The sequence below is a fragment of the Cupressus sempervirens genome, chromosome 10 (genome assembly GCF_028749045.1).
Source record: "Cupressus sempervirens isolate cs-2001-9-10 chromosome 10, ASM2874904v1, whole genome shotgun sequence".
Classification (NCBI taxonomy): Eukaryota; Viridiplantae; Streptophyta; class Pinopsida; order Cupressales; family Cupressaceae; genus Cupressus; species Cupressus sempervirens.
Genome location: NC_143127.1, coordinates 381,573,220 through 381,710,104, shown reverse-complemented (window position 1 = coordinate 381,710,104; position 136,885 = coordinate 381,573,220). Strand labels below are relative to the sequence as shown.

Below are 136,885 nucleotides of genomic sequence, written 5' to 3'. Positions count from 1 at the left end.
ACGCCCTATAGTGCGTACGCACTATCTCAAAACACATCACTCCCCATCCTCCCTACTCTCTCTCCCATCCCCTCCCTCTCTCTCTTCCTACTCTCTCCCATCCTTTACTCTCTCTCACCCTCCTCTCCCACAACCTACTCTCTCTACCTCTCTCACCCCCTCTCCTCTCCAATCCCCGACTCTTTAGATCTCTCACACACACTCTTATCCCCCCTATCTCTCTCCCTCTCCCTCTCCTACCACCTAATTTCTCTCCGCCATCCCTACTCTCTCTCTTCTCTCCCATCCCCTACTTTGTCTCTCTTACACACATTCCCATTCCCCCTCTCTCTCCCTCTCCTGCCGCCTACTTTCTCTCCCCATCATCGTACTCTCTCTACCACCCCCTATTCTCTCTCACCCTCACACTACTACTAGCTACTATCTCTCTCTCAAGTTCTCTCTCTCCCTCTCTAGTCTCTCTCCCCCATCTTGTACAAGCTCTCTCTGCCTCTCCCACTCTCTCTCCCATTGCCTACTTTCTCTCCCCATCCCTACTCTCTCACACTCTCACACTCTCCCCCCATCCCCTACTCTCTCTCTTCTCTCTCATCCCCTACTCTCTCACACTCTCACTCTCTCCCATCCCCTACTCTATCTCTCTTACACATACACCCCCATCCCCCCCCTCTCTCTTTGCCCTCTCCACCGCCTACTTTCTCTCCCCCATTGTCGTACTCTCTCTCTCTCTCTCTCTCTCTCTCTCTCTCAGCCACCCCCTACTCTCACACTCTCACACTCTATCCCATCCCCTGCTCTGTCTCTCTTACACACACACTCCCATCCCCCCTCTCTCTTTTCCTCTCCCACCACCTACTTTCTCTCCCCCGTCATCGTACTCTCTCTCTGCCACCCCCTACTTTCTCAAAAAACATCACTCCCCATCCTCCCTACTCTCTATCCTCCCTACTCTCTCTCCCATCCCCTCCCTCTCTCTCTCTTCCTACTCTCTCCCATCCTTTACTCTCTCTCACTCTCCCTCTCCCACCACCTACTCTCTCTACCTCTCTCACCCCCTCTCCTCTCCCATCCCCGGCTCTTTAGATCTCTCACACAGACTCTTATCCCTCCTATCTCTCCTCCCTCTCCTACCACCTAATTCCTCTCCCCCATCCCCTACTCCCTCTCTTCTCTTCCATCCCCTAATTTTTCACTCTTACACACATTCCCATTCCCCCTCTCTCTCCCTCTCCCACTGCCTACTTTCTCTCCCCCATCGTCGTACTCTCTCTACCACCCCCTACTCTCTCTAACACTCACACTACTACTACCTACTATCTCTCTCTCAAGTTCTCTCTCTCCCTCCTACTCTCTCTCTCTCCCATCTTTTACAAGCTCTCTCTACCTCTCCCACTCTCTCTCCCACTGCCTACTTTCTCTCCCCCATCCCTTGCTCTCTCTCTCATCTCCCATCCCCTACTCTCTCACACTCTCACACTCTCCCCATCCCCTACTCTCTCTCTCCTCTCCCATCCCCCTACTCTCTCACACTCTCACTCTCTCCCATCCCCTACTCTATCTCTCTTACACATACACCCCCATCCCCCCTCTCTCTTTCCCTCTCCCACTGCCTACTTTCTCTCCCCATCATCGTACTCTCTCTACCACCCCCTACTCTCTCTAAAACTCACACTACTACTACCTACTATCTCTCTCTCAAGTTCTCTCTCTCCCTCTCTACTCTCTCTCTCTCTCCATCTTTTACAAGCTCTCTCTACCTCTCCCACTCTCTCTCCCATTGCCTACTTTCTCTCCCCCATCCCTTGCTCTCTCTCTCGTCCTCCCATCCCCTACTCTCTCACACTCTCACACTCTCCCCCATCCCCTACTCTCTCTCTCCTCTCCCATCCCCTACTCTCTCACACTCTCACTCTCTCCCATCCCCTACTCTATCTCTCATACACATACACCCCCATCCCCCCTCTCTCTTTCCCTCTCCCACTGCCTACTTTCTTCCACCCCCTACTCTCAACAACTCTCACACTCTCTCCCATCCCCTGCTCTATCTCTCTTACCACCACCACACACACTCCCCATCCCCCCCTCTCTCTTTTCCTCTCCCATTGCCTACTTTCTCTCCCCCATCGTCGTACTCTCTCTCTGCCACCCCCTACTTTCACACTTTCACACTCTCTCCCAACTCCTACTCTCTCACTTTCATAGATACACACACTATTATCCCCCCACTCTTCTTCTTCTCTCCCATCCCCTACTCTCTACATCTATCACACACACTCCCATCCCCCCCTATTTCTCTCCCTCTCCCTCTCCCTCTCCCACTCCCTCTCCTACTACCTACTGTCTATCTCTCTCAAGTTCTCTCTCTCTCTCTCTCTCTCTCTCTCTCTCTCTCTCTCTCTCTCTCTCTCTCTCTCTCTCTCTCTCTCTCTCTCTCTCTCTCTCTCCCATCCCCTACTACTTTCTCTCAAACTCTCACACTCTCTCCCATCCTTTACTCTATCTCTCTTATAAATAAATACACATTCCCATTCCCCCCATCTCTCTCTCTCTCACAGTCCTTGTCCCACTACCTACTCTCTCCCATCCCCTACTCTATCTCTCTTAAATGCTTCCATTCCACCTCTCTCTCCCTCCCACTCCCCTCTCCCACTGCCTACTCTCTCTCTCTCTCTCTCTCTCTCTCTCTCTCTCTCTCTCTCTCTCTCTCTCTCTCTCACTCTCTCCCTCTCTCTCCCATCCCTCTACCATTTCCTACTCTCTCTATCCCTCTCTCCCCCTCTCTTATTCTTGACTCTCTCTCTTTGAGACACACACACACCCATCCCCCCTCTCTCCTCTTCCATCCCCTACTTTTTCTCTCACTTGCTCTCCCTCTCCCACTCCCTCTCCCACTGCCTACTCTCTCTCTCACTCTCACTCTTACTCTCTCCCTCTCCACTCTCTCTCTCTCTACTACCCTCTAGTCTCTCTTAAATTTTCACACTCTCTCCTATCCCCTACTCTCTCTCTCTCTCTCTCTCTCTCTCTCTCTCTCTCTCTCTCTCCTCTCTCTCTCTCTCTCTCTCTCTCTCTCTCTCTCTCTCTCTCTCTCTCTCTCTCTCTTACACAGATTTCTATTCCCCCCTGTCTCCCCCTCTCCCACTCCCTCTCCCATCACCTACTCTCTCTTCCATCCCCTACTCTCTCTTGAGCTACTTTTTCTTCCCCCTCTCCCATTCCATACTCTCTCTCTTTCACACACATGCACTCCCACTCTGTCTCCCATCACCTGCTCTCTCTCTCCTCCATCCCCTACTCTTAATCTCTCTCCCAACCTATACTCTCTCTCACACTTCCTCTCTCTCCCATCCCCTACTTTAAATCTCTTTCCCCCATCCTGCACTCTCTCTTTTCCACCCGTACTCTCTCTCACACTTCCTCTCTTTGCCATGCCTACTCTCTCTCTCTCTCTCATCCTATACTCTCTTTGCCACCCGTACTCTTTCTCACTTTCTCTCTCCCATCCTGTACTCTCTCCCCCTCTCCTATCCCCTACTTTCTCTCTATCTCTTTCATGCACACACATAGCCATTCCCCTATCCCCACCCACCTAGTTCTCTTTTGCAACTTACATCTTAATAGTGCGTGCACACTATAGTGCTTGCGCCCTATAGCACGTACACGCTATTTAGAACTAAGGTTTAAATAGTGCGTGCACGCTATAGCGCGTGCATGCTATAGGGAACACGCACTATTTAAACCTTAATCAAACCCAATCCTAATGCTTGGTTTTGCCTTGGAGATCCAACCCAAAGGTTTGGATTTGATGAACAGGCCTGAGACGTGTTTTCCAGCAAACATACAAAAAATGATTATTTTTTCTTCTGTGCTCCCCTTCAATATTTCTCGTGGTTGGGTATCGATAAGATCAGGTTACATAGCATTATAGGCCTCTGTGTTAGCTATCTAACCATATAATTTATTTTTAATTTGAACTATTTCAAGCCTTTCATCTATAATTTCTTTTGAATGTATGTTCATTTCTTGTCAAAAACCACCACGTACAATTTGGGCTATAGATTTTAGCTCGTTCATCAAATTTTGTAACAACTTAGTTTTTTAGAAACTAGACTCCATTCTACACACTTTGAAAAAAAAAAAGTTTTAATTTTAGATTACTTTTCAATTATTTCTAGGGGGAGCACACAGATATTTCACGTTTTTGGGATGTGTCTAGTTAAAAAATTCGTTAAAAAAAATAGACATTATAAAATTACTCGAAAAATCTGGGATAAACTACATAGTGTTAAGTAACTTTTGACTAGAGTGATTAAAAAATTTCAAAAAAAAAGTTAAAATTTTAGGGGGGCCACACTTTGTACTGTGCTATGTTTTTTTGGAATAAACAGTACCACTTTTTGTGGCCCCCTTTTTTGAGGACCTAAAACTAAACCATTTTGAAAAAAAAATTAGTAGTTTAGAAACTAGATTCAAAGGACTACGACCTTTTTTTTTGTCATATCTGAAAATTTTGAGCGTAACTATCTTCAAATTCTTGTTGAAGTTCAAAATTTGCAGATTTTAGGAAAAAGGTGTCCACTTATACCCCCCTTTTGGCACCACAACTTTGTGCACTTACCCTCATCTAAGTCCTTCTTGGCTGATGCAATAGGATAATCTGCTCACTTCTTCTATTAACCTTTTAATTTTGTTGTCTTCATTAATTCCTTCTCATTTGGCTTCTCTTATGGTACTTACTTTTTGTGGTGTTTCTTCTTCAAGCTTGTTATCAATGCTACATTGGCTAGCATGTCAAAATCCTTTTTGCATGAGTTGACTAATCCATCTCTTTGATCATCATATAAGCTAGGTCTTATTTTGGCTAGAGGATCACTTAGCATGCCCTTGCACTCAATTATTCATTTTTTCCATATCTCTCCAATCATTATATAAATCTCATAGGGTACCAGTGCTTTAATGGACCCTAGTGTTCTATTGAACACTCTTAGACTTACTAATACAAAACTTACAATTTTATCCTTGTTTTCCTTGGTAAAATTTGACAGTCTATTATTTAATGTATTGTTGTTACCATTATTTTCATAACATCAATAATATTCTTAAAAGTAAGCTTCTTACCATATTTTGGTGATTTGAGATTCTCTGTCTCTTCTTCCTTTGTACTTTCTTTCCTTTCTTTCATCCTTGTCTTCTCTATTAGGACACCTTATAGCAAGCCATTAAGACCAATGGAGGTTCAAGAAGCTTTCCAACAATGGGGCATTGACTTCATCAGTGAGATAGCTAACAAGTCAAGTAGTCGTTAATCATGAATTCTTGTTACGATTGACTACTTTACAAAATGGGTATAGGCCATCCCAACTAGATGGTCAACTATTAAAGTTGTAAATGATTTCCTCTTAAACAATATAATTACTAGTTTTGGGTGTCCAGAAAAAATTGTGACAGATAATTCTATGTACTTCAAGTATGTTGAGTTTGTGCAATTTTGTGATAAGTATACTATGACTAGGTCAACTTCTTCCCTATATCGCCCAGAGGGGAATGGATAGGTTGAGTCCACAAACAAGAATCTATTGAAGATCATAAAAATGATCTTAGAAGAAAAAGAAAAAAAGGTTTGGGACTCTAAACTATCCTTGGTGGTATGGCTGGACAGGGTGATAGTTAAAAGGGCCATTGGATTAACACATTTTGATCTAGTGTATGTGATCTAGGCTAGATTGCTTCAAAAGAATCTGATGGGTATATAAAGGTTCATCCAAAACTATGAAGGTGATATGACAGATGACATGCAAGAAGGAATTGATGAGCTCACTAGACTAAGTGAATATAGGAGAGAGTCATCGACAAGAAATGCCAAGTTACAATTGTAGGTGGAGCACTTGTTAGACAAGAGGGCAACAAACAAAATATTTGAACCTGATGATTTAGTATTCATGTGGAATGAAAGGTTGGAGGATAAAAAGAAGCATGGAAAATTCAATCCCATATGGCTTGGTCCCTATCTGATTGATTCCCAGTGGCCAGAAGACTCATACATACTAAGGGAACTCTTTGGTACCATTCTTGAACTCCTAGTTTATGGACAGTTCTTGAAGAAATACTTTTGTTGAGAAGTGTTATTCTTTCCATGAATAGCAGGTTGTCTTTGTACATATTGTGTTTTCCTTTTAGTTAGGTGTGTTCTTTTCTTTTTTCTTTTTCCTTGTACATATCCTTTTTCTTTGCCTAATTATTGTGTTTTCCAAGTGCTTTCCAACATTGTCAAGTTTCTATGAGTGGTTTTCTCTAACCAAAAATTTTAAGCCCTTGCATGAACATAGGTATTTCATCATCCCCAGACAGAGCCACTGTTAGCCCTATTCTATAGGGTGATAAAATTTTGCTAGATCCTTGAAATAATGGCCTTTTTTAGAGTACAAAAGGGTTTTGTTTTGTTTTATTTGTTGTCTTTTTTCCTTAAAATTTCAAAGCCTTGGATCTAAGATGTCATTTACCTTTTAATCCAAATGTTTTTGTATCCCGACTCATGTTTTCAAAAGTTTCTTAGATCTTCGCAACTTTGCAATGGAAAATCAAACCTTTTAAATTTAAGTGGTGAAGTGGTGATGTCATGTGCATCTTGAAATCTCTAGCTTTTGTCTTAGTTGTGAGATTACCATTGAAATCTAGTGGTATGAAAGAATTATGTGGCCTCACAATACTTATTTGAGACTAAACATTTCATTTTGTGAAGTGGTGATAGGAGGTTAAGAGTGATGTCTCTAGTCATTGTTTAAGATTAGTATTTCAAGTTGCGAGGTTGCAATCCAAAGGATTTCAACTATGGTTGTTATGTCGCTATAGTATTCTTGATGGTTGTGAATAAGTTTGTGAAGTTGCAAAGAAGGTAAAGGCAGTTGTTAAGTGTGACATCATTGATGGTAATATTTTTATGAAACTACAAGTTGTGATGTTGCAAAGGTCATAAGATAAATTATAAGCGCAACATCTCTATAATTTGATTTATGAGATGATTTGAATTTGTGAGGTAGCAATGACAACCTAAAAGGATAAAGTGTTACTTCTCTAGTGTATATTCATGGTTAAGGTTTAAGGTTACAAAGTGGAGACAAAAGGAAAATAAGTATGATTGTAACATTGCATGTTGAGGAATGCCCTTAGGATTTTAAGTCATGAAGCTATGATAAGGGTTAGAGGAATGTCAAAGCACAACATCTCCACTTAAAATTGCCTTTTTCTTTTGACCATTGTGATGTCATGATGGAACAAATAAATTATTAAGTGCTACCTCATAGGTGAGAAGTCTAAGCATTAAGTTAAGAGTGTGATGGTGCAATTAAGGTTGAGTGTGACTTCTCAAAGAATTCTTAACAATTAAGACATAAGGTTGTGATCTTGAAAGTTAGAAATAAAATGATAAGTGCAACATCTCAGTTTTATAAGACCTTTTGTATTTGATAGTAGTGAAGTGGAGATTAACTAGGAGTGTATCTTTTTCTCATTCTAAGAAAAATTGATGTTTAGGGTTGTGAAGTTTTGGCCTAATAGAGATATAAAGCTAGCAGTTTGGCATGCCATTGCAATAGCTAATAAACAGTGTCAGGAAATCATTGTGATATGGAGATGAGCATGAAATGAAGCAAAGCGCAATTTCACAAAGGTTAAGATTATGTTGAAATTGACAGTTGTGAGAGTGTGACTAGGGTTAAGAAGGATTCAATCACAACATCATGCCTTCCTAGCTAAAATATCTTATATTAAGACCAAATAATTTTTTATCCAAAATAAAGGGTAGGTATGGTGGTTGACAGAGGGTGGATTGATGAAAGCCCAGTATGACTGTCATAAAATATGAATGAAAGTGCATTTTGATAATGTGAAAGATTTCATGTATGTGGCCTTGAATGGCATTAATGTCACTTTTAATTTGCAAAACCTTTTAAGAAGTTGGTGTAACAGAATTTTAGTCATAATTCTAAAGTTGTCAATATTGTAGAGAAAAGAATTCAATAAGTTTGTCAGAGTTGTTGAAATGGTGGAAGAGGAAGAAAAGTTGATTGTTGAGGTAGAGATTGAAGAGGTTCATGACATTTCAAGTCAAACTAAAGCCAATAATCCCATTTCCTTTGCAGATGAATGGGTGTACTTCCTACCACATTCTTTAAATGCACAATCTATGAATTCTCATACTCTAAAAGATCCATACAACTTTTGCAAAGATATAATTGTGCCTAATACAAATGGGAATGAAATTTTTTGTTCTTCTATGAGAATAAATTGAGCAACCTCATCTTTGAATCCTTGGACTAGGAATTTAGGTAAGCTTGTAATGCTAGAAGTTCTCCTTGATCTAGATTTGGTGGAAGCATTGATTAAAGCATATAATCTAGTCAACTATTCATTTCACAAGAAGGATTGAAGTGTATTGTGCATGTTAGATAGGGAGACTTTCATAGAAGCTTTTGATCTAGGAGGACCCCTAATTTCATAGTTGATTTTGAGAAACTTGAAGGGACCTTTCAAACACAGAAAAGTTTCTTCACTGGGTGAGTGATGAGAAATCATATTCCTCTATCTTTGAAAGAAAAGGGTGAAATTCCAAAGAGAGTAGGTATTTCATGCCTCTTAAATATTGCATAAGGTATCTCTAGAATACCATCTCTAGCCTAAACAAATTATTGGGAATTTATGGAACTATGAATGCTATTGATTCCATGTATGTAATAGCTATCAATATATAGGATTAGTTCACAAATGTAGGGTATGATTAGATCACACATATAATAAGTGTTATTCATGATGAGATTATTGTGGCACAACAAGGATAGGTGAAGAATTTTAAGTTTTACCAATACTCAGTGCTGATGCACTTGATCCTATATAAAAATGTTGGCTATATCAACCTCAACTTCAGTAAAAAAATGGAAGATATGGAGGGGACTTTACCAGTACAACAGTGGACAAGGGTATGGAACAGATTTTACCCTTATGCAAATTCTCTTTCTTTCTACAATGATTTTGTTTATCCTACTTTAAACATGTTAGGTTTTTTTTCTGAGATGGTTCCAAGAATTGTTAGAAAATTTCTTAAACCATCTAGATGTTATGATAAAGACCAAAAGTTAGGACATGACTGGGGAAGCATTTTTATTTTTTTAGATTATATTATAATTAGGGTTTATGGATGCCCACAACCACCCCATACTTTACCTAAATACACCCTTGAGAGGTTGTAAATTATGGAATTATTTTGGTAGTTGATTCTAATGAATAGGGAGTATTTAGGGCCAATTATTCAAAGGGGACTTTTCTTTGTAGAAATTTAAAGAATGGGGATTTTAATATAGGAAAGGATTTAATTGTGGAAGTTGATGCATTTATTAGAGAGTTTAAATTTCCAACTACACCTGCAAGGACATATGATCTTGATGGTGTTGTCAGGGGTGCCCTAAGACAAATGAGGGGATACAATTTTCCCTAGAGAAAACCCATATGGGAAGAGGACATCATAAATGATATTTTAGATGAAGATAAATATAGATATCAAATCTTGAAATGGAGAGAAATTATGGTGATTGAGGAGGAAATGAAGAGAGATGATCCTTCATTCAAAGGTTTTTACAATAAAGAGAGATATTTGGATAGGATCAATAAATGCCTTTAGAATTATCAAGAGATTATGTCTCAAGTGCCTACATAGTTGAGAGACATAGTAGAATCTGAGTATCCTGAGTGAGAAATTGTGTTAGAAGTGGATGAGGAGGATGAATAAGCTAAGGCATCAGCTTGGGACCAAGGAGGAAGAAAGAAACAAAAAATGATTAAAATTCCACATAAGGTTAGAATGAAGGTCTTCCAAATTGTGCCAAGAAAAATTAAATACTTTGATAGTTTAAGGAAAAGATTTCTAATGAGACAAGCCAAGTTGAAATTGAGAAGAATCCTAGTAGATTGGAAATTGAAGCTAAAATTATAGATGATAGGATCATTCAAGCTTAGGAGTTCTTGGTGATGATGACTTTGTGAAATCTAATGAGTTCAAGAGTTTTCTTTTCAAATTGAAACAAAATAAATTATCCTTACAATTGCAGCCAGGAGATTCTAATGGAAAAGTGGAAGAGCTTGTAGGAAATATGCAAGCATATGATCCTAATAGTGAGACTCTGACTATGGAGGAGACCAAGGACTTAATAAGGAGAATTAATATGTTGTTTCTTCCTGGTTGGGATTTGAACTCCTCTTTTATATTGGATCATATCAAAAGACATGATAAATTTATATCTTTTGAGGATGTAAGTATAGATAGATATTTAAGATGATCAAGGTATAACATTGATGCCCAAACCATGGTAGTATGGAGCATTGCTCCAGAAATTGAAAAATCCAAGATTAATGGAAATCAAAGATTTACCACAAGAGAGTGTAATTTTTCGGAGCATCCATTCTACTTATGGTAAATAAATTTGTAGTTTTTTAAAATAGAGTGTCACTTATGAGTGAGGATAAAATGAACTTAATTGAAGGACAACTATATTAGTCTTATGGTAAGTATGTAGATACTAGAAAGTAGTATGAAGAGGAAATGAAAAGGAAACATGTATTTGAATGAAGGATTGTTGAATTGGAAGTTGAAGTTAAAGCATTATGATTGCTACCAAGCCTATCATTGAGGTAAGTGATAAAGAGACCCAAATAGAAGGAGATACGTTAGATAGTAGGCATGGATGTGGATGAATAGGATACAGATAAAGAAGTGGAGGTAAGGACAATGAAGAATATGTTTTCCCACAAGATAGGTGTTTGAAGGAAATGTCACAAAATGTTCATAGTACTTATATTTCATTGCAAGGTATAGGATATTAGTGTTATGAGGTACTATCCTTACTTTATCCTTTGTTCAAAGGTCCATATATGCAATTTTTTAATAAACATGTTACAATCTTGACTAATCAAAAGAAAGCTTATTGAAAAAGATAAGGAGTTAGATGGTTTCTTCTGAGGAAAGATGCAAGTAATCATAATAAAATGAAAATTATTGCAGAGGGCACATCTTGCTTTGTGTCAAAAATCATTGATGATGAGGGAAAGTTAAAGGAATGGCAAGGGTGGGCCATATCTTTTGAAGATATTTTGAAGCATGAGAGATTTGTTTCTTATTGTAATGATGAAACATATGTTTCAAGTATTTATGATATAATTGATATTCTGTACGAAGTTGAGATGGACATGAATAAGTTTTTTGTAGAAATAAGGGCCATAACATATTCAAAATGGAGTAAATGTCTAAACAAGTTAAATGTTGTTAAAGATGCCTCTTGGTCAGATATTGAGGCAGACATTACTAATTGGGAGGTTATAGATGAAATTAAGAACTACCACATAGAGATAGCAACTAAATAGATTTGGATCAGTTGAGAAACAGAGGAAGGAAAACCACCTGAATGAGATATTTTATTTTTGTGGTTCCTCCGCTATTGGTATTCTCACATTATAAACAAAGAGTTGATCCTAAACAGCCACCATGCCAATTGTTCAATTTCAAACTATCTCCTAATGCATTGTTCATGTTATGTTGTCTTCTCTATAACAAGTTTGGTTGTCAAATGAAAAAGTGACATGTGTTTTATATGTCTAGGCCTGAAGCTTGTTGCAACTCACCTATATAAGTGAGTTCCCAGGGATAGAGAAAGGGTTCGGATTTAAATTGAAATGAATGTATTTTCTCATGTTCTAAGTTGGTCTATTACTGTATAGTGATTTTATTCTAGAATTACCTTTGAATGGAATTTAAAAATTAGAAGGGTTGAATATGCTTTGAGACCTTTTCTCATAAAGGATTGATACTTAATTTTATATTTTCAAGCAAGATAATACAAAGTACAAACATGTTGGTGGCTCAAATCGGATCTTGTCTTTGTTTGTGTTTCTTTCAATTTTATGGAATTTGATGACAAAGTATTTGAGGTTCAGTTGTAATTCATTTAGAATTATATCTCATTTCATATCTTGCTGATAATCAAATTGGTTGCGTAAATGCTTAAGGTGATTTAAGAGAATTAAGGGTTTCATAAGGATATTTTGATAAGAGTGAGGTCTTGAGTTAAGTATGGATTTCATTTTCACAAATTGAGGGATAGATCTAGTGTTATGTGTTAATTTTTGTGATCTAATAGCCCAAATGGATAAAGCACTAGTCATATATCAAAGTTAATAGAATCTAGATAAGCTATATGGTGTAAAATTCAGAAATTAAATCTTTGAAAATCTTTTGTTATTTGTAGATCTGAAAAGTTAGCCTGCACTTGATTTAGGGAGTCTTAGGGTAACTAGCTAATTTACATCCCTTTAAAATTCGTTGAGTTAGAAGAATCAAAGGCAATCATCTTTTATGCTAGAATTTATGTTGCATATTGTTGTTAAGGAGAAAAATAATAAATTCCAAGGTATACTCGCCTAAATCTTCCAGAATTCAAAGGGAAGAAGGCATGAAGGTCTTAATATTTGGTCCTATTGATTTGATTTGAATTACCTAGCATGGTCTTTAGCTAATTCCTAGGTTCTCTTTGCATTTTTACAAGGTATTTGAAATCCTGTCAAATCAGGAGCCAACACATTGCTCCTCTGAAAGTGTTATCAATGACATTAATGTGGAGGCATATTCTCTACTCATTTTTTCATTCAATCATGGAGTAGTAAATACATATTCTAAGTATGGATTAGGGTTCTTTGGCTATTGAACGCTAGCTATGCTTCCTAGGTTATTCTCAAATCTATGCATAATCCTAAAAAATGGATTCTCCATGTACACCTTAAATTTAGGAAGTGGTCATCCTTGACTTTGGGTCTCTCTCTCCTTTGCATGCACATATGCTAAATCTCATAAATGGGTAATGCATGCAAGCTCGCTAAATCTTATATATGGGTAATGCATCTAGGGACACATGCTAAATATTATATATGGGTAACACATACAATACCACTAACCTCATATATAGGTAACATTTTCAATAACAACATGCTAAGTCCCTTACATGGGTAACACATTTTTTTCTTTTATTTTTGAGTGATTCACAATGAGATGTATATTTATTATTGATTAATTAAACACATCCCTTCTCTCCTTACTTATTTTAGTTATTTATTTCTCTCTTATTATGATATTGGAATTGAAAATGACTCAATACCTTAGGAGCTTGATGGATTCTTTGTCTCCTTGATTGTTATGAGATTATCTCATGTCTTTTGCTCTACTTTACCAAGAGTTTGGATCAAGTCCACACTCTCGATAATGTGGAGGATAAATGTATCATCTTAGATTGGAAGAACTTAAATTTAATAATGGTTTAGAACCAATTTAATGTGAGATCATCATCCTCTTACATCTCTCCTCCTTTCTTCCTCTTTCTTATTATTTCTCCTAAGAGGAATAAGAGTAGGCCCTAATAGATCCTCTTTAAAGTTCTTATTTTCATAGCATAAAGATCGAGATAGTATATAATCACTTAGGTCCTCCTTTTTCTTGTGTTCTAATAATCATATCTCAAAATTTGTACCTAATTTTTGGGATCTAGGACCTGTTTCAAGACCCTAACAGAATTTTGAGGGTTTTGTACCCTAGTTAGAAGGGGCATAGTGCATCTGTGCCCAAATAGGGATGTATTCCACCCTTGTTGGGCCAATTAGGGATATAATACCTCCCTACTTGGGCCCTATTTTGGGATTTTCCCTCAGGTTTTATATTAAAATTGATCCCAGAGTTAATGCGCAGCAATATTGGCTCATGGAAAAAGTTAATTCCAAACCCTTTATAAACCCACCCATTTGCTCCATTTTTCATCTGTCAAGTATTCACAAGAATCTATACCATTATCAAGCATTCACATGGACTAGAATTAAATCATTCCTCAACCAAATTCCTCCATTGAAGATCAAGGATTCAAGCATTCAAACAACTAGAGTTATCTTCAAGATCTCCCTCAATCCATTCAAGGTCATTTGTTGCTCATCAAGGGTCATGATATCAAGGGTCAATCGAATCAAGGGTCATGATATCAAGAAGTTCCTGAAGTTCAAAAAATGTTTCTAAGAGCTCACTGACAAACAAAATATTATAGCTCAATCTTCCACCTCATCCATCAAACCATCCCTATGAGTGTGGAAACATCAATACCTTTTTCCAAAGAATGCTAACACGGATTCCTTTTTTCCTCTAGTTCAAAGTATTTCTCCATCATATGACACCTTTCAATTTGAAGATCCAACCCTTCCATACAAAGATTCACTTATCCTTCTTAGTCCATCTTATGATCTTATTTTTAATCAAGATCAAGACATCGCTCGTATCCCATCCAATAATGATTCCCCTTTGTCAAGATCAAACCATTCCATCTCCTAATCTCATTTCATTCCAAGATAAGAGTAAACCATTCACCCCATCTAATGGCCCCATTCCATCTAAAGATTTACACTCCCCGCCACTTCAAGAATGTATTCCCTGTATTTCAGCCACTAACCCCCCTTCATGTTAGGATCTATGAACCCCTTCATCTCCATGTCACAATCCCAATTTGTCTCAAGATCCCATTTTTCCTCCTAATGCCCATGATGATCCTAATCCCCCTCATGATCCTAATTATCCACAAGATCCCATAAAACCTACAAAATTCATCCACAAACCCCATACATATAACTTGGTTTCTCTCCTTCTATCCAACATGGCTTTCCTAAAGAGCTTATCATTCTTTCCACCTCTCCTCTTGATTCACATAGACTCACATCTTATGTTCAAAATAATAAGTATCCCATTGACAAAATAATTAATCAATATCTTGATAAACCGTCCACTCCTTCCAAATCCGAAGTCCCTACACCTAAACCTAAATGTTCCTCTTTCCCATTTTAGACACCTAAAATTTTCCTTTACACTTTAATATTAACTTTTATTAATATTTGCCCTTGACATTTTAGCTAATTTTTGACAAGAGCCTACAACACAATAGTAAATTGTGAGCCTCTTATCTAGAAGGTCTATGTTTTGAGCCTACTCAAGCTTAATAATTAATAATAATCAATTACAACACATAATAATAACAAATCTTGGCTTCAACCTCTTACCAGTAAAAAAAAACATTCTAGCTAATTTTAATTAATTAACTATATTGTTATATTTTTCTATTTATTTAGTTAAACTTCATTAAATAAAATAAGTTTAATTTTCACTATGTATTTAAATTTTATTTTAAAACTATAATATACTAAATTAAAAATTGGGGGCTTTCTAGCTGAGTCACGAAACGTAAACTCAAAAGACAAGGAGTGTCACTTGCAAACAATATCAAGGAAAAGAAGATTGTAACATGATTAAGTGTCAAGAGGATGTGAAGGAGAAGAGATAATTATTGGAATACATATTAGATAAATTAAAAGATATTGATGGAGAGGAAAGTGTGCAACTCTTAATACTATATAAGTTATAGGTAAAAAATGAGGAATTTATTGTTGGTGTGATTGATGGAAATGAGGCCTTAAGTTCAAACAAAGGAAACATTGAATTTTTTGAATAGATTATATCAAAAGAAGAAAAGACACTTGATGAAATAGAGTAGGAACACGAAGACATCATAGAGAAAGAAAAAACATCAAGATGAGAAAACATTAGAGCATATTCTAATAGAATTGGAAGCCATTTGTGATATGAAGGGTATCGATCAAGAAAGGACATGGGATGTTGAGGAAGAAAATGATGATAATGATGATAAAGATGGAAATATAGATTATGGGATTGGTCGATGAAGATTAAATGGAGGAGAATGAATGTTGGAACATCTATATTTTCCAAGATAATGAAGTTAAGGATATGGAGAGAATGGGCCTAACAACCAATTGCATTGAAAAGGAGACCCGTGACTATTATAAAGTAAGAAAAAATAGAGGTAGAACATACTAAATGAGTTAAGAGAGAAGCATGGAGAAGGTAAATATTGGGCAAAAAAAAATCCACCTTTTATGCAGGGAAGGGGAAGTAACATCCCAAAGAAAAATTAATTTAACCACATGGAATTTAGGGGTTGGAATGCCCCTAACATATGACACCTATTTGAACATTGTTTATCTACTTTTAGCTCAGATATTATCATAAATAAAGAAAATAAACTAAGGAAGAAATTGATAAATTGGAAAGGGAACTTGGTGTATGGAAACAATATAGTATTGCATAAAAAGAAGTAGTGAGTGGGTTGGTTACATTATGAGATCCAAGAAGAGCGAATTTTGATAAGGCAATAAATAAAGAACATTGCTTGGGGGACTGGCTTAGAAGAATTAGTAGTTCATTAAATAGTGGTTTGGGATAAAGTTGAGTCACTTATGAACCAAAAAAAAAATGGAAAATATATAATTGGAGGGGATTATAATGAAATTAAGGATATTGAGAAAAAGAGTTGGGTTAATCAATAGAAATCATAAGCACTTAAGGATTTTAGAGAGTAGATTATAAACAAAAATAAATTAGATGTAAAAGTTAGAAAAGTGAAGTTCACTTCGAACAATAAAGTAAAAGGATTTAGTAACATAGCTAAGAGTTTGGATAGATTCTATAAGGCCTCTCCTTGATCCATTATAGCATAGTTGATACATTATTATTTTAATACTCATGACTCAATATGTCGAGACATTTTCGGATACACTAAACATTATTATGTTATTTTATGTCATGTGATGTTTTACTTTGAGATGTTTAATTATGTATTTAATATTTTATGAATATGTAAACTAATGATGTAGTACAGAAAGAGAATGCAGAATTAGGACTATGATTAACACTTTGATTATGCAATTTTAATAGTTACATATATGAGTAGAAATGAGATAAACAACTAGTTATATGAAATATTGATATTTTAATTTATTTGATTTTCCTGATCGGTTATATATATGCATGTAATTTTCTCGAGCTATTGATGTGTGCAATGAGTGTGTAGGATATTTTAACCTAGAAATCTAACATAGAATCAAAACTGGAACCTATGTATAGTTTGTGAAAACAAAGGTTGAGTCTAATAAAAGATACAAACCCCTTTGTTTGTATTTTATTTGTATAGTGAATTGAATGAATGTATCATTATGTAATCATTAAATGTTAATGTTTTGTAACAGTGATTTTTTACTGCCACTTGACACTCGTGATTCGTATATGCATTTCAACATGATAAGTAGGATTAACCGAGTAACCTGAAGATCTAAGTTGGACTAGGTTAGTGACCTTTTTACTAATCAGTTGGTAATCGAGATTAATTACCCTAATCAAGATTAGTGATAATTTTGCATTTTGAGGATTGTTAGAATGTTCAAATATTTCAAGCATTTTAATAGGTCCCTAAATAGTCCTAGAGGCCAAAAATCATGAAAACTAAGCACCTAGGGGGTATATGAATGGGTTGGGGGCATTTTCCACCCCTTTAGCCCCTTTTGTTGACTTTTGTGATCACCCAAATATCCCATTTTTTTCTTTTTTTGCAAAAAATGAAGTTTTACCATGAGTTGGATAAGTTAAACTCCACCTTGAGGTTAGCCTTAGTGACAAGATTGAGTTAGAAGACTCTCGGGGAGTTATTATTATTTTTGTAGGTGGTTGAGTTGGGATCCTATTTAGATGAAGATTTGAGAGAGGAAGAGTGTTCACCCAATCTCTAGTTTTAGAGAGCGATTCAGGATTGAAGGAGAAGGAAGGATAGCTCTTCTCAAATTTCATTTTCCATAACCTTATTGTGAAGGTACGAATCCTTCAAGCTCATTTTGTCCATGTTGTGTTTCATTCTAAAGAAGTTTTCTTTGCATATGTATGTTTGTGTGCTTGATGAACATGTTTGGGATGGATTGAAATGGGTTTTCCTTAGTATTTTACATTTAATTTTTGAAGGGATTGTAAGGGTTGTATTGGCATTACTCACCCTCGGATAGAGTAGAAGTGGCCATGTATGGGAGGAGGGCTTTAGTTGGACTCCGGCAGTGCAAAGTCCCTCCTCATGATGAGGAGAGGGAGAGAGTAGGATGTTATGGGCCCCTACTCATCAGTACAAACCATGTTTTGTGTTTGGAAATTGAGAAATAGAAGAACGAAAGTTCTTGTAATTATAGCCCCGAAAGGGCACCTGTTATGGTGTTGTGACCGACGTCTCCTATCTGGAAAAATCCACCTTCTCCCTAGTCTAGTTCAATGACGAACCTATTGTGTAAACCTAGATGGGATTAAATGTTTGATTTTGTCTTTGTGTTAATTTGTTTGTCTCCCAGTCAGTTTCGTTATCTCCATGGTTACCTTGATGTGTTTGCAAATTTTTGTCATGGCTACCCTGTTGTGGAGCCAAGCAGGAAATTTAGAGTTGTTTTTAAATTCAAATGTGTTTGGGAGTTTTCTCCTTGGGATTAAGATCTTGTTGTAAAAATGTTATGTTAAATGTATTGTTGAAATGATTATGATCTCGAGTTGTCTTCCCTAGTTCTTTCCCAAGGGAGTCCTTGAATCAGATGAATGAATAAAAATGGAGTAGTTTCCATTCATATGATTTTTGTGTGATTAAATTTATATGCATGTTATTGGAAAATAAATGCAATGATGTTTTACCCTTTTCGTGACATTTTTTAAGTTCAAATTTGTATTCCTAAATTAAATCGTAATTTGAGGAAATAATGATAAATAGAGTTATGCAAGATTGATCCCAAATTGTGTTAAGGAAATTTGATTACTTGAATGATAGATTATCTTGCCTTTTCGTAATTATCAGGAAGCATTATAATATTATTCGAACACTCAAACAAAATATTTAATCTCTATAATATAATTCAATTTTAAATAAAATATGTCCCCTCTTACCATGTAAATTTAATTTGAAATCTAACACCTTGAAAAAAAATAGACCAAAAAAATATATAAAGGGACTTAAAAAAAAATTAACATCCTTAAAGTAAAAACTCTTTGTCTTTTGTATGAAGAAAAAAAAAATCCCCCTCCTTTGAACAGAGAATATTATGAAGATTCCTCTAAATATTCTAATTTTGAATTAGATAATATTATAAATTTGAATAAATTAAAAAAAGAAATTTCATAAAATAAAATATATATTACCCTATCCTATTCTAAGTCTCAACCATAAAACTTTTTCAATAACTACCCCTATCCTATCTTTCCTTAATTTTTCCTAAGCTACCCACTTACCTTTATTATCCCCTTACCCTATGCGTTGAACTCCTCTTGTTGCTGACATATGCCTTAATGTGGGCACAAGAAGGGTGACTTAATATGTTTGGAATTTGGTGCCCTGTCCTAGTCATGTCCCACCTGCAATGTGATTGGATGGGGGTCTTGTTTAGCATCTTCAAAAAATATGCACCCCTTCCCATGCATAGGTGTACATCCTAGGGAGGGGACAAGATCTGCACCATGGTAAGGCATCCATGTCCACTTGGCCACATGAGTTGCAATGGGGAGCCACCTAAAGACTTTGGGAAGGGAGTAGAGGAGGGGTGGATAGGTTAGGTAGGTAGAGATTCAGGAGTTAGTAGTTAATGATTAGAGGTTAGTGGATGTTAGGTGTTAGTATTAGTTAGCGTTAAATTTAATTATTAAATTTTAATTAGTTTTAGTTTGTGTTAAGTCATTTTATTAGTATGTGATGGTGTTAGTAAAGTTAGTTTCATATTATATGTTAGATTTTATTTTGTTTTAAATAATAATATTATATTAGTAAGTAGTGTAAAGATATGTCATTTAAAGTTAGATGTTAGAATAGGTAAGTTAGGATTTGATAGTAGTAGTTAGTGTTAGATGACAGAAATTTTAGATAGTTTATTATTTCATTTTATTTTAAAAATTTTATATTTAGATTATAATGTGATTTAATTGTTAAGATGGGAAGAGTTAGAATAAAGTTCATTTTAAGTATTATGTGTTTAAATTTTTAATTTATTTATTTTAATTATTAGTAAGTTAATGTTAGTTAATTAATTTTAGTTTTAATTTATGTCTTAATAGTTGATTAATTTGTAAATGTAGTGTATGATTATTTAAACGTGTGTAATAATTTAAAGGTAAATAAATTTAATATTTTTTTAGATTAATTTAAAATTAATTAATTAATTTTATATATATATATATATATTTCGCCATGGAAGATTTAAATAGTGTTGGTAATGTTTAAGAATACGATTGACCACATTAATTTTATTAATACCAATATTGTGGAATTAAGATTGACCTTAAAAGGATGAGTTAATTACTGAAGGTAGTCAATAGGAGTGTTATATTAGAGTCTAATATAATTACGAACAAATGTTGAAATCAATTAACTAATGAATGTTCAATATAACGATCTATTCCTGCACATTGATTATAAACTAAAATGCAGTCTTAAGGTATTGTTAGGGGAACATATATCTACTTTTCAACCTACCATAGTTTAACTTGTGAATCAAACATATCGAATTATATCAAAACCTATGTGTCATGTAAGTTGTAGTCATTTATTTAAACTTTTTTTAATAAAAAATTCATGTGTTTTTGCCCTGTATTTTGGGCATGAAAAATTCCTATTTAAAAGAGATATAATAAATTTTAAGCATAAGTTAGAAGCCTCGATCTTGACAAATGAAGGATCATATCACTTTCCTAAACAAATAGAGGAAGACAATTTTCCAAGGAACTACCCCTTTAAATTCCAAAAAAAATGGTTTCAAAATGAGGAACTTATAGGGTTGGTAAAAGAATGGTGGAAGGAGTATAAGATTATATGGTTCTGAAATGTACTACTTTATGTCTATGTTGATATATATATATATATATATATATATATATATGACAACAAATGAAACAATAAAATCGTGAACATTTCAAATTCAAACAAAAAAGGAAATAGGAGTTGAGTTTCGTGATATAAGAGTAGTCATTAAAGAAGGGATGGATCTAGACAAACTCAACAAAGAAAAAGAGTTTTTTAACAAATATGAGTATAGATTACCAAAAGAAAAATTATTCTAGTAACAAAATTCCAGAGAAACATGGTTTGATGAGGGTAATAGGAATTCAAAGTTTTTTCATAATAGTAATAAAAAAAGGAGAAACTTTAATAAAATCATGGAAATTAAGGATGAAAGAGGAAACATTTTGGAAGAACTAAGAGCAATTGCATAAGAAATAATAATTTTTTTTAAAAGACACTAAACAATTGGTATGTCATGGATACTGAGGCACAAAAAGAACTGCTAGAAAATATCCCTAAGTAAGTTTATGTTGGCTAAAATTGAACATGTCTCAAATCAATTACATCTTGAGAAGGCCTCATGTCCACATGGATTTCCTATTGGTTTTTTAAGGAATTTTGGTAATTTTTTGGAGAAGAGTTATGGGAAGCAATAGAAAACATGAGAAACTCGAGAAAATCATGAAAGAAATCAATGATACATTCATTACTACAATATCCAAAAAAGAGAAATGAAAAAAAAAACTTGATGATTTGAGACCAATATCAATATGTAATATCATCTACAAGGTTCTATCTAAAGCCTTGACTAAGAGTAAAGAAGATTTTACCTAGTTTAATTTTAGAAGAACTAATTGGGTTTGCTCCATGTAGATCAATGTTGGATGGAGTTATCATCATTTAGGAAGTCTTGCATTCATCCCAACATAGCTTGGAACCATGTCTATTAATAAAATTAGACATAAAGAAAACCTATGATAAATTAGCAAAAGTATGCGAGCATTCAATTTTAATAAATAATGGATCATTTTTTATTTTTGGTTGTATTATAATGCCCTTGTCTATCAATCTTAGTTAATGGAATCCTTGAAGGGTACTTTGAGATATGTAGGGGTCCAAGGCAAGGAGACCCAATTTTCCCATTTTGTTCATAATAATGGTTTAAGCCCTTGGAAGAGGAGTAATAAATGCTCAAAGGTGGATAAGGTAAAATGTATTAAGGTCACATAAGATGTGGATAATTTAACGCACCAATAATTTGTGGGTGATACATTATTATTTAGAAAAATAAAAAAAATAAGAAGCCATGGAAAATAAATCCTTTTTTTTTTAATACATGAAAGCTTCTAAGGAGATGGTAAATGCAAAAACTCAAAGATTTTCTTTATAAATGCACACATAAGATTAGACAATGAGGTTTTTAGTATTTTAGGTTTCAAGAAAGGTAAGTTTCCTAAAACTTGTCTACGTTTCCCACCAAATAAAGGTAAGACGACAAGTAAACTGTGGGATCTAGTTATCAATAGGATGAATCAAAGACTAGAGTCCTAGAAGGAAAATGACAATCTAATGTTGATAGAGATATAATGTTAAAATACATACTACCAATGCTTCCATCTCACCAAATGTCTTTCCTACTTCTTTCATAAGGGACTAATAAGAAATTGAACAAAAATATAAGGACCTTTTATTGGCAAGGGATGTCAAAAGAAAGGAAACCAGCATTAATTACGTAAAATAAAACTTATACACCAATGGTAGGAGGAATAGGTTTAAAATATTGTCTTGTTTTCCAAGTTACTCGGGAAAATGTCTAAGGAACAAGAAAGAAAGTGGGCCAAAATACTACATAAAACACCATAATGGCACAAATCAAAGCAATAGTTTTAGAATAGCTAATCCTCCAAAGTGATCTAGAGAATGCAATTTTATTTTACAAAGTAGAAGCCCAATAGTATATAAGTAGTCATGGGATATTGAGGTAGGACAAAAAGTCCTTTTTTGGGAAGATTCATAGAGAGGATATCCCAAATTCGGCAACATTATTAAAATCCAAGAATTAAATAAGTATTTCTAAATTTGTGGGAAGATACGTGAAGCATTATTTAGTAATTCCAAATTGGGGGGACGGGGGGGAGGGTTTCTCTAAGATGGAGTTGGAAATCCTTGGAAGAGACACCTTTAATAGAGGTTGGAATAAGAGAACTATCTAAAATATTGAATTCTAGAAAGATTAAAAAAATAAGGAATGGGCAAGACACATTGATTTGAATAGAATCAAATGCAAGACAAGGTTAAGGAAATGCTAGTCTAATAAAATTGTGACATTTTTAGAAAATTGAATTACCCACTCATTTATGTTGGGATAACGAATTCTCACCAAAAGAAAGAATGTTTCATTGGGAAAAAGTACAAAAGAGAATACTAACAACTAGCCAGTTCAAAAAAGTGGGATTTGAAGGTCCGTCTACGTGTTATCTTTCTGAGAATGAGGAAGAATCAATTGATCACTTATTACTCAACTACTAATATGCTTTTGAATGTTAGAATCAGTTAAGAAGGAGACTGGAGTGGAAACCAATATCATAAAAAAACTTATTGGATACACTTAAAAGATGACCTTTGAATTATATAACAATTTTGTTTAGAATTCTATGGAAATTTTCTTCTTTGATAATGGTTTAGGAAACTTGGAAAGAGAGAAATTGATGAATATTCTAGAAGAAAATGGAAGTGGATAACCTATGTAATAAGACAGAAACAATAATAAAAAATACTAATAATAGACTAATGAAAATAGATGGTATAAATGAACATTTATATTTATTTATATTTTAGGATGTTAGAATTAGGAAGGCTTGGCTGGTCCTAAGACCCCCCAAAATGGGAAAGGTGGAGTAAATTTTAAAAAGTGAAATGTATTTGGGGAAAACTGGAGTTTGGGTGGCACAATTTGAACTTTGATGAAGCATGATGGGGTGATCCTAGTATTGTTAGGATTAGATGCATATTTCATCACAGGGATGGTTCAGCTATTACAAAAATTGTCAAATAAATCAGAGTTGCTACGAGTAATACAGAAAAAATAGACTCTTTGATTGAAGCTCTATTATTTAGAAAAGACTTAGGTATAGATAAATTGGTAATAAAAGGTGATTCACAAATCATCATTAATGTTTTAACAACAAAGAAGACTCCAAATTGGAAACTCGAAGAGGAGTAGAAAGAGCATTATACTTATTAGACTACTTTAAGGAGATTACTACGAATCATATTTACATAGAGGGTAATAAGGAAGTAGATAAACTAGCCAATGATGGGAGCGATTGTAACAATATAGAAAGGATAGGAGAGTAAATCAAGTGGATAGTCTTAATTTGTTTGTGCATAAGTTTATGCCAATCAAGTAATAGGTTTTAGTTATTGGAAGTATTTGGCAATGGAAAAATCTAAGTAAGATACCTTGATCTTTGTTGATAATAAGATCCTTAGTAGATATGTTGTTATATTACCTTAGAGGACCAAATGGTAATTTTTAGATGGTCGTTATATGGTACATTTTGTATCAGATGGCTTATAGGTTTGGCAACCACTGATGTAATTAGTAACTTGGTGCAAATGATGACTTACAGCATAACATGTGTAACTATGGTACAAAGTGGCAAGAGTTAAAAAAGTGTACAAGACGATTATAAATACAAATGTACTAATTTGAAGGTCAATCTAATGATTATTCTCTAACTATGGTAAGGTAACAGAGAAGAAAGTTAAGTTTTATTAAAACTTAGGAACTTTTTGGGTCTTTTTGCCCTATTTATACTAATGAAGAGAAAAAAATCTAAATTGTAAGAAATTTGAAAGGTTTTATCTACAAGGGATACCCGATTAAACTTCAAGGGAGAAATAAGCTAAAGGATTTTGATAGCGAAGCTAAGATAGACAGATCGAAACTCTTGATTGTCTTCCCTTGTCATATTGTAATCAAGGTTGTTAGAATAATCTTCGATGATGATATATATTCAGTGAGGATAGGTTTAGAGAACCTAGATATTCCTATCATGTTCATTGTGATTTGTCTACAATTTTAAAAGGATAAAGAGGTAACAAAGTAGCTATGTAGGAGTGCTTTTAAGCAAGATATCTTATTTGGTATATGCAAGTAAAGAATGTTGTAAGACAACATTTCTTAGATCTAATGATTGTCTTCCCTCGTGATTTAGTGGTCAAGGTTGTTAGAATAATCTTTAATGATGACTATATTTTTAGTGAGGTTAGGTTTAGAACAAACCCAAATATTCATATCATGTTCATTGTCATTTGTCTACAAATTTTAAAAGGATAAAGAGGTAGTAGAGCAACTGTGTAAGAATGTGTTAAGAAAGATACCCAATTTGGTATATGGAGTACCTTGGTGAATATTAATGAAGACCTTACAATCCCTTTACCCAAGAACTATGATCATCTTTCCATAAGGGATAAACCAATTCCACAAGACCCAATTGTCTTTATAGAAGATTGGAAGCCATTTGAGGAGAGGAAGTAGATGTAGTATAAACAAATAGCTTTTTGTTAGGGTTCAGTATGAAGCTTGGTTCATTGATTAAGGGAGGGATAGTAAAATTGAATTAGAAAGTCTAACTTTGTTTATATAACGATTGTTATTTTAAGACTTAATATTATATAATAAAGACATTTTAATATAAAATGTGCAATGTTTCTAGTATGGTATGAACACATGAATTAATTGTGGTTTTGTATGTTCAAAATTTCCTATGGTGTCTAAATTCAACAAAACCCTAGCAATGGGTACTTTGTCAATGAAATGCATGCAACATAGTCATGATTTGTGCATGGAAACAAGAAGTTTTGGAATAATGTATACATTTTTCTAAATTTAATTTTAATTAGAAAAAAGAATGCAGGACGTATATATGGTACTAAATTGAATTCTTTTTTAGGATTCCAGAGCTCTACATTTAAGTTAAAATAGGTATATCTTCCCTTAAGTTAGAATAGGAATTAATTTTGTTAACCCTATTAATAGGTATAACTTCGTCATAGATTTGGCTTTAAAAACGTGCAAATAGATTGAATCAAAGACCACTCAAATTTTAGGTTTTTATAGATAAATGTGTGCATTCAAAGTTTTGGATATGGGTGGATTGGATTTGCTCTTGGATATCTTTAGTTAAAATCTTTGGAAAAAATAAATATTAATGTGCAAAAAATTCATGAAGCTTTGGTATGCAAATGAATATATGTCAAATAATTATACAAAAATAACCAAACAAGAGTAGAAGTGAAGCAAGTTCCTAAATCTACTAGAAAATACACCAAAGGATTATAGGACTAACAAAAGAAACAAGATGCTGAAGAAAAATGAGGAAAGTGATATTTCCCTTCACGAAACAACCAAAAAAGTGGCGAAAAAGTGTATAATGGTTCTAGTGATAGCAAAGTATGCAACATATGAAGATTCACATCATTATGAGGGAACCATCATGGAGGAAAGATACCACATAGAATCAAAGGAATAACTACTAGCACTTGCACCTTTGATGGTGCAAGGGGTTATGTCGATAGTCTTATGTACTTTTGAGTATGTTCTTTATGTAATATGTTTGATTCAAGTTGTGTTATTTTGATTTCTTGTCACACTCAAAATACAAACACTTTGTCTGAAGAACTATCTCGTATAGGCGGTCCTCCTTTTATTTGTGTATAATTGTATATGAGTTGCTTTTCATTTTTTGGTATCTTTCAAAAGTGAAAGTAGGTCGAATACGAAGACCATCTATTTTTTTTAACCTTAGATATAGCTATAAAAATGAGTCCTTATCTTTCAATTCCACCAACTCATCTTGATTCCATGGTGGTCCATTATAGTTGTCAAAACGTATAACAACATACATGGACATGTTTGGTGGTTTGGTACCTGTTCTGTAGACAATGTATGTGATTTCACCAATCGCTCCATTGACGAGTCTTGCTTCTATCCAAATGTTCGTTGTAAGCATTACATATCTTTTTAATATACACATCAACTCATTACCCCTTCCTTATGTATATCTTATCTTACCCCTCTCTTTACCATTCACCTCTCATTATTTATATTTCATTTTCTTTATTTATCTTTTATCTTCTCTATGTAGCTATCTATAATATACTATTTATCACCTTACATATCTCTATCAAATTATATCTCTTCATCTTCCCACTCTCCTGTCTCCTCTTCCTATTTCTCTCCCTCTTGCTTCCTTCTTGTTTCCCTTTCCCTCCCTCATACATGCACTCTCTCTTACTATAAATCTCAACCAATTAATTTTAACACAAAAATAATAATCACCTAAATTTTAATTATAAATCTTAATATTACAAAAATCAATTTCAATTTTAAAACTGCTAAATATAATAACAAAATTTATTTAAATAAAATAACATTAAAATAATTTAATATTAATTCAAATGAAAAAGTATGATATAATCTTTAAAATATACTATAAGCAAGAGCCTACAACACAACGGTAAATTGTGAGTCTCTTATCGAAGAGGTCTTGGGTTCAAATCTACTCACGGAAAAATGTAATTGTGCAAGGAAAAAAACTCACAACTGTCACCTAGAATTCAAATTAACAAATAATATTACAGTCTCAATCCTATGTCTAATACAGTTTCTTGGTAATGGATGACTATCGCTCAAAATTTAATGTGTATTTAATTATTCCTTATCTTCATTATAATTATCTATGCCTCAAACTATTATCTCCTATACAAAATGGGCAGCCCAGATATTTGAAATCAATAATTTGAAATTGTTATCTCATCATCTATATCTTTTTATCTTCATCCTTCTTTATATTTATGTATCTCTATGTTTTTATATCCATATCTCTCTCTAATTTGCACCCTCTCCCTATCTACCTCCATATCCTTTCCTTACATCTTTCTTATACACACACATACACTTTTTCCTCTACCCTGATCTCTATCTTATCATACCCCTTTCTTTAAGTTTTAACTCTCACTATCTATATTTTATTTTCTCAATTTCTCTTTGATATTCTATAACTATCTATATACTATCTATCAACTCAAATATCTTTATTATATCTCTTCATCCCCCTACCCCGCTCTCTCCTCTTCATCTACCACTCCCTCCTTCCTACTTCTTTGTCTTTCCCCTCTCTCTCTCTCTCTCTCTCTCTCTCTCTCTCTCTCTCTCTCTCTCTCTCTCTCTCTTTCTAATTTCTCTCTCTAATTTTTAATCAATGCAAAACTTTTCACTTCTCTATCTCTCTTTATATTATTCATCTTATTCACTCTCTCTTGCCTCTCTCCCCTTATCCTCCCATATATCCATGTCAGCCCAATATATAATACTTCTATAAAATAAAATAAAATAAACACTTACCAATCTACTCTAGTTATCAAATGTATCAATATTTAATTTGTCAAAATATTTCATCTTATTCTCTTAAGATTTCTACATATATAATTTTAATATTGATTTCTCTAACCTTAAAATTGAATTCATCTCATTCATAAATATTAAAATATAATATAGTTCTTAATTAGAATTTTTTATATAAAAGTTAAGATCAAAGTTAAATCTAACATTGTTGTTAATTGGTATCTCTAAATTTGAATACTCTCAATGTAATGCTCTATGTTAGATGGCTTTGAATTAGGTCTTATGAGTTTTGAATTAAGCACATCACCACTCTAGAATTAATTATAATTATAATATGTTAAGATTTTCTATGATCACTATTACTTTTTTAAAATTATAATATTATTACAATTTAAATATTGTTGTAGTTTTAATATTATTTTATATTATAGATATCTTTAATATATTTACATTCATCTTTATGATGTTGCATTTTTTTTTTTTAATTCTTGCAATCATTATTGAAATGAACAAAATCGTAAACCCTTATTTCACAACACTAAATAGTCTCACAAAACACTTGAAATGAAACAAAAGTATATTTTATATTTGATTGTCTTTAAGTGAAATTGGGAATGTTATGTAATAGAGACACCTAAATACATAGATATATTTTTCATCTTTATCAAATTATTTGTATAAGAACTATATAGCTCTAGTTTATAATAAAAACCTACTCAATATTAATCTACATTTGATCTAGTTTATTAATTGAACAATTTCAAGATTGAGTGAGTAATTTCTCATTTGGGTTGGTTAGTAGAGTGAGAAGTGGTATTTTAAAATATAATATAGTTCTTAATTAGATTTGTTTTTATAAAAGTTAAGATCAAAGTTAAATCTAACATTGTTGTTAATAGGTACCTCTAAATTTGAATACTCTCAATGTAATGCTCTATATTAGATGACTTTGAATTAGGTCTTATGAGTTTTGAATTAAGCACATCACCGCTCTAGAATTAATTAGAACTATAATATGTTAAGATTTTCTATTATCACTATTACTTTTTTTTTAATTATAATATTATTACAATTTAAATATTGTTGGAGTTTTAATATATTATTTTATATTATAGATATCTTCAATATATTTACATTCATCTTTATGATGTTGCATTTTTTTTTTCTAAACTATTGTAATCATTATTGAAATGAACAAAATCATAAACCCTAATTTCACAACACTAAATAGTCTCACACAACATTTGAAATGAAACAAAAGTATAATTTATATGTGATTGTCTTTAAGTGAAATTAGGAATGTTAAGTAATAGAGACACCTAAATACATAAATATATTTTTTTCATCTTTATCAAATTATTTGTATAAGAACTATATAGCTCTAGTTTATAATAAAAACCTACTCAGTATTAATCTACATTTGATCTAGTTTATTAATTGAACAATTTCAAGATTGAATGAATAAATTCTTATTGAGGTTGGTTAGTAGAGTGAGAAGTGGTATTTTATCCTCCCTCTTTTAACATATTACTCAAATACAAAATAATGTTAATACATCAATCATTTTCTGCAATGGATGAAGTTATCAATAATGATTAATCAATTCTTTACCAGATAATTACAAAAAAAATTAACGTCAAAATAATAATAAATGTATTAATGCATATAATATGTGATATAACTATTATAAATTTATTTTAAAAATAATAAATATTAAAATAATAATATTATAAAAATATTAAAGTAATAATAATTATAGTTTCTTACTTTCATGTGCACCCCGTTATATGTATTAAATTCTTGGTCTGATTTATTGAGTGTATTTTTATTAAGTTTTTATAGTTTAGTTTGAATCTTTAAAATTTAAATTTAAAGGTTTAATTAGTTGAAAGCTTAAGTATTTTTTTTACCTTAGGAAGTCGCTTGGATTCCACCTTTGTGACATCTTATTTTATTACTTAGACAATTTTATTGATAAAAGATAAATAAATGATATTTATTTACAAAAAGTAAATAGTATTTTCCATAAATTGTACAAATCTTTTGAATAATATTATAACTTATCACACAACTCAAAATAATACCTCTTCATTTCTAACATTCATTAAATATTAAATAAATTTTACTTAGTTTTTAAAAAACGATCATAGTTGTAGAAAAAACTATTTGAAGATAGAATAAAAAAAAACTATTTGAAAATAGAATAATATGTGAAACCTATCTTGTCTTGTTTTATTGTGATTAGACAAAGAAGGCGTCACTATGGAGTTTAAATTGATTTGAGCACGGATATTATGGCAAAACAATATCATATAGGAGTAAACATATATCTTATAACCATTCTAAATCAGAGAGGAGGTTGCGATATCACTTTCATTCAGCTATGAATGAATTAGAATATAAAACTTGCCATCTGATCCTAAGGGAGTAGAGAAAAATCAGCGGATAATTACATTCTCCAACTTATCCAATTTGTAGAGTGGTGGATAGACACTTCTGACATAGGCGTTGATGGACTCTACGAAACGGCGGACATACACTGTACCGGACTTTCTTTCATAAGATTTTAATGAACCAGACTTGAGCTCTGCCATGTGAGAAGCAAATATAAATAGTTTAATGGCCTCCTGCTCTGTGCTACAATCAATATCCACAAATGTTGTGTGAATATCATCTGCCATTAACGAATATTCCTTCACCTTGCACGAATCGATGTCCACTAATGCACTGTGATTATCATCTTCCTTCAACGATTTGCTTGCCTTCAGGAATTTTATACTTTTCTTCGTGCTACAATCTCCATCAACACATAGAATGGAAGCTTCATCATCAACTAACGACAACTCTACAATCTCGTTCTCGTTCGATGCAAGACGGCCCGCTTTTAATGAACATTTTGAATTGTCGAAGATCCACTCGATATAAATTGAGTCACAGTTTGAATCACAGTTTGGGTCACACTTGAACAAAAATGGGTCACCTCTACAACAAAGTTCATCAACCAATGATGGCAAGCAATCATCGAAGTCTATACGCTTAATTTGACATTGAGAGTCAAATTTTGCACGTCCAGCAATAACCATCTCTACGTTGCCCTTAACAATCCTTGAGTGGAAGTCATTACTGGGCTTGAAACGATTCACCCAGCTACACCAAGAATACACTGACCTTCTCGTTTTATATGGCAGCAGGTAACACAGAAACTGTACTCCTCGGCATAAGATTTCACCGATCCAGCCAGCAATAGACAACCTGAGTGTTGTGCTAAACCCCATTACTGTCGCTGTAAAGCTTAGACACGCAGAAATGAGCAAATGAACTTGCTTTTGAGTCTGTAAAAATATACCCAGCCCACCCAATCCATTGCTGAGTCAATCAAATCTGTGAAACTTGAAATCGGGAAATTTGTTGATTTCCGGATTTTACGGTGTCTGACAAGCGCAGCGTGACCGGATTTTATTTTACAGCGTCTGACACCGCCAGAAACTCAGAAAATTCCGACTAAAGTCCCATAGGGAGAAAGCCTACCGACTTAATAATATTTATTGACCTCAGGAAAATAATAATAATAATAATAATAATAAAATAACTAATTGTAGGGAAAAAGCACACTTATTGAAGCAAAGGCATTAGACAAGCATAGTAAAATATGGATCAATTATAAGATCTTGTACCCTCAAGGTAGAATTGTTGCAAAGATCACTTTTTATGGTTGATAGGTCAGAGCATCATACTTAGACTGACTTGCATTATTTCATGTTTCAAAGGCAAAAACGTGTCAAGGAGGGACAGCATATTATGCACCTAAGGATGTGAAAATAAAACATTCATAGGTTGGCTGATGTTTATATTAGGAAATGACTAGGCTTATATAGGTTTAGAGGTTTACCCACCTCTATGTCTCGTGTTGTTTTGGAATAAGTCTACATAAACAATTGAATGCCATTACAAGGATGTATTGAGAGTGATATTTTGTATAGGCTATATTGGAAATATAAGTGACTTTTTACATATATAGTAGTGTATGGTATCATAGTGTTGCATGTTATCATAGTGTTGTATGGTCTCACCCTTTAACAAGGAGTTGTGTATTTCTACATAATTAGGATATTAAGACTACCTTAGAAACATCTTGTACAGTTTGTGATCTTTCTTCTATATTAAATTTTAATCATTATTATACATGTGGATCTTCTAAGCAAGCATGTGCACCATCAAAATTTAGATCTTCAATATTGCTCAAGAAACAAGCCAACATAAAGACCAAATCCAAATCACTAAATGTGAAAAAATTGATTTAATAGGAAGGAGATTGTTAGAAAGTAATATTTCCTATTCTATCATTATAACAAAAATTAACAATAATGATAATCATTATTATTGCTCCTAGTATTAGAAAGGATTAGTCAGTGCCCTATCTTAAGTGATATTACAATGCTTTTATTATATATTTTTTTGAGTAATACAACATCCATTCCTTTCCTGAATCTCTTATCGTACAGTAGTCTTTGGGTCATTTTTCTCCTAAATACATTTTTCCATTATATAATACCTCAATACCTTCAGCTCAAATGATATTTGAATTGGCTGTCCACTTATCTTGCTTAGTTCCCACAAAACCCTATACCTCTGAAACTCAAGACATAGAAAATAGAATATATTTTCATTTGCCATTTTCAAAATAACATTTTGGTCCAAAGGGTTGAACTTAATTAAGACATGGAAAATAGAAAATATTTTCATTTGCCATTTTCAGAATAACATTTTGGTCCAAAGGGTTGAACTTAATTAAAGGACTGAATTGTTATTACAAGATGCAAGTTCAAATTCCAAAATAAACCTTTAATATTGATTTCAAGTTGACTTGTCTTTCATGTGTAAGTTTGAATTTTCAAAATACGCCTCTTGGTCTTCAATAAGTGACTTCTAGCATTGCTGCTTCAAAGGAGCTATTAGTCTCAGGGTTGTGCTCACATAATATTGTATTAGTCTCATATGAATGCTTGTCTGTGCAAAATATATCTAGCCAATTAGCAATATAAAACAGAATATTTTGAAATTTTGAAGGACGTGATATTTTAAACTACAATACCTTAAAATATTTCGGCTCTCCTAAATTTCAAAGAATTCCTTCTAACATATCATCGTAAATGTTTTTTAACCTTCACTGCAATCTTATTTTCTTGAACATTTATATCTGAACTTGTTATCTATGTTGTAACTAAGTTTTATTTTGTTGTCAGTCTTCCAGCCCCTTTGCTGTATTGCGTGTTCAATGGCAATCTACATTGCATCCATTCAAGTATTTATTTTTCAAACATATTATCCAACATGCTGAAAGGTCCAATTGTATCATGAATGCCAACTTTTAACACCAAATGTCTTTGGCAAGAGACTTTCTAAAACAACTTCATTAACATTCCACTCTCTAAGTTTGATCTGCACCCTCGAGTCACCCTTCATAGTAGAGCAATATTTTTCATTTCACCTATCATGAAAAGTCCAATTATATCATGAATGCTCACTTCTGACACTAAATGTTTCCTTAGTAAGAGACTTCCACGTTTAACATATTTGGTAAGAGACTTTCTAAAACAACGTTACTCTTATCAATATTTAACTATTTAACTAAGTGATCTGCATGCACGGATAGCAACCTAACACTGTCACTTAGTGACCCTAAATAGTTTAGTAACACTTAAAACTGCATGCTCAGCTAGCAACCTATCACTATCCCCTACTCACCCTACATGGTTCTGTAATACTAAATAAAGATTGTATACTTTTGGTAGTGTCAACAGACAAACTGAATTGTACAGGAAACAGGCTGTTATTATTCTTCCTATCTTGGGTACAGCAACCATTAATTCAAAAAGAACAAGTAGGGGCATGAGAGTTTTGGTATTCAACTTCAATTGGCAAGACTTATTTTTAACAAAAATACACAACCAGACCGTATTCCCAATATTTTTAGCCTGGATCTAAATGTAATGCTTTCTTTCCACAGAAAGCATTAGTTTGTTAAGGTATCAACATGGATCTTCAAATGAGTTCCACTATCCTAGATTTTGTTCCAACCATCCCTTTACTCTGACTATGGAACTTTTTTATATACTATGTCTGTAAATATATTGGGCTTTCACTATATCTTACCAATAAAGGAACCACTTATTGTTAAGGTATCAGCAAAAATCTTCAAATCAGTTTTGCTACACTAGATTTTATCCAACCGCACCTTTACTGCGACGATGGAACTTTTTTATAGAAGTGTAGAGAATGAAACTACTATTTTATTCAGTCCATCTTTAAAGAGTCACATAGTAAATAGTGAACCCTTTTATAATCAAAGGGCAGAGAAAGAACATTCTTTTCTTCAGTCTTACCTTAAAGAGACGTTTTAGGATACAGTGTTTTGAGTTAATAGCCCTTGACATTTGCCTTGTACATTGTAGTTATCAATCTGAAAATGAAAGTTATATTACACAAATGACATGTACTCGAGCAAGATGCATACCCTGAGATCATGGAATGATTTACACAAAACATTCAACACGCTTAAGTGCAAAGACTTGGCCTTGACACAAAGGCAATCCTGGAGTGACTTCTTCAACAAATCCAAATTTTATATAAAGAGCTTTGCTCCCCTAAGGATTACATTATAATGCCGTTCTTTTATAAGTCCTTAATGTCATGCTTTATTAGTGCTTTTTCCTCAAAGAATTCAGAACCATACCCGATTCTCTTTGCATTCTAAAAAGGGAAATTTAGTCTTGTACACTAACTTCATGAGCAACCAGCAATACTTATATTGATTGGTCGACAATGTCAAGTAGAAAGGCCACCATTTTCCTGCCCACAAAATAATTGTAACCACTTTTTACATTGATAGAAAAGACATCTGCAGGTGGACCTTCCAATATATTATAATATTTCTGGAGAAGCAACCCATGCAATTGAGCCTTTTCCAAAACCAGATGCATGTATGCATGCAACCAGAGTGTCAGCATGAGATATACACAGCTTTACAAAAATTTATGGTCCTGAGTCAGAATCAATGACCACTTCCACAATGGACCTACAGTAGAAATCCAACACAATGATAATAGGATAAAAATATTCCTAGCAACATCTGAAATCCAACTTGGCATGATTTCAAAGCCCCTTAACCCTTAAAAAATGTATCCATGTGCCTTGCATGGATAGTGGCAAGTCAGACTTAGGTGTCGAAAGGCTGGGTTTTCTGTAGCTAACACATCCTCCCCCAATCAGTCTTTACAAATTAACAAATATACAGTCTTTTTAGTCAAACTGTGATCTCCTTTCCACACCAAAAAAATGTGATAACTGTTCTGTCAAATTTACATTTGACATCAGAAATTCGAGTCTTATGAACCCATATTCCATGTTACAAACCGAACCAATCTGATATATAAGAATGCTGGTCATTTAATGATTTCTTGCATTTGGTTCTTGTGACTTGCATAAGCAATGGATTTTATAATCATGTGCATCAATCACAACTATAACCACCAAATAATGTAATCGGGTATGGAGCTACTAAAACAGCTGTTTTTTGTCAGGCAAAAACTATAATCAATTCATTAATTGCCAATATTATGAACAGTACAAAAGAATGGCGAACCCTCCGCCTGGAAATCTCATTACAATTTTGCTTAGGACTATAGAATACAGATCAAAATTGAGTGGCCTGTATCTGGCTTGATCACCTGAGGCTCTTACAACCGATTAAGATGACTAAAATACACTCTTTATGTCAGAAGAATTAAGCTGACTAAAGTGGACTTAAATGATAATTAGACCTGAACAGAACAAACTTCAAGATGTTATCAAAAAGACTACTTAGAGAATATTTAAATTACAAACCTAAAAGACATGCAAAGAATGAGAACTGCCTTGAACAAATTTTCCAAATGCTGATTCCATGTATGCTTACTATGGCAGGTAAGAATTGATACCTGAAAGAAAATTGCATTTGAACAAGATGATGCACCAAAAATGCAGATGAATAGGGAAAACAGAGACGAGGCCCACCCCAAATCGATGATGCCATAACTTTGATGGATACTTCAAAACTCAGCATAATGAGGATGACAAGAAAGCCTAATATCAGTAAGGAGTGACAAATGGCAATGCATATATATCAGCTGATTTTAAGTGCAATGCCTCTGACCATACCAGAGGAACTCCTCTGTCAGCCTCCGATACAGCCTTAGGCTTTAACTGGAGACTACTATCAAAGAGCCATGCCTGGTCATCAACATCTGACCAGGCTTCCTTAACAGGAAAATTGAGAGTATGTCTTAGATCTTGCAAATCATTATCATGCCTATCTCTATTAGGACTTCTATGACCAGCCTCCATATGACTACTAATTGAAAGCTTCTGAGGAACTGAATGCAATTGATTAACTACTTTGCCATTACTTTCCCCATCCTTACTGTATAAAAAGGGTGGGCAGTTTCTGCTGTCAACACGTTGTTCAACGCCAGTGTTGTCGGCTGCTCCACTCCTTTGGTCAGGTACAAGCTGGACAGCAACTTCCTTTGCTTCTGGAATTCTTCTGCCATTCTCTTTGTAGGGATCACTTGAAACTGCAGTTCGAGGAAGCTTACTGGGCCTCTTGTCATTGTCTGTAAGCACAGGCAAGAGGATCCAAAGCCCAATTTCTTATTTCATAAGTCTTAAAGCAGAGACATTTAACTTGGTCAATAAATTACATATGGAAAAAGATAGACCATTGTTCTGCAGTTTCCAACATAAAGAGTGACCTGTGGTGCATTGTGCAGATGCCTCACTATGCATGTGACAGACACAACTGGAACAAAGCTTGGGTAATAAATACAAACAAAGAATCTCTAGCATGAAGCTATTTGTGTATACAATAATTAAGCAAAATTAAATGACTCACCATGCAGATCACCATTGGTGTCAATAGTTTTCCTCTTTGAAAGAATTGTCTCCTTGTTCCTGTCATTTTCAGTATCCTTAATTGTGTTTTTCTCTATAACCTTTTCATTGTCTTTGCTTCTTAACTTGAGTTTCTCTAGTGCCAGTTGTTTGACCTTCTCTTGCTCTTTGTCCTCCTTGTTTACATGCTTTTCCCGGTCTTTCTCCCTGTCATTAGATCTATCCTTTTCACTGGCCTTGTCTCTGTCTCTCTCCTTCTCTTTCAGCATTTCCTTCTCCTTGTCTCTCTCCTTCTCCTTCAATCTTTCCTTCTCTTTGTCTCTCTCCTTTTCTTTCAGTTTTTCCTTCTCTTTTTCTGTCTCTTTTTCTTTATCTCTGTTCCTGAGTTTGTCTTTTTCTCCATTCTTCTCCTTAACTTTGTTTCTCTCTTTTTCTCTCTTCTTCTTTTCACTTCTCTCCTTATCCTTGCCCTTGTTTTTCTTCTTTTCATCTTTTTCCTTGTCCTTGCTTCTTTCTTTTCCACCAGCTTTCTTCTCATCTCTGACCTTATCTTTATTATTTTCTTTCTCTGCAACCTTAGATTCATCCCTCTCCTTATCCTTGGGCCTGTCCTTCTCTCCCACCTTTGATTCATCCTTGTCTTTTTCTTTTAGCCTGTCCATCTCTCCAGTCTTCTCATAGATGATTCTGTCCTTAGACCTGTCCTTTTCCCCAGTTCTTCCATCAACACTCTTATCCTTCACTCTGTCCTTTTCTCCAGCCCTCCCATCGACAATCTTGTCCTTGGGCCTGTCCTTTTCTCCAGTCCTTCCATCAATGATCCTATCCTTTGGCCTGTCCTTATCTCCAATCTGTGTTTGAAGTATATTTTTGTCCTTGTGCCTGTCCCTTTCATCGCTTCTCTTCTCATTGACATCCTTCTCCTGCAATATGTCCTTGTCTCCAACCCTTTTGTCCTTTTGCCTGTCCCTTTCATCGCTTCTCTTCTCATTGACATCCTTCTCCTGCAATATGTCCTTGTCTCCAACCCTTTTGTCCTTTTGCCTGTCCCTTTCATCACTTCTCTTCTCATTGACATCCTTCTCCTGGAATATGTCCTTATCTCCGATCCTTTTGTCCTTGTGCCTGTCCCTTTCATCGCTTCTCTTCTCATTGACATCCTTCTCCTGCAATATGTCCTTGTCTCCAATCTTCTTCTCATCTATGTTCTTGTCCTTGATTCGGTCCTTCTCTACTTTGTCCCTATCCCTGTCTTTATTCTTATCTTTGCGATCCTTGGACTTCTTTTCTTTGCGTTTCTCCTTGCTTTTATCCTTGTCTTTTTTTCCTTTGTCCTCCTTCTCTCTTTTTCTTTTTTTGTCCTTGTGTTTTTCCTTCTGAAAGTCAAAAGACAATTTGCATTATCTAACTCGCATAAATAATAAAATATCATAAGCACAGCAATAAATAGATTAACAACTCTTTTAGTGACAAAATAAAGGCCCATGCACTAGAGATTTGCAAAATAAGAAACATTGAGCACTAAAGTTGAGTTGCATATTACAAAATATAAAAAGCACCTCCAGCAACATAATCTTAATTATCCTATCTATAGATTGTGGTTGCAGGTTTTCAATTTTGATATTTATAGGTCATTTTGAGATATAGGACAGGGACACCTTAATCAAATGCCAGATTTTCTATCTGTAAAACTGCATGCTAATCATCTTGTATAATTTCCTCTAAACAAATACCAAACTAATTATGAAGCCTATTTAATCATGTGAAGCTCTTGTTCACAAAGATTCACACAAATCAAAGGTTAGAAAATATATATTTGAACCGACTCATGATTTCTCACATATGCTTACACAAAAAGTAACAATAAATGGTAGATAAAGTCATATGACTATTACTCAACCACAGATGCCACAACAACCACATGGCAATCAGACATAATCAATCAGACATAATAAATATACATGAATATGATTAAAAACCTCACTGTCATTCCTCCATGCAACTAGGAATAATTTCAACAGGCTAAAAACTGGATCCACAATCATTTTGAATTCAGGGATATGCTATATTTACCTCACAAACCACCCATAATCTTAAGAACAAAAGGATTCAAGAAAATAGGCCATGTTCTGAGAGGAGAGAAAAATAAAGAAGATTCCATCACAAAAAAGTATGATGATTGAGACACTGGAGAAGATAACAGAAAAATGCAAATTATTAGAGCTGTCAGTATTTAGAAGAGAAATACAAGATCTTTGCTTCAATTCCATAATAATTGCATTTTTGTCTCACTCAATTCAGTCAACTAATTCTTGCTGAGCAAGATGAAGATAGTCCATTCTTTTCTTCTCATTTCATCTTTCTATAAATTATAAACTTGTATCTTTCTTCGCTTAGACTCAAAATTATTATCTACAAGGAAATGACTATTCTAACATAAAGAATCCATTAAATTACTTGACCACTATTCAATTGTTTCACAGCAATTTGATATCTTACGTGCATCCACTCGATATACTTTATTTTCAATCCTATAAACAAGTCCAACAACAACATCTAGAGAAGCCACAGCCTATCAAACATGCCTAGAAACGAAAAAACAAAAGGCCAAGTTTGTTATAAAGTCCCCTCTAATTGCCGCTTCAGATCTCCTGCTCACAATAAAAAGCTCTACCAAAATACCCTTTATAATGCCTGATCGAACATAATCGTAACTCACAGAAATGCATCACAATCCTTTATCATTAACTTGGTTCTTTCACTCACACCACACCCTCTTGCTTCTTTAAAGATGTATCTATTGTAGCCTCCTCACCACAATTCACATTTCTCCCACACCACTACCTGCTATTCTCACAAACAACTTGCAATATCAATACTCTCAACATGTGAATAAATCGACATGTACCAAACTCTACCACGAATTTGACAACTCTCAGCTACACACAATAACTAATGCCAATTATTCTTATGCCACCCTTGCATCCCACCCAACTTTATTAAATAACTAATGATCACTTTAACAAATTAAAATAGTTCCCTAATTTGAAATGGTTTTTCATATAACTTTTACAAATTTGACCAACTACCAAGACTATGAAAAACCAAAATCAGGTCTTTCTAATCCGTTCATTAGACAAGTTATTTGTCACCTCATTAGCATTCCTTCTACACTGCACAAACTAAATGGCTAGAAACGTGTTCCTGGTTCATATGGTCTTCTCTACATATCTATGCAATTTCCATCTTTGACTACATCACTTGAACACAACATATTTGAAAAACTCACCGAGAACTCGCAAGTCAAATTGCCTATTGAGTTACAATTTACATGGACCAACTATGAGTCAAGACCATTTATTTTCTATTGGAGTTCTCTACCAACCTATGGGCCCCTCTTTGGCCATCCCATAGTAAGTACGAGCATGGTTTATTTCCAACGCCTCTCCTTTAGCCACACTGCAAGTGCTTAGGGCTCGAAGCTTGGCTCTAATACCACACGTTTAGCTACAAACTCACATGGACCAGCTGGAGCTCATTCATAGCATCTTCCATTTGTTGGAGTGCTCTACCAACTAAACTAGAGACACATCATTGATGACAGTGTGGCTTGTTTTTAACAGTCAAATGTATCGCTTGCTAACAAGTTTTTGTAAAAGCAGCAAGAAAATAAACCGCAAATTTCTATTGATAACTTGCTTCAATCCATATAAAAACCCTTTTCTTATTTGCAGTTTAAAAATAATAATTTTCACTTCATCGTTGTATGCAACAAGCAATTTAGGGCAAATGGCAATTGGCAATTTGGGCTAAATTTATGAAAAAGTACATGCTTTTGCAACTTATAATTCATAAGCACAAAACAATTTTTTTAAGAATGACTTTATATGAATTTTAACCCATTTTTATAAACAAGAAATTGCAAAACACCTAAATTTTCCCTTGAGTGATAAATTTATGAAAATGATGTACCTCGTCAAAGTTTGTGTGGTTTTCAAAGACCTCATATTGGGCCAATAGGGAATGCTCCATGGGTGCTGCCCCTCTAGCCCATAATATCCAAGTGGTGTTGCAAGGCATTGCCCCTAGACCCCCATGAGGGGTTGTGATTTCCCAACTTAAATGTGTCAGAGGTGTAGATTCTCGCTGGGCATTTACCTAGGGCTAAGACCCACATATGATCGAGGAGCCATGTGTCCACAAGGGAGCTAGCTTGGGTTGGCACTTTGGTGGGACGAAAAACACCATTCTTAACACTGGTTAGCGCCATTCACCTCAGTCTCAACTTTTGGCATAGTGGTTTTCTTGTTCGGTATCAATGTTGATGTCTCAAGTTTGAGCCCGAGAATGCATGTTAGGATATGATGCCCCAACCTAAATGTTGTGGTGGTGTGGATTCCCATGGGGCTGTACGTAGGATTGGGGCCTACCACAATCACACAACCACATGTCTACAAGAGGGCCGACCTATGTTGGTACTTTAGTAGGTCAAAAACCCTACTCTTAACTTTGGTGGGCACCTTTCACCACCAGCCTGGGATTTTGGCATAGTGGTTGATTTGCTTAGTGTCAAAGTCGAGGTCTCGAGATCAAGCCCTACGACATGTATTGGGTTTTGATGTCTCCACTTAGATGTTGCAGTAGTGCAGATTCTAGTTGGGCATGTACCTAGGGTTGGGTACACCCATGATTAGGCAGCCACATGTCCACAAGTGGATTGGCCTCTGCTATCACATCAGAGGAATAAAAACCACACTTTTAATGCTAGTGGGCGCCACTCACTACCAATCCAAGCTTTTGGCATAGTAGTTGCCTAGCTTGGTATCAATGCGAAGGTCTTAAGGTCAAGCCCTGCGAAACAAGGTGGGTTGTGATGCCCAAGCCTAAATGTTGTGGTGGTGCAGATTTTCGGTAGGCATGTACCCAAAGCTTAGACCCACCCATTATTGGTCACCAACGTGTCCACGAGGAGGTCAGCCTCTGCTGGTACACTATTGAGACAAAAATCCCACCCTTAACACTAGGGGGTACAACTCGCTATCAATCTGACTTTTTGTTAAAGTAGTTGGCCCAGTAGGGAATTCACACCATAGCAACATTTAGGTTGGTATATCACAAGGAGCACTGCCTCTCAATCCCATTAGGATCTCAACTCCCAAATCCAAATTAGTTATTGGGATCTCTTGTCAACTAACAAACTTGAATATAATGAAGGGTGTGCCAACGTAGATTTTAATATCAAACATCTTACCAAAAACTTCTTTAGATGAGGCGACTTTTCTATATGATATGGCTAATGGAAGTGCTATTGTAACTTACTGGAAAGTTAAATTTATTTTTTTGTAATATGTGTATTTTGGAAGAATATTTTATTAACTTTATGTATTTTGCTATTTTGGATTAAATTGTCAAGTTATTGCCAAGTTTTCCCCCTTCTGCAAAATTCAATTTTAAAAAAATATCAAGCCTGCCAAGTTGGTACCCAGTGCATTCTTCACAATGGATCATAATATTAATCACTATCAATAGATCACCTTCCAAGTCAAATTTAATATTTTCTGATATACTGCAGATCCTAGACATGCTAGAATTGCTTCCCATTCAGCACCGTTATCAGTTCAAATGCCCAACATTAAGATCTAGCACAGATCATGTCTCCACTTGAATCTCAAGTAATGAAACCTATTCCACTATTCTATCTATGGATTTCCCCTTGTTACACCATCAAAATTAAATTTCACAGATACTTTTGGGGTAGGAAACCACAAGGCCCAATCCTTTCTTCCTTTGCCTCCTAACTAGCTTACTCCTCTGAGATTACCAGTTAACCTTTCGATGGGGGATCAAGAACAATTTTGCTTCCAATTAAAGTGGTTCCAATTATGGTGTAATACATGTTGAGGATTGCACTTGTATGTCTGAAAACATAATCAGCCAGGAGTCCAGGCAGATGGCCTTTTGTTCTTAAACTAATTAGGCTCTTGATTGGATCTTCTCTTTTTTATTCTATCTTGACCTTATTTATTAAAACACCTAATGAATTACACAAGTTCTCCAACAGAAAATTTAGATTTGATCTAGGTAAATCAAGTATAACAAAATGATAACTCTGTTACCAAGAATCCAGCTACCTACACAAGTGGATTACATGTAGTATGGAAGTGTCCAGATGCTAGAGTAAGAACTACAAAATCATAAAGGCCCTCCGATCTACAAATCAAATGCTTTCTTGTTGTAATGGTGTATTCCTCTTTGAACATGACTTTAACAAAAAGTTGCTTGATGTAATCTATATATTCAATCGGCCCTTGAGAGTGACTTATTTCTCATGTCTAATTGTATAACATAATCATTAAACCAAAAAGTTTAAAGCTTAATCTTAGTAAAATTAGGAGAGAAACAACTAAATGGATGACCCCAGATATGGGATGGATAAAGGTGAATTTTGATGGGGCTGCCCAAGGGTAATCCAGGTCCAGTCGGAGTAGGATGTGTGGCTAGGGATGCTAATGGCAACATCATTGCAACTGAGAAGAAGTCATGGAGTATAGGCATCAACAATGATGCAGAAGTTCATGCTGCCGTCATTGAGGTGGAGTTGGTACAAAGACTAAGGATTGATAATCTATATCTATAAGGAGATTCTCAAATTATTGTTAGTGCAATAATGACTGAATGGATGTAGGCTTGGCATTTGCAGAAAATGGTAGCTATTATTAGGAGAAAATTGGAGGGTTTTCAAAATTACACATATCTACCAAGAGGGCAACTCTTTGGCTGGCTCATTATCGAAATTGACTGTGACAAGGCAGCACAAGCCCTCAATCTGAATTGCTGATGGGTGAGTTAGCATAATGTGATGGCTTAGGCCCAACAATACGGTGCAAATGACATCATATGCCCAATTGGATATTTTGATGTGACAGATGGCACAAGGGAGATTTTAAGACAGATTTGGAGATGACGATATATTTATTTTGGGCAAGATGGCAAAGTTTGTGTCCCAGGAAATAATGGAGTATATGCTGCATTGATTGCTCATTCAATTCTTGGGCAAATTTGGTACTATACATACCTTAATAGCATACTCATTGGCACATTTTTTTCAGTCAGTTGCATTGTGAGTGGTGTGAAATGTGAAGTGGGCAGATAGGCAAATGCCATGGAAGCAAATTTCACCTTTGGCTCCTCGTGCAAATAAATGGCCATCAAACAGCTCTTCTTAAAGGAGGTTGTCAATGGCTCTTCTGGGTGTGAAGAATGTCTGGTCGAGTTTCAGTTGGTGCACAAATGAAGACATTGCTGCTCCGTTTTGTGTGTGGGGGTTGCATTTCTCTTCGAAGGAATTGGTAAAGCACAACATGGAGCAGTGTGTTTACCAGGAAATTTGTGTTGGGCTGGAAAAATCCTGAATTGTGCAGTTCAAGTTGAGCTTTTGTAATGGAGGAAGGAGATTGGTTGGGTTTCCCTGGAGGCCGTCATGCTACTCAGCCTTTTTTGTGGCATTGTGGGCTGGGAAACAGCATCAAAAGAAGAATGGATGCCCACAAAGCAAGGGCTTTGGTACTGGATTTTGTGCACGACAGAGACTCAGAGTTGGTTGCAGGTTTGACACGAAAACAAATAAACCCAAAGATTTTCTGGTTGAAAATGTGGCAAAAAGTGGAAGAGCAACGGAGGGCTCATAGGAGAAAAAACTCAATTCCCAGGCACAGGTGTGGTAGTGCCAAGGGAAATTTAAATGTTGAGGATGGGAGGGCAGACAATGGGCACGGTCGAGCAAGGGTCAAGGGCCAGAGACATGGCACGAGGGCACAGAGGCAATGCACCCTCAACCAAGGTGGTGGTGCAAAGGTGAATGCAGCTCAAACAGGGCAACAATGAAGGCGAAGAAAGGGCTCCCGCCTCGGCCGGCACTGTTACACCCATGGTCTTGTAGTCCATTTGTCCAATGTTGTCAGAATTTTGCAAATTGTGCTACATGTATGTGGGTTTTGCAACTGCCTATTCATAGGCAGATTGTCGACTGACAGATGTGTCTGTATTGTAGTTTTTTGTGTTTGGGCATTTTGGGGAGACGTTGCAGTAAAAAGTTAGGCTGAGGCCATGCCGTGTTGATGAATGTTTATAGCAGGATGGTGAGGTTGGTTTTTTGCGTGACTCTCAAATTGGATAGCAGACTCTGCAATTATGTTTTTTGCGTCCTTGACTTGGTAGAGGAAAATAACAGGTTATGCTTTGAACTTTGCACCAAGGCAAGAGAGCAATGGATGTTCCTATATGTTACATAAAAAAAGACAATCATGTTTCTGACTATTCACTTATAATTCTTAGCCCCTTTTATATGAATGTATGTTATGTCATTGAAAAGATTAACGGGAGAGTCTCCCATTGTATAGTAGAGCAAGGTATTTAGCAATTAGGTTAATAAACCCAAATTGTATATATTGTCGAATGCGTTATAAAAAAGACCAATAACAATCCATTTGCCCTTCTTTCAAATCCAACAAGATTAAAACTTCGAAGGATGAAAAGAAAGTAATTGAAGGGCAATTGCAACTTGGGAAGAGGAAATAAGCAAACGCCAGATCTTCTAGGTTGTTTCAGGTATGAATTCCGATGATAATCAGACAATGTTATTTTTTATGAACTGTGATACATTCAGATATCAGCTAAAACAGACTTGTTACAAGTGTAATGATCTTGTGAACTCTACATTAGCTGCTGCATTTAAATTGTTGGATAATATGGTATTGGCATTTCATCAAACAGTTGTCAATACTCAAAAAATTTATCGGACTAGCATATTACAATTAAAATAGGGATCCAGACAGTCAAATTTGTTGCGTCTTAGAAGACCAAGCAAATCATCAATGAAATTTGAATTTGTAATGTCCCGCACTTTTAGGTACTGCTGCAGAGTGGCAGGTATTCTCTTTCAGGGCTTGTGCCATCTGGTGCAGAAAAGATGTCAAGCTGACATAGACCTTGAAAGATACTAGCCTCTCTGTAAGTGAACCTAAAAGTGGGGGGCATTGCAGAATTCAAATATGTCAAACTCTTACATATACCTATTTCCGTCTTCCAACAATCGAGGAAATTAATGTTTATTTGGATATGATTTTGGTATTATTTGTGCTGTTTCTGCATTTTTCTCACATCCCTTTAAGTGATCTTCCACCTTTCTTAACTTTTCATGTGAATCATGTGTCCTACAAACAAAATCAAGGTCCAAAATAAATGGTGTCTGGAATTCAAAACCAAGCTTGAGTGTATAACAAAGAGAACATGATTATCATAGCAAACTCTACCAGTCTGCTGAAATTGGAATCATATTTACTAGTAAACTTAATTTCATACGTGCCAAAAGGTGTCTTTCCAAAGATATCCAGGTTAAAGCATTTGTTACCTACAATATTCTTTGGTTTTTCATGCATCAAAAAGACTATGATATCCAGAAGAGGTAAATGGGCTGTGTTTTGATGAGTTTTTTTTGACAGAAATAAATAGTCTCACCTTGGTTAATCTATTAAAAAAAAACATAAGTACTCGGTAATTTTAATAGCATAACCTAGATACTTCAGGGCAATACTCAAGCGCATTTGTTATTAGGCACAGGCAGAGGCAAAGGCCCTGATGGAGGGTATTCTTTCAATCTTGTTTTCTTGGCATTTGTAAAAAGTGCTCAAATGTTATCATGCTTATTTATTCACATTTTCATATTCTTCAATACCAAAAACTAATTTCCAGCATTGTACCTTTTGTTTCTACCAGACTACCAGAATACATAACAAATGGGTTATCATTTCACTCAAACTGATCTTATATTTAATGATACCATTATTTGGCAAAACTATAGAATGATTGTAGTGAAAAGTATTATCTTTTGCCACAGCTACAGCATTAAAATTATTAGCATAGAATCAAAGGCATAAACTTAAGATTCAAAACCCAATGCATGTACAGGAACGAAGCAGCCATCAGCTCCATTACATCTACTTTAACTTGAACTGGATGATCATGAAGGGACAGACAGAAGAACCTCAAAACCTGCACAAAATGGAATCTCTGGCCCCAAATGGAGGCCAGCAGCGAAACACCATCAGTAATCAGTATAGACTGAAGCATCACAGTGATGTACAAGGTATACCAATTTTAAAATGTGGAAACTCTAAAACACTGAAAAAGTTAAAGCATGGACCTTAAATGGGCAATGAACCTTGTATCGTTTAGCAGCTGTGCTGCATTTTAGGTTTTAGTGAGGACATACATGGAGATGTGAGTAGCACATCTCCTATGTCTGGATAGGTTTACAAACCTGTATCCAGTATGGGAGATGCATCCCATGTGGTAGGAAAATGTGGGAGACTCATCTCCCTACAACCCTGGTTATTACATCATGTGAATTTATTTAGAAATTTTGGATATGTTTTGGTAAACTTAACTCGTTTTGTTGCTCTCTTCTTTCAGTTCCCTTGCTTCCTCAAAGTCGAGTATATATATATATATATATAACTTATAAGATGAGGGATCAATAAGAGTTTTTCGCTATGCTTGGATTTGTGCTACTCCAAAATTATGATGGTTTCAGTTTGTGAAATTTGAGTTGAGAGGCGCAATAATGTTTTGATAGTCCATCTATATTTCATTCATTATTTCTCAGTTAAGATTCAACATTTAAAATTTTCATTAGGTGAATTATTACCAATCATCTTGTCTTAAAAACAAGATATGCCATTCTGCATCATCCAATTTCTAACTCTAGCATTCAGAATTTCAAGATTGGTCAAGAGATTGAATTTCAATTCAAATTTCATTCTTCAACTCTCATGCATTTTTAAAAACTGCTCGACTTGAAACCTTTCTTGAACAACATGCCCTGCAATCTTTCTTGAACTTCCGTAACATTTTAAGCCTCGGTGAATGCAATAAATAAATGCTCAGGGTTAGTATCTGTTAAAAGGCACATTAAAGGTTTTCCTGAGATAGGTGTTTGGTTCAGAAGGTAATTGTATTCTCAGGCTTTCTTCAAGAGATTTAAGAACACCTACACCAACTTCCTTGATCTTTTTATCTTTTGTAAGCAATTCATGTACAAATCATGCTTGTTTTGAAAACCCAGGTACTAATTTCTTGTAAAAACCTATCAAGGGCTAAAATGTTTTAAGAATGTATATGTTTTTACTAATTAATCCAATTACTTCAATCTATTTGGGGTCAAATCTCTTTTTTTTACCAAAACCTCTGCCTAATACTCTCACTTTGCATATAAAAACAACTATTGCTGTTGTGTGTGTCCTTTAAATTCCCTAAGGAGTAACCTAAGAGTACTGCACACATTCTACTTGTTAGATGACTTTTTACTTAGTAAGGGCACAGTTAATGGAGAATCAGAAATCCTGTGTAACATTATTGTTGCAGTTCCTATGCTTTTTGTCTTCCATGGTGAAGGGTGGGGAAAGTTTCTCATGCAACTGTAAAAAGAGCACCTTACCTATAAGCACACATGATTAAGCATCTGCATATGAAAATGTATCGCCCATTGATATTGCAAAAGAAAAATAACTCAGATTAATTAAGCAGATGACCATCAACAAACTTGCCATAGACAGTTCTCTGGTGTCCTTCCCTGTTTCTCCTGCTAGTTAGCTCAAATTTTCCAAGCTCCAATCATCTCACCGCACTCAATGATGCATAGATATTATAAAGAATATCTGAGTAAGTAATACTAATTAGGTACCAAGCATAATATCTTCCAGATATCATATACTAGGCATAAAAAATCTGGTACGACTATTATATACCAGTCAGCAAAAATTTTAATCTTGCTCACCAGGCACAGAAACACTAGGAATAAAAATAAAGACTGAAATCCAAACTGTGTCCTTGAACAAAGCATATGAACTCTGGAAAAGTGATATGGACCAGTATGGCCTAAATACTTTCTTAATAATTCTTACACCAGAGTTTCAAGTATATAGTCAAAAATATCTGCAAATCAGATATAAGATCATAAGATGGTAGAGCCCAAGAACATTCCATGATGCTTGGCCAGATTCAAGCTTCCTTGGAAAAGCTCTCCATATTAAAACAGCAGTGTTAATTCAGACAGCACCCAAATCAGGCTTGTAAAAGTACGAGGAAAGTTGGCAACACAGGGTGACCCAGAAACTAGCATACATTATTCCGTTCCATAGCTTGCCAATTGCAGATAAAATAAGGACTCCTGTACTTCATTCTTAACTATTCAATTAACTTAACATTAACAAGAATAAGCAATAAAAGAATGGAAGACACAAGGCTCACCCCTTGGAAAACCCAGAATCCAACAGGAAAACTCCAAACACAGTGAACTCCATTGGCCACCTCATCCACTATGTCCATACAATAACAATCTCGGGCCTCTTGAACATATGACAAGCTAAAATCAACTTACACTTCCAACGATCCCATTTGCCCCCTGCCCACTTCTACTCTTGCCCCATCTTACCACACTCTCCACTTTCATATCTCTAAACAGGTGCTGACTTTTCAAATGAAAGGTATCTTATCTGGGGAAAATACCAATATTTCACAAGGACACATCCCCCAAAAATAAAGATTGTTTGTAAATGCAAGGACATCCCCAAGACAACGAGAGAGCAAGCTACTAGGGAAATGTACCCTTATTGTGCACCCTGCCAACCCCAAGCAAGAGACATCCTTAAGGAATTTCCCTTAATGAGAGGATGTTTCCAAGGCACCCTCACCTGACAGGGACAATGAGAGGAGATCCCCAAGACTCAAGAAACTCAGGCACATTACTCAAAAATATCAACGCCAGCAGCTGTCCACCACATTTGATCCTTCGAAAACAGTCACTTTCATAATTTTGGCCACTAATCCTAATTCTAATTGTCTAACGGGCCACGTCCACACCCTCAATACACAAACATATAAAAAAATGTGAACCCTTATCATTTAGAGCATTCAGATTTTTTAATCCATAGCTAGTTCTGAGAAATGAAGATTTGGTTATAAAAATTGAAATAGCGAGAACATTTTTTTATTGGTAAAAGGCTGAAGCCAAAGCTTTTTAATAAAACATCATTTTGCAGAAAACGTGTTGATAGAATTATGAAATGGCATGTGTCATGGAGGTCCATGTGGTCTTGAAGGCCTTAATTTAGGCTTAGTGGCAAGGGCTCTACCCCCAGAACCCAACATGTGCCTCAACAAGGTACATTCCAATGGCACTGCCCTTGTTCCCCACAAGTTGCACCAACTCTCGACCCCTACTTGAAGCTCCACCCCTAGAACCCCCACTAACCCCAAATCAAGGTCCTTGGTCCCCTTGCACCCCTTGTTCCAAAACTCCATGGAACAACGGAAGATACAAAGTGGGGAATTCAACTTCCCTTCGATGCTTATTTTGCTTTCATCAAAGTTAACCATCTTCATCATAGATTGTAGTGTGACATGGAGCCATTTTCCAGTTAAAATCACACCTTCCCAAGACAAAAGCTTTTAGCCTCTAAAAGCTATGTAGACTCTAATAATGAAGGGGAGCCCTTACAAAAAGTGAGACAACTGCCCCTAAACCTTACACCACTCTAACCAAGAGCGTAAAAACCAACTTCCAATTGTCTAAAGATATCTAAATTGACATACAGCTTGAACCAATACAATAATTGTACCACCTCCATCCAGAGGGAATGATCTTGGTACTTTCACTAAAGATCCTCCTTGCTTGAAGAATATGGACCTTAGGTTACTTCGATTCACCCTTGTAAGCATGTAGCATGAGTTTTTTAACCATACTTAACCAAATGATATTTGTTTTCAAATCTATAATAAACAAAAGGTATGTCATAAGTGTAGGGATTGCTAAAACAACATCAGCGACATCCAATGGAGCAACATCTATAATCACTTTATCCATAAAGTGTTGATTAATACCAAATATCAATTTACATTGCCTATGAGCAAATCAGCGCCCTTCTTGATTCAACTAAACTCACACGACTTGGTATGTTGAAAAGTTTCCAAAACAATATTTTCAACTCTTGAGGAACAACGTTTTCTTAGGAGCAAGAATCAAAAAGTACATCAATTTTCACAATCTTGTTTTGAATCTTAACACAAATAACTATGCATGATCCTCTTGCTATTGCACCCAAGCATAACCTTCTTTCAAGCATGAGATGTTTTAGAATCAACCCATGAATAAATATTCCTTTTCTTATCTGCTTAAGGTAGGAATGACAATTTTCTTTACCATTCTTTTTTGTCTCTTTTGATTAGTTAGTGAGGGATCAATAGAATCTTTTCCTCAAAAAAAGATAAGAGAATAAAACAACATGATCAAACAATCTGACCACAAAACAAAATCTGTTCAACATAAAATGACTAAGATGCCAACCAAAGCACCCAAGCCACACAACCCTAAACTAGTTTCAAGACCAGCCAAATATGTACCACAACTTCCTCTTGTCCATACACCACCTCCAACAACCGAGCAAGCACATGCCAGTCCAAAGTTCGGAATTCAACGTCGTGGAAACTTTCCACCTATTACATTATATACACCACCAACATTGAGGATATTTCTAAAAATTCTCTTTGGCCATCCTTAGCTTTCTTATGTAGGTGTTTTTTAGATGTACCTTCCAATATTTTTCATCTGTATGATCATTGACATCAAAATGGTTGCAAGGTCATTCAATTTCTTGACCTAGGTTGCTCCTTGTCTTTGGTGACCCAAATCCCAAGATGTTGCCTAGAGCAACACAGTAAGAAAATTAGAAGTGTTATGGAGGAAGCATATATTTGAATGACAAAGGCCAAGAAATATATTCATGTATAGAGAGGGGTCCCATGACCAGGGGCTTCAATATCTTTTTTTAAGGAGCGAGAGGTCCCACGAAGTCAAATAAAAATTAGCACAAGATTAATTAGAATTTTTTCCTAACAAATAGCAGCAGTTACTGTTTAGGCTACTGGTTTGAGTGGATATTAAAGGTGAGGGGCTAGAAATTGCACCACCAACATAGGCTTATATTCTGCCACTTGTCACTTATCTGAAGTTTTCCAATTTGTATCAAATGATTATTCTATTTTTATAATTTTTTAGTCATGTGAATTGAATAAGCTAAGTAACAAAATTCATGAGACTACCACCTCCCATAAATTGTGGAGCTTAAACTTGTAAATCCAAACAGCATTATGAAAATCATGGGATGACCTGCTTTAAAATAATCCTGAAAAATCTCAGCAGCACCTGCTAAATTGCTTTAGAAAGCCCTCCATGGTACCCCAGCCTAAGCTAGCTGATTCCCTGGTTTGCTAACTTTGAGTTCCCAGACTCAGTGTGACTTGCCCAAACTTTGTGAGTCACGAGCTGAGAGACCCAGGGCCAGTCCCAAGGTCCCAAATTCAGACTTGACTGAGTCTAGGCCAAAATTCACCTAACTTGCAGGTGATGATTACAGGACTCAGCTAGCATTGCCAATTATATTTGCAAAAAAAACACATCAAAATGTAAAGTCTTGTCATATTTTTTTTGTGCTATTTGTTCTTTGCAACCCTAAAAGATACTTCATTTTATTATATTGGCAAGCAAAGAGAAGAGTGAGTTGAGAGGAAAAACAGAAGTCTCCATAGATGTGCAACCAGCGAGAAGGAAGAGCTAATTAATTTCAACAAATCACATTAGGACAGCCTAATACTTGCTTGCAATTGGGGCATCAAGAAGCCCATACCAGCCAATTCCAAATATCTCTCATCTCATTTCAAGCTTGTTGTAAGAGGTAAGAGTGAAATTTTGAGAATTTTTTTTTCATTTTCTAAACAAAAATCTTCATTTTTTTACTTTCCAATTCTTGAAATTGAATCTTTGCCTTCCAAGTTCAAATTTCAAACTTGAATGAAAGAGCAACAGCAAGCGCCACTTTTTTTTAGAAAAAATTGTAAATTTGTATTTACATTAAAAAAATAGAGTTTTCTGATTGATTTTTCTTTGAATATGAAAAGCATCAAGATTCAAGCATTAAGAAGTTTTAAAAATTCTACCATTTTTTTTTGGAAAACCCCCTTTTTTGTTCTAGTTTATAAAACAAAATGCACAAAAGGTAATTTTTTGTAATATTGTCCTTTTGAAGCACCCTTGACGTTTTGAAAACCATATTGTTTCCCAATGTCTACTCCTACTCCACCTAAACCTAAGACTAAGAAACCAGGTCAAAAAGATGAGTTGCAAATATTATAGAGAAATTGGTCATGGTGGCATCAATAGATTTAAATACCATATTGTTGGGATGTGTGGCTATGATATTGAGCAATGCAATAAAGCACCTCCCAAGGTAGTTCATACATGCTGTTTGACATTAGAAACATTTAAACAATTTAAGGAAACAAAGAGGCAAAGGGAGGAGTTGAGAGTATTGATTCGCATTGAAAAACATCCATCGGTTGTGTTGGAGAGGGTTCTTTCATGCCTCTATTCTGTCCTGGTTCTTCTACTAGTGCTAATGCTTTTACTTATGCTCCTCCTAGTGGCACTATTAGCTTTGGTCCTAGAGTTTGGAAATCTAGGTTGGCCAATTATTTTGTGCCGCACACTACTGCTGGTTCACAACCCTCACTTAAAAGTGTGCCTTGAAATAAGGAGGGCCGTGATGCTGCAAAAAAGGTAAATTGCAAGTTTTGGTACTTTTGCAACATTCCATTTGTTGCAAGCAGGTAGTTTTTTTATTGTTCTCAATTAAAAATTTATAGTTTGAACTCTACTTCGTCTAATGATTTTTTATAATATTATTACACATACTTATCTTATTTAATCTATTTGTGATAGATCTCCTTACTGGTAAGGCATAATAGATATTATAACCATTTGCAAAGAGGGGTTGAAAGCCCCTACTGATGTTGAGTTACGTAACCCACTTTTGTTAGAAATGGTTGTTTATATAAAAGTTGAATTAGAGGACCAATGAGTCTTTTGGAGCAATAACGGTTGCACCATCATGACAGATGGTTGGACCGATAGGAGGAATATGACACTCCTAAATTTTCTTATTTCATGCGAAGGGGATTAACCACTCTACTCCCCCAAATGAATTGAATAATTTGAATTTGATTTAGTGATTAATGTTTAAATTTTGTAAGTCATGATTTATTGAGTGATTATTAATTTTGCTTTATTTTCAAGATCCACAATGTTTCTTAGGTCTGTTGATTGCGTCCACGTGTCAAAAATGCCACATAATTATGCAAAGTTATCAAGGATATCATAGGTGAGGAGGGTGAAAAAAATGTAGTTCAAGTAGTGACGAACAATGCAGCAAGTTATGTTTTTGCAAATAGACTTTTGATGGCGAGACACCCAAACATTTTTTTATCTCCATGTGCATCTTATTGCGTTGACCTCATGGTAGAGGATGTTGGAAAGCTTGAGAGGGTCAAAACATGCATTCATAAAGTCAAAACATTTGAAGTTTATCAAGAATCATGCATTGGATCTTAGCATGATGAGGCAATATATAAGTAAGGAGTTGGCTCATCCTGGTATCACAAGATTCGCCTCAAATTTTATCACATTAAAATCCTTGATGTGTTCAAAGGCAGATTTGAGGTAGATGTTTGTTGGTGAGAAACGAACTTCCTTGACCTATGCTACAACCACTGCATGGATTGAGGTGAGAGATTGCATGTTTTATTAGCCAAGTTTTTGGGTGTCTTGTGCAAAGACCATGCAAGTAATGTTTTAATAAATTATACATTATGTTTTAGTATTTATTTTTAATATTTATTTTTAATTTTTTGTATGTTTTCTTTTGTTTGCACTTTGCTTATTTTCATTCACACTTAACCATAATTGTTTCACAATATTTGCAAGTCATTGAACACTTGGTAGTTCTCCTACAAGTTGGCTACATTTATGAGGGCTTCGATAGGGCAAAGGAGGCCATTAGATTTGTATATGGAGGAGAGTAAATATCATCCCATTTAGGCGAACACCCATCCATGCAGATACTTATTACTTCAATCTAGGATACCATTTTCACCCTAATTTCAAGGTGGATGAGGACGCTCTTACTATGATTTATTCAAAGCTAGAGAAGATGTTTGCTAGTGATATTGATATTAGGATTGAGAACTACACTCTACCAGAGGCATTTGATAATGCATAAGGGGAGTTGTTTCATAGTCAAATGTACAAAATCACTACCACATAAATCATACCAAGTAAAAATATATGTTAAGTGCGTAAATTGATTTTATAATTTAAAGTCGAAAATGACACTTTTTTTTTCTTATCTCATATAGATGGGGTCAGATGTTTGGGGATAAAACACCGAATCTTCAGAGAGTTTTCATGCACATTATGAGCTAACCATGCAACGCTTTGGGGGTTATGAGCACATTCACTAGAAAAGGCATAATAGACTATTCATGGAGAGGTTGAATGATCTAGTATTTACTCTAACTAGGTGGATAGAGAGGTTGAAGTTGTGGCCATGGCAAAGGAGAAGGGTAGAGCACAATCAACACAAGCATAAGCATAACTGACATTGGTCACAGTGGTGTCTCAAAGGCACAGACTATGGTTGTTCATTCATCCAAGACTTACCTAGATGCCTTTGCAGGAGGTATGCAGGCTACTCTAAGACTGAGCCATAGACATACTTTTGTTTTGATATATGTTTGGAACATTTGATGTCATGGATTTCATATTTTGGGGGTTTTATATACACTTGACAATATTTATAATTTCCTATATCTAAGTTTTCTATTTCCTTCAGCTACAATTTCCCTTTATCATTTATACTTAAGTGATCTATGTATACTTGTGCATGTGATCAAACTAGCTTTTTATTTGATGATGTTATTGCGTCTTTTAAGATTTATTCGATTAAGGGTGCATGAAACGAGTTTTAAATCCTTAAAATTTCTAAACTTCTTTTCACTTTGTTGAGCTTTTGTGGAGGCTTGAATCAAGTTAGCCTTGCCAAATCCAAGTCTAGGAACTTAGCTAACTTTTCATTACAAATACTTCATTTTTATCTAAGTTGCCGGTTTGGGTTCGATTCCAAGTCCGAAGTTCGATAACCGATTCGCAAGTTCGAAAAAATTTTGGAAAGGGGTTTGGGTTCATTTGGGTTCGTTAGTACAAAAACATGTAAAAATTATATATATATATACATTTTTATGAAGCATGAGTTAAAATTAGAATGTAGCATAGTAGCATAAACGCATTTAAACAACAAAAACTTTAAAACACCATAAACAGTAACCTATCATAGTGATCATACCATCATATAGTAACATAGTTCAATCAACTTCAACATCAAAGATTCAAAACATTTAAAATATCAAGTTCAAGTATCATTGTTTCATGTTCATTGTTTAACTAATGGGATGAAAATCTATTAATATTTAGAATTCTTAGTTCTAAGTTCTTCAATCTTCATCTTCTTCTTCATATTCATCTTCTTCTTCTTCATCTTCTTCTTCTTCTTCTTCTCCGCCTCTAGTATTACTTGCACTAAGGCCAATGGGATCAGCAACAGAATCAACAATGGTATTGACATCAAAGTCATCAAAATCATCAATTGTAAGCCCAACAATGGAAGCATCCAAGTCCGCAATCTCTACACCTACATCCCACTTCTTTGTGTCCCCTTCTTTGTATTCTTGACTCTTGTGTGAAAGAAGGCGCAAGTTGTTATGCACAAATACCAGGTTCTTTGCTTCTTCTTTTTTGCAACCTATTGCGCTTCACCAAGTGGATGAAAGAATAGGTGCTCCAATTTCTTTCTGATGCAGAAGAACTAGCAACCTATAAAGACAACATAGAGTAAGCAATTAAAAAAGAATTAATTCAATCTTATAAAAAAAATTAAAATCACTCTTTAGTCATGATTCTTTTGAAGATAAAGTGAGCTAATTTTTTAAAAATAAAACCTACTTGTGATATAACTTTGATTGCAAGGGGCTGCAATGTTTGGAATTTTTGGCCATGGAGGTACCACCAACCATGAGCATCCTTCTTGAACCGATGACGAAGAGCATCATTACTTAGACCTCTAGCATTGACAAACTCTATGAACTCATCCATGATTACATCTCTCATATCATCATCAGGAAATATTCTTCTAAATGTTGCCTGGTACCCATCAGACACTTCCATATCTCTATATGGTGGCAACCTTCCTGGTAGATCACAATATTGTGAGCTATAGTATTTGGGGGTCAAGGCATAGGCAAGCAAATGTAATGAAGTGGTCATTTTGTTCCATCTTTCATTAATAATTTTTTGCATTTGTTTGAAAAAGGTCTCTTGCGGATCTTGCTCCTCCTCATTTATAACTTGCTTGATCTTCTCAATCATTGAGTCTATGCCATCATAGATCTCTCCAAGGCAAGGCCTATCCATGTCAGTGTACCTAAGCATGCTCATAATGGGCTCGGTGATCTTAAGGAGATATTCCACACGTTCCCACCATGACTCAGCCAATGGCCTATCCTTTATTTTGTTTGCCCTTTCAGTGTTCTTTTGCTTCCATACACCCCTATTGTGGCTGATTACCATACCTTGAAGTGCATCTTTCACTTGCACAAATCGTCTTAAGACGATTATATGTGATGCAAAATGGGTCTCAGCAACCTGTGACATAAATTAGAGCAAAAAACAACTATTAAATACATATTTTAGAAAAGTATACACATTGGTAATTGCACAAGTGAAATATGAAAAATCAAAAATTGTCAAATATTAAAAATTTAATTACTAACTTGAGTTCAAGTCCATTTACCTTCAATAGCTCCAATTTTGAGTGGTTCCTGAAAAGAGATTGAGTCATGTGGTGGTTTGTGACAAATATTTGTATGTCCTCAGCCTCTTCATACATTGTTTGATCCACTCAATTTGGTTCCCAATCTTTTGTAGCATAAGATTGAGTGAATGGATTGCACAAGGTGTCCAAAAGATATGTTGATATTGTGATTCAACCAACAAACCTACTGCTCTACAATTCTTTGTATTGTCCGTTATGACTTGGACAACGTTTCTTGCACCCACTTGTTCAATGGCCCCAATTAGGATATCAGTATTAAATGGCCCATCTTTTAATTTGCCCTAATGATCCACCGCTTTTAGAAACATTGCCCCTTTAGGGGACACCGCAAGGACATTGATCAAGGGACAGTTCCTAGGATCCATCCATCCATCTGAAACAATTGTCACCCCTGTCTCAACCCATGACTTCCTTATAGGCTTCAATTGATTTTCAATCCGTTGGACCTAGTCATCCAACAAGGTGGTGCACACTTTCTCATACCGAGGGCCACAATACCCTTTTGGAGCTTCATTGGCACCCCTCAACATGTCCTTCCAAAATGGAGAGCGGACAACATTAAAGGACAACCCATTTGCATACAGGCATCTTCCCACCTTAATGTTGACAATTTCCCGACCCTTATTTTGAAAAGCAATTTCTAGTGGCCCCTTTCTTTTGTGTAAAACGAGGACAGATTCAATGTCAATGTCCGCTGCAGTACTGAAGAAGGGGTAGTCTTGTACTATAACATCTGAGGGGGGCTGCATTCCATTTGCTCTTTTACTTTTATTGCTACCGAGTTCTGTTGCCCTGTGTCCTTCTCTCTCTTCTGTTGCCTCAGGCTCTTTAATATATTTTAACACAATTTGATTTGGTATAGGGGGACCTTTTTTGCCAGGGCATTTCTTGACTCCTCTTCCAATATAACCACATAAATGACCTACCACACGATAATAAGAACTATTTCTTTCTACACCACATCCCCGACATCTCCAACAGAATGCACTACCTCCTGGAAGGGGTTTTATAATGTCTACATACTTCCATAGAGGAGAATCAGAGTTGGGTTCCATTCTTTGTTCGCTATTGCCTATTGATGAAGAGGTAGATGACATTCCTTTCCCTATGGCAAGAAATTAGATACATGTTCATAATTTATATGAAAGAAAATGACAAGTTTTAGAATGATGGAAAAGATTCAAGAACATTTGAAGATTGAAAGAGAAATGGAAAAATGAAAAAACTAGAACAAAAACAATAGCAAATGGAATAAGATCTTACCTTTTCTAGCCATTGCAAGTTTGCAAATGTGCATGAATGATGCACAAACACTTGAACACCAACAAATCAATCTTCAAACTCCTCCTTGCACAACTGGATGCTTGCTCAAAAACTTATGTGCTCTCCCTTAAGAAAAAATTAACTATCTAGAAACATAAAATGACAATGAGAGGCACAAAAAAAATTATTAACACCTTTTTAGGTTACATGGAGGCCAAAAAAATATTAAAAATTGCAAATAAAACACTTTAAATGACGTCAGTAGAAGCGGGTTCGAACTAGGTTCAATTTTTTTGAGGCGGTTCATCCGGGTTCGAACCCAATTCAAACCAAATTGAACCACGTCTAAGAAAAGAGGACCCTAGTCGAACCAAGTTCGAACTAGACCCAAACTTCGAACCAATTCGAACTTATCTTGGTCCGGAGAGGGGGGGGAGGTACCCATGCAACCTAGATTTTTATCATGCAACTGCTCTATGCAATATTGGAGGACTCAAAAATCCAAAAGTTGAGACTACCTTCATATTCTACCACTTAGCTAAATAATTTGCTTGCTTGCTTATTTCTCGTTGCAAAGAATGGTATAATTATTAATACATTAATGTACATGTATAAAAGTGATTGGTGGTTTGGAATGTACACTTAATTATCTACTGCTCTACCAAATTCTACCTAGATTTCCCTATGTTATCATTACTTAAAAGAAAAGCATTCTAACTATCAAAGAAAAACAAGTCTGTTATAATATTACCATCAGAGACATGCAGCAAGTTTGAAAAGGAGTTGCGTTATCACGTGATCACCGTGTGTTTTGTTAGTGATGACAAGAATGTTGATGGAGCCACATAAACCATGAGTGAATGACAATGGAAATATGATCTCCTAGGTGTCACAAATCCTTCAAGATGATTCTCCCTTCCTTGAGAAGTAACTGTCCCCATTGAGTGCAACCACAATATTAGGTGGAAACTCAAAGCAACTTGCACTTTTGTGAGCCATTTTCCATGGAAAGGAACTTAACTTATTTTCATGAGATGGAAATAAGGGACCTGTTATTGGTGCATTTATCTAATGCATAAATTATCTAATCAAATCTTTGTTGGGGTAGCAACAAAATTAAGATTTATTTTTTCCAGACATAGAGTCCATATAATGTTGAGACTCCAGCAAAGTTAAGTATTGACACAAGTTTTGAATTGAAACAAATAGAAGACCAAGTTAGGCAAGAGTTTGAGCTTGAAAACATTATATCCTACTACAGACTTGGTGAAAAGTAGGGCTTGTACCAAGTGGATAAAGCTTGCAGCAATGTCTTGTGTTCCTTCTACAAGTGTAGGCTTGGAGGGTGGTCTGCACTTGCTACTAAATTTGTTTAATGTTCAAAGAGTTTGGTGTACCAATCAAAGATGATATTAGAAGATAACTGAAAGACATAATTGAGTGATTTCCAAAGCTAAAATATACTTTTTGCCATGTATTGAAATTGCCATCTTAGGGAGCCTCTCTACCACTACATACATGGAATCTACCGCTTGCAAAAATGTTATAACCAAATGTAAGGCCCATGAAACCGGATTCACAAGTCTTTGTCAAAACCAACAAAGGCATGTAAATGTCTTGCTTTTTCTTATCCAATTTACCATTTAATCATGGCACATAAGATTTAGGATTGGATATACTTAGCACAATTTAATTAAAGACGTGGCCAATACAAGTATTAATGTAATATAGTGAGTCTTCCCAACTCTGTAGTGCCCTCCAACCTGTAAAAATCAAACTCTTATATGAGTTTATCCCGTTCTTGCCTGTGTAGTATATGCTAGTGCCCAAGTTGATGTATGAGTCTGCAATGTCAGTGCTGCTCTACAAGGTTTGACCTATAAAAAATCTGCATCTAATAAGTATGATCTTACCTAAGTGACTATCTCATGTCCACACATGTCAAGCACAAATGAGAACCTAAACTAGAGGTCAACTCAAACAATCCACTGTTGGATTCAAACTTCCTTTATCATGTCTAATTTTGAGGTGGCACTATTGGAGGTATGATGACTGCATCTCATAGAATTCTTATAAGAGCTTGTTCTATGTTTGTATAAATTGAGGCAGCTTGTGATTCATGTTCATCAGCATTTCCTTTCCCAATAAATAGTGTTTCCTCTACTTACATGTCTATACAATGGCACAAAGATCTTCAACAAACATAGGATATCACTGGCCATTGTGAAAAGCAATTGAATGGCGATCTCGAGTGAGGACTAATCATAGCACACATTCAAAGGCGTCAATCTCTATCTCAAATGGTTGTAGAATTTCTGAAATTATAAGCACTTGTGTGGAAGATAGTTTGCTTTTCAATTTGTTGAATGCTTTCTGTTGTCTAGCCAACCAAGTGAATTTTGCCCTTAGACCACCTCTAATGATCTAATTTAATGGTTGAGTGACTTTAAAAGAGACCGAGTATAAACCTCCTATAGAAGTTCGCAAACCAAAAAAGATTGTGGAGTTTTGCGAGATTCTTTGGTGAATCTATACTTGGATAACATAGATTATTATTGGAATCAAGTGTAATCCCTATGCATCCATGCTGTGTCCTCAAAAATGTATACCTCACATGACAAATTTTAATTTCTCCAAATTGTGAAAAAGCTTATGTTGTTGCAAAGTGTTAAAAAAATACTTGTTGAAGGTTCCATAGATGTCCTTCACATGTCCAATTGAGGATTGGGATGTCATCAAGGTAGACATGAACCAATGAGTTTGTCAATGGATTGAGAAAGGCTCATCATTCACATGGATGTTATTGGGTTAATGGTAAACCCAAAGTGCATAACCAATGATTTGAACAAACTTCCCATGGCTATCTTCAAAACATTTTTAAGCTTGACAAGATACCCACACATACAATTGATTTCAATGAAAATCTTCACATTGTACACCTAGTTCAAAAGATACTCTATCTAGAGAAAAGGACAATGATTCTTCACTATGAACTTGTTGTGCGTCTTGTGATTGATGCACAACCACCATGTACTGCACATCTTTCAGTGCAAGCAAAGTTGGGTTGTCATAAAGAGAAGAGTTGTGTCACGAATTTGTCACTTAATCTGTTAATGCTCAAGGAATGCTTGCGATATAGATATGCATTATTTGTAAAGGTATCCCTAGGATCAAATAAATCGTATCTTTTATTGCATGATGTTAAGGCTCACTTTGTTTGGTAATTGAAAGAGATGCGTGTTCTCCTCCAACATATCATTCAACAGCTGCAACTATATCGATGGAGTATTAATATGAGCTTAAGCAACAAAGACATGCTTAATCTTTAGTTTGACCAAACAAAAGATAAAATTTCTGTTGAAGTTGGCAGGCTCATTGTATTTCTTGGCAGAAATAGGCCATTATTAGGGACTACTTTTGGCATATAATTCTATGTCCATCAATACATATGGTAACATTATTGGAGCTTACCTCAAAGGGTTGCATGTTGATTAAACAATATGGTTGCTTGAGTAAAAAATCACATATCTCTACATGTACAAAATCACAAAGGACTGCACCTTGAAATGACCTGGTTTTGTACACCAAGTGACACTATTGTGAAGTATTTCTCTTAACTTAAAATGATCTATCCAATGGTATATAGTTGAGGGTGAAACATTAGAGGCAATTGCAAGTTCAATATGTGAATTGCTTCAGTAGAAATCAACTACTTCTAGCTTTCATTGCCAACCATAAAGAGTATTAGTTGTTCACATTGAGAGTAACAACCTCTTTTCTTTGAATAACATTTCAGAAAGATGCAATGTTGGCAGTAAGGGCCATGGCACTATGCTCCATGTCCTTGATTTTCCTAAATGGTTTAGTAGACACTTTTTGCAACTTTAGTTCAATTTTTAATACAAACTGAAAGGCCATGTGTCAATAAATTAAGATTGAAATATCAATCTTGAACAGGATGTGACAAAGGCCCTCCAAGAAACGTTTAGAATTAGAACATATCTCAATCAACAATTTGTTATTTTGCTATTGTCTAATTGCTTTAACTGAACAAGTCTAACACAAGTTTGGTTACCTCCAAGCAATAACTACGGAAGAAAAATTCATGCAAGAGGGTTTTCAAAAGTCCTGGATCTAGAGGGGTAGCACTACATTTATTTCAAAATAGAGCAAAATAAAATCAACACGAATCTTCTTCTGCATGAAGTCTGGACCTTAGCAATATGATAATGGATCAATGAGTTGTTTGCTCCACATTGTATGATTCCAAGCTTTTAATCCATGTGTTTACTTTCTTGGCATTTGTGCACATCCTAAACCAGAAGATATCGGCTTTGTTATCTGATGTAGATTTTGGTATCCACTTTTGATGTTTTGGGGCTTATTTTGCTTTCTAAAGGTTTTTTATACAACAGTGTTTTTTGTGCAACATAAAATGCAATATCCTGTCTGGCCCTTCTTGTCTCTCAATCCCCAGAACAGCCCAGACAGATATTTGATCCCCAGGAAACACTGCTGAGAGTGATTGTATGAACTGATGGTTAAGTGTGCTGCTGTAAATCACCTGTACACTTATCATTGTCAACCTAAATTACCAGATCAGAATTGGGTGTGGGTACAGCTATGTAGATATAGTACACTGGTAGACAAAAAATTGTGGAGGTGGGTACTTTTTGAGTTTGTCCATATTAAAAGTAAATTATAAATATATACACATTTAAAGCCGAAAAACTGTATTATATTATTATCATATCAACATTAAACTATAGGTAATTAAATTTATTTTTTACCATATTCAAAAAATTAAATTATTACATCATATCTGTACCTGTTGCCAAATCAAAATGTGGTTTATTTTAATCTATATTCAAGAAAATTATATTATTCTAAAACCATTGCAATGTTATGTATCGTTACATCGTATAATATCTCCTGGTCTACATGAAGTTTTACGTGGGGAATGCACAAACAAGTTAATAAACGTTATCAGAACTTAAAATATTGTAATTAAAAGCAAGGCCATATTTAGATAATAAGTTTATCATGCATTAAAAAGACAGAAAGCATTTAAAGTGCCTAGATATTTATATTTTATTTTTTAACTTCGCAATATTTTAGCTGATATCACTTGCTGATAATGAATTTTCCCTTGGGAGTCATTTCATTCGAGTAAAACCTGTTGTCATTCTGAGATAATCAGAAAAAAAATGGACGTGTTTTTCTGCTCTAGCACTGTTTTTCATTCATGCAACTTTTCAATGTGACATTTAGACATCAGAGTGTTTTCTTCTCGACATTCATGTTTGATAAGCAGTGGATTACTCTGTCCCTGAGGCACATAAATATCATTAAATCAGTGGAATGCGATCATCTAGGGCTTTTAGGAGGTCAACAAGTAAAAAAGAACAGTCAACTTCCCAACTGCTTCTGGAATTGCAACAGAAAAAGGTAAATTTGTATGGAATTCTCCTGTGATCTCTTCGGAAAATAAAACCATACCAGCTAAGACAGATTTCTATATTATCTGGTCACTTTACACTTTTGTCATGTTCATAAGACATGATAGTCAAATTACAAATCTTTCACACCTCAAAATTCTTAAAATTAAGGCAATTTTAACAAAAAGTGATTCATGAAATCATAATCCAACTCCTTGTATTGCTAACCACAAAAAAAAATGAATACCCATCTACCCCTCAGAGATAGCACAAACTGAGATGCTTAACCCAAAACCAGACTACCTGAAACTTTTCAATCTATCTATTACAGTCAGAAAGGCCAGTCTAAAGGTAGTGACAAGAATGGTCCTCCTCTTAGCACTCAAGCTAAAGAAGGAGAACTCGCTGGTAATATTAACTAGCTACTGCAAATAGAGATAGCAGTCTCCGGTTTGAAGACCAACCATCCATGTCTTGATTGATCTTATGAAACAGTTTAGGCTCTTCTCCCAACGCCGCCAGTTCTTACAGACAATCTGAAGAATGCACATCCTGAATTCTATGAATTTATATTTTTCACAATTGCAGCTCAATATGGTCTGTCCTCTATTAGTGTTGTTTTGCTTTACTTTCCAAATTCTTACCCAACAGTCATCTCTGTTTTCTCCCTTCATGTTTGCCTATCTTAATTCTAACTTTGTTGTCTTATGTTTTTCTTTTTACATGTATACATACAAAAACATAATTACTATTCTCGTATTTAAAACTACTCTGTTTGCACTTCATCAAATGGCATTGTTCTTCTGGAATCAACTGTATAATATTTTTTGAGCCTTAAAATGCTAGGCAATTGATTTTACAAAAGCAATGCTGTATTCAGTACCATTGTAGTGTTGTTTATTGATCATAATCTTCTTCACTCATATGTATTACATAATGGGTACACTGGCAAGGGTGAATGTTATCCTACAAGAAATAGCTCCTCCCAGTTGTACAATACATCTCTAAGTGCAACTAATAATGTCTTAAAACCAAAAAATAAATAAAATGGGAAAACATTAGCACCTATAGATGTTTGACAAATTTGGTCGTGAGATTAACAATATTATTGTGATTGCTCTTGCATGAACCCGGGGATCAATTATTAAAGTGATTTTTTTAACAAATGGTGTAAAACTGAAATTTAAACTACTTCAGTTGGCCAAACCACTCATGGACTGTTCGTAGATATGTAATAATGCTTTCATCACATGTATCAAACATGTAACAGAATATGGAGCACACTGACAAGTCTTGAACACCAGTTAGTAGATTTACTTATATCCACCACTGGCCCAAATCCAGAGCTCAAGTTGTACCCTGCTTTCTCCACTACGTCACTTACTGTCGTGTAGTTTGCAACTTTGTAATAGAATCTCATGACTAAAACTTAAACTAAACCACATTGTTTTCTGTTACTACAAAAGGGCACAATGAGAAACAACTGAAACATGCTACGAGATTAAAATATCTATTTCAGAATAGTGAAATCTTTTATAAAATGTACTATCCTTTTTTAATATTGTAGCATACTTCTATCCTTTTTTAAAATTGTAGCATACTACTATCCTTATAATTTATCGACAAATGACATTGTGCCCTATCATTGCAGGCTGATTTTAATCTGACTGCATATATAAAACTTTTAAAGTTGGAAACAAACACAACGACAGAAAGATTGACAATGCAATCACTCTTTCTTTGTGATTTCTAAAATCAGAGTCAAAGAGTATATAAACATACAAAGGCCATGAGTATAATTGAGGAATCAATTGGCCCAAAAACTAAAATGAATTTCAGAAAACAGTCGAATTGGTAAATGTTACACAAAGATAGATAATCCAAGAAATAAAATCATATCATACTCCATGCAAATCAATATATGATCCTGTTTATAGTTAAATATGATGCATCGCTATGACGAAAGTAATCAGAATAATGATAATATATAATTTCAGAGCACATAAAACACACAGGCCATGGTATCAGTGACACTGAAAAAAGCAATAAGATACAGATCTCTTTTATAACTGAAGGTCAAAGTAAAGCTATCAATGTTCATCCATGGGAAGAAAACAAACCTTGATTGACAGCTCCAACTCATCAGTTTTGGTCTTCTTCTCATACCCAGGTGGTGGAAATGGGAAACAACGAGACATTGTGAGGAACAGGTGTGCCAGCCAACACAAACACCTTCCAGCAACAACAACCAAAAAGCTAAAATATGAAAATATTGACACAACTTGGGTGAGGAACTGCAATTATGCTCCAAATCATGCACCATGTCACTGAATTCATCTCCAGCTCATCACCTGTGATAAAAAGGCACTGGAAACTAGATGAAGTCAATGTAGTTCAACCTAGACTTGCTTTTACAACAACTGCCATGTTCTCTATTTTCAATACTTAGATGATGCAAATCATTCACTGCATCTTGAATTCCTCAATCTCATGCCAAAACTGTACTAACCATGAGAAAAGTGCATACAAGCAGAATACCTTATCAGCAATATCCCCACTGTATACTTCAAAGCAATCCAATAGCACGGCTGAAGCACACTACTTTAATAATTAATAAAATCTATGGCTGTTTGAGATTGATATAGTTCCAAACACAACAATAACAGTGTTACGAGACAATATTCTATGTCATAATTGTCACGGTGTAACTTTCATCGTTATCTTAATCTAAACTCAAAAATTTGAAAATCCCAAGAAAGGCGATCTCGCAGAAGAGGGCAGATGTTTCAAATGAAGCCTGCTTGCTTGTTCTACAAAAAAACTCTTTACTCAATTGTCACTAGACAAGTTGTACTGATCTGAATTCTGCCTCCCTATGTTGAAACAGACTCTATAATCCAACGCACTATTGCAAAATGCTTGCTTCAGTTGCTTCTCAACAAAAAAAGCAAACATTCACTTCTAATACCCGTCTGAAATTGTCCTTCCCATACCAAGACAATCTGCCTAATCACTGCAATGTCTTGCACGTAACCAAGAAACCCTGCTGTCAGTTAATCCATTGCTGCATTGGAAAAAAGAAAGTCTTTCTACCCGAACTCCTCAAAATGACACAGGCATTGACAAAATTGTAGTAACATAATAAATGATTTGATTCAGAATGCTTTTCCTTTAGAATTCCAGGAAAATCCTCAGAAGATATGATCTACTGACAAGGTAGCAATGAGGCAAACCATACAATGATAGTGAATTCAAACGCTTGTGGACCAGAGCTCAAACGAGCAATCTCCCCCCATAATCACAATGCAGCCATGGACGAGTCCATCAAGACTGAAGCAAACCCACCCAACCCTCCTCTCAGATTTAGTGCCAAAACAAACCTGAAATACCCTCCACTGACCAAAACTGTGCAGATAATGTCTCGTTTCCGGCACCCTTGACCGAAAAATATTTGCCAAGAAAACTAATGTTTGAAAACAGCGACCTTAATTGGGTTTCCTCCAACTGATCTTAAAATTCCCCTGAAATTGACTCCCACATGCAAATTTGGATTTTGAAAACCCTAGTGATCCAAAAAAATTCACCAGTTTTCGCATTTATCAGTTTCGAAGACAGCGACCGAGAAGAGCAGCCAGAAAAAGCAAAAGCCGTAGCAAAATTGATCTTCTCCGTAGAATAACTGCAGACACATGGGGTGCTCTACCGTGCCCTGCCATACACTCATTGATAATATGACATCCCTAATTTGAACTGTATTTTAAGTCCATCAAACCCCAATATCAAAAAGTCCTCAGACTTCAAAAACATTTAAGATTAACTAACTTCCAAATTCATGGCAGCAGTATCATCAGTCATGTTTTTTCCATTGCAACAATCTAGGAAAAACACAAGCTTAATGAAAAATGATTGCTTTTACTGTTTTTTTACTCTCTTTTTTTGTGGGTGTTTCTACAAAAGAAAAATATCTGCTAATGGGGAAAGATCGACCTTTATCATGCACCAGATAACAACCTTAAAATGTTGTGCTCTGGCTTTTGGCCGATATTCGCACAGCACCGTACAAAACGACGAGTTCTGTATCGGCCGGTACAAATTTGCAATGGAGTTTGATCTGTTGTCAATTGTTTTGTGAATGTTTTGATTGGGAAAAAGTCTTGTGGCTTTGGAGGGTTTCACGCCCAGTTTTTTCCCTCAGAGAACTCTCAGGAAGGAAAGTGAAAAGGAACCATTTGCCAGGCAACGGGATTTATATAGAGCGGAACAGCACTGACTGGCAAGGTCTATATTAAAATATGAAGGGCTCTATCATGGTAGTAATTATTGTGGTGCATATGGGTTTAGTATAGCCAAGGAATAGTTGACATTTTATTTCAACTTGGCTGACAACTGCAGTTAATTTCATTTCATTGGGTCTCTTACACATGGAACCAATTAATGGATGTTTGATGTGCCTCTATTTAACCAAGGTGTTATATGAATGTTATAAGCCAAACTATGGTTCATTTGCCCTTTTCCGAAGTGGAATTGAAAAGTTGCATGCAATGGAATGCTTAGATTTAATTTATTTTGCCTTTTACTCGTTTGTCTTTACCTTCACTTTTATCTTCTTGTAATTTTATTTTTTCTTTGGTTTCATTTTGTATGTTGGTTGACATAATTTTGAATTTTTATTATGTTTGTTTTATTCTTACAATATAACTCTTGCAAGCTGAGTTCATAATTTTTTTGTTCTATTTTGTATTTTGGTTGACATAATTCTAAATTTGTATTATGTTTATTTTACACTTACGATATAACTCTTGCAAGCTGAGAGTATATTTATGAGTTCTTAATAAAATGTTTATTAAATCAATATTTTGAGTATATTGAGCATGAGCATAACACAGTGGTAGTTGTGAGCTCTTGTGATAGAGAGGTGCACAATTTGAATCATGGGAATTCCTATATGCACTAGAGGTGATTTGGCCCGACATAGTCTTTAATGAGAAGTGACAGGTGCTTGACATGGAGGAGGGAATGTTTGTAGGTGACAACTAGCAAAACATGTGTGAAACAAAGTTGACAGAGTTGTGGTAAGAGGAGTATTGATGTAGTTAAGGAGATTCGTGGTGGTGACGTAAAGCTATGGTGCAACAAGTGTGAATGAAACAGTGAACAAGGTGATAAGACAACATGGAGATTAGGAGGTGGAAGGTGCAAGGGGGTGTAGAAGAGAGAGAGTGGAGGTGATGTAGAAGGATGGAGGAAAGAAGGGGACATGGAGGATGGAGATGGCATGGGGGAGATAGGTGGATAGGGGTAAGGCAGAGATGTGGAGGTGTAGGGGTGTAGGTGGCAAGGGTAGGTTGGAAAAAAAAGTGTGTGATGGAGGAGGAGCATAAGAGATGTAAGGGGTGGTATTAGAGTATGTTGTTGATGGCGGCAATGTAAGGAGTTGATTGAGCCTAGAGGCTAGGTCATGTTGGTGACAGATGGATAAAAATGTTGTCCTTTTAAGGGCATTGGCATCGATGGATGTCCAAATACCTCATTGATTATCAACTCAAGTTGGTGATCTAATCTCCTCAAGGATGAAGTCCCCTGAATGTGACCCCATTGGTTCATAGCTCCAATCAAAAGAGAAAACCAATTATCGGTATATAGATATTGATTGTCTTAGGATATTCAAGTTTCTACATGGTCTTTGTGTTATTGTAGGGATAGTCCTTGGATTACTTTTTTAATTTGCATATTACGTAGTGAGGTGATTGACGTAATTTTTAATTTTTTAGGCTTATTTTACTCTTAAGATTCATTATATTTATTTTTATGTTTTGAATTAGATTGGTGTATAAATGTGTCTTGTAAATAGAAATGTGTTTACAATTTCATATTTTGAAAAAAAAAAAAAATCGTTAATTAGTCTTTTGAAGTTTATAAATATTTTTTGTCAATTGAATGTTAAATATTTTGAATTGAGTATTTAGGATCTCGTAGTGAGATACAAGTTCCAAGACATTAGTCACCAACAAGTTGGATAATCAATTGATCGGCTAAGAATCAATATTATATATGCAAGTGTTTATGTACGCTTCTACATTGGTAGTCATATGTACTATAGTGAGCATTTGCATTTTCTCTTTTTAGGTCATTAATTATATAGCAAATTCAAAAAAAAAAATTTGACTCGCTACCAATGGAGTTTGAAACTTTCTTATACACATATCACCTCTTAAATGCACTTTTTAGCACCCTATTGGTCATAGAATTGAGGACAAGTCAAGATGAACAAGACTAGAGAGTGTTTCAACATAGGACAACATTATGTGCAACTAAGGTGTCCAAAGACCAAGTTGTTGATATAAGTTAGTCCTAAATGTGCTCAAATTCACAAAATATATGGAGATATAATTTTGGCATACTATAGTCTCTTAAGATTTGTTGTTTTATTTCTAGAAAAATGATTTAAATTCAAATATAAATGTTGAGTTTGTTATGCCTAATTGAATTGCATTATGCATCCAAATTTACCTTAAGTTTTCTGTGAATTCAAATGTAATCCTATATATGCCCAAAAATATGGCATGTGTGATGTCTCAAGGTGATGTTGAGTGAAGTCAGTGCATGGGTAGTGTGGATATTTTTCAATCTAAAATTAAGCAAAAAAACTTTTTATACTAATCTATTAAGGAAGGATTGTACAATATTTAGGAAAAACTTAAAATATTTACTATGAAGAAGATAGGGCCAAAAATATAATAACATCACCATATATACATGTACACAACAAAATGTGTATGGGGGGAAAACCCCTTTGGTGGAAAGAAAAACACACTCCAAAAGCCTTGTTGATATATTACAACAACCTATCTTGTTAAGTCGATAGGCTTGTCTGTGGAAGATTTGAATTTTACAATTTTGCATTGGAAAATTATTAGCCTTTCTCCTATTTAATATTTTCTGACAATAAATCTTGCGTTCAACAATTTCTATTTTCTAAGTTCCTAAGAACAATCACTTTTATTTATAATACAATCTCTAGTTTATATTTTCTATTATACTCTTCATTTAATAGATTTTGTTTAACATTGTTTATAAAAAGAAAACTTCTTAATCAAAGTGGAACAGGGGAATTTGGTTATGAAGGGATTGGATGATATATTTTCTATGTTGCGAGGAGGGTTTCATAATCTTCAGTACATAGTCAATCCATTTTCCCTTATAGGTGCAGTAATGTTAACAAATCCTCATAGCCCCATTTATCAGTGAACAATTTTTCTTGGTTTATTTTTAGATTTTTGAGTTTTTTTAGTGTGACGAGTTTTGTAGGTCAAGTAATCATTTTCTTTAAAACATTTGTTTTTAAATCTATAGGAGACAAATAAATTAGCGAAGCATTGGTGTTGGAAAGAAGGTAAAAGAAAGCATTAGGGTTGTATATTATTTTAGTTATAGATTATTCATTTTAAATTACGCAAGAAAACTTTTTATGTTAATTATTTAAATCAAGACAACCATGGTTCCAAACTCTATCCTATTTAGGCACCATCATTTGATTCAAGTGTGCTAAGAATCTACTTTTATTGATTATTTGTGATTCCATATATAATAATAACTAAAATTGGAGTGTATTACTTATATATGCAAGTAATAGATTTAACAATAGGAGCTCGAATGAAATAAATGTTACCTAGATTTGACACTAAGACCTTGAATAGACAAATTCATTCATTCATCTTAAAGAGAATTTTAATTGAAATAATAATAACTAAAATTAGCTATACATCTTAAGAATAGGGAGAATTTGACAAAAAAATATAGAAAATATTTGTGCATCTAGATTTTACTTTAATATTTTTTAAGTAATATTTAATTTAATGTAGAATATATAACAATTTGCATAAAGAGATTTATATTCACATTTTAGAAATAATTTAATTTAGATTAACTTTCTAATATCAAGTGACAAATAAAATAGAAAGATTGTTGATATATCTATATATTAGTTTCAATTTATTTTAAAATTATAATTACTAATTATAAAATTATTTTAAAATAAATTTGTAAATTTAATCTAATTTATTTCTATAAGATAACTATTATAATTAAATTAATTATTTAACATTACATAATAATTATTTTATAAATTTAAAAAGTTTAAATTTAGTCCTATGAGGATTCACCTTAGATTTAAGGTTATGATTCAATTAGAATTAGAGAAAATGAGCATTATACACTATGAAATTTTATATAAAAATATTTAAACAAATTATATTTTAAAATATTTCTAATTGTACTTTAGTAAAAATCATTGTAATTTAGTAAAAAAATAATATTAAAAAAATGTTTAAAATTAATTTTCTTTCTCAATGTTCTTCAAGATGCTCTGCTCTGCTTAAAAAAATGAAAATGCCAAACTACTATAGACTTGCAAAGAAATTAGGGCAGACTTTTCATCATAAGAAGAAGAAGAAAAATCCTCAAAGTTCATTTCCTAATGGTAACCGATGGCAAAATATATCTATTGACACATATTGAAGATGGTTCCATAGGGTTGTCCAAGATTCGCATAATGCCATATTTGCAGTAGAAACTGCAAACAAATTTGCTATCTTGGAAAAACCTGCAAGCAATATCCTTAGTCAACAATGGAAAGTAGGGACTCGAACCCATCATAAGGAAATCAATTGCTTGGAAGCCAATCTTGAAATTCCTCCCACATGCGTAGACCTGCCAGTTACTCACATTCATCAATCTTTCTTCACAATTGAACATTTAGACAACCAATTTAGGGTCTCCAACCTAACAAAGTACGTACATCATGAGCTACATAAGCCCTCTTCCATATCAATTAGCCAATCTCCCTCTACAATACCCCAACCAAGAAGTTCAAAGAATCAACCTTCATCTGATTCAGAATCCCTGACTTCTTACATCCCTCCACACCGTCGGCAAGCACCCTCAAACGTTTCCTCCCCATCAAACCCTAAATTATCTTCTGGTTTGATTTCCCCAGTTAAACCCTCAAACAATCCCATTAAGATTACCATTAAAGAAGTTGAAGACAACTGAAGTGAGTGTCTTAAGGGAGGAATCTTCACAATTTGGAATGGCCCTTTGAGAGATTTCCCTCTTTTATCCGATTGGCTGGAGGAAAACTATGAGGACCAAGTAAGTATTTTTCACTATTCTAATAGAAATCTTTATCTACAATGTGAAGAAGAATCTATTAAAAAAGAATTTATTTTAGTCTCTGAGTGTCTTTTCAATGGTCATAGCATCAAATTTATGGAATGGTCTCATGATTTTCGTATAGAAAAGTTAGAATGCATGATTCCTACATGGTTTAATATGCCTTCTCTTCCTCCGAAGTTGCTTCAATTAAATATTATTAAATCTATAGGATTAGCTGTGGGAGAAGTCATAGGTATTGATTCCTCTTTTTATTGTTGCAATAGTGTTAAATTGCTTATCAATACCAAATTCAATCATCCATCAAAGTTTTAAAAGAAAGTAATAACTAAGAAAACCTCATATGATCTTAACTTTCACATCTATGAAGGTGAAATAGCTAAAAATTTAAAATTTGATGACATCCACAAAATTAGACCCAAAATTCTTCCTCTCACTTCTGATTTCAGAAGTAAGTTTCCTTGGATGAGAATAATGAAGAACAAAAGGAACCAGAAATACATAGAGTAGAATCTTCCAACAAACTATCAGGAGAAGTATGTATTCCAAATAGAGTCGATTCACACAAAAGAGACAAGCACCAGAAGGATAGAAGATCTTCCAGTAGATAAAGGGAGGCTTAAATCAATAATGGTGACTAATTACAAGGAAAAAAATAGATATGGTTTTTTATGGCCTGTCCTACAAAATACAAAAACAAAAAGAAAAAAGAAAAGGAAAGCATCTAAAAACAATAAGGACTCAAGCAGGAATGGAAATAGAGTGTCTCTACCTTCTCAGCGGTAGCAAATAAATAGGGAAAGAGAAAATGGAGCCTCGAAAAAGCTTTCTATACCTATCTCAAATCTTGCAAATAAAGGTGTTGAGTAAGAGAAGATTTCAAGCAGAAACCAAAAAGGATAATAAAGGGAGTATTATAAAGGATATGGAGAATCATTTACAATTTAACTTTGAAGAAGATATCACAGAGAATTATATAACACAAAAGGAAACAAACAAATTGGAGAATGTCTAGGCTCAAGACATGACAAATAAAACTCCATCTCTGACTTCCAGAAAGCTATGTAAATTTTGGCAAACACCAACAACTTCAAAGAGTTCTCCATTCACTCCTAGCAGCAGTCATTAGAGATGAATTTAAGAACAATAGATAAGGTACCTTAAAAGAACTCCAAGAATTTTTGAATAAGGACAATACCTTGGATTCAACAATGGGGGAATTGAGCATATCTAAATTAGAAGAAGACAGGTTGAACCACCTTACTGATCAGCTAGTTCGAGTCTTTTGTGTTGAAAACATTGATGAAAGTACAGATGCACAAAAAGAGGAATTAATTAAAGAAATCCTCAAATTAGGAGGGAGTAACTACACAGATGAAGACCTAAGGAAAGATTTATTAAAAATTGAAAAGGAGGATAATAATCTGAGGCAATCTTAGATAAAAGAGCAAGGTGAGGGGCAAGAGAAAAAGGGGAAAGATGGCAGTAATAACAACATAGTGGGATCAGATGCAGACTTAGAAAATCATTTTGGCATGGTGTATTAGCTTCTCAAAGAACTAGTATAGGAAGAAAAGGATAGGAGCCCCAAAGGAAAAATTGGTGTAGCTAAGACAACAAAAGCAAATCTAGACCAGTTAGGAATTCATATGAATCAAGAAGGGCTTAAATATCTTATATGTGGCAAAATGAAAGGCAAAAGAGGTAGAAGATCATTAAAAGAACTCAGAGAAGTAGCCAAGCGTAGCAGAGAACAACAAAAGATTGATCAAATTTTTAATGTTGGGAAGGGGAAGTGCCTTCCCGAGGAGATATGAGGATCACGACATGGAATACTAGGGCCTTAATGCCCCTAGCAGAAAGAGGTTATTAAAACATAACCTCAAATCCTTTGATTCTAGAATTATTCTCATTCAAGAAACTAAACTAAATAAGTTAGAAATTCCTAAATTAGACAAAAGGTTAGGACTATGGAACTCAGTATTTCAAGAATCAATAGGGGCTTCAGGGGATTTAGGGATCCTCTGGAATCTCAGGAAGGTAGATATAAACATCATTAATTTAAATAACAATTGGATGAGAGGTTGGGTCCAGAGCCTCAAATCTGGCCTCAAATTAATCCTCATTAATATTTATGGGCCTATTACCAACCTCAATAAAAGATTAGTTTGGGAAGAAATTGGCTCTTTTATAAATAATTTTAAAGATAATTTGTTCTTATTAAGAGGAGACTTTAACACAATTTTAGATATTAATGAAAAAATAGGTGGTAATCAGCAACTATCGCAAGCTTCTAGGATTTCAATGCATGGTACAATTCCTATAGCTTGATAGATATACCTATTAGTAATGGTGTTTATACATGGAACAACAAGAGATAAGATTTTGCATACATAACGGAGAAACTAGACAGGTTCATGATTAAAGGGGACCCTAATGCTAAGAACCTAAATTTTCACTCTTCCATGCTTCCTGTCGCTGGGTTTGATCACTTTTCGATCAGATTTGAATTTTCAGAACCACACAAACCTGCTAGGAATCCATTTAAATGTGAGAAAATGTGGTTCTTAGATGTTGGCTTCATTAACATCATCAAAGAATGGTGGGCGCAAGACAATTTTGAAGTATCTAAGATGTATGTATTTGTTGCCAAAATGAGGATGCTTAAGGAATGAATCCTCATATGGAACAAGGAGCACTTCAATGATATTTTTAAAGAAAAATTAGATATAGAAAATTAATTTTAAAAATTAAATTCAGAAGTGATTAAGAAAGGGATGGACAATGGCAGTTATATGCGAGAAAAAAAATTATTGGCAAGGCAAGAGGATATTCTAACCAAAGAGGAAATCTTTTGGAGACAAAAATCTAGAGAAAAATGGTTAGATGAAGGAGACCAAAACAAAAAATACTTCCATAATTCCACTTTATACAACAGATCTAAGAGCAAAATAATGGCTATTAAGAATCATTTGGGCATTATAACAGATAAACCAAGTGAAATCGCAGATACCTTTCTTAAATATTTTTCAGAATACGTTAAACAACTATGAAGGGTCCAATAGAGCAACACAAGCTAAGCTACTTAAAGTGATTCGTAAAATTGTTAGTACGGAAGATAATAGGGCTTTAAATAAACCCATCTCCTTGGAAGAAGTCAAAAAGGTGGTTTTCAAAATGAATCCAAACAAATCCCCTGGCCCAAATGGCTTCTAAGCCTTCTTTTACCAAAAATGTTGGAATATCATAGGCGTAGACCTATGGAAAGCAATTGAAGCGTTTAGAAATGGGGTTGCTCTTTTATCAGAGATCAATCATTCATTCTTCACCTTGATTCCCAAAAAGTAAGAACCTGAAACCCCAAGAGACTTTAGACCCATTGAGCTATGCAACACAGTGTATAAAATTTTCTCTAAAATTTTAGCTAATAGGTTAAATGAGATACTCCCTAAAATTATATCAGAAGAACAAACAGCCTTTCTGCCGGGTAGATCTATCCTAGATGGTATTATAACCATCCAAGAGACTATTCATTCAGCATGTATGAACAAGGAGCCATGTATGTTCATGAAATTGGATATTCAAAAAGTATATGATATGGTTGATTGGAGATTCCTCTGCAAGGTTCTAGAAGCTTTTGGCTTCTCTCGTCAATGGATCAATCTTATCTACAAATTCATACCTACTATTAAAATCTTGATTCTCATTAATGAAACACCGAAAGGCTACTTTGATATATCTAGAGGCATTAGACAAGGAGACCCTTTATCCCCCTCCCTTTATCTCATCATGGTTGAAGCATTTGGGAGAGCAGTGACCGATGCATATAGTAGGAAAAAAAAATTAGCTATTTCGGTCACTAAAAATATGCCCAATATTACTCACCAACAATATGTTGACGACACTATATTGCCAGGCAGAAGTAGGATAGATGAGGCCTTGAGTCTTAAATCCATCATTAAAGCATATGTGGAAGCTTTTGGTCAAAAAGTAAATGAGTTCAAATCTGAGATTTACTTTATGAATACGAAACCAACATTAGAATAACAGATCTGCAGAATCATGGGATACAAAAAAGGTCAATTCCCCTACAAGTATCTGGGAATCACCTTAGAAAAAGGAATGAAATCCAACAAAGTGTGGTGTAATACCCTTGGAAAAATGGATGCCAAACTTGGATGTTGGAAGGATAGATGGCTAACAAAGGCTGGAAAATGTACTAAGATCATATTAGTATTATTAGCCATCTCGATCTTCCCATTATCTTGCTTGCCTTTGTCCAAATGGAACCTCCTTAAATTCGAAACCAAAATGCGGAATTTTCTTTGGAATGATTGTGAAGAGGACAAAAAATTGGCACTCATTAAATGGGAGAAAATCTGCAAACCCAAGGATTTGGGTGGGTTAGGGATCAAGAATCTTCAATGGCAAAATGAAGCACTATTATACAACAAATATTTAAATAAGGAGGATCCTCTATCTATTTTTAGGACCAAACACCCCTCGAAAGGGTCAGAATGTTGGAAATTTATGCTTAATTATAGGCATTTGATTTCAAAGTACTTGACTTGGGCTGTAGGTAAGGGTGAAGAGGCTTTGTTTTGGGAAGATTCATGGGATGGTCACCCCCCTTTGCACAGTTGCCGCTCAATTAAGGATCTCAAAGACAAATTAAGCTCTCTGTGGGGAACTAGAGTTTGTGACTATAGGACAGTAGTTTATGAAGATGGTAATCCAAAATGGGTGTGGAAATCTTTGGAAGGCTTGGATGTGAATGTCCAATCAACTAAAGTCTACCAAAAGTTGTTAGAAGATAGAAGGATTAGGCAATCTAAGAAGGAAGATGAAGAAGATGAATTTATATGGGCAGCCTCTAACAATGGTAACTATAGTGTGAAAAATGGATATAGGGCTATTTCAGACTCCCAAAGATGGGACAATGAGAGTATTCCATTCAAGCTATGTTGGGACTCTTTGTGTCTTCCTAAAGCAGGCTTTTTCTTATGGTTAGCATTTCAAAACAGAATTTTGACCATGGATAAGATGAGGAAGTTTGGTCTACAAGGTCCTTCTAGATGTGTTTTATGTAAGCACAATAGTGAAGACTTTGATCGCATTCTATTCAACTATCCCTTCTCCAAAAAGTGTTGGGAATGGCTTAGGAGAATGTTGGGATGGTCGACATCATTCCCGAATTCTTTGCCTAACCTACTTAAGGGATGGCCCACTTGCCAGGTCAAGGGTGCATACATTAAACTATGGAACATATGTCCATCCATTCTGATATGGGAAATCTAGAAGGAAAGAAATTTGTCTATCTTTCCAAACCAAGAATTGGAACTTGAAGAATTAATTACAAAAATTGAAGCTAGTATTGTGGAAACTACTAACTCGAATCTCATAAATTCCCAGAAAGAGGAAGTATCCTTTTCCATATGGGATAAGCAAATGAAGAAGAACTGGGTTAAACTAATCAACCCCCTACTTGTTTATCTGAAGAATAGTAAGGAGGTAAGAGCAAACTGTAGATGGGCCCCTCCCCTGGATGGGTGGGCTAAATTGAACTTCGATGGTGCTGCCTGAGGCAATCTTGGCAAGGGCGGCATTGGATGCATCATTAATAATGAGGATGGTCATTGGATAGCCAAAAAAGCTATGTCTATTCAGACTAACTCTAATAATCTTGTGGAATTAGAAGCTTTGAAAAAAGGACTTCAATTATGTCATAAATTAAAATTAACCAAAGTCATTATTGAGGGAGATTCTCAAATCATTTTAAACGCTACTAGAAAATGAAAAACCCCCAATTGGGTACTCAACTCCAATCTAGATGAGGTCCTTGCTCTTCTTGACAAGTTGGCATAATACAGGATCTGTCACATTTATAGGGAAGGCAATAAGAAAGTGGATAGTTTAGCAAATTTAGGGGCAGATGGGGTCAATTCAGTTATCATTAAGGACCATTCGCCTTTGCCAGAAAAATGATGGTTGGCTTACTCTGGTTGTGACCTCTTATTTGACTCCCCTCTTCTTCAAGTATTTACATAGTTTTGCTTTTTTTGCCTCATTTCACACACACACACACACACACACACACACACTTAGTGTTTCATTCTCATACTCATATATACCATCATATACAGTTTTTCAAACTTATATATATATAATTCTCATTAGTTCTTTGATATTGTTCTTCATCATAACCACTCATAAGTTTGTAGCATGCGAATTGATATAGGCTCATATCCCATATATTTCTAATGATATACATATATATTTGTAAGTATAGATAGTCAAATATATTATTCTATTTATATGTCTTATCTCTTCTCCTTGGGTTAGGTCCTTATTAGATGTATCAAGTGGTCTAATTAACTATCACGCGGTAGGTCTTGATTTGCTAATAATGTTTACAATATCTCATTTCATATAAGGGTTCACTTGCAGATTCTTTCCCCATCATGAATTGGGATGGTCCTTAATTAGCCTTTATAAATGTGTTGTTGGCTTTGGTCTATTCAATGATGTTTTCATCATAATGGAACCAAGCAAGATAATGCTGAGTTAAAGTAGGATGACATCATCGATTACACCTTCCAGAGGCTTCTTTTGTCTTTATATGGGTTCTCAGGCTCACTTTGTTGATTATTGACCTCATTTCTTAAAGATGGAAACTAATATCTATCTCTTTCATGCAACCAAAATTCAAACTATGGCTTTTCGTGGAAATGTAAAACAGGAACGTTGGAACAGGATATTCTATTTGGTAGATGACATGTCTCGACTGGCCATTAGCAAAGCCATCGGAGAAGGGGTCTTCGATTATCAATTCACCTGGAGGACCAATAGTGATATCATCAGTTCCTTCATCAGCTGCATGATAAGGGCTAAGGTGGAAGTTGAGGCCATTATAAGACTATGCTCTGATATTTTCATCCCAACTTGGAGGAAGGCCTTGGAGAAAGCTATTAGAAGTATTGACGATAAATTATGTATCCCACTATCAGAGAAGTATATGAAATTATCGTTGGGTGACCCTGAATTGGCAACTGCATTTCGGTGTCCGTCTCTGGTAATTCAGGAGAGTGTAGCTTTCTATCGGGAATGGCCGAAAATGGAGGCTAGTATCCAATTTCTGCTCCATTGGCGAGGAATCCTAGCTGAAGAAAATAGGGAATGGTTGATGAATTATCTCACTTTGTCCAAGGCATACATACAACCAAAAGTAAACTTTAACAACATGGATGTCCTTGAATTTTGCACACCGAACTCCAAAAAATCTAGTAGGGCCAAGACTAGTTTCGAATTTCCTCCTAAATGTTAGGTTGAGAAACCCAATGACATTTTTGAAGTCATCATGGTGGTCTGGAAATGAGGTGTGGTCTCTGGTGTTTTGTAGGTTTTGGTTAAGCATAGTTAGGGTTTGGCAATTAGTAGATATATAAGGAATGATGTGTAGGCTGGGTGGTTGCAGTCAGTTTCAAAACTATTAAGATGTTCGAAAAAGGATAATATATACCTTCTACTGTATCGGCGTAGTTTATGTATATAGATCTGGTTTGTAAATAACTATAGATATACTCTCTTCTAAATTGTACTAAATACTTGGTTTAATATATGAAGTATGTTTATATATATGGGTTTGTCTATTTATCTTCATTTGAATGTTTGGACTTTAAAGTGTTTTGGTTTTCTGTTTCTAATGGCAATTATGACAGTGTTATCTCCTTTACATCTGTAAGGTCTATTTTTTAAATTTGAGTTTAAGTTAGCTTTTCATTATTCTTTACTAGCATTATGTTTTGATGTCTTTTCATTGATTAGCTCCTTTTGATGGGATTAGGTTTCAGACACTTCAGGTCTAAGTTGTCTCAATATAGAGATACTCTGTAGGTAGGGCAAGTGTTATGAAAATTTAAGACTTGATGAGCATGTAACCGTTCAAGCTAAGAGTTGGTGGACCTCAACCCGATTAAAAGAAGGGATACAACTTCATCATTTAGCCACACGTTCCCTGATTGTAGATAAATTAGATAATTTTTTTCAAAGCCTTAGATTAGGTTTGTTTCCTTACATATAGGGCTGGGTAATGGGTCAGCTTTTTTCTCCAGGTCAATGTTTAGATCTAATCTCTATCAGGCACTCTTAGTGGCTAGTTTTGAAATGGATAGAAGAAGGTTTTGGACTAATTGTTTCTATCCATATTTAGTGACATTGGTATGGTAGAGTAGCTTTGATTGACAGTTGGATTACAAATTGGATTCTGGTGGTAAGGGTTAATCGAATCCAATTTCCACCCATCTTGCACTTCCCTAGAGATCTCTATTAGAAGTTAGGGCTTTGGTTGATGTAGCTTGAGTGTTTTCTTCAAGAGATCTTTTGTACTTTGTTTTGTGTTTTGCATAAGATTGGAGGAATCTTGACTATTCAATACTCTATTTTTTAATTTTACTAACCATCTTCTTTTGAGTACAGGATTCTTCTTCTTTCGGTTCCATTTAGGTGGATTTCCTATGATTGCTATTTATATACTAACTTTGCTAATCAATCAAGTTTTATGTGCTTAGAAGTAGTTATGGACATCAGATTTCACGATTTTAGATATTCCCATTGGAAGTTATTACTCATAACAAATATTATATTGACAAGGGTATGCCCCTCGCTATGTTGTAATTTGAAACTTTACATGACAGTTTATGTAATCTGAAACTTCATATGATAGGTTATGTTCTTAGTGGGGTATGACCCTTTTAAGATGTAATTATATAGGACTTTTTTCCCGGGCGAGACTAGAGGTTTTCTTCTTCATTCTTTCCTACCAATGCTTGCTGAATAGAGTCAAGCTGATGTAATTTTATTTTATTTAATAAAATCAATCAAGTCTTCGGCTCTTTACCGATCAAAAAAATTTAAAAAATATTTTAAAAATGTTTAGAATATAAATAATTTGCATACAAAAAAATAGGAAAACAATATAGAAAGATTTCATATATATCTAGGTATAAGTTTAATTTAATTTTTAATTAAAAATATTAGATCGAAAATAGTAAATGTAGATTTATTTTTAAAAGATTAGTAAGTGTAAGTTTTTCATTTGGTCTATAACATATGATTTTTAAAAATTGTTATTCATAATTCACTTTATTTTTTTGGTTGTTGCAATCTTTATTAAAACCAAATTTTAAGTTAGATTATTTATATTGCAATGGTCACTTTTAGATATTTTAAATATCTTGAATAATAGGTTCTTTCTATCTTCTCTATGTTTCTTAAATTAGAATAAATAATATTATTTCAATTTTTTTTTGAAATGAATCTTAGGCAAGAGCCTACAATACAAAAGTAACTTGTGAGCCTTTCATTTGAGAGGTTGTGGGTTCAAGTCTACTTGAGCTTAATACATTAATATAATTCATTACAATAAATAATTATTAAGTTGGTAGCCTTTATGTGGGAGCTTTGCTCCCAAAAATGACATTTATTGTCAGAAAAGTTGTAAGACTCTTCCAAAAATTATCTCTTCTGGTGATTTTGTAACATAGCAAGTGGTCATCATTTCTAAAATAATTTGTAAACATGCCATAATTTGCTAACATAGTAATTTGTCATCATTTTAAAAATCATTGGAGTAAATCTTGCAAAAAAGTGACATACTATCCAAATCCAAATACCAAAGTTGAAGACTAAATTAATTTTTATTCCAATTGAATTAAATGAGAAAATCTATATAAACTCAATACAATCCTATGAAATTCACACATTTTCATTTATGTTTGCATTGAGCTTCTCAAACATTCATTTCTCTTGCATTTAGGTTGTTTTTCTTGTAGAATAGTTGAATGAGTATTGCTTGTTTGATGACAAATGGAGAGAAGCGAGAGAAAGTGCATGCATTTGTATTTTGCAATAGGAGAGCTCTAATGGTATCAATTGGAACAATGTCAAACTTCTTCCTCAATTTTTCAAAGTTAATCTTTCCATTCTTGTTTCCCCTAACACAGATTTCTCACAGTAATTTCAAATTATCTTTAATGTTTTATTCTATTTTATTTTATTTCAAATTTTGTTAGTTAAAATGTTTCATTGTTGCTGATAAATTTATAAATTTTCAACAATAAAGGTCTCTTCATAAGGATTGTTCAATACATGTTTTTTTTTTACAAGAAGAAAAGAGGTATTCAAGAATAAAGTTGTAAAGATTGCTTTGATTAATATAAACTATTGAAAAGCTTTGAAAATTAATGATAGTTATATTTTATATCTTATGTTTTTTTTTATTTTTACATTATAATTTTGTTACTTTTCTCAATATAAAAATTTCACTAAATTGGTATAAATGAAAAACATTGAATTATTTTACTATATGAAATATCAAAATTATGATTTTAATTTTTAATACATACAAATGATTCATATTACTCTTTAATGTGATCCAATGTAAATGACATGCATTAACTTATCTCATAATGCAAGGTGTAATAATGATATTGAAATTTGATTTATTAAAATAATCAAATAATATTTAAATAAGAATGATATACATATGGTAATAGACAATTGTAAGTTAGCTAAAACTGTACATAATTTTTTGTCAATTTTTTTTCTTTGAATGAAGTTATTAAGTCGATAGGCTTATTGTGGGAGCTCTCCCATTTGATAGAAAAGTTATAAGACCTTATCAATTTTATAATTTTTCAATGAAGAATTCTTGAAATTTAACTTTCCTTTTTCCTTTTTCAAATGTACAAAAATCAATGAATTCTAGAAAACTAATTCTTAAAATTTAAGTATTTTTTTCAATGACGTACAAAAATTAATTAATTAAATTTAACTTCTTTTTTCATAATCTAAAAAAAAAGTTTAAACTTTCTTTTTTCAGCATATAAAAAAACTAATAATTACAACGTTTCCATTTTTTTTTCCTTTTTTTTTTCTATTTTTTCTATGTTTCTAAAAAATAAGTGATGTTATCTAAAGATACAAATTAGATTTTGCTCGAAAAGATTAATGCAACTAGATTTTAGTGGGAATGCTTGATATTTAATTTGATATGATTGTAAAAATTTGTTGCATGTATTGTTTCTTACCACCTATATTTGTATTTGCCTATAAGGCTAAATTTTTGTCACTTGTTACAAACAAGTGTTTTTTAGTTGATTTCTTGTTCTTCAATTGTTTGTGATTTTTTTTCAATAATGATTTATCATGTAAATAAAGCGGGGAGAGAACTTTGCACATAATTGACACTTTATTCAGATTGTCCTATCAATTTAAGCACAATGTTGGAATATTTTTGCACTCTAAATTTAGCTATAAAAGTTTAATTTCTTTATATATAATTTTATTTATAAAATTTAATTTACCTTTTATTTAAACTATCATTTTATATTTTATATTTTCTTTTACAAAGTTTTGCTACTTACAAAATTAGGGCTATTATAAGTCATCCAACAAAAAAATAACAATCGACACCTTTTACAATAGTCAATTCATTTTTGGCTTCATGGACCCTAGGGCCTCGCAAGGGGTCCTATCCCTTGACCCCATCTTGGGGACGCTGCCCCCAAACCCCCTAGTAATATTGCGGGGGGAAATTATACTAAATAAAGGGGAGAAATTAACCTCTGAGTTTGATTAGGCTCCATAATACAACAAATCAAATAACATTTTTAATTTTTTATAATAATTAATTAATTATATATATAGTTCCTTATAATTGTTTATTTAGTACATTTTAGATTAAATCTAATAAGTTATAAAAAAATAAGAGTAATAAAGTATTTTACTATTAATTAAATCATATTGATTTAATTATTAAGTCACTTATTATTTCTAGTTTACTTAAGCTAAACTTTGGGCATATAATTATTAGTTCTTTTATTAATTATTATCATGCAATTTAGGCTAGTTACCTTTTAAGGTTTTGATCTCCTTTTCTAAGTATTGATCTCTCTTTGTAAATTTCATTCATTCAATACAATTTGTAATTATTTTTTTGTAAATCAAGAATGTTTCATCTTTTGTGGACCTCAAAACTCCAAACTCCATAGCTTTTGCTTCTCTCTTTCTGTGACAGGTGTTTGCATGCAAGTAATTCTTGGGAGTTGTGGGATGATCTTTCATCAACTTCAATATGGTATCAGAGCTTTAGAATTTCATGCCTTTGTTCTCTTCATGAGAGGTTTGGCTTTAGTTTCCAAATCTATTATTTTTTAGAGGTTTTTTGTATTGGATCTACAGGGTCACTTTTTTCAGTGCACTTTGAGCCCAAACAGACCTCACTATTGGATTTGTAGCACCCAAAAACCTTATTTCCATATAAAATTTATCCAATTTGGACACAATTAACTGGTAAGGCAAAACAATTTGCCCCTAGATCTAGGCACACTTCCTAAGGCAACGATATTTATTTTTTGAAAAACTAATTTAAAAATCACAAAGTTAAAAAAACTTTATTTGGAAAAATGCATGGCTTTTTATTGTAAAAAGTGCATGCTTTTAAAGAAAATCATTTTTTTTTAAAGTGCCAAAGGACGCTTATGTCAACAAGTACTAATGCTACAGCAAGGTACTGTCATGCACATAGGTGCTGATGTCATCAAATCGGGGGTGAAAATTTGATGACCTTCAAACTGTCATCCTTTTGAGTTTTTTTGTCATAAAAAAGCTATTGATGGTTTTTTGGTCATATCTTGGGTATATAGAGGTATTTTTTGACAAATCTTATATCATCATAAAGCTCTTTTTGAGCCCATCATGTTGGTGCATGTTGTTTGGACATTTGATGCTATTTGGTTGTCTATTTATGTAGTCAAATTTAGGGATTCTATTTTGCACTCCAGGAGACATATCTTAAGCATGTGCTCTCCAATTTGGGAATTCTTTATATTGTTGGAAAAGTCTTCCAAAGCTCTTTCTAATGATGCTAGTTGTTTTTTCAGATTCTTCTCTAGGTACATTATATTTAGTCTTTTGCATATTTGCATTATGGTGGATATCTTGGTTATTTTACGTCTAGGGATCAATTTTGTTGCTTGAGATGATTTTTCATGGATTGTATTGTCTATTGTATTAGCTTTATGTCTCTTCTAGTCTTTATAGACATCTAATGTATGCATTCTTTCAAATGCACAAAGATAAAGTGTCATATTCCATCTGTATTTTTGTTTCGGTTATTTTGCCTTGTTTACCCTTCTAATTCAAGTAGTATCATCTGAGGGCATTCATGTAGATTACTGTATTTTTGTGATTCATTATATTTTGTATCATTTTTGTACATGCACTACTCTAATTAAAGTGTCATGGGGGGTTGATATTTTAGCTTTATTTGTCATCTTCATTTGTTTAGTGAGTATTCCTTCTATGACATTAGCCTTATAGCATGTATGAGATTGATCACCTCAGTACACACATATGTTTTCATTTGTGCATCTTGACCATGGTTCCTTGACACGTAGTTCTTTTGGCCCACTTTTCTAGTTGCCTATCATCTCATCCTTGTCTGCATTAGGGGGTGTTCTTATGTTGGTTCTTATTCTTCCTTGGTTCGATGGAGTGAACTATGCACATTCAATATTTGTTCTTATGTACTAGGTGGATGCAGTGGCTGGGTAGTTATGCATTTCAGTGAGATGGATCAATTCCATATAGACAATATTATTTTTGTTCCTACTTTGGTTGTAGCCTTCCTTATTCGATTGATCATCTCTTTAGGCTTTGGTGTTTTATGTCATCTGTATCTTCGAGTTCAGTTGTTTGTCTTATTTACCTCCTTGATTCGTGTAGTGTCTTCTGAGAACAATCATGTAGATAATACTCTTTGTTGGGTGATGCGACGCACTCCCCTGCCCACAGGTGGTTAATTATGTGGTGTTCCATGTTCACTAACAGTCATGGCTTTTGGTGCAATGGCAAATGGGCCCTACAATTGGTATCAGAGCCTGGTTTTGGCTTGGTCATGGGTTCAAATCTCCCCGGTGCCTTCCCGACCCGCGTAAGCACCTGGTATGCGCGTCGAGGGGGAGATTATTGGGTGATGCGACGCGCTCCCCTGCCCACAAGTGGTTAATTATGTGGTGTTCCATGTTCACTAACAGTCATGGCTTTTGGTGCAACAACAAATGGGCCCTACACTCTTCTCTACTTGGCCAAGTTCTATTTCAGTGGAGGTTCTTTAGATCAACAATTACTTCTTACAGATCTTTGCTACTTCTACATGCTTCAGTGGCGTTCTACATGATCATCTCTTTTGTTCCTATCTTGTGGGACATTCTATTGTTTGGAGGCTTCTTTGGTTCTTCGCTAGTTCTTTCAACATTATTTCCATCTCTTTTTGGGGTAGGGGTTTTTCCATGTGGTTTTCTCTATTTCTCCTATTTTCAAAGTTTTGGTTGTGCTTGGGTACCTCATCAGGCTTTGTTGTTGAGATCCATATCTACTTTTAGTATTAATTTCTAGGTTTTTAGCTACTCCCTAAGTTTATCTTATGAGGGGTGGTAGAGTAATAAAGTATTTTCTTATTAATTAAATCATATTTATTTAATTATTAGGTCACTTATTATCTCTACTTTAATTAAGCTAAACTTTCGGCATATAATAATTAATTTTTCTATTAATAATTATCATGCAACCTAGGTTAGTTACCTTTTAGGGTTTTGATCTCCTTTAATAAGGATTGATCTCTCTTAATAATTTTCATTAACTCAATATAATTTGCAATTCTTTTTTTGCATATAAAAAATGTTTCATCTTCTGTGGATCTAGGAATTCCAACCTCCACAGCTTTTGCTTCTATCTTTCTATGAAAGGTGTTTGCATGCATGTGATTCTTGGGAGTTGTGGGGTTGATCTTTCATCAACTTCAATAAAAATAATATAGATATTTTTATTTAAGCTTTACAATAATCTATTAGGATAATAACCATTACTAAAAGTGCTCTAATATTAGGATTTGACATTTATTAACATCTAATTTTCTACCAACACACCATTGCATGCATAAAAGCGTGCAACTGTTAGTTGCATACTCTTGCACACCAAGTTTCTTTTAAGAGAATACAAGTATTGAATCTAGAATAAATCTAACAACATTATATTACTTCTAAATATATAATAGTTTATTGTGATAAAGTAGCTACTTCAAAAATGGTACATCTAACAAGATTGTGTGACAACATCTATTTGAATACATGCATGCAAGATATCAAATCAATATTCAAACACCTTGCTTAATAACTGCGCATTGAAACTTAAACTTTCCCTATGTACACTACACATTAAAGGTGTCCACTTAACATACAAGGCACATACATACATGTGAACTTCATTTTCCATACAAAGTGTTTATATTCACAACTTCACTTGTAATAACAATTTCTCATACTGACTTAGTTATCTAAAACATATTGATTCCTATTTCCTAAAAAATAGAGATGTGTTATCTTTGCCAACTCACATGTAAGATGACAACTCTTTAGTGTTACTCTCACAAAATGAGAACATTGGATATACATATTTAAATAAATATTAAAGAAATAATTATACTTCCAATCATCAAAAGTTGAGACATCTAATTACTCCAACAATCAAGGTGAAGGTTGTGAATGTTATATGGAATATTTGTAGCATTTTGAAGGTAATTGGTCTCAAGGAATACTGTAGTACTTACATTTTCTACTCTTATAATGTTGATAGAGTTTTCAATGTTAACATTGTTTACAAGACAATTTAACTATCAATAATTATTTATCTTAATTAAAGCAACAAAATAAAAAATATTTTATCTTGGTTAAAAAATAAAACCGATCCTATTTGTTTTGAATAAAATAACTAAAATGAATCTATTTCACTAGAAAAATAAGTAGGACTAATTAATTAACGAATAATAAAGTTGAATGCACAAAGAGATTAATGTACATCATTTGATTTGTATTTCTAAAATAATTTCAAATAGTTTTAATAACATTATTAAGAGTAAGTCTCTTAAGTGTTTTTAATAAGATAACACAACTTCTTGTTATGGTTATTTGTTGAATTGTGTTTGTTTTAAATCTGTTAAGGCATTTATTTAAATCTTTCTATGAGATCACCTCTAACAGGTTCTTAAAAAGAACCTGTATTTCCATAATAAAATATGTTCATGTGTAAAATAAGGATTATAATTTGTTTTGAAACTATACTACAACAAACATGATATCTAATGTCTTTAAAATTTGTATTTTTAAGCCGATAGGCCTATTTGTGGGAGCTTTGCTCCTGGATTTTATATTTTTTCATTGGGAAATTGTCATCACATGCCTTAAAAACTTATTTCCAACCATTTTGAACTACTTTCTAATTATTTTAATTTTCTTTCATTTCTTTTTATTGTTATCTACGGTATCTAATTTTTTCCTTTCTATTAGATTTGTTGTGTCATAACATTCCTTTTAAACTTGTTTTGTCCTTCAAAGACATATAAATCTATGTTTCAAAATAAAAAAAGAGCAACAATGGAAGACATAACTTAATTTAATGGAATTTTAGAGGAGCCAGAGGAGTCTGACACATGTAAAGCATCATCTATGGATCTGAATGCGTCAGAGGGCACGATGTTCATGCATTTCAAATAAATTTAAAATTGTTTGATTCTTTGGTGAAATTTGAGTTTGTGGAATACATTATGGGTCCATTCAATTTAACTTAAACCCTTTTGATTTTTGATAGCTTTTGTTAGTGGCATGCTTAGCTACCTACACACATGCATCTTAATTTAATTTCAATTTGTAGAAATTTAAATTTTTGGAATACTTTATGGTATAAGTAGGGGTTGAGTTGAACAATGTATATTTATTTGGGACGCTTAAATATTATAATGGTGTTTTCATCTTGATTATTGATCTTTATTTTTATGCAAATATCACCCTTGTGCGACTCCATGAGCGGGAAGAGAAGCGACATATCCAATATCCTGACCTAGCTACTCATATCTACCGTCTGTGTTTCAACCTTTCTTCATTTCTCTAATTTTAAGACATCTTTTAGGTTATAGGTTTTGAATGTAGAACTAGGTTTTTTGTGTAACATTTTCTTAAAATAATTTCTCCAGTGATCACAGGAAAAGGATGCACTTCTCAGTGGAGATATAATATTTGTGTGTGGGTCCAATTAACAAGATGTTTGATTTCCTTCAATAGTTAAATTATGCTTTGAAAAAGGTATAAAATGTCATGCAAGTCTTGTACATTGGGAAGGAGTCAAAAATCATAGGCACAAAATGATTTTCCAAGAAGAAAAAGAATACAAAATCCTAAGAAAGGAAATGTGCAACATCATGAACCTCTATTTTTGTGATGTTTACAAGTTTTTAGAGTTCATAAAATGTTTATGGGATGACTTGGATACAAAAGGTGTTGACAAAAGGATAGTGTAGGCGAAAAGAATGGTGTTGGCTTTTGTTAGTGCACCCATGAATTTATTATACACTTCTTCCTCAGCACTTTGGCACAATAGTTGCACTATTTCCTCTCCCCTCCCACTAATCATCTCGCCATATTCATCTATAGTTGTTATACTTAGCCCCTTCCCCTGCTTTTCCACTTATGCTCCAATGTCCCTTTGCATCCATGGCTTTACTATCCATTTGCACTAGACTAAACTTGAAGGATTTAGCAATGTCCTTCGTAGTAGATGGAGAGATGGGACGATCTATCACAAATCTTTTCTCCATCATCCTCTATTTAAAATTCATCATCATTTGTGCTTTAGAGAAGGATAAATTCAAGAAGGGAGAGGTGACACATGCTCATGCATTATTGGTCGTGATTCACTCTCTCAATACATAATCTATTAATGTGTTATGTGTGAGAAGTGTGAGATGTGCCAAAAATCCTTTGAATTCTTACTTGAGATGTTTTATGTTTGACCTTGGACTCCATCATTAACAATAATCAGATGTTGTTAAGGGGATGTTACTACAATTTAGTAAATATTTAATCAGATACTACGAGAGAGATTCTATTTTCTATTGAAATATTTTATTGGATACTATTAAAAGGACGATGTTAGCAATTTAAATATTTTATTAGATATTGTGAGATGGATGTTATTAGCAATAATATTGTAGAATTATTCGATATGCCTTTGATTTTGTTCTAAAGAAAAGATTCTCACATGTAGACATCACACACTTTATTGTTACTAGTTATGAAGAATTTAAAATTTTAGAAATTTGTTACAAAAGTGATTTTCTATATATTTTTTTTGATCAGCTGAAAGTGATTTTCTATATTAATTTAGAGTGATGGTTTTAATTCCTTAAGTTTTAATGAAGTAAATTTTATTTTCTATCATTTACATGTCCACATACAATGGACTCATTACTTTAATTTAGCTAATTTCTATCATTTACATGTCCACATACAATGGACTCGTTACTTCAATTTAGCTAACTTAATAAATATATATTATTTTATTTTATTTTTAAAAATTTATATCAATATTTTATAAAATAAAATTCTAAATTATGGAAGTAAATATATGTATTTAGTTTAATGACAATTTGCTTTCTAATTTATTGTTACAATTTAATTTGTAATTATTTATGTCAGTTGGGTCAATGTAATGTTTTACTTAGCATGTTTTATTCTTTCATTTTGGTTTTTGTCTATTTCTTTGTCAAAACCTCATTATTAATTATCTCCACTCTTTTTGGTTCTCAAACATATCACTCCTATTAGCTTATTGTTACATGTACAAAAACATGCAACTACTAGTTTATATTTTTTGGTTCTATTGCTATTGGCAATGGGTTCAATTTATTGTTGATGTGTCCTTAATGAAATTTTATACTAGCATAAAGATTCATGACTAAGTATTAAGGGATGCATGTGGTATATTTGTATATTGAATTATCGTGGTATCTAGTTAGCATATATGCATATCTTTGACTATTTTCTATATGGTGTGAGTATGCCTAATGTTTCACATGTGTGTGTAGTCATAGGATTTTTTTAATGATGCTTATTTCGAGGTAAAGACGTGTGTTTTAGCCTCAATTAACTTGTGGTTCTATTGAACCAATAAAACTCCCTAAAGTGTTGAATCAGATGAAATTGTAGGGAATGGGTAGTTTCCTTGCCACAAGTCATTTCCATTGCATATTTTTCCCATATTATGGTTCTCACAACATAAATATATGTTGATTTGATCATTAAAAAATGTCACAAATCAAAAAAATGTCACAAAATAACTAGTACTTCTCACCATAGTGTTGTAAATATTGAAATAAATTTATTTTTATGAATTTAGAGATAGATAAAAATAATAGCAATTAATTTTTTTTTTAAAAAGAATTATTATTTTATGATTATATATAATAAAATTTAAAAAAAGAGTCAAAATACATTTTAAAAATGTTATGGTCAAAACGTATACTTTTAAGAAAATTAATCAAAATCTATCTAATTATAATTATAATAAGAGTTAAATCTATACTCAACACCACATAAATAAATCTAAATTTATTTAATCTAATTTAAAATAATTTTATTGATAATATATTCTCAATTTTGATATTCTAGGTGTAGCAGGTTACATAGATTTAATAATATATATAAATGTGCTATTATATTATAATATAGTATAATAATGTAATATTAGAAAATATTTATTTATATAATAATAATATTTTTAAGTGATATAAAATAATTTATAATAATAATTAAGTCCTTTTTTGCTCAACAATAGTGATTTCATTTTATTAAAAGTGAATCAAGAAAACCTTGTCCCAAAACAAGGGTGTTAACGAGCATGAGTACTGCCTACCCAATATAGTGAATACCACAAGCAACCCATAAATTAGAGATCTCAAAAATCTAAAACATTTAAAACTAAGAACTGCTTTTGAGTTCCCCTTTAAATTAGCATGAAGAACCATATTAAAGTTCTTTTATTTTCTAGTTTTTTTCCTTTCACCGTATGTCATCCTTCTTCATGTTTTGCCACCTTCATTTATCATTATGAAGATATATCCATTGAGGTTTTTCTAATGTATTTCCTACATGCTTTGAATCTAACTATCACTTTTTCCCCAATTATGTACACTTCTCTCTTCCTTCTAGCATACCCTCCTCGTTGACTTGAGGAATCCCCCTTGCTTGACCTACCAAACCAGATTTATCAAGGTTCTCCATTGGATAAGCATCTTGAGAATGTGCCCCTTGAGACACCTACATCCTATCCTCAATAACAACCAAAGAAAAATTCTTTTTCTTTTCAATTCCTTTTTCTCAACTATGTAGTGTTGTTGAGAAACATCCTTCCACCATGATGCCTCCTTAGACCTCTTATCTTTTCCACATTGTACAATTATGTGTCATGTTTGAAAACATCTTTTGCACTTAAAGGGAACACCTTCATAGTCCAAAGATTGAGTCTAGCAACTTTTTGAGGTTTTGATTGAAATCTCTACACGAGCCCTTAATAAACATCCATTTCTACCAAGGTACGAGAAAAAGTAGAATGAAGAAGATTTTTAGAATCCTTATTCACCATCAAAAAATCACCTAAAGAATTATCAACTACTTTTAAAAGAGAGTCAAACTAAACATGAAGAGGAATATTAGGTAGCCATACCCATAGAGGGAACTTGTAAAACTTTTAGTAGCTAAGAAAAGTTCAAGAATGTCAAGGTTTCAAAATCAGACAATACTTCTCCTGTCAACTCCAAAAATGCTCACGCAAAACCTTATTTTTGTCCTAATGATTATCAAAGATAATAATAATAAAAACCTTTAGCCATTAGATATATTTTAATATAACCAAAAATTATGGGCTCCCAGTGATCTGAAATCTAAGAATTAAGATCGTGTAAGCTTGGTAAGAGGCCCCTGAACTGCCCAATAACACCCAATTTAGAAAAAATGAGACACTATAAGTTATTTTTGCCTTAGCCTCAAAAACCATATCTACTGCTATATTTTTCTTTAATGGAAATCATGACCCCCCTACACAATCCAAAAATTGGTTGTGAATCTCCAAGCACTGCTTGAGCAGCTTTCTAAAACCCTAGCCCTGGAACACTTTTGTGCCCATTCCCCCTAAGTGTCATCTATTCTCCTAGAAGGCACTTTCCACATAACAACCACCTACATTATTTTGATAGCATTTGATGGAAACCCACATCAATTCATTCATCATGGCCATTGTTATCATATATTGTCAATGAATGACCTACTTATTCTAGCTTGTATAGTCTTTGGTGGATGTTTATCCATCCAAAAAAATTCCAAATTTTTTACACTACAACTGTGACACCAAGGATTCATTATCGCTCTTAAGGAGTGGCATGCTTGCATTAAACATATTTTTTCAAATCCCTTTCTTACTAGTGATAGTACTAGAGCTTCTATTATATAGAATGGAGCAAAATGCACCTTTGAATATGCAAAAATAGGTAAAACCCTATCTCCAATGGTGGGATATTTCAAACAACTCTAGAGCACCATTAACACCACTAGGGGAAATAATAATTAACTCTTTGAATCATTCATATTTTTTCTTTTCTTTTTTTTGATCGATAATAAGATATGTTATTTATTTTAAAGGAAATTACATAGTCTTCATACATTAACCTTTCCAAGGTTCACCATTCTACCATTGAGTCTAAACCTTCCTCCCTTCTTACAAAAAATTTCTTCACTATAGCCATCTAATTTCATTACCAATCTTTAGATATTCAAACATAAGTAATTGCATACTACAAACTTTTCATATTAGACAACATCTACTACAGGGGGCCACCTTCTTTCAGGCAAAACCCAACCATTTCAAAATGTATCCTTCGCACGTTTTCTACCTTCCCCTGCTGCACTACTTGCCTTTGGATGATTCCCCTCAATCGCTACCTTCATCTTTTGTTTTCCTTACCACCAACTAGAGCCAAAAAAAATTGAGATTCCATTTACCCTTTTATCTACTATCGTTCATGTCTGGAGGCGACAAAAAGGATATGGCCTCTATCACCAGCACCAAAAAACCTTCCATCAAGTCTTACCTACGCCCTCTGCTAGCCCCTCTTTCCGACCACCGCTTCCTTGGCACCATCACATTGAAGGGCTCATTTTGGTGCTCCGCCTTGACCTCCATGATTGCATTTTTTAGGGCATTCCACGCTACTCGGCGCTCATTCACATATGCCTCTTTCTCCTTATATCCCCGCAGCCAGTTCACAAATGGTAAGATTCCTTTCTCCTTGCCTTCCTCCTCATTTGCATAACCCTTCAATAAATTGAAAGCCCAGCCAGGATGAGCCCACTCCAACCATGTTTGGGATTAACTCCTCTTCAAACAAATCCTTCATAACCCATTCCACTACTCTTTCATGCTCTACACTTTCTAAGCCCCAGGCCATTGTCATTGTAGCTATATCAACTTGTGCTTTCCATCGGTGCTTTGGATCCTAAAAAAGGGGGCCCAATGTGTCTTGCAATGCGTCCACCATAGCCTACGATGCGCACTTTACCATCTTCTTTAGCCTATGGTCCGCGACTCGCCCGAATAGAGCCTTCTGCTGTCGCTGAGTTTTGAAAGTGAAGGATGGCTCCATCTCTGATATTCACCCTTTCCTTCTACAATTTCTATCTCCCTTCAAATTTTCACTTAAAAATGACATATGCCATGCCATTTTAAAGGCAATTATATTCTTTTGAATCATTAAAACTATCTGCGGGCACCCTACTTAAAAGATTTCGCACACTTCGTAGGATTCATCGGACGGGTTGAGTTGTCAATTTCATCATTTGCTGACAGTCCTCTTTATTCCTTGCAATTTAGGATGTTAAAAAGTGTACCTTTTGAATTAATCTTTTCAATCCTTAATGTCTCCTCATTCATTGTTATAGCCCATTTTGAGAGCATGTCGGCCTCCTAATTTCCTTCTCTTTTTATATGCGTTATTTTAAAATCCTCAAAGTTATTCAATTCTTGCTCTATGATATTAATAATTGGTTGTAGATGCCATGCATTTGCGCTCAATTTAGATATAGCCTGCACTGTGATCAAAGAATCCCCTTCCAAATGTATTTTTTTTATCCCTTCCTTTCTAGCAATTTGAACTGCTAGTAATGTTGCTTGACATTCTGCTATGTTATTTGTTCCATATGGGAGTTTTTTCGCTCTTGCTAATAAAAGGTGCCCTCTGTCATCTTTAAAAACAATCTCGATTCCTGAATCCCCTGGATTGCCTTTTGCTGCTCCATCAAAATTCACTTTGACCCAGCCTTCTTGTGGAGTAACCCATTCAACTGGCTTCTTCTTTGTTTTGCTTCTGCTTGTTACCAAAGCTCCTGAAGGTGATTTGAATCTAATCCCCAGCCAAGTATTCTGTATTAGTCTATCATGTCGTGTGAATGGAATTTTCATAGCTTGTTTCCTTGTAGCTGACACACTAACTGTTTCTTCTATTGCATTAATGATTCTGCTTATGCATCTCCTCAGACTTTCTTTTTCTCCTCTAAAGATTCTCCTATTTCTCTCCTTCCACAACTCCCAGATTATCAGAGATGGTGCTACTATCCATATACTTGATAAAGTTGATTTCCTAGCTATCCTTGGCCATCCATCCAAGGTTTCCTTTATCGTTTGAGCTCTTGGCCCTTGCCAACTTAGTTTGAATTGAACTATATCCCAGCATTTTTTAGCATATTGGCATTGAATTAAAAGATGGTTAATGGTTTCCTCTTGTTTCTCACATAAAGGACATCTAGATGGTCCATTAATCCCTATCTTTCTTAATCTTTCAGCTGTTAGAATTCTTCCTTTGTAAGCTAACCATGTAAAAGCCCCGGCTTTAGGCAAAATATTTTTGTTCCAACATAAGTCTCTTGAGAAGAAACTTTTCGTTCATGTCTCAGCTAGTAGATTGTAGCCTAGTTTTACTGAGTATTTACCTGATAATGAGCCACACCAAATTACTTTATCCTTCTTCTTTGTTAGCATCACATTCCTGACCTTAAAAATTTGTTTCATTTGCTCTTTCTGTGCATCTGTCAGTTCCTCTCGCGATACATCCTTCCAGCACCACTCCTTTCCTACAAGACCATCCTTCTCAGTCATATAATCTTTTACTGTATTACCCTATCTTTCTTTAAAGTAGGATCTCAGTTCATTGTTCCTTATAGTTTCCCCTAGAACTTCCATTCCATTCCACAAATCTTCCCAAAATTTTGCTATTCCCCCATCCCCTATCTGCCATGTAATATGCTTAATTAATACCTCTCTACAGGATAACATGAAGTTCCATATGGCTGATCCTTTTGGAGGATTTCGGATTGTTAAAATTTTGTGGTTATCCATAGTGTCTAAATATTTACCTTTTAGAATTCTTACCCAGTAGAGGTGTGGGTTTTCATAGACTACCCAGATTAATTTAGCTCCTAGTGCTATATTCATAAAGCTCCAATCCCTCAGACCAGCACCTCCTTCCTCTTTGGGTCTGCATATTTTCTCCCAAGCTAACAGTGGAATCTTATTCTCTTCATTGACTCCATTCCAGAAAAACTTCCTCATTTTCCTTTCCAAGATTCTAATAACTTTCTTTGGAATCTCAAGACACATCATTGCAAAAATTGGCATTGTTGTTATCAATGTTTGAAGCATTAGTATTCTGCCTGCCAAAGTCAGCCATTTGCCCCGCCAACCTTCCATTTTCTTTTGGTAATTTTCTATAAGCTTGTCTCATAAGTCTGCCTTATTTCTTCCTGCAAAAAAAGGGATGCCTAGATATTTGTTTGGCATTAACCCCAATTTGATATCCAATATACAGCAGATCCTAAATCTCATATTATAAGGAGTGTTGAAGAATTTTTTTTTGACTTTTTCCAATTAATAAACTACCCCGAGACTTTCCCATAAAGCTCTAAAGTGTTCTTCATCACTCTTGCTTCTTCTATACTGGCTTCTCCCCCTAAAAAAGTATCATCTACAAATTGCAAATGTGTGAGGGATTCAATTGTTGCTATGATTTTGATTCCTTTCCATGCACCTTGCTCCCTTTGCTTCTGGATCAGCCTTCCTAGCACCTCTGCCATTATTATGAAAAGGAAAGGTGACAGAGGATCGCCTTGTCTTATTCCTTTTTCCTGTTCAAAAAATCCTTGAGGGCTTCCGTTTACCAGTACAGAGAACCTGGGTGTTTGAATACAACTTTTCACCCATTGAATCCATTCCTTACTAAACCCAAATCGGCTTAGTACTTCCAGCATGAAACTTCTATTAACCTCATCATATGATTTCCTTTCCTAATGTCTAATTTTACCATCATGTTTTGAGTTTTTGAAGCACGGATGGTGTGCACTGCTTCATGTGCCACAACTACTCCTTCAAAAATCGATTGCCCTGGAAGAAACCCACTCTGCTCTATTGAAATAATGGAGTACAATACTTTCTTGAGTCTGTTTGCCTTCACCTTTGATATGATTTTATACACTATGTTGCATAATGAAATAGGTCTAAAATCCTCAAAAGTTTGTTGTGTTTCCTTCTTTGGCACCAGTGCTATAAAAGTGTTATTAAAATATTTGAGAATGAAACCTCCTTGTCTCGACTCCTCCACTACTTCCTATAAGTCTTTCAAGAAAATGGAGCTTAAATTCTGCAAAAACAGAGCTGGAAAACCATCCGGTCCTGGGGCTTTGTCCCCTCCTAAACACTTTAATGCTTGAGAGACTTCGCATTCTGTAATTGGATCCATTAGGGCCCTATTTTGTTCACTAGTTATTACTGTCGGAATAACACTCAACATCTCTTCAACCTTAGCACTGTCCCTTTCTGGCATCTATCCTTTATCTGAGAAGAAATTTATAGCCTCTTGTTTTATTTCTTCACTATCCGTCTTTAAAACTCCATTCATATCTTTTATTTCATAGATTTTATTTGTTGCCCACCTTACTTTTACCGAATTATGGAAAAAAGTAGTATTCCTATCTCCATCTTTTAGCCATATTTCTCTAGATTTCTGACGCCAATAAATTTTCTCTTTGTTTAAGCAATCCTCCAGTTCCTTTTCAAGCCCTTTCTCCAATTTGAAATCATCCTCAAACATTCCACTTTCTATAACTTTGAGACTTAAAGTTTTTAACTTCACTTCTATATCCTTTTTTTTTATCAAAGATATTACCAAAGTGTTCCCTATTCCAGAATTTTAATTGCTCTTTTAGAAATTGCAACTTTTTAAAGAAAATAAAAGCTTTGTTACCTTTCCTTGGCAGGGTATTTTTCCACCAATCCGCAATCAGGTCTGAGAAACCTTCTGCTTTCAACCACATTGCTTCAAATTTAAAGGGGCATCTATCTAGAGATTTTTCATCTTGAATTCGAAGAAAAATGGGAAAGTGATCTGAACCCTGGTAAGGTAGAATTTCTGCATCACATGACCAATTTGCTTCAGCCCAATTCCCTGCCACTAGAAACCTATCCAACTTTTCTGCTATATGCACAAAACCTTCCCTTCGGTTTGTCCACGTGAAGTCACCTTTTTTGAAATTTATATTTACTAATCCATTGTCATTTACAAAGTTGCTGAAATCTTTTTGACTCTCAGAAATCCATCCTTTGCCTCCCTTTTTGTCTTCCGGATTTAGAATGGCATTAAAATCCCCACCTAAAATTGTTACCTCATTTGGAAACTCCTATACTTTTTCAGCTATTTTTTCCCATAACTCTATCTTCTTAGTATTTTTATTTGGTCCATACACATTTATCACCATAAATGACCAATGTAGGTTTTTAACAAAGATCTTTGCCCATTGCCAATTTGCATTTAACTTAGACTCCGAAATTGTGATTGTTTCAGGCTTCCAAAGTATAGCCAATCCACTTGAAGCTCCTTGAGCCCCTGTCAACAAACATTCCCATCTCCTAAATTTATTTTTAAAGCTAGAAAAATCTTTTTCTTTTATCTTGGTTTCCTGAAGAAAAACTAAATCTGGCTTCGATTGATCAAGACACCTTTTGATCAATCGAATTTTGTCAGGGGCATTGCAGCCCCTGACATTCCATGATAGGGTTTTCATGGCTCCCGAGAAAAGGCCAAGCCTTTTCTCGATCTCAAATTTTTTGTTTGGTTTGCATCTTTTCCCGCCATTGCCAGCTTAACTTTGACTGGTTTTGGTCCTCATTTTTTTTGGCTTCCAACATTCGGTTTCTGCTTTTTGGAGCTTGTTTGTTCTAAAGATCTCTCTGCCTATATTTCTAGCATCTCTGTTAATCCAAGGTCATTTATTAGGTCCTCTTCTAAAGGTAAACCCATTTCCTCCATCCCACTACCGCTATCCAGGGCTTCCTCAAAAGAATCACTTAGATTTCTTTCCGGAGAGACTTCAATGTCTTTAAAAACTGTTTCATCATTACCTTCTAGATCCTTATTTCTCAGTGTTTCACACCCTCCACTCACTCCTCCTACTGGGGATTGCATCTTATTATTTATGGATTCTACAAAACTTGCACTATACCTTCTTAGGTTTATAGGGTTGTCATTCATCCCTTGCTGGTCACCCTCTATACCCTAAAAGTTTCTCTGCACCTCCATTTCCCTTGGTTCACATTCTTCTTCCCATGGGGTTTCTAGTACTCTTTGGGTGGAGTTCTCTACGACCCTTTTAACCCTTTCCTCCTCCTCTCTATTCTACATATCTCTAACCTCTGACTGTACTGAAGGATCCTAAATTTCTTCCTCAATGTTTGTGGTATTTGGTCATTGGGGATCTGTGCCTGAAGCTTCTGTCCTTCTCCCATCTCTAAGAAATCTAGGATTTTATCTACCTCCAAACCTTTCCCTTTTTTGCTGCTGATGTTCCAGGATACCTCTTCTGGATAATTTTTATCCTCACCTTACCATTTCTCTACCTGCTGTTTCCAAACCCCATATTTCATGCTTAGTTTTACATAATCCGGGCATGGATTCCCTTCCTTTAACAAGATCAGTAGCCTTGGATGAGAGGAAGAGTCAACTTTATTAAGGACCATTTCTGACCTAACATATTCTCCTATTGTGTTTCCAATTTCCTCCAGCACCTTTTCTCCCCAATATTCTACTGGTAAGTTGTGGAGATTGATCCAAATGGGTAATGATTGTAGCTTCTCTTTGTTTGGATCAAAGTTTGGTGTCCACCCCTTTAAAAATAATACCCTTTCCTTCTAGGAGATAGGGGCCATTTCTCAAGATGCCATCTTTATCAGATCTACTTGGTGCTATTCCCAAATAGAATCCATTTGCTAGGGTTTTGAATCTACATTCTACCCTCCATAGAGATCAGCTCCCCTACCTAATAATAGAAACTGACGGCCATGGCCCTAACCACTTAAAGAAAAATGCTTTCTCTTTCATTTCATTAACTAATTCTAGCTAGTTTTCATTACTGATGCAGATTATAGACATTACCTCATAGGTGGCATTGTCCTCTTTGCTTTGAGAGTGCTCCTCCACCGCATCTTTCCCCCCCATGGCCGCTTTCTCCTGCTGCTTCGGCCTGTAAAACTTGTGGGCAATTCTGGAGTAGTCAAACTTATCAAACTTTTTATAAAACCAGTCATTTCCATTCCCTCTCTTGCTCCATCCCCATTTCTTTGCTTCATCCTGTCTTCTCTATGGTGGATAAAACTGTCAGCGGTTTTGATAGTAAGGTTTTTCTTTCTGCCCCCCATTCCACCTATACCGATTCATTGGCCATATTTTATTGATTTTCTCATCATATGCCCATCCCTCATGGTGTTTGAATCCTGGATTCCACTCTGTGAACCTTTGGTGTACTCACCTGTCTATTGTAGGTGACCGTTGACCCCAACGTTCAAACCTCGGTTGCACCTGCTCTCGCTCCATTCAATTGAATCATTCATATTTTTATTTATTATTTATATTATGTTTATCTGCTATTTAAACTATTTATTGAATTATATAAATGCTTATACTAAAATTTAAATTAATTACATGGATACTAATAAAAAAAATCTCCTACTCATTATCACCCTTAGGGTTTTATCTTTGCATAACAAGACTATAAATATTGTCAAAACTATGGATTATAGGCATGTGACTAAGGTTTTTTATGCTCAGGGAAACTGATTAAATCACCTTTTCACAAGGCATTTGAGTTTCGAGGACATTTGATGGCCTTTCAAAGTGCTCTAAAGTGGGACGTGGAAACAAAAATAAATGTGGTGAGCCTCTACATCATTCATATTAATGTGTGGATGACTTCTATCATTTTTGTAATGTTCAGTGGTAAAATGGAAGCACTTTAAAAAGGATGTAGACCTGCACTTTACAAGGCACCAAGCCATTAATATGCGTGTAAGAGAGAAAGAGGAGGGTTTCCAAGTATGATTCCACTTATGTAACAAATTAGATTAGCTAGGACCCAAAGGAAGAAGCATGCTAATGTTAAATCCAGGTTGTAAAGAGGAATGCAATATAAAGAAATAGACTCTCTTAGGCCCTTGATAGGATCATGCGAATGTGAAATTGAACTAATTGCTTAAGAAATATAAATCTAGATGCTATGTGAATACAATCAGCACTATTAAGATATAAATCTAGTATAGAGATATGAAATGAAATGAAAAGTAAAAGGCTCACATTGAAATATGTAGAGGAAGGTGTATTTTTTCTCAAAAACTTTTGGATTTGAATTTTTTTTAAACTTCTATTTGCTAATCTTTGAATGAAATGACAAAAGGAACTAAACCCTTGAATCTCCCCAAAATCCAAGACTGAAGGACTAGGTCGAGATGGAAGGACGTCCTATAACTAGGTTGATGTAGTACATGGCTCCAAAACTTATGACTCTAGAAAAATTGTGAACCATAGGTTCTAGATCTGTAATTCTTTTTGCTCCCAACTTGTAAATCAATACAAAAAAGAAAGGTTTGGGGGTTTGGGTTTGCCTTGGTCAAGCCCTAGGTTAAGGAATTAATTGTAAATGAGAAATGCAAATATAAAGGACTATAAAGAACAAGATAAATGTTAGGATTCACCTTCCACACATGTATGTAATTTAGATCTTGAATTGGGAATGTTGAATATCTCCACACTTTGCAATGGATCTATCATAACTCTGTCATGGTGCCATGGATATGGATATGCATCTATGAAGAGGATGAATGCTTCAATGCAGATCTCTTCCTTTGATGGATAAAAATATGCTAGATCTCGGTGAGGAAATTCTCACAATGGATTCTCTAATGCTTGATAGGAATCTCCTTGCTTGAATGCTCAAAAAATGCTCAAATGCTTGAACTCCTTGAATGTAAAAGGCGTAAATCTTCACTACAGAGAAATAGATCGAGTGCATGAACAATGATAGAGATGAGATATGAAAATGAAGCATTCAAATCTCATTATATATGTGTTTTTTAACAGAAAAATAATACAATTCGAATAGATAATGGTCATAAACTAATTAAACCCCTTGAGGAATTTTAGGCTCCAAGATCCAAAACTATAGGGGACTAGGTCAACCTGGGTTGACGTAGTCCAAGACTATGTCAACCTAGTAGGACTAGGTTGACTTGGGTCAACCTGGTCTAGGAGGACAGGTCCTGGGTGTCATAGAGGGCTAGTGAAGATACTAGAGAGATTAGGTGGAAATATGGAAGAGAGAATAGGAAAATGAGGAAAAGAAGAGTTTGCATGGGCATATCCATGGTCCAAATAGGGAATCATGATGAGGAGGGAGCTCAATAGTCTTAAAAGGAAAGTTATCCATTTTAAGATGGTACATTGAGCCCCTAATTTAGAGGGAGTACAAGTTTCCTCAAACTCACATTAAAGTAGATCAAGAGAAAATCTTATAATGACTAAAGAGGAAAGAAATCATAAAGCCCCTATCAGACTTGAGTCTTATCACATCTAGACTCAAAATAAGAGAGATAAGCACTACAAAACAAAGGGGTGTAGTTGCTTTCCCAACAAGGTTTATGTGCCTTATTGTGAACCACATAAGGAAAAGGAACAAGGGAAGAACCTAGTGGAAAGGTCTCTAAAAATGGGGATGGCATTGAATAGTATAGAAAGTGTTTGTGGCATTCTAGTCAACCCTTCAGAGATTAACCAAATGGTTTAGAAAGTGTGTGTGACATGCTAGCCAATCCATCGAGGGATTCAACTTCAAGGGAACTCCATGTCCCAAAAAGAATAATCGAATGACAATCTAGGCATAAGAATGTGTGTGCCCTTATGGGATCAAGACTGGACTTCCCAAAGTGTTAGTAGTCAAAAGAAGGGTAAGAAAAAGGACCAAGCCTCCCAAACTGTCAGTGTTTAGAGAGAGATTCAAAAAGTGACCAAGCCCTTAGGAACTATCTAGAGTTCTTGGAAACTAAAAATGAGAAGAGAGAGAGAGGGGGGGGGGGGGGGGGGGATAAAAATGCATAGATTTGGGTATACCTTATAAATCATACCAAACACAAAGGCTGAAGTACTCCAAGATATACACAAAATATGTATTTGTTTTCCCTAGAAAAAGGATGAGCAGAGTGTATGTGCCCACATTAAAAGCAATTATAAACATCTTAATAGGAGAAATAGCTTTAAGGGAAGTGTAAATGCATCCACAAAAGAATTTTTCCACTATGAGATGCCCTCAAGAGGAGACACATATCAAGGGAAATGAGCACAATAAAAATATAGATCACAAAAGGCATCTACTAACTGAGGGGTCAATAAGATCATATGATAACATGCAATGTCATGTCAAGTATGAAAATATCATTATTCCCCAAAGGAAGTAGAACTAAAAAACAATGGAGGAAACAACACAAAAGAGATATACAAAGAAGTGTCCTTTTAGGCCAATAACATGTAGACCAAAAAGAATCAACCCTATCATATCATAAGTAACCAAGAAGACTAAACAAGTCCACTAATACAAACAATAGCACATGCACAATAGAATAAGAGAGATACAAATAGAAGAATGTAGATGAAAAAGTGATCACCTTATCTCCTTGCACTCAACAAAGCAATAAGGATCATTTAAAGCAACCAAAAGGAAAATAAAAATAGAAGCACAACACAAGAGAAACATAACAAAAGGACACTAAAAACTACCATTATGGATGGAGTTCATGTCAAGCATTTCGTGTGCCCCCATCTTGGTCTAAAATTCTAGGGGAAGGATGGTGACTTGTGAGAGGAACCATATCCATAATAGTAGGAATCACAATGAGTGCTAAGAAAGGACTTTGAGGGTCATTATGCTCATTACTAGGAGTGATTGTAAGTTGCATAGAAAACATTGTAGGAAAATCATTATCTACAACAATTAAATCATCATCACTACTATCATTTAAAGTATATTCCATGTCTAGATTAATAGAATCTAAAATACAAACATAATCATCATATTTATCCAAATGCACACTGTTATGTTGTCGAACCTCCTCCAAAGATGCACGTAGGGTGTGATGAAAGGAAGGTAAAGGTTGAGATGAACATGTAGGATGAGAAGAAAGAGAATGAGCTTGAGCCTTAGCTCTAGCTTAACGGTTCTTGTAAGGTTGATGAGCATGTTGATTATGAATAATTTTATGAGGGATAGAAGAACAATTAGGATTTAAAACCATAGGTTCCACATAAGGTACACCAATGGGTTGAGATGCAATAGTAGAAGGAATATATGTAGAAGATAAAATATGTGCAAAAGTAGAAGGTGTAGATGAAATAGGCAAGACAGGTGGAGATAAACAACCCTTAGGAAGACTAAGCTCCATAATCTTAGCTACTTTATGTTTTTGATAGTTTCTATAAAGTTGATTAGGATATGTAGGCAGTTTTTCAGGTTGAGATGGCCAATAAAAGTCAATCTCAACATAATCTCTAGGACACGATGGTTTATAAGGAGAATGATTAATAGTAACAATGTCTCCATCACAAGGAAATTCAAGACATTTATGAATAGGAGACACAACAAATTGCATGATAGAAAGCTATGGAATACCAAGATTAACTTGAAATTGATCAGAAGTAGGAATAACTACAAAGGTAGTAAAAATAGTTTTCTCTAAAATAGTAATAGATAAAGCAATAGAACCTTGAGGTTAGTAAAGAAAACCATTACAAGTTTGAATCCATATATGAGTTGAATCATAAGTATCTCTATGTAACCCTTTATTAAAAAGGAATTCTTTGATGAAAACATTCACAATAGAGTAAGGATCAACCAAAGTACCATGAGAAGGAATATGAGCCACTCCAGTAGTGATGTAAAGAGGACCATTAGGTGCCTTAAACATATTAGACAAACTAAAGCTAATAATAGGTGGTGTTTGTTGAGGATCAGGTGGAGAAGAAATTAGAGGTTGAGACTCTAACTAAACATGATTAACCAGATGATTCTCTTCTTCTATCTTCTCGTCAAGGAATATGGAAATCAAAAGAAGAAGGTTGATTAATGACATTCACTGAATGTGAAGGCAAAGGATTAGTGTAAATCTACAAATTTTTATTAGGTGACACAATAGACTCATTCTTGTGATTAACTTGAGCATAAAAAAAAATGAGGTCTTGAATAACATTCTTCAAATCATATCACTTTTGAGTATCATGACCTGGGTGACGGTGATATTGACAGAAAGCTTTAGAATCAAAAGACTTAGGAAAATGTTTAGTAGGATCAATAGGATGAATAGGAGGAAGATTAACAACATGAGTGTGAATCAACTTATTCATTAGCTTAGAAAAAATCTTAGATAAGTTAGTATATTGACAATTAGAATAAAATACAAGGGAAAAAGTGGTCATACCACGAGGTGTAGTATCCACTTGATCACCATCTGTATGTGAAGATCTGATTTTGATAACATTGTTAGATTTAGAGAACTTGTTTGAATGTCTGACAACATCACTCTTATCACTAGAATTAGGAGCCATCATAGTAGAGCTCTTGAGTTCACTCACTTGTAACTAGTAATGGTGAAGACTAGACAGAAGCGTAAAAAGGAGTTATACTCACCAAAGAGAATCTTATCCCTAATGTATTTTTGTAAGTTAGAAATAAAAGTGTGTCGAATATCATGATCAGACATAGGATAAGAAATATGAGCATACAAATGTTTAAATCTACCAATAAATTGAGTAACTTTCTCTTTAACATTCTACTTACAATGCATTAAATCAGTTAAAGAAACTAGTGGACCAATATTATTCTAAAATCATTGAATGAAAGAATTGTAAATAGTTTGAAAATAATCAATAGAATAAGGAGGTAGAGAGAAAGACCATTGCAAGGCTCTATCCCTAAAGTTGTGAAAAAAATCACTACATATAGTTTGGAAATTTTTAACATGAATCACATGATCTCCCTTACCATACAAGTCTCAAGATGAGGTACCTCAACATGTTGCAAAATTAAAACATGAAGGATATCTAGGGAAAGGGGATTCCCCACATCACATGTAGGAATATTATACTTAGACTGGGTTAAATGAGAGAGTTGTTGTTTTAAAGAAGAGACAGTTTGAACCATGGTACTAATAAGAGGGTCATAAGACATGCTAGTAGCCATTGGTATACTAGATGTATTAGGAAAGGTATTAGAAGAGGAGGAATATGTAAGGATGTTGGTAGTGAATTCAAAGGAATAGGTGAAGGGTTTGAATAAGTAAAAGGAACCACATTATACAAAGGTGATGAAGAAGGAATGGAAGTAGGAGAAAAACTCACAAGAAGTGAAAGACTAGGAAAAATAACACTTAAAGAAGTGAAAACTTGTGTACAAGTAGTCATAAAAAGTGGAGCATAGGTAGGTATGCTGGAAAGAGTGATAGCAATTGGGATAGAAGGTTCAATAGTAGTGGAAGCAAGAGAAGGGTATCATAACTCTTGAGCATATTCTGTTAAAGACTTAGCATGAGTGTTAATAAGGTGGTATATACCACACATGACATAAATGTTATTATCATCATTATTAACAATCTTTTTAAGAGCTTCAACAACAAAAATGCTATTTGGATTCTGATTTTCTTGAGTAAGCCAAGTTCCCAATTTATCAAATTCACTAGAAAGCTTATCAACTTGCGAAGGAGGAACTCTTATAGCATCATCCTCATCATGATATGAGTGAGAAGAGTTATGCTCCATGATAGGATTAAGATCATGAGAAAAAATGTAAGAATCATCAAAAAAACTCACGAGTCGATGAATTTACCTAATTGGAATGCTATAGTTAGGATTACATGTAATTATGCTCATAAAAATAGAGATCACAAAATGAAACCCTAATGAGATCTAACCATGAAAATGTGATAAAGAGCATAAACAAGAGATCCAACCACACACAAGATAACTAAATCTAAGTATGAAGAACAGGTTCACCAAAAGAATGCAAACACGTAAAAGAAATAATTTAACTCCAAAAAAGAAAGGGGTACAATTCAGGTTCACTAGAATGTTCAGTTTGGTGAAGTTGAGGCCAGAGAAGAGAGATTGCCAGAAGAAGAATATCAAACTCCAAGAAAAGAGGGTAAGAAGTTGAGCTCACCAAAATGTTTAGTTGTAAAATTGAAGTACTTTAATAAGATGTAGGCCTCCACTTTACAAGGCACCAAGCCATTCAAATATGTGTGCGTGAGGGAAAGAGGGGGACTTACAAGTATGATTCCACTTGTGATCCGAATTAGATTAGATAAGACCCAAAGGGAGAAGGGTGATAATGCTAAACTGGGGTTGTAAAGAGGAATACAGTACAAGGAAATACACTCTCTTAGGCCCTTGATAAGATAATGTGAAAGTGAAATTGAACTAATTACTTAAGAAATATAAATCTAAACTCTATGTGAATACAATCAACCCAATTAAGATGTAAATCTACGGCAGAGATATGAAATGTAAAATAATCACCTTGAAATGTGTAGAGGACGGTGTATTTTCATTCAATAACTTTCAGATCTGAAACATTTTTGAACTTTCATTTGTGAAACTTGGAATGAAACAACAAAAGTAACAAAACCCAAAAATCTCCCCAAAATCTAAGACTAAGGGACTAGGTCAACATGGAAGGACATCCTACAACCAGGTTGACATAGTCTGCTACTCTAAAACTGACGACTCCAGAAAGCTTGTGAACTGTAGGTTCCAAATTTGCAATTTTTTCACTCCCAACTTGCAAATTAATACACAAAAGAAAGGTTTAAGGGTTGGGGTTTGATGAAGGCTTACCTTGTTCAAGCCCTAGGTTAAGGAATTAACCACAAATGAGAAATGTAAATGTAAAAGACTATAAAGAACAAGATAAATGTTAGGATTCACCTTTCCCACATGTATGTAATGTGTATGTAATGTAGATCTTGAATTAGGAATGTATAATATCTCCAGACTTTGTAATGGATCTACCATAACTCCATCATGGTGTCATGGATATGGATATGCATCAATGAAGAGGATGAATGATTCAATACAGATCTCCTCTCTTGATGGCCAAAATAATGCTAGATCTTAAAGAAGAAATGCTCACAAAGAATTCTCCAATGCTTGATAGGAATCTTCTTGCTTGAATGCAAAAGGCATAAATCTTCACTAGAGAGCAAGAGATTGAGTGCATGAACAATGATTGAGATGATATATGAATATGAAGCCTCCAAGTCTCCTTATATATGACTTTTTGAGCAGGAAAAAAATACAGGTCGACTGGATAATGATCATAAACTAATTAAACCCCCAAGGACTTTTGGGCACCAAGATTCAAAATTGTCAAGGACTAGGTCAACTTGGGTTGATCTAGTCTAAGACCATGTTTACCTAGGAGGACTAGGTCAATTTGGGTTGACCTGGTCTAGGAGGACAGGTCTTGGGTGCCACATAGAGTCATGGAAGATACCAGAGAGATAAATATGGAAAGATGGATGAGAGAAGAGGAAAATGAGGAAAAGAAGAGCAAGCATGAACATATCCATGGTCCAAAGAGGGAATCATGAAGACAAGGGAGCTCAATGGTCTTAAAAACCAAGTGTGTCCATTTCAAGACGTTATAGGTAATAGTGAGGAGAGTCTAGAGAAAAAAATGTGGTGAAACAATTTCAAGGGATTAGAAAAAGGGGGTCCTTTAATGGCCTTTGGATGTAAATCAAGATTTCAAGGGTACTTTGTATTACATTTAATTCTCCTTAGACATCTAGGAAGGGTACCAAAGATAGTTCTAGGTCCTTTGGTCTAGTTCTTAGGGAGAAATGTTTTGCAGGTTTTAGCCTAGGAATGTACAACAATGGTGCAAAGGGGGAGAAGGTATCAGGGAAACTATTTTGTATTAATTTGTCTAGATAAAGATGTGGAGGTGAAGGTAGTTAAAAACATAAAATAATTCATGCAGATGGGTTCGATTGGGAGACATAAGGGTTTTCATTTCTCCCTAGGAGAGTTGCATAGTTGGATTTTTGAAGTGTGGGTGCCTATTTTGGATGGAAATATTCATATTTTCTAGGAGTCATGGGTCTCTTTGGTGTCACCTTTGATAATGAGAAGTGTTGATCTTAGATTGGTTTTGACTAATGAGTGTCTACACACTTATGTCATTTAATTAGTTCATGCTGAACAAGTAGTACATGTCTAGCACATGTAAATAATAGAGCATGTTGAGTCCACAGTGAGTATCAAGCCACTCATGTGCTAAGTCACTCAAGTGTCGAGCAGATAGTGTATGTCGAGTGATTCAGGAGTCGTACAAGCATTGCATATCGAGTGACATAGTTTTGTTATAGTCGTTTGTAATGACACAAACAACTATGTAAACCATTTTTGAGCCAACTAAAGATTGAATTATGCTATTTTAGAGATAAGGATGAATCTTAAGTTGGATTCCCATTGTAATTAATGCAGCCAATCAGAAAAAGGAAAGGTTTAAGAGGCAAAATGGATGAATCACAGCTGTTGATTCATACCTAACCCTGAGTCACCTAAGTTTTCTTAAGAAGGGAAAACCCTAAATTATCAAGAGTGTGGAGGAGCTGTATGAAGGAGCAAAGAGAGAAGTTTGCATTTGCAAACAAAGCATTCATGGTGATTAAGGAGTTATGATCTGAGATTGCATTGTAGAATCAGTTAAAGGAGAACAAAGGAAGAGAAGAGCATACAACAAAGAGACATCTGATCAGGAAGGATCAAGAATACATCAGTTTAGAGGTGATCTATTTTCAAGCAATCAAGTTCTAGCTACAGGATCATTGTTGAATCATTCTAGTAGGTGAATTAGTTAAATCTCTTAACAAAGTAGTCCTAATAGGCTGTATTAAAATCCTCTAACAAGGTGCTTACTTAATTATGAGTTAATGTCCTTTAGCAAGGCACACTTCTAATAGGGTGTTGAAATCCTTTAATAGGGTGAGACCTAATAGTCTTTGTAAGCCTTTAATAGGGCAAACCTTTCACAGTGTAGATCATATCTCATGATCAAAACAATTTAGCCTTCATTGGATACACTTTATTACTATAGTAGTGAAGATTTGTGGGTGTCATCCCCACCCTAGTTTTACCTTCTCATTGGAGGGTTTCTGGGTAATCATATCTAGTGTCATACATGTGTGAATGTTTACTTGCTTACATGATTTAGATGTATACATTTTACATGTCATTTCAATTTACTTAGTGAATGTATGAGATGGATGTGTAGTGAAAGTTTAAACTACTGATTCACACCCCTCCACCCCCCCCCACCAAAAGTTTACCTTTCCTATTGTAACTCCAACAATCGATATCAGATTATTGAGAATAAGGAGATTGAAATACATCTCATTCTACATCAACTGAATCAAGCAAGAGAAGATTTAAAGAAATCCTTGAAGAGAAGGAAGGAAATTGTTATTGAGGAGAATGACACACAATATAGAGAGATAGACACTACCAAGCTATTTGCTAATGGATACTCTAATGAATTTGATTTAGCAATTACAAATCTAATGGAAAATAATAGAGCCCAAGCTGAAGAAATAAAAAATCTCAAGTTAGAGCAAGAATCACAAACCATATTGATGTGAAGTGACTAAGTAGAAGAAGAAAGCTATGGAAGACAAAGCCATGATTGAAGAAGACAAAAGAATTTTGAACAACAGAGTGGAAGAGAAATCATTAGAGCTAACCAATATTTCCAATTGGATATTTTGAGTCAAATGATGAATGCCAATTATGAGTTGAATGTCAAGGACATTGAGATAACAACATTGAAGTTGCAGAATGAGTAATTACAAAGTGACCTAAAAAGGGAAAAGGAATTTTTTTAAAGTTTCAATAAGCCTCATGAAGCCATCAAATACTTTGAGCAATTATTGAGATCCCCTAGATCCAATAATGACACATCTAGATTGGGATACACAAGTACTGAAGATGGAGAGTCATCCAAAAGTGCTAAAGAAAGGAGCAACAAAGGTCAGAATTCCAAACCTACTTATCATAATTGTGGTAAGAAAGGACATATTGCTAATGTGTGTAGGAGCAGAACTACAAATCATAATTCCAAGCATAAGAACATGATTCATTGTCATAAGTGCAATAAACAAGGTCATCAAGTACATGAATGCAGAACCAAGACCATGCACACACAAAGATTTGAAGGATTTTGTTATAATTGTCAAAAGTATGGACATAGAGCTTCTGAGTGTAGATCCAAATCCATGTGGTCATCAAACAAGCAAACAAAGGTAACGAACAATGGTAACTCTTATAACTGGGATTATAATACAAGATATAGCTATCATTAGTGTCAAGAATATGGACATGCTCTTGAGAATTGTATTAGAACACACTTTAGAGGGGACTGCAAGAGGTAGTTGTGTCATACCACATGTTTTAGTTGTTTGAAGACTGGTCACATTAGTAGATATTGTCCAACAAAGTCAAAGGCACCAAGTTGTGAGTTTGATAAAAACAAAGGCAAGGCAGATGTTGAAAATGCTAGAAGTGAAATGAACAAGACACGGAAGAAGAAAGATGATTGCAACACATCAAATGGAGAAGGGATTACTTCACCCAATGGGTCAGGTGAGCACACCTCATCAAACTAAGCAATCAAGAGGTATGTGGGACTAATATTTAAAGGTTATATCATTCCTCAATTCCAAAGGTTTTAATACTAAAAAGATTACATTAGCATGAACAAAGATGCAAGATGTTATTTGGAATCCAAGAAAAATCTTTAAGTTTTTCATGTTACTGCCGAGCATGAAAAGTTTCCTATATGTGTCAAGTGGAATGCAAGAGGATACCAAGTTAACAAACTAGCTAGTTGATGCTAAGCTCATAATAGATGCTGAGTGAATGAAATGTTAATGGATGCTGAGTGAACCTAAAATTGGTTGATGCTGAGCTTACAACCATGTAAGCACTCAACATTAATTGTATAGTTTCAAAAGGGTATTTAATCAATTTCAACTCATTTTTCATCATTTCAAAATTGAGAAAGAGCAAGGAGAGCAACGGGCAATCTGGAAATCTATCCAAAGTGATTGTAGAAGATTTGTGCAGCGATTCAACATCATCTTATCAAATCTTGCAAGGTATTTATCAAGTGCCGAGTTACATTGTTTATATTTTTGTAAACCCTAGCTTCGCATAATGAAATCTAGTTCAAATAATGTAGAGGGCAAGAGGTTTTGAATGTTCAACTGGTTAGTAATGAGGTTAAGCAACCAATGTTCAAAGCCATTCCAGACATTGCTTATAAACAAGACCCCTCCAGTGCATTATCCATGATACCACCAAATTTTTTAATGGTTCACGATATTAGGAAATGTTATAACTACAAAATTGGAAGCATTGATGATATGGAGATCAGCCAAGCATATAATAGACTCTATGAGAATGGTGTATCGAGAGAAGAATACAAAATTGTAGAAAAGAATGGTTAACAAAAGCCCTAGATTTCTTCAATGTGTTCAAAATTGAATGGATTGGGATAGTATTGAGCAGGATACATGATGGTTCACTATGGATGGATAATGGACCTATCAAAATAACCAAGAGAATAATCCATAGGGTAATAGGGTATCCAACCTGATGGGGAGGATCTTGAACAAGGTTCTAGCCTCAACTACTAGAACTCACTTTAGGCTTTCTCCTAGCCTCTTAGGGTATTTATCCTATACCCTACTCCAAGGGAATCTTCTCTCTATTCCCTTATTACACTAATCCTCACCAATCAACTCAAAACTCTATTTCACCATGGGGTCTCCCTAGTGCTCTCATTGCACCGTTCTTGACAACTGGCTTCCAGGAGTGCATTCTTGGCTATATTGAATTCCAAGGCTTGTATTAGGTCTCATTCAATAGTTTTTAGGATCACTAAGTGAATTGGAGTATTGGGTTTCCAATCGATTTGAAGATTGCATAGTTAAGAGGGCTACCAAGACTAATAACAAAATTAGGCCTCCAAAACTGATTTTTGGCTTATATCTCCTCAAAAACTTAAGAAGTACTCAAAAAAATTTATGATTTGGATACCCTTTTGGCTCCCCTTGAAGATTTTTCAGGTCTGCAACACCCAGGTCATCCGTACAAGGGATTTCCAAAAATATGTCTATTTACAAGGGTTTCTTGTTTGTATGAACAGGAATATAGAGAGTTCTTCCTTCCACCACTCAAATGGACTCTAAATGACTGAACTCCTGGAATTAACTTCCTTCACTCACCACTCTTGCCTTCCATGAATTTTTATTGCACCCAACACCCCATTCTATGCCCCTTTCAAACACTTATTTGCTGATTTCATTGCCTAGCCGGGTATGCAAACTCGCCTAGGGCCTCTTGGAAAAAACAACAAACCTCTGAAAAACAAGAAAAAAATACATATTTACATTTTTTATACATTCTAGTACTTGATTCCAAAATGCCATCATGGTTCCACCATTGGAATTCAAGTTATAGAGATTTCTTTGCTGATTGCTGTGTACAGACCAACGAACTGGCAACTTTAAAAAGATTTTTCAAACTAGTAATGAAACTGATCAAAAAAACTCCTAATCTTTACCAAAGCATCTACATTACATACACTATAAAATCACATGAAAACAGCAACCCTATCAATCCATTAAAGGTGTGGATGAAGGGTGAAATCAGAAAACTGTCATCAAAATGCTCAGTTTGCTCTTCATTCCAATGCCAAAATTCGTACAAAAGCATATGCCAACCCTCAAACTAACTTGGATTGGTCTTAAATACCTCTTACCCACGTGAATCAACAGATCCCATAGGTTTCCAACTGATTCTTGAAGCCCTTATAAAGTTTTAGCACTTTTTGTCAATGTTGTCAAGCAACTTTGCAAAGTTGCAAAGTTGCCAAGTGCAACTTTTGCACTATTGTGCATTTAATGGCTCCATGACCTCAAACATGGTTAAATGAACCTATTTCCATGTAATTAAAACTTTTAACATATTTTCCATGTTTCCCATCCTCCTGGGGTCTTGGTCAGTGTTTGACCATTCTAGGCTCTAACAAGCAATTTAAGCAATTTTGCCAACATAGAAGCAACTTGGAAACTCAAACACAACAAAAAACTATTTACAAACACAACTCACACACTTGGGGCTTTATCACATATCCCTTATTCATGTGGTCTAGCCAAGACCACTACAAGCCAAAAACGATTTAGGAAACTTGGCATATTTCCTAGGTGCTCCTGCACCACAACCCTAGATCAACCTAAGACTCTAAGGAGTGACTCAAAAGAGGTTATTGAGAAAAACATAGGAGCCATGTGGAACAAGAGAGGAATGACAATAAATACCATTACAAATCCATTGATAGATTTTGTTTTCAGGGTTATTTCACATAAGTTTTACCAATCCAACAGATTAAACAATGTGCCTTGTATTGTAGTGGATGTGGGTTATAAGATTGTTAAGAAAGATCACACATATGATCCAGCAAAGTTACAACTACAACAATTGATGGAGAACCTAGGAGCAATAAGAAAGACAAAGAGTGCTCAGTACAAATTTGGTTCTATCTTGATATGTATATTCTTTTATGTTCAAAACACAACCCCTACATTCGGCATTGTGGGGTGGAAAACAAATAGGTCAGTGGCAATACAAATTGGTGAGTTCATTGAAAAATTAGGTGAGAACTTTGAGTCAGTGATGACAAGATACTTTGAAGACTTTAAGCAATTAATGAAGAAAAGAATGAGAATTCTAGTATCACTAGCAGAAAAGCATTATGATGACATTTGTTTGCTAGTGGATGCCAACTATACTTTTGTTCAAGTAGCAACACCAAGGGTAAGATGGTTGAGACCCTTAGGATATGAAATAAATGTAGATGAAGCCTCTACAACTATTACAACTTTACTGGTAGAAGAGGTAGACAAAAATGCCAAGGCATTTGGAAACTATGAGTTGGCTAAGTCTAAAATCACTATGGAAATCAAGACTGCCTCTGTTATAAAGAAGAAGGATAAGTTGGTAAAGAAACTAAAAGCTAAATTTGGTGAAGGTGCCGAGCAGGAAGAAGATGAGGAAGAAGAGGATATTCAGACACAAGCACCACTTGCACTAACTTAAGGAATATGAGAGATTAGGAAGAGGAGGAGACAAAAGTTGTTGAAGGTGCCAAGGGAGAAGAATCTAAGGAAGCACCTACTCCCATCGATCAAAAGAAGAGAAAGGCCAAGACACAACCTATGACAAGAGCCAAGAAGACTGCAAAACCAAGCCAACCCAAACCAACTACACCTACTACAAGGGCTAGTGCACGTGTGACTGCTCAAAAGGCCAAGGAGAAAGCCAAACCAATATAGCAGGTAAGAGGAGCTAAGAAAAAGTCAAGGAGGAAGTACATTGCACAAGCCAAATTTGATGAGGAGAAAATAGAATCAAATGACAATACCCAATTCAAAGTGGTGAGTCATGATCCATTATCAAATCTAGAGAATCTATGTGAAAATGTTAAGAATAATGTAGACTTGTCAAGATTCTCACATGTTGATTTTGACAACGTTGGTAAAGTAGAAAAGAATCAAGTGGAGAAAGCTATATATGCCACGATGGCAAATTTTAAGGAGCCCCCACTAGAGATTGCTAACTCTATGCCCAATAGTTCATATGAGAGAGTTGAGAAAAAATGACACAATTGTCTAAACTTGGAAAAACAAATAAGGGAGACTTCACTTGCCCAAGTCATGTCTGAAATTAGTAAGGCACAAATTGCTAAGGCTATGAAGAAATATGCAGTTAGGTTTGTACCTAAATATAGAACCTTCAACATTTTGCAAAATAATATTGAAGATGTTATGAAGAAGTCCACATAGATGTGGAAGATAACATATGGACTTGCTACAGTAAAGAAAGGAGAATACGAACCCATAGAAGTTAAAGATGGTGAGGAAGATGGTAACAATGACAACACTATTGAGGGAGGGACATAAATGCAAGTAGATTGACAAGGCAACAGTTGAGGCAATGCAACAAGAAGAACAAAGTGTACAAGATACACAATTGCCTAATGTCAACCCTCAACATGTAACAAGTGAAAATACTAAAATAGTAATAGTTAAGGATATTTTTGATTTCATAGCTCAAAACATCAATCCCCTTATAGAGGAATATTTGAAGAAGATACTTGATTAGTCTACACTATAGTCAAAACTATGTGATAATCCTGTATTGGTGACTACAGATGAGATCCAAAAATTAGTGATTGAAACAACAAGGGAAGAGGTGAATACACAAGAACCAATTACTATCACCCCTCACTAATGTACAACCTTTGGACAAAATACCTAAAGCTACATCAGAAAAGGCTGATACAATTGACAAGGATGATACAGTTGAGAAGGACATAGTGGAAACCCAAGCCACTACTGAAGAACAAAGTAAAATAGGTTAGATAGACTTATCTGCACCTACAACAAAATTACAAGGTGCATCACAAGGCATTATGGCAGAATAGGACAATCCTGAAGAGACCGAGTTGACACCAAAGGTGAAGGAGCAAGTAGCTATTCAAGCCCCGGTAACCTTACCAGTATCTGGCACTCCTTCAAGTTATACTCTTCAGAAGCTAAGTACAAATGCAATGCCATTACAAATCTTTGTTGATCTAAAATTGGTTTTAATAAGTTAGTGTCAACACACTTAAGCCATTTACTCAGTTCATGCCAAACTAGTAATACATGCTAAGCACAACATATAAATGTTAGACCATGCTGAGTTGCAATGGGTGTCAAGTCACTCATGTGCCAAGTAGATAGAACATGTCGAGTGATTCAAGTGTCGAGTGAACAATGGATGCCAAGTAATGTAGGTTCTAAGTGAACAATGGATGTTGAGTAATGTAAGTGCCAAGTCATAATATATAGAACAATGCATGTCAAGCATCAATGACTTCATATGCCGAGTGATACAGTTTTGACATATTTGTTTGAAATGGCACAAACAACTATGTAAGCTATTTCTAAGCTGATTTAAGGATAGATTATGATCTTTTGGAGATAAGGATGAATCTATATTTGGATTCCCTATGTAATTACATGCAACCAATCAAAAAATGAGAAGGTTTAAGTGAAAAAATGGATGAATCTCAGCCATAGATTCATAGCTAACCCTAAGCTACCAGAGTCTTCTTAAGGAGGACAAAGCCCTAAACTCTTAACAATGAATAGAAGGGTCAATGATCGAATTAGAGGAATGAACAAGATAATTTGCAAATCATTTATGGTGACTTAGAAGTAAGAGTGAATTGCAGAATCAGTTAGAGAAGAATAGAGGATAGAGAAGGATACAACATTGATACATTAGATAGTGAAGGATCAATTAGAGATTATGTAGAGGTGATCTGTTATCAGGCAAGAAAGTGCCAACCATAGGATCTATGTTGAGACATTTTAACATGTGATTTCAGTTAAATCTCTTAACAAAGTAGTCCTAACAAGCTATATGAAATTCTTTAACAAGGTGCTTACTTAATTGTGAATTGAAGTCCTCTAACTAGGCACACTTCTAATAAGGTGTTGAAATCCTCTAACAAGGTGAGACTTAATAGTCTTTGTAAGCCTTTAATATGGTACACCATGATTCATGGTCAAATCATTGTAACCTTTATTGGATACACTTTATTACTGCAGTAGTGAAGATTTATGGGTTTCATCCCCACCCTAGTTTTACCTTCTCACTTGGAGGGTTTCTGGGTAATCATATTTGGTTTTATGTGTGTGATTAATTACATGTTTACATGATTTAGATGCATATGCTTTACATATTATTTCAACTTATTTGTTAATACATGTAATGAATGAATGGTGAAAGTTTTATGGGTCCAAGTCTAAACTCCTAATTCACACCCCCCCCAGAAGTTTACTCTCTTCCCTCTTGTCATTCCAACAATTTTAGTATCGAGTCCGAGCTCATCAAAGGCTAGAGAAGTCATACAATATGGAGATGTAAGCCTTGATGAAGAGATTGTGTTACTTAAGTATGATTATGACACAACGACCATAGAGTAGATCAACATACTCCAGCAATCCCTAGCAAGAAAGAAGCATCAAGAACTGCTCAGGAGGGAGCACAGGCATAAGCAAGCATTGCTAGATATCAGAGACATCTTTTTAGATCCATTCAGTCTACCTACTCTAGATGAGACCAAGCTACTTATTGAATAACTGACAAACATAGTGGAAAAGGTTAGTGATGTAGACATTGACACAAATGCAAAATTGTTACAATGGTTAGAAGAGAAATTTAAAAATAAAGTAAATGAGAAAATATCAAGTGATATAACACTCACACAAGTTGCATTGGCAACTAAGGTTGAGGATGGGAAGAAGGTGCTTGAAAACATTTTCTCACTGTACACTAAATTGTACAATCCAACACTCTTCACACAAGAGACTAGAAGTCATATTTTGAGTTTGGAGAGTCAAATTAATGCATCAGGTGCAAAACTACTTATGACACCAACTCAAAGTGAAAAGCACTTCAAAACTTTGCTACAAACCCAGAGTCAGTTAGCTGCATTGTTAGCAAATGAAGTCAATTTAAGGGAAAAATTGATTAGTATCCAAACAAAACTCACCCCACACATGGAAAATTTTCACAAGGAATTAGGTTATGATGAAAATTTTATGAAGAAAGGCCCAAATCTTTCAACATTAGATGACCTAGTCCACCCTGCTGCCAAGTTGACCATCTAAATCAAGTCTTTGGATGTAACATGTAAAAATTAGGATGCAACTCTCAAGATAATACTAGAGGTCCATAAATCTTTTCTGGACAAACACACTATTAGTGTCTAGCCCATTGACATAAGTGTCAAAAAGAGGGAGATACAGTAAGAGTGAAAAAAGGGGAGATATGTGCAAAAGGGGGAGACATAGAGATAAAGAGGAGATAGAGAAGAATGGGTGAGAGTAAGAAAAGAGATAGAGAAAAAGATAGAATAAACTAAGGGGGAGCAAGCAGAGAAACAACATGAAGTCAAAGAGTATTAGTCGAGACACATTTACTCAACAAGAGTATGGAATTTTGTATACAAAATAGAACAATCCACTTAGGGGGAGTTATCAAATTTTGAGGTATACAAGTTGTTACATCCTTTTGAAATTTTAAAGTTTTGTATATAAGCCAAACAAGAGATATGTAATGCTCATAAGATTAAGGATATCAATGTATGACAAAGTGTTTTTGACACTCATGTCAAAGGGAGAGATTGTTGATCTCAGATTGGTTTTGACTAATGAGTGTCTAGACACTTAAGTCATTTACTTAGTTCATGCCAAACAAGTAGTACATGCCAAGGTGATCTGTTATCAAGCAATCAAGTGTTAACCACATGATCATTGTTGAATCATTCTAGTAGGTGAATCAGTCAAATGTATTAATAGAGTAGTCCTAATAGGCTGTATTGAAATCCTCTAACGAGGTTCTCACTTAATTGTGAGTTAAAGTCCTTTAGCAAGGAACACTTCTAATAGGGTGTTGAAATCCTTTAATAGGGTGAGACCTAATAGTATTTGTAAGCCTTTAACAAGGCAAACCTTTCATAGGGTAGATCATGTCTCATGATCAAAATATTGTAACCTTCATTGGATACACTTTATTACTGTAGTAGTGAAGATTTGTGGGTGTCATCTCCACCCTAGTTTTACCTTCTCATTGGAGGGTTTTTGGGTAATCATATTTGGTGTCATACATGTGTGAATGTTTACTTTCTTACATGATTTAGATGTATATTCTTTACATGTGATTTCAGTTTACTTAGTGAATGTATGAGATGGATGTGTGGTGAAAGATTTATTGGTCAAAGTTTAAACTACTGATTCACCCCCGCTCTCAAAAGTTTACCTTTCCTATTGTAATTCCAACAAGAAGGATAGAAAGAATATCTTTTTTATTTTATTTTGGGTTGGGAGAACAAATAAACATTGTTTTTGATGTCATGGAACCTATCTTTTAACCCATGATTCCTTCAATTAGATTCCCCTATGGGTAGGACTTCCTAATCACCTACTTTAATTTTGGTTTATATCATGTTTGGAAGCTATCAAGAAATATTTGGTTTAATTTATGGGTGCCTAAGAGGGATTTCATAGTTTATTTCATTTAAGTTTTACTCACATCTTGGTTGAGGGGGATGTTTCTAAAGCTATCCTAATGGAGATATCATTGAAACTAGGTAATGGTGAGTGGATTTAGGTAGCGTATTATGGAGGTGTTCCTTTCACATGTAGGAGATGATTTCTAACAAATAATTTGGTTGAATTTCTCCCAAAGAAGTTAACAAGTAAACAACTTGGTGGAAGAATGAATCTTTTAAATTCTACTTGGTGGAGAAGGAGGAGGTAGAATAAAAGGTGGCTCCAAAATAACCCAAAAAATTTCCAAGTAAGGTTGAGATTTTGGCTATTCAGGTAATCATAAGGTAGGTGATAGCTTGAGAGATTGAATAAGTATGGATTTACAAGACATGGTTTGGGATAAATCTAATGTTGGGCTCAAAGAAAAATAGGTAGATTCCATCAAGAATGTAGACAAAGATGGGCAATTATTGTTCTATTGGAGGTTGTTAAAAAAGGGCTCAATTTCATATGCTTATGCAAAGGAGTGTCCTTATATTAGGATAATTTTAGGAGGGTGCTCTTGGATCAATGAAAGGGATATTATTAGTGAGCCCTTGGTGTGGTAGAAGGAGGTTGAAAAGTTGGAAAATGGAGAGTAAGTAGCAAAAGGAAAACTAGACAAGAAAGTAAAGAAAGAGGAAGGATTTGATATGATCTTAAAATCACATTCCAAAGTTGTGAAACCAAAAACCTTAAACTTTAGACATGTTAATAGGTTATTTTGTGTATGATTGTAGGTAGTTCTCCTTTGTAACTGTCACTATATTGGGCTAGGATAGAACTAAATTTACCAATTTAGGCGAGGGGGAATAAATCTACTACCCTATGCACGTATGAAGGGTGAAAACCAAGATTGAACTCATAATGTATGTCAAGTTTAACACAAGATAAAGTGTCAATTTGTAACCTAATGCAAAGGGTGAATTGCTTGGAATTCTTCTCCCCCACCTCCACAAAGAGAGGGTTTTTATCTGTTGGGAACTACAATTGGAACTATTGTTATGTTGTAATTTATGTCAAACCTTTTGAGTAAGACATTTTCTAACACTGTAGAGTGTCATATCAATTGATTGATGAAGAGGATTTGAAAAGAGAGCTAACTAGATGAACTAGTAAATTGTTGAGTAAAAAGGAGAAAGTGTATTGTAATTACAATGAGAACTTGATTAGTTAGTGAATAGAAAGAAAAAAGGACCTATCCTCAACCTAAATTCTCAAAAGGAATGATCTAAATTGATTAACCGCAAGGAAGTGGTCAATGCCTAAATGGGTCAAGAAATGGAGAATATGAAGAAAGGAGGAGATCCTATAATCTTGGTATGGAGAAGTATGTACTTGAAATTTGGAATACATAGAAGACAAATACTAACCTTAAAGTAAGATGAATCTGGAAAATGTTGATTTATGATGTTTGTGTATAGCTTCAAAGAATTTTCCAACCTGTTCTGGATTGGAAATATCGAGATAGAGAAAACCTAATAAAAATTGTCCTTCTGAGGGTAGGTCGACCTTGACCAAGATAGAGGGGTACAATCTTACCTCGGGCTACAATTGTACCCCAAAAATTTGACCTTGACCTATGTTGAGCTATAATTTTGCATGATGCTTAATGACATGATGAAGTACAAGAGAAACAAGTGAGGCTTGATTATGTGAAATATAAAGAACAAATTGCAAACATATTTGCTAAGCCATTACCTAAGGGTGCTATTGAGTAGCTAAGAGGTAAGTTTGGGGTCCTTCCCCTATCTAAGGTTAACCAAGCAAAGATGCATGTTTCATCAATTCATGGATGATTAGATATATCTTTGTGGATTTGATGCAAGATTTCACTCTTTAGGAGCTATTTTCCTAAAAACGTGTAAGTGATTAATGGAACTATTGTAAATAGTACATGCAAGGTACAATGTATTACTAAAAGGTTTTATAAATTTGACATTGGAACTTATAGATACCTTTGGCATTTTTTCAAAGGGGGAGAAAATTAATAAGGAGAGTATTTGAAGTGATTGGGAGAGAATGACTAAATGGGGAGAGAAGTAATAATTGTCTAAGAGTGAATCAGATATAGATGAAGCTATTGAAGATATAGACTGAGTGAACCTTATGCTGAAATCTATTGCAGAGAACTTCAATAAAGTCAAAGAACTAGACATTTGTATTATCGTTAATGCATACATTTGATTATCTTATGTCTAATATTTTGTAATATAAAATATCATGTTCACATGTTTCCATCAATGAGAAAGGGGGAGATTATTAGCACCAATTGATAATGCTATTATTTTACGTAAGAGAATCATATTAGTTGTTATATTTTCATTGATGTCAAACCTTAATTAGTTCTACATTATGCTAATTTAGTTGAGTACCATATAATTTTATTGATGAAGAGGATTTGAGGAAAGTATGATGATGAAACAATTGATAAGTATGGTATTCAATGGGTACTTTAATGAGTTGGACTATGACAATATAGTGTTGGTTTGATTATTTTAAAATCATGTAATGATGTAATTAAGTGGCAAAGATCATGTATATGTGAGACAATTTGATTGGTCAAAGAAAAAATATAGTATTAACTGAGCTACTACAACTGTCATTGAGTTCCTAGCAAGAAAAGTTAAAGTTCAGTGTTAATTGAGTAATTTCAGTGTTAATAAAGTGAAGTATTTCCTGAGTAAAGTTGTAATGTTCACTGAGCTTGAATAGAAAGAAAAAATTGAGAATTTTTTTATCTGAGATCGACATTTTATGAAAATTAAGAATGTTAATAGAAGTTCCAAGGATAAAGTCAAAGTTAATTATTAGATGTACAACTGGAGTAATGTAATAAAGATCTGATGAAGGAATTTAACAGAATGGAGATGAGCACAAGGTTTGATATGTAATTATTTTTTGAGTGACTTAATTTATTGAATATGAGATCTATGATAAACCTCGTCGATTCCTCCTACCAACTCTTGTCTATATAAACAAGTTAGCTTGCATGCATTTTGAAATTATTGGACATATTGAAATGATAGGATATACCATATTAATGATTCACCTTAATGCTATTATGTCTTTGAGCTTTTACATTAAGAGAGTATAATATTTTTATTCTTATTATTTTATTTCTACTTATTAATGTAACACTTTCAATTGGATTCAAGGTTATTTATACATTTAGTATATTCTATCTTGGTATCGAAACATTTTTTGAAAATTTATATTACTTAAAGCTCTTCAAAAATCTTGTCAAAATTTCTCTTGAATATTCTACGATCCAAAGAACAATAATATTAATTAAGATCTAATAAGTTTTTTTTTTTTTTTTTTTGCATATATGTGTTTTTCTTGATATATTTTATTGGACATCTTGAAGGATCCATAAAGCATTTCTAATTATATAATTGTGTCTTGAAGGCTTGAGAAAGTCAAGATTGGATTTTGTCTCATACTTTTGTGAGTTTGTTGCCATAAGTTACACATGGAGGTTTATAGCTTAGATCTATAGACAACATGCAAATGAAGCATTTTCCTCCAACAAGGCCTACCTCCAAAATGGTCCACTAGTTTGTGAGGCCCATCTCTTTTAGCCATCACTTGTGCCAACTTCAGTTGCTCTACTTCTCTACCAATAAAACCACCTACATCCACCATTAAGGCATTTCCTATGCACCACCTTTTCTAGTAGGGCCGCCATTAAGCCACCTATACTCCTCCAAGCTCCTGTAAAGTGCTCTTTTTTTTTAGATAAGTGTATCTTGGTCTTAGGGTGTCAAAATGTTTTAAAAGATATATCACTAGAAAGTTGGAAATGAGTTTTATGTATTTGAGAAGGTTTTGATCATTTTTTTGCATATTATTCATTTTTTTGTAGGTCCAAGTCAGATATTAATTATTTCTTCATTTGGCCACAACTTTCATCCGATACTCCATTTTTTGAAAACAAGGTATCACTAAAAATATGGTGAAGAGGAACACAAGTTTACATAGGTCATTTTTCTAGATTTTATCTCTAGTTTATTTTGTATGAAAATTTATAATTTTAGCTAATGTGACCCTATTGAGGATTGGAACTTGAAAAATATTTTTGTAAATAAATTGAATTAAAAAGAACCAACTTGTATTATTTTGGGATGATTATTTGATCTAGTAAAAAGGGGGAGTAGTCTCATGTAGTCTCTTTTTGTGTGATTTATCTCTTCTTATTTGCACATTAATTTTATTTTCTGCACTAGAATGGATCAATTAGGAATACCATTACCCACATGCTATAACTACTATGAGTAGAAGTCTAAACTAATAGCCTATATTAAGAAGTTGGGGTTATATATAGTAACAATATTTGTTGAAACTGATCCAACATTGTTTGTAGAAAATCCTAAATATTTCAAAAAAATTAATGAAGTGTATGGTACTTTGTGCATGGCTATATCTCATGATCTCCTCATTCATATTAAATCTGATATAACTCCTTATAATGTGTGGAAAATATTAGAAGGATTATTCTAAAAATAAGATGAATTAAGGGGGCATCAATTAGAGAATGATCTAATAGGATTAAACCCATGTAAATTTGAAACTATTCAAGACTTCTTCACAAAGTTGAAGGCATTATTGCAATTAAAAGTATGTGGGATTGAGAAGAAATATTCACAATGAATTCTTAGCATTATTTCAAAACTTGATCCAACCTATTCTATGCTTGTATTTACTTTATATGATACAAAATGTGCCTTAGGATCCAACTACACAAAGTCTTCTTTTGATGATTTTTCAAATTAACTCGTGAAGGAATAGGACAAGTTTATTCATATGAGCATAACTAATCTTTTTAAGTCTCATGTATTTGCTAAAAATTAGGGAACAAGAGAATGATGAGGACCTTCAAAGAAAGAAAAGAAACAAAAGTACCAAGGAGAAAATAAGAAAGAAACTAAAATTTCTACCTTAAGAGAAAAAAGTGACAAATATTCTTCAAAAGGTCATAAGACCAAGAGGGAGGAAACAATGTACTCCTATTGTAAGTAACTTGGCCATAATGAACACAAATGTCGAAAGAAGTAAATTGATCACTTGTCTCATCTCTGTGAAAATAATAATATAAAGATGCACAATTATTTCAAGTCAAGTTCATCTTAAGAATATTACAAGGAAGAAAGTAAAGGGAAAGGCAAATTGTAAGAGGCCCTAGTTGTTGTTTCCTCACAACTAGATTCCTAATTATTAATTATAGTGCTTTACATAGCATGACTTCATCAAAAGAAAGTTTTTCCTCCTTGGAGTCATCTCTTATGCAATTCATTCTTTGGAGTGATGAAACTCTTGTTGAAGTGAATGGGAGATGATATATTTATATAAGTGAAGGAATATTTCATGATATCCTTTATGTTCCACCTTTCTCTACTAATCTAATATCTATCTATTAGTTCACTTACATAGGTTTTGGCAAAAGGGTTGAGTTCACTCCAAACATTAGTCAGATGAACAATGAGTCTATAATTTTAGTGTGAAAAAAAGATCATCACCCCGGGTTGTGTCACTTCTCTCACTTTGTTTTGAATCCTCCTTTAATTGTATAAATCTCTCAACTAGAGTAGGTGAGTTATTTTTGGAATTAATGGTTTGGTAACTTGAACTACTACTACTTACAATAGCTCAATTGACATGATATGGTATAAAGTTTCCTTCTATTCAAAATTTTAATGTAATTTTTCAAGGATACATTCTTGGCGAGAGTCCTAAGGAAAATTAATACAAAGTCAAAGCATGGAGAGCCACATAATGTTTAGATATAGCATATACTGATTTGGAGGGATCTTTCCACATCCTTGTTTCAACAAAACCAACTATTTCTTACATTCATTGATGATCTTTCCTGGTATACTTTTGTATATATTCTTGAACAAAAGTCTGAAGTCTTTTGGGGGAATGTGTTAACTAGAGGCTTGAGAAATTATGTATCTTAGAATGAATTGATATTCAATACACAACTCCCTGCACTCCATAATATGATGAAATTGTAGAAAAAAAGAATCAGTCCTTAAAGGAAATGTCCAAATATATGATTCACTCCAAATAATTGGCAGCTCGATATTGGGAAGAGGCCATCAACTATGCATGTTACATTCAAAATTTGGTTGCTCATCTAGTTGTGAAGGGGGTAACTCCTTTTCAATCTTGGATCTATCACAAACCTATAGTCAGACACTTTTAAGTGTTTGGGTATCCTGTATGGGCCTATATTCTAGTAGAGAAATATAGTTCTACGGATCCACATAGTAGGCCTTTTATATTTGTTAGTTATCAATATCGTATCAAAGGATATAGAATTTTCCATCCTACTGCATGTGAGCTTTTATCAAGAGGAGTGTTTTTTAGGAGGATAGCTCTAGTTACTTTTTTGTCACTTTTCCATCAGTTATTCCTATGGAGACATTTATATGATTGCATAATGATTTTTATTCTAAGATATTTTATCCTCCTAATCTAGATGAGGAGTCTTCTTCTACTTCAAATATTATTGATGGTGAAGATCCATCTTCCTCATCTCTTAGTCATCATTTATAATATGATTCTCCTATATTCTCCACATGATCTAGATACCGGGCCTTATAAGGATTGTTAGATATTAGAATCAAAAAGTGATTGTGTTGGTGATCATTCATATGAAAGTAGAATAAGGTCAAAGTGCGAGAAAACTCCACATCTCTTCATTTCTAAAACTTCCAATCCATAATCCTTTTGAGAAGCTTTTGGTATCCCTAAAAGAGATATTTCTAGGAAAGAGTATTTTAGTTCCTTATAAAGGAAACATACTTTGGATATAGCCCCTCTTCTTAGCGGGAAAAAAAATTGTTCGGTTCAAGTGGAACCATCGAACAAAATTTTCTATAGATGGTTCGATTGATAAAAATAAGGATAACCTAGTTGCCAAAGGATTCACCCAATTCTTGGAATTGACTACTATGAGACCTTTGCACCACTTACTAGGACTAATTCCATCTGAATTCTCCTTTCTATTGTTGCATCACATTGTTGGAAAGTCTATTGGGATGTGAAGAGTATTTTTCTTCACAGTGACCTTCAGGAGTAGATATATACAAAGCATCCACAAGGGTTTAGTTAAGATCTTTCAATTGTCTTCCACCATAAAAAGCCCCTCTATAGAGTTAAATAGGATCCTCAATTTTGGTATGCCAAGATGGAATCCTTCCTTTTGTTAGTTGTGTTCACTTGGTGTGATTTTGATTTGAACATCTATATTTTACAAAATGATGATACTCTCAATTTGATTTTTCTCTATGTTGATGACTTTTTGCTCATGAGGAATCACTCATCCCACATCATCATAGTAATAAATTCCCTTGTGATCAATTCTTGATGTTTGACATAGTCCTTCTCCACTTTATTTTAGGGATTCAGATCACTTAGCCACCTTATGGTGTTAGATAAATGAGAGTCGGGGGGGGGGGGGGGGGGGGGGGTTGACTCTATTATCCTCACACCCTTTCAAACAATTCACCACAATTATAAAAACTTTAAATTATCAAATAACCAACTCAAAAATCACATCAAACTCAATCTTTCATATGCTTCATACAGATTTCACTTGCACTATTGAGTATCAACACCATTGATCAACTCACAAAAATAGTAACAACTTTAACATGTAAAAATAAATAGAATGCAAAACATCCATACACATTTTGATACCATGATTTTTAACATGGAAACTTGATTAGGGTAAAAAACACCGAAGACTAGTCACCCAAAACATTTTCACTCTTCTAAGGTGAGCTCGGTTAAGAGCCAACCCTATTAAAGGCTATAAAAACACTTATAGGTGTGACCTTGTTAGGGGATTTTTACCAAAGATCATCTAGACCTTATCACCATTCAATGACTAGTCTATATAAAGGACTTACAAATATTTAATGGAACATCACCTTACAATAAGAATTTACAAATAAAAATATTGTTAAGTCTTCTTGGTTAGGAGATTTTCTGCTACAATGATTAGAGAGTAATAGACAAATGATCTGATAAATATGCAACTCAATTTTCTTATTTATATATGCATTCTACTCAATATCTCTTCTCATTAATTGTCCATCACATGAACACTTCAGTTCTTCTCAACTTTGTAGTCTAATTTACTCGGTAGGATCTCCTTTAGAAATTTTGCATCCACTTTTCTCTTTACCAGACCATCAACATTTCCTTCCTTGTCTCTTCCTTATAAAGACAAATGTTTTCCACTTCATTTCTTGAATTAGGGTTCCCATGAAATAATCTTCTCAGCATGATCTTAGGTTCATTGAATTTGTGCCATATTTTAGATCTTGCCAACTATATCTTCTCCTTCAGAATTGTATCTTTTCTAGAATTGCAAAATATTTCTCAAATCTTTGTCATGATATCTTTCTTGAATTATTCCTATCATTAATCTTGCTAAAAAACTTTGTCCTTATCTTAGAGTCTTCTAGAATAGTCTCAATCTTCACTTTATATCGTCCCTTAATCAATCTTTCTCAAACTATTCTTCATTTATTGAATGATGTTCTTCTTTTGCCAACCTTCTTCATAATCATTACCTTGTCTTTTTACTTTCCAATATCATTCATTCTTTTAATGACCAAACTAACTTTCTTTTTCATCTTCTTAACACTTTATGAAATCATGTAAAACAGTCAAACCAACATTAAACTATCATAGACTAATTCATCAAAACCTTTTTTTGCCTTAATCTAAAACATTATACTATGATAGACTAATTCATCAATTACCATATTAGGTTCACAAACATAAGATCAGTTCTTCAACTTTTTATCATACTTTGTCTTCAACTTGTTTATCCAACATCACATCCTTCAGATGATTGCAACTTACATGAATTAGTAACATTCAAAATAGATTGACATCGATGAAAATATAAGAATAATCTAACTCTTTCACATATACTTTGCAACTCAGTTTTGACCTTCATCTTTGTAACCTCTACTTTTGTTCACCAGCATTAGTTGTGTCCAACAATCTCCCCCTTTGTAATTGATGACACCACATTATGAAGCATACCATATAATACCAAACATCTATCTGCAACAATACTTCAGTTATATTCTTCAATCAAGTTCCCTATTACGTTGTTCTACAACTTATATCTTCATTCATGTACTCCCCCTTAGGATATAGCCAATTCATTTTTCAAATCTTTCTCTTCTTCATCAACATCTCTTCAACAATAGAAATTATCTTTCTCATAGTAATTCTTCCCCTTTTCACTCATATTCTTCATACAGTTACTCCCCCTTTGGATCTACACATATTCACTCCCTTTTGTTTCTAATACACATACACTCCCTTTGACAATAATGACAAAGGTAACAAGAACCTTCAATTAGAAACTTATAAACCTTGAATTTATACCTTGTACCTTGCATGTACTAATCACTATATTTTTATTATATCCTTCTCACAACTTTAGGAAAACCTAAAGAGTGAACTCCTAAGCTAAATCCATAAATAGATATCTTCATAAACCATGAATTGATGCAATCTTGCATATTCTCTTAGCGAAAATTTGAATAGGGGAAGGACCCCTAATTTACCTCTAAGGTATTAAAATCCATCCTTAGGTAATGGCTTGGTAAATATATTAGTTATCTTCTCCTTTGACTTTACATACTCCAATTTGACTTATTTCTCCTAAACTTTCTCTCTCAAATAGTGATACTTGATAGATATATGCTTTATCTTTCCGTGCATTACTAGATTCTTTGAAATGTTTATTGCAATTGTGTTGTCACACTATATTGTTATTGGATCAGTCACTTCCTTTTTTATTCCTTCTAATAACAATTTAATTCACACAATATTAGATCAGTGAATAAAAGTAGCTGCATATTTAGCTTTAGCAACAGATTGTAAGATATACTTTTGCTTCTTACTTATCCATGTCACTTGCCTTTGTCTTAAAATGAAAGCTTCACTACTAATACTCTTTGTATCATCAACATTTCCAACCTAATCAACATTTGCATTAAATTTCAGCTCAAACTCTCTATCTTTCTTGTACCATAAACCATAATCCTTGGTTCCTTTTAGATATATATATTCTCTTCACAAAAATCATGTTTATTTCCTTAAGATTAGAAGAAAATATAGCCAAAGTTTCTATAGCATGAGTAATATCTAGTCTTCTATGAACAACATACTATAGTTTTCCAATCATAGATTTAAAAATTGTTTGATTTACCTCTAGTATCATATTCCTTTGATAATTTACACCCTATGATCATTAGTGCGCCAACTGGTCTAAAGTCTTCCATGACAAATGTCTTCAAGATCTCCTTGATATACTTGGACTGAGTTATGTATATACCATCCTTCACTTGTTGAAATTGCAATCCTATAAATAATTTAATTTCTCAAAACTTAGACATCTCAAACTCTTTCCTCATTTCATCAAAAAATGTTTTTCACATTAGTTCATGAACTCCAAATATAATGTCATCAAAAAGTATTTTAGCAATTGGGATCCTATCGTTATATTCACTTTTCATATCCAAATTATTGTTCTCATTTGTTCTAAAAAAACAATCTTCATCAAATAAGAGTGTAATATTTCATACCATGCTTGGGGTGTCTACTTCAATCCATATAGTGCTTTGTGTAGCTTATATACAATGTTCTTCTAATCAAGATTAACAAATCCTTCTGGTTGTTCAATGTAGACTTCCTCTTCTAGTATTCCATTCAAAAATGTAGATTGTACATCCATATGATAACCTTTGAATCCTTTAAAAGTAGTATATGCAAATAATATCCTCATGTCATCTAGTCTAGTAATAGAGGAAAATGTTTCTCCATAATTCAATCCTTCTTCATGTGTGTAACCCTTGCAAACTAGTCTAGCCTTATTTCTTGTAACTTGTACATTTCCATTCTACTTATTTTTGAATATCCACTTAGTACCAATTACATTCTTATCTTTGGGTCTTAGTACCAATGTCTATGTATTGTTCTTCTTTATTTTCTCAATCTCCCTATTCATAACATTTATCCAATCACCAATCTCTAATGAATCTTTAAATGTTCTAGGCTCAAATCACAAATCAAGCATGTATTGTCTCTCAACTTACTTCTTGTCATCACTCTAGCATCTTTGTATCCAATTATTTAGTTCACTGAATGGTTCCTTCTAACATAGTTTTCTAGCACAAGTTCATTTCTATGTGGTTCTATATTATCTCTACTCTGTGCATGCTCTACATGTTTCTCAGTAGCAGGATGTTGTTTCTTAGATAGTGTACTCAATAAAGTATCAAAAACACATTTTTGTACATAGAAAAACCTATTATAATCTTAATATTTCTTCTTAACTCTTGAATTTTACCATTTTCACATTCGAAAAGCATCAACTTTTTCTTTTAAAATCATATCTAACATCATCCTTGAGATATCATGAACAAATAAGATAAAGTATCTATCACCATAGTAGCTCTAAACTTTCATTGGACCACATAGATCAATATGAACCAATTCTAATACATCACTAGATGAGTATTACTTTCTTCTGAAACTTGACGTAGTCATTTTCCCAATTTGACATTGCTTACACATCACTTTATTAGGTTTAGATAAGCTCGGTAATCCTCTCACTCTTTTCTTTCTACTAACATTGACTATGTTATCAAAATTAACATGACATAACCTCTTGTGCCATAGCCAAACACATTCAACTCTTGAAATAAGACATGTGTTCTCAATAGGATCTAGGTACAATAAGTTACCTCTTGATTGTTCACTAGTACTGATAAGATTTCTAGCATCATCATATATCTTTACACTTCAGTTTTAAAACTCTAATCAATGGGCTTTATTGTTCAACTGTGTCACACTTAATAGATTATACTCTAGTCCTTTACCCAACATTCGTTATCAAATTTGATCTTCTCATTCATCATTATCGAACCTTTTCCTTTCATAGGACATGGAACATCATTACCAAGTTTAACAAATTCATCATTATAATGTTCAAGATTATCAAATTTACCAATGTCACTAGTCATATGATGAGTGCAACCACTATCAATAACCCATATTTCATTTTTACTTACTTGACAAATGAGAGAATTTTATACTTCATACCTTTCTTCTCCTTCAAAATCTTCCTTCATTACAACATATAAAACTTCCTGACCTTCCTCTTGATTAACAATTTCATACTCAATGTCTTTTTCCTCAATTAGGTAACAAGCCTTTTTTCCTTTGTCTTTTAGTATCTAGTCCCTTGTTATCTATTCTCTCTATTTTTATTCTTTTCATTCTTATCTCTGTAAGGACATCTAGCAGCAATGTGATCAATGTTATTACATTTAAAATAAATCATAGGTAGTTTATGTTTGAATGATAGAATAACTAGGAGGGAGGGGGGTGAATCAATTATCCTCAAGTCCAAATGTACTTGTTCAACTTTTACTAACTTCAAATAACTTAAACAACCTCATAAAACCACTTTGTCCATATATACACTCATCAACAACTTAAATCATCCATTCATCACTTAGCTCTTTGTTTAGTATATGTCAACTAACAAAAAATAAACAATAGTAAATAGCATGCATCACACATATAACATTCAAGCATAAATCAGACAAGGGTTTAACATGGAAACCCAATTTAGGAAAAACCACCAAGTAACATGCTATCACTTTTCACTCTTATGAAGTGAGCTTAGTTAAGAGCCAACCTTGTTAAAGGTTACAAAATACACTATTAGGTGTGACCTTGTTAAAGAATTTAATTCACCCTATTAGGAGTGACCTAGTTAGAGGAATTTGGATCATTCCATTAGAATGTCACCTTGATTAAAGGATTTTTAAAATGGCTATTAGGTCAACCTTGATTAAAGGATTTTGACTACCACAATGGTTAGAAAGTAACAACTAGGTTTGATCTATTCAGATACAACTAACTTTGCAAATTTAGATCTCCATTTGACTAGTTTGTTGGTTCATTGGAAGTGGAACCTAAATATGAAGTAAAATTAAAGATCTTTTGTAAGCAGCCTATTTAAGAGCCCATTTTAGAGTAGAGACACTTTCTAGAAAATTATTTCCCATAGCCACACAAATTTTATCATTTGGTGGAGAATTTTCAAGGGCTTCAACAATTTCAAGATTTTTTGGCAATTCGTTAGAAACCTACGCAGCTCTCTGTTGTAATATGGTTTCTAGTAGAGATGTCATGATGAAAGTTTATGTAAGAATTTGAAGTATGGGAAAAATAGAGGTGCCTTGACTTAAAACATCATAGGATGCCCTTCAAAACTGACCGTGAATTTTTTAATAAATATCATTCTCAAAAGCAACTCTGTGTTATTTGTGTATCTATAGGGATTTCTCAGCATTTCCACTTCCATTTGATAGAAGTTATACTGAGTCATCCATAATGATGCAAATAATAAGGGCATATCCTTTCTCAGTTATTAAGAAAGCTCCATTGTCATTGTAATCCACAAAGTCCAAAAGGAAAATATCATGGATCCAAAATTTTCAAACAGTTTTAAAAATATTTTTTTCACATTGGGTTTATTAGTAGTTAAGGAGAATAGAATTATGAATAAGATTTCAACTCCACTCATGATCTACAACTCTCAGTGGCCCCATGGTTGTAGGGTGCCCTACCCCAAAAATTCCCTTTGTTCTTCCATAGTAACACTTCTGTCATTAGATCTGGAGTTACAAAATATCTTGAAATTAAAAAAATTTACCATTTTTCTCTGAGAGATTCATATTTGACTATTTTTGGTCCTCACCAACAGGGCTAAAATGGGATTTTAGAATTAGAGCAATAGAGAAAACCTGAGCCATGTGCATGATAGTGAATTGGCAAAATTATTTGCTCCATTGGCAGCAAAGAAAACCTAAGGCTAATTTTTTTTAGAATAATGATCACATGAAGAGAGATAGGGGATCTGAATCTGTTGCATCCAAGTGATTTATTAGTGGTAAGATTTGAATGCCTACCCTATCACCTCTAATTTCCTCTATAATGGAAGATATTAGCACCTAATTAGAAAGCATGGCATAGAGTGGAAAAAGGACCAAAAAGGTCAAATGGTTCGATTCATTGAAGGTTTATGGATTCATTGTCCTTGATGATGGTAGCAAAGATATATTCATTTGCCAAACATTGATTCATACTAATGGATTTAGATCTTTGGTGGATAGGGAATCGGTGGAGTTTTCTATTGAACATGAGCAAGGTGGAAAGACTAAAGCCCTCAATGTGCATGGAAAGTTTTCAAAGCAAGCTCACATTCCTCAACATGGTCAAAATATGAGTTGGATCTCATTTTAAGAATGGAGATCCAAGGGATGCCTATCTTCATCATCATAGTGGAAAAATAGGTGTAAGGGATTTCAACAGATCATTTGGATCTGGTCGTAATGGACATGGTGCAAAAAAGAAAATAAATGGTCTCAAGGCTTCCAAACCCCAGATCTAGTCCATCTTCAA

At 34.4% G+C, this 136,885-nt stretch overlaps 2 protein-coding genes across 2 annotated transcripts; both read right to left on the bottom strand.

The window, feature by feature from the left end:
- Window positions 1-36,084: 36,084 nt before the first annotated feature.
- On the bottom strand, window positions 36,085-68,917 carry LOC149534268 (uncharacterized). The gene is made up of 3 exons (XM_089807230.1): window positions 66,754-68,917; window positions 37,100-38,474; window positions 36,085-36,821 (listed from the first exon to the last, which is right to left on the bottom strand). Exons 1-3 carry the CDS (start codon window positions 66,829-66,831, stop codon window positions 36,298-36,300), a joined length of 1,977 nt encoding a protein of 658 aa, XP_089663356.1. The 5' UTR covers window positions 66,832-68,917; the 3' UTR covers window positions 36,085-36,297.
- A 30,700-nt stretch (window positions 68,918-99,617) lies between these two features.
- On the bottom strand, window positions 99,618-102,659 carry LOC149534267 (uncharacterized). The gene is made up of 4 exons (XM_089805996.1): window positions 102,595-102,659; window positions 102,222-102,330; window positions 100,038-100,470; window positions 99,618-99,892 (listed from the first exon to the last, which is right to left on the bottom strand). Exons 1-4 carry the CDS (start codon window positions 102,657-102,659, stop codon window positions 99,618-99,620), a joined length of 882 nt encoding a protein of 293 aa, XP_089662122.1.
- Between the last annotated feature and the right edge of the window lie 34,226 nt (window positions 102,660-136,885).

Excerpts from the sequence above, each read along its gene's own strand:
- LOC149534268 (XM_089807230.1), bottom strand. The coding sequence starts at position 66,831 with ATGTCTCGTTGTTTCCCATTTCCACCACCTGGGTATGAGAAGAAGACC. Across the intron at positions 38,475-66,753 it reads AGTTGGAGCTGTCAATCAAG|AAGGAAAAACACAAGGACAA; the intron begins GTTTGTTTTCTT and ends TTTGACTTTCAG. Across the intron at positions 36,822-37,099 it reads CACCAATGGTGATCTGCATG|ACAATGACAAGAGGCCCAGT; the intron begins GTGAGTCATTTA and ends CTGTGCTTACAG.
- LOC149534267 (XM_089805996.1), bottom strand. The coding sequence starts at position 102,659 with ATGGAGCGAGAGCAGGTGCAACCGAGGTTTGAACGTTGGGGTCAACGG. Across the intron at positions 102,331-102,594 it reads CGGTCACCTACAATAGACAG|AATTGCCCACAAGTTTTACA; the intron begins GTGAGTACACCA and ends TGACTACTCCAG. Across the intron at positions 99,893-100,037 it reads AAATACCCTGCCAAGGAAAG|AAAGTGGAATGTTTGAGGAT; the intron begins GTAACAAAGCTT and ends TCAAAGTTATAG.